The following is a 135484-nucleotide window of genomic DNA, read 5'->3' as shown; positions in this document are numbered from 1 at the left end:
CGCTGGTGTCACAGGAGCAGAGGACAACTGAGCAGGGTCCACACACGCTGCCCTCCAAGTGTGGCTGAAGACCCCATAAGGCCTTTCAGGGGTTCCATGGTCACAAAACTATATTCAAAATGCCTCCAAGCCGCTCCCCACCTTTCTCACTCTCATTGGTGAATAGAAGAGGCTTCCAGAGGCTGCCTGACTGGTGACAGCACAACAGACTGAGCACACAAGACTGGAGAACCTAACTTTTATTAGAGATGTTTGCAAAAAAGTAATATGAATATGTAACGGGTTTACTATTGTTTTTAAACATAAATATTTTTTAACTTTCCATTTTAATTTCTAATATGGTAAATACTGATGGCTACACGCCCGATAATTTTTTAACGTGTATAGGGGGCCTGGGACTTAAAAGTTTGAGAACTGCTGACCTGGAGTAACCCAGGAAATTAATATTTTGGCTACTTAGAGTAATGACTGTTGATCATTTGGGGTCCTGGGTCCCTTTTGGAATCTGACGAAAGCACGAATCCTCTCTCTGGGAAAACACATGTGGTACGCAGGTGGGCATGTGGTCTGGCACAGAAATTCAGGTTTTTCACGGACCTTTTAGGGCCATCTTGGCTTCTCAGAGGCTTGGGAAGGCGGAACGCGGGCTAAGAACCCCAGAGCTAGGTGAGGAGGTGCTGGTCTCTGCCGCAGGGAGAGCACCATGCGAACAGACAGGCGCGCCAGGCTCCACCGCTGCATCTACAAACCCACAGCTAGCCTGCGACGGCAGCCACAGTCCGGGCGCCAGCGGCACACGCAGGGTGGATACTCTCCACGTTAGCTCCTGAAATTCAGCCTTTGAGAAAAAGCAGAGTTCACGGGTCTGTTCTCTGGGAAGATTAAATTTAGCTCGATGAGGGCAGATCCCAAAGGCCCCGACCGTAAACTGACAAAAGATAGAGCTGGCGTCTTTGATGACACTGATGGCCTCCCCGTGGGAGGTGGGCAAAGCCAAGGCTCACCTCAGATACCTTAAGACAATGACAGGTGTTCGACCCCAAAACGCTGCACTGTTCAGGAGAACCACGACATGTTTACTGTGGAAACTGCCATCAATGCTAGACTGTAACATTCTGTCAGGCTCATAAAGCAGAATTTGGGACGTGCATACAAGGGAACTCAGCCATAAAAAAGCATGAAGTACTGATATGTGCTACGATACGGGTGGGCCTCAAAGACATGATGCTGAACAAAGGAAGTCAGACGCAAATGGTCACACACTGTGGGATTCCACCCACGAGCCATGTCCAGCACAGGCCAGTCCCGAGATGAAGGGCGGACGGTGTTGCCAGGGCCTGGGGGAGGGAGGAGGGGAGGGACCGCTGATGGGGTGGCCTTCCTTCCGGGGATGAAGATGTTCTGGAACGAGACGGAGGTGATGGTGGCCCCACGGGGCACAGGCCCTACGCACCGTTGAACGGTACACTTCCAGAGAGTTATTGACGTTATGCTATGTGATTCCACCTCAAAAAAATTCAACCCAGCGCCCTGAGAATCTCCCAGATGAGTCAACAGAGTAATGTTCACTCAGGTGACTGAAGGACACAATCGGAGGATCCCTGCCAAGGACATGCTGACCGACACCTGGAAGACAGGAGGTCTCCCCTCTTGCAGCCTCTCCTAAATCGGACCAAACGGCTACACGACAGTATAAAGCAGAACACCTTCCGTGACGTCTTGGATGAGAGGGGCAGGAGCAGCACGTGGCCCCAGGCCACTCAAAGCATCTCAGTTGTCACCGCGTGAGTTACAAAGCGGGGAGACGTGCAGAGAATCGACCTATTCCAAGTGCCCGAAATGTCCCAAGACAGACCCTACCACCTTGAACCTCAAAGTGACACAAAGGTGGCAGCTGTGAGTGCACACCAGCAGCCAGGGGTCCACGCTGAGCCCAGAGCAGGCCTCTGGCCAGGACGACAGGGGAGGGGACCGTCTATAAAGTTCCAATGACTCACCGTTACCCCTGCAGTGATTAAAACAATAACCGACAGCTAAATCTAAAGACTACATGTGGTTCATGTCCAAAGGTGACAAAGAGACTCAAGTTGCAATTTGTAAAAAAGGGACCTGGCACCGAGCTTTCTAGAAAAAAAGGCTTGTAAACTAAAAACTCACAGGGGAGAGAAAGCGCTGGGTCCACTTAGACAGGACTAAATCTATCTAAAATTAATAAAGGTCCATGAATTGGCAGGGCCACCGTCTACCCTTCAAACTCTGATGGCCTTCGCTAAGGCTCACCATGCTAAGGAAATTCAATTGCCAGCGGCAGCTTTTAAGGGAAGTGGGTGAGCTTTTTCCACATTTCACTGTCTTACCCTGTTAAAACGCACAAAACTCTTGAAATAAAAATCTGGATGATCCAGAAAACACGTCACATAGATTCTCTAACCTCTGGAAAAAGCCTCAAACATTTTACGTGTGACCTTGTGAAAAATCAGGTACGTGAACAGGGCACCCAGGCCGACCACATATAAGATGAAAACAAGTTATCCTTAAAACGCCCTTCCGGAGACACCGAGGGCACCACGGTCTCCTCTCAGGGTCCCCTCACAAGGGGCGGCCCGGGGAGGCACGCTGCGCCCGCCGCCGGCAGCCGCCCTGACGGCCTCGGGGGCAGCGGGCGGGGGGTGGCGGCACGGAGCCGGCCCCGCGCGCCCGCCGGCACACGCCCGCGTCCGCCGCCTCCCCAGCGGGCCGGGCTCCTGCCCGCCCAGCCCCTGCCCCTCCGAGCTGGAGCGCGCGGCCGCGCCGGCGCCCCGCTCCCGGCTTCCGGGAGGACGTGCCCGGGCCCGCGGCGGCGTCCGGCCGCTCCTCCCGCCCGGCAGGGCGGCTCCAGGCCCCCGGCGTCCCCGCACGCCCGCCACTCTCCCGGACGCCCGGCAGCGCGAGGACACGGGCGGCCGCCGCCCACCGCGGCCTCCGGCTGCGCCCCGGCCAGGCCCTCCGCGCTCCGCCGGGCGGCCCCGCAGCCGCACCGCCGAGAGCGGAGCCCACGGCGCGGCCCGGCCGGCCCTCTGGCGGGCGCCCGCCCCGCGTCCCCGGGCACCGTGCGCCGCCGCCCCGCCCGCCTCCGGGCACAGCGGGCCCCTCCCCTGCGGCCCCCACCGCGGCAGACGACGTGGCCGAAGGCCGCCGGCTCCGCCGCTCCCCAGCGTCCCGCCGGCCCCGGCCGTCTGCGCAGGCGCCCGGGCCCCGTCGTCCGTCGCCGTCGGGCCCTCGGCCCCGCGACGCCCGCCGGGGAGGCGGCCTCGGCTCAGGCCGGCGGGACTCCGACTCCCGGCGTGCACCGCGCCTCCCCGGGCCGCCTCCGGCTCCCGGCGTGCACCGCGCCGCGCCGGGGCGCTCGGAACCCACGCCCCGCCTCCTTAAAGGGGCCGCGCCCGCCCCTCGGCCGCGTCGGCGCAGAGGGCGCTGCAGCGGGGACGGCGGGCCGCCCGGGCCCTCCCCCAGCCTGACCCGGTCCCCGTCCCCGTCCCCGTCCCCCGCCGCCACGGAGGGGATGCGGAGAAGCCCCGTCCCTGTCCTCCCCTCTGGAGAGCCGGACCCGGGACGCGCCGCGGCCGGAACGTCCGGGTGAGCGCTGCGCGGCCTGAGGTGCGGCCCTGGGGGCTCCCTCTCCTCGGCTCCCCGCGGGGCTCAGGTCCTCTCCTTCCCCAGGTCTGCTGTCCCCTCCCCGGCGTCCCTCCCCCCCCAGGGGTCCCCTTCCTGGGCGGGGTCCCCTTCCTGGGCGGGGTCCCTCCCCGGGGGGTCTCTCCTCCCCAGGTGTCCTCTATCTGAGGGTCCCTCCCCCCAGGTGTCCCCTTCCTGGGGGGTCCCTCTCCTCCTTGGGGGGGTCTCTCCTCCCCAGGTGTCCTTTTCTGGGGGTCCCTCCCCCCAGGTGTCCCCTTCCTGGGGGGTCCCTCCCCTCCCCCGGGGGGTGTCTCTGCTCCCCAGGTGTCCCCTTCCTGGGGGTCCCTCCCCTCCCCGGGGGTCCCTCCTCCCAGGTGTTCCTTTCCTGGGGGGTCCCTCCCCTCCCCGGGGGTCTCTCCTCCTCAGGTGTCCCCTTCCTGGGGGGTCCCTCCCCTCCCCGGGGGTCTCTGCTCCCCAGGTGTCTTCTTCCTGGGGGGGTCCGTTCTCGTCCCCGGGGGTCTCTGCTCCCCAGGTGTCCCCTTCCTGGGGGGGGTCCCTTCTCGTCCCCGGGGGTCTCTCCTCCCCAGGTGTCCCCTTCTTGGGGGTCCCTCCCCTCCCCGGGGGTCCCTCGTCCCAGGTGTCCCCTTCCTGGGGGGGTCCCTCCCCTCCCCGGGGGTCTCTCCTCCGCAGGTGTCCCCTTCTTGGGGTCCCTTCCTCGCTCTGGGGGTCTGGCCTCCCCCCCTCCCTAGGGGTCTCGCTTCCTCCTTCCCAGGGGTCTCCCCCTGCCCTGTCCTCACTCAGCCCCGTCGGCTCCCCCTCCTCCGGGCTTCGCGGCGCGGGCGATGCTGCACCTGAGCGCCCTTTTCCGGACCCGCGCACCTGGCGGCGGCCGCGGGGTTGCGGGGAGGGCGCGATGGGGGCGCCGGCGGAGCTGGCGAGGCTGCGGACGCTGCGGGCCGCTGGGTTGGCCCGTCTACACCCTCCCGGCTCCGGGAACGCCGCTCCACGAGCCCCTGGGGGGTCCCGGCCCCGCGCGCTGCACACCCCACCCCCCCTCCACAAACGCGGTGCGGCCCTCGGTCCCGCTCACGCGCTTGTCCAGGTGTCAGGCGGCCCCGCCCGGTCCCCGGAGGAGGACCCACGACGTGAGCCCCGAGTGTCCGCGTGATTCGGGGGCAGCCCCTCACCGGGCTGGGGAGGGGGCCTCCTGGAGGGTCGCCGCCTGTCCGGGGACAGGTCTCCCCGTGAATGACTGAGTGCTTTCCTGAGTGTGGGAAGACGCAAGGATCCGGATCCGGGTCCGTAGACGTTCCTGAGGTGTGACCGTGGCAGGGCCCGTTGTCCCAAAGCGCCGGCCCGGTGCTGTCCTGGGTCTGCGCCCCCCTCGCTGTGCTGTGCGCCCCCCGTGACTTGGTCCCCGTAGGACCGACGGGGAATGAGGTTCTGAGTTCACAGCCTTTTTCACAGTGAGATGATTTAATGATCATTTTTCCGATCAGAGTGTCCTAGTGCCTTACTGGTCCCAAATTTCTTTCACGATGTCAGTTTTTAGAAAGAGGGTGTCTTGGTGGTAGGCTTATCAATGGAATGCTTGGTTTTTGTACAGTTTAACTAACATTAAATACTTTAAAAGTTTTCATTGTCCTTAAAGTTTTCTTTTTTCTTTCCTCTCCCCCATTTTAAACTCATTCTCCAGTTCTTTTACTGATTAGAAGTGAACCATAAATTGTATTTACAGGATTATGTGTTTTATCTTTTAAGAAATACAGTTTACATCACTAAGTTGTTAAAGTGTAAAATGGGCTCTTCAAGTAAAATCTTTTGCAGATTACACTGAGGTGGATTGCTTCCATTGGGGGGTTTCTTTGCTTCCTTGGATCCTTCCACAGGCTCCTCCTTTGTTGCCTATTTTGTGCCCGGCCTGGAAGTTCTTGTGGCATCAGGAAGAGATGCTACAAATAAGTCTCATGCTTTCATTTTTCCAGAGGTCCCGCACCTGCTAACCCTGATCCCACCCCACCCACGAGGCTCGCTCCGGAATTCCTGCCTGGAGCCCCCGTGCCAGGTCAGCCCCCGACCCCGCTTAGGGCCTGTGTTCAGCTGGGTGGCCGCGCAGCCCTCCCCCAGGGGTGGGCTGTCCCAGGACCTGTGTCCCACCCAACCCCACCCCAGTGGCTGCCCACAGACAGAGCTTGCTGTCAATAAACTAGACGCTTTCAGCAGTTGAATCTGGTAAATCTGAGGCAGTGGGTCTGGAAGGTCCTGAGGAGGAGAGATGAAGGGTGCTCTGGCTACACGTGTGTAGGAGCCTGGGCGGCAGAGCTGCCAGGTGTTTACATTTTAGCCCAGTATGTGACATGGAAAAAAGCGGAGGTGCTGCGTCCCCCTCTGCCTCCCCTGCCCCCCTCCCCTCCCCATTCTCTGAAGGGCCTCCAGCGATGGCCTAGGGCTCTGTGGGTCCAATAGCAGGTGTCCCAGGAGAGAGTCCCACACACACCGCAGTCTTGATAGAACTCAGGGTTGAGGCAAGAGAGACATCTTAACTTGGTGACTCTGCTCTGAAAAAACCTGATCTTGGACTTTTCGTGTAAGACGACTGGAAGTTTTTTTGTTCTTGAGTAGGCGTAACGATGAACCCATTTGTGTTTTTATTCTAAAACATTTTTTTCTTAATCAAATAATCTCATCCATTTTAAAGTTAGGTACTATTCCGCATTTATAAAAACAAGCCAAAACCTGCTAGAAATTTGGCGAAGCTGGGGAGGTGTCTTGTAACTAGTACTGGAATCTGTGCAAATAGGACCTGTCGGCGAGGGGCTGTGCTCAGGGTGTGGGCTTTGCTGTTGCGCTCAGTGGGAGGTATCCTTGGGTTTCACTGTAGTTGAGTCATCCAGAAAACCTTTGGGGTTAGGGTGTTTTCTGCTTTAAAATATTAAAAATGTCCCGGGCATGGGTGCCACGCCTTGCAGTGTGGACGGTGAGCGTGACAGGAGCGGCGCAGTGGGAAACAGGAAGCCGTCACAGAGAGTGCTAAAGACTTTATTTTGAGATGATTATAGAGTCACATACAGATTTAAAAAATAATACAGAGAGGGACGTCCCTGGTGGCGCCATGGTTAAGAATCCACCTGCCAAGGCAGGGGCCACGGGTTCAAGCCCTGGTCCAGGAAGATCCCACGTGCTGCAGAGCAACGAAGCCCGTGCACTGCAACTACGGAGCCTGCCCTCTAGAGCCCGTGAGCCACACCTACTGAGCTCACGCACCGCAGCTGTTGAAGCCCAGGCGCTCTAGGACCCACGTTCCACAGCAAGAGAAGCCACTGCAATGAGAAGCCCAAGTACCACAGCGAAGAGTAGCCCCCGCTCGCCACAGTTAGAGAAAGCCTGCCTGTAGCAGAGACGACCCAGCACAGCCAATAATATTATTAATAATAATAATAATAATACAGAGAAACCCTATAGAGCCCTCACCCAGCGTCCCCTGTGGAAGCTCTTGCAGAGCTGTACCCTGAGAAGGAGCAGCAGAGACACAGCCCACCGCCACGCGGGGCACCGGGGACGTGCACGTGTGTGTGTGTGTAGATCTGTGCGATTCTGTCACACGTGCAAACCCATGCGGCCACCACTACTGTCAGGACACAGGACGTGTCCACCCCTCAGGGTCCCTCCTGCTGGCCCCAGCCGCCCCCCCTTCCCTGGCCCCGACAACCACTGTCTGTTCTCCAGCTCTGCAGTTTCTCATTTTAAGAAAGTTGTGTAGGGAGTTCCCTGGTGGCCTGGTGGTTAGGATGCCGGGCTTTCACTGCCAGGGCCGGGGTTTAACCCCTGGTCGGGGACCTGAGACCCGCAAGCTGAGTGGCCAAAAAAATAGAAAGTTGGTTAATGGCATCACGCGGTGAGCCGGGCAGGCTCTCCTCCCGGCCTCCAGGTCACCCGCGCTACTGTTGTTCAGTTGTCAGTTGTTCAAGATGTGGAAATTTTAAGAATTCATTATAAAACCACAACAAATCCAAAGTGTCTTTTTTTTATAATTAAAACTAACACCAACAAAATAACACTATTTATTGAAGAAAAAACATGTTACAGTTTAGTAGTTGTAGGATTTGGTAGCCAAGTTTGAAGGTGAAAGGAGATGTCTGTGAAGAAGTTTCATGTCTTGAGGGCCTGTAAATAACTTCAGTCTCATGTTCATGGTATAAGCTCTTTTCAGTGGAAACATTCGTATGACTACAACTAAAATTCTCCGAGTCTTTTCGTAGAAGTGAATAACTGCCCTCGGTGTTGTAGGGAGAGGTTTAACTAACTTCGGGAACTTGTCTGAGGAAGGAACCGGAAGTGGACCGAGGGGTTACTCACACACCCGCTGTGCAGCGGTGCATGTTTCTGAAGTTTGAAACCTATAAGAGGATCTCTTTCTGAGATCTTTTGGAGAAAACGTGTGTGTCTAGGTCTGTGCAGTTAACGATGCACCTGAAATTTGTGTCTTGGTTCTGAAAAATACTAAACGTGTGCACGTCTGAATTCTTTCTTTCCCTTGAAACAGTAGGAGCTTAGCAATTCAGTCAGTAAAATAACAGATCAGTGATATTGCTGGGTGTCACTGTGATTGGTCAGCGGTTTGTTTGTCTAAGGTGGTGACATTTACTTAGAGTTGTATGAAGAGTGTGCAGTGAAGTCAGCCCTGCTCATTTATCCTGCCCGGTTAGGAAGCGAGCTGTCCTGCACCCGTGGGTTCTCTGGGAGACGTTGGGACCCAGAGTGTCTGAACACGTATTGAAGTGGAACAGCTTCCTGGGCCAGCGTGCAGTCTTTAGTGGGTGACGTGTGATTGTCATTCTGAGCGTGGTGGCTCTCCTGTCCTCAGTGGTGGATCTGCTGAGGTGCGTGGCACGGGCGGCCCCCACCAGACCGCCAGACACTGCTCTTTGCTGCGTTCTCGTGTGGCTTTGTAAGCTCTGTCGGTACCTGCTTTCTGAAGGCTGTTGTTTCTTGGTTTGGGCAGGATTCTAGCTTTAGAAATGCACACTTACGTTTGCTAACCTACTTTGCTTGGGAAGCCAGATAAAATTCATTAGAATTGGGATTACCAGTGAAATGAAAAAATATATGTTACAGAGTAACACATGAGTCCTTGGAAACAGTGGGCTTTGCTTTCTTTTCTCTTTGGCGTGAAGACTTGGGCCTAGTTGCCAGGTTCAGTGGGTGTATTTCAGGGCGTGTCTTACTGGGTGCCCCTGCATTTGTCACCTCTGCCTTTTTTGTTCTCTATCATCCTGCCTCTGAGGTCATTCCTTCTTGGTGACCTGGGGACGCGGCCTCCACCTGCGCCTTGACCAGCCCTCCTCGGCGCCCCTCCGGCCAGGGGCGGCTCACACGCGCTGCTTGAGGTCTTCCTCAAAGGAGAAGAATCTGCCTGAGAGAAAATGCTTGAGTGTGGTTGTCGTTGGTGATTTTTTTTTTCTGTCCTTGACATCTTGTTAGCGTGTAACCGTAGACGGACGTTAGAAATTTGACCGAATTCCAGGTGCCTCAGGAGAACAGACGGTACGGCCGGGCCAGCTCCATCTCCCAGCACCTGGGAGCTGGCTCCCGGGGCCCCTTGTCTGTAGCGGGAGAAGTGGGAGGTGTTTCCCACCTTTGATACATGGACTCTCTTAAATGGAATTAGCTTTGGTCTTTTGCACACCTTAGATTTAGTAGATATGAGGCTGAGTTTACTGTAAAAAGTTGCCTTTAAGTTCAGATGTAACGTTTAATCTCAACTGTTCATCAGGCACCAAACTTTAACATTCAGTGTTTGATTGTAATCTCGGTGCAGTAAATAGTTCAGATGTTAATCTAGGAAAAATAACATTTTCCTCAGAAACGTGATAATTTTTAGTAATTATTTAATACTTTAATCTCAATAGCAATGAATCATCGTTCAACTCTAGGTGACGACACATCTCTTTTTCAGCTGAAACTGTCTGTCTGCAGCGCACGCCCGCCTCCGCAGGACTCCGCCCTGCCGGGCCCTGTCCCCGGAGCTGCATCATGAAGGTGTTGCGGGAGAGCCCTGTGTGGATGTGGCTCCCGTTCCTGCACCTGCTGGCGAGCGGAGCGGAGCACGAGGCGCTGGCCAGGCACGCCATCAGGTTGTACCGGGGCCGCGGGGCGGCCGCCGCCCAGAGGAGGCAGTGGGTCCTGGACGGCTGCAGGAAGCTCTCCGGGCTTCTTCGCCAAAAGGCCGTGGTTCTTAACAAACTGAAAAATGCCATCAGAGCAGTGGAAAAAGACGCTGGCCTTTCAGATGAGGAGAAGCTCTTTCAGGTGCACACGTTTGAAATTTTCCAAAAAGAGCTGAATGAAAGTGAAAACTCAGTCTTCCAGGCCATCCACGGACTCCAGAGAGCCCTGCAGGGCGACTACAGGGACGTGGTCAACATGAAGGAGAGCATCAGGCAGCGCCTGGAGGCCCTGCGGGAGGCGGCCATCAAGGTGGGGCCGGGGCGGCTGGGGCTGGGGTGGGGGAGGCGCTTCAGCAGGTGGGGCCCCTGCCCGGCCCAGCAGCTGCGGGAGAGTCGCTGCCGCTGCACACCTAGCAGAGGCAGCTTGAGCACCTCTGCGAGTCTCTAATGCTCGTCTCCAGGGCGGAAATCCCTGGGTATTGACAAGAGTTATGCATGGTCTCCCACTGAAATGAGGTGGAGATAAACCCAGTGTAACCGCTGTCCGCATTTCCAGTTTCTGACAAGAATTGCTTTTCGTGTGAAGCCTGAGTTTCTTCAAGGCCCACATGCTGGGAACAAAAATATTAAAGGTAGTTTTAAACAAATGTATACATTTGAATTACAGAGTTTGATGAAGTATATTTTTAAATTGATGAGAAGAAACTGCTATTGTATCAAATGTGATAGTTACATAACATTTTAAAGCTGTCATTTAAGCTGTTTATTATGTACCAGGCACTTTAAATATACAAAGTATCATTTTATCTTCATGGTAAGGCTGTAATATTAGTATACAGCTTAAAATGTAGAGATGATACAAAGTATTAAATTTTTTTTACACGTGTGTGGCATTTTTCGGTAGAAGTATGAGGACGGGGTAAGTAGCCCCTGGGCTCGGTGGTCCTGTCTGGTGTCAGGAACTGGCTGTGACGCCCCTCTGAGCAGGGTCACTGCCTTCCCAGAGCCTCCCCACGGGGAGACGTGAAGTCCTTGGCGTTACAGAGGGATTTGCAGGGGTGTGGGTTTGAGGTCTTCCTGTGGCACAGAGAGTAGGTGTGAGTTTGAGTGACCCTGGCCCACACGCACGTACTCTGCGGGCTCTGCCTCACGTGGCTGAGGTGGTCCAGGCACCGGGGACCGTGGAGCTGGGGGCACTGAGCACAGGCCGCGCAGCAGCCGGGCTGGGGCCTGGGCCTGTCCTCCCCGGCGTGCGTGCGGGGTGAGGGTGTTGGCTCGGGGCTGCCCGAGCTGGAGTGCGGCCGTGTGACACACGTGTGGGACGCTGCTGCCGGCACCATCTGTCAGCTGTGCACGTGAGTGTGTGTCAGGCTCTTCGGGAACAGCACATTTGTGACTTGGACCTCGACTGTGTGTCCGCGTAGAAACGTGTGGCTGAAGAGTCAGGTCCCACAGCGGTGCCTCTGCGCGCAGTGGGCATCATGCCTGGGGCGGCCTCTGTGCTCGGCGGGTGGTTTTGTGTGAAGAGACGCCCCTCAGCATCTCTTCACGGTCGTGTGTGTGTGTGTGTGTGTGTGTGTGTGTGTAAGCAGCCTTCCTGCAGGGTGTGCTCGAGGAGTCTGAGTGCCCTGGGGCACCCGGCCTGCCCTGCAGTCTGTCCGTGGTGCGGGCGGGTCGTCCAGGTTTGCTTCTTAACAGACGCCATTCTTCCTTTCTTATGAATGAACAGGAAGAGACAGAGTATGTGGAACTTCTGGCAGCAGAAAAACATCAAGTTGAAGCTCTTAAAAATATGCAGCATCGAAACAAAAGTTTATCCATACTTGATGAAATTCTTGAGGACGTGAGGAAGGCGGCAGACCGTCTGGAGGAGGAGATAGAAGAACACGCTTTCGATGACAAGAAGTCAGTAAGTAGCATCCGGAGCGCCTTGCTGAGCTCCTGAGGGCACGCGTGCTTGGAATTGTCTGCAGGCGTATTTTAGCGCTGGTTGAAAATGTAGACGAAGCTAAAACACTTCTGTGCCGTAGGAAGTAACTCGTGTGGCCCTAAAGACGCTCTCTGGTTTCCTCTGCTTCCTCCCTGGGTTTGGTCAGCAGCTCGGGCTCTGGTCGCAGGAAGCTGGCCCTGGACGGTTGCGTTTCAGTGCTGATCTGCCCGGGGAACAGTGGCCCTCTCCTCACAGGGCACCATCTCCGGGTCCGAAGCAGAATGTTAGACGGCTTGCTTGTTGTGATAGGCTCAGGGTTCTTTGGAAAGATGAGATTAATTCCAGGAATTGACTGTGAGTCTTGGAATGGACCCAGAAAAGGGTTAAGTAATGATGGCAGACCAGAGCAAGGTTGGGGAAGGAAGGGAGGGAAGAGTGGAGTGAAAGGCACTTAGTGAGTCCGGGGCGGGGGAGGCTCTGGGCTGCAGGGCTTTGTGGCTGGGAAAGCGTGGCCTTGCCTTTACCCCGGCTCACCGGGCCCTCGTCTTCCACGGCTCTGGGCGCGTCCACACTGGCCCTCTCCGGGTTCTTTGGGACGCCAGCCACGTCCTGTGTTTCAGTTTAGCCTGACACCGTACCCCTGGGGGTCGCGCAGGCCCCACGGGTCCAGGCTCCGCCCAAGATGTGCCCCATTTCAGATGCCAGCTGTCCCCTCTGCGGGCTCCGTAGTTTGCTGGAGTGGCTCACGGAGCCCCGTCTGCTTGCTGGGCTGCCGGTTTGTCCTGGAGGGTGCAGCTCAGGTGGGAGGGGGCGGGGGCAGGGTGGGGAGCCCCCGCCTGCTCTGGGCCCGGCACCCTCCCCCTAGACACCTCCGCACGTTTAGCGACCTGGACACTCTTGGAAGCCCACACTTGACGGGTCTCTGTGGGGCTTCGTGATGTAGGCTTGTGACAAGCCCGGCCTCCAGCCCCTCTGCCCTCCCGGAGGCCCGGATGGGGCTGTGGGTTCAGCCCGCAGCCAGCTCCTCTGCTGACCAGCCCTCTCCCGTGGGTACCTGGGGGCTTTCCACCATCTCCCCCTCCCCCCCACCTGAGGTCAGGTGAGTTCACAGGGGGCTTCTTTTGAAGGACAAAACACTCCTTTCAGCTCTGCTGCTCGGGAGCGATTTCAAGAACTGGGGCCAAAAGGCCAAATATAAGATAAGGTGTTTACATCAGTCGCTGTTTATCACTCAGGAAGTTAGGAGGGTTTGGGGAACTGTGAGCAGGCAAGGGTCAGAGACCAAATCTGTGTCTCTTGTCACAGATCGCAGTGTCTCCCCCGAGTCCGGTAGAGCAGGTGTTTGGAAGTAATAGGGTCCTGAACACTTCCATCCTTAAGTCACTTTTTCTATTGAAACTACTTTTCTAATTTTCTAACTTACTGGTCTCTCACCACACTTGATAGAATACTGAAAACATTCTTCTGTATAGGACTTACTCTGTAAATTTGAACTTGAACACATTTAACTGGTTTTAGTGGCATAACGTTGGTCATTCTTACAGGTCAAAGGGGTCAATTTTGAGGCAGTCCTGCGGGTGGAGGAGGAAGAGGCCAATTCCAAGCAGAACCTCACGAAACGAGAGGTGGAGGAGGACCTGGGCCTGAGCATGCTCATCGACTCCCAGAACAACCAGTACATCCTGACCAAGCCCAGGGACGCCACCATCCCACGGGCAGACCACCACCTCATAAAGGTAGCCCCCGCCCCCGCCGGGCACCCGTGTCCGCTGTCTAAAAGCCGGTTCCACCGACATAGCTCATTCTCCAGGGGCAGGGAGGGTTTGGCTGTGGTTTCACGTGTGGCCTGCTTAGAGCGGGGGGGGGGGGTGGGGGGATGGCGTGGCCGCCTCCCCCAGAGCTGCCGGTGCCTGAGGGGCAGACTTGTGCCCTCCGAGGAAACCAGGCCAGTGAGAGGATGTGGATTATCTGGACTCGAGGTGGACGGTGCTGTGGTTCCGGATCACTGTTTGGATTTGGACCGAGTGAGAGGCAGGTGTGAGAGTGACAGGGTCCAGATAAATCGCCAGGTCTCAGCTAAACGCCCCAACACTGGAGTCTGTGCAGGAGAAGAGACCCCGGCAAAGAACTCAGTCTTCAAGGGGCTGCCAGGACAGACGGCCGAGGGGCAGATAAAGGGTCCCCGCTGTGTGAGGGGTGGTCCCTGCATCGCCATCTCTGTCGCGAATGGGGAGGTAAAAGCCAGCAGGCGTGTGGCCTTCACTGGTTATGACCGGGACTGGGAGGGGCTGAGGCTGAGACGGCAACTTTGGTGCCCTCTGCGCGGGGCGGGGTCTCCACTGCACGGTTACGCCCCTCCCCTCGTGTATGTAGCGTAGCTTCTGGGGAGACGTCCGCCTGGGACCAGCAGTGGCAGCATCCGTCGAGGAGTCTCGCCTGGCTCGGTGGGTCGGGCTGGGAAGGGCGCCCGGACTCGAGCCCTGAGACCGCCCTCGCCCTCACAGCTCTCGGAAGACTGTCCCGGGGTCTGCGAGGAGTGGCTGTCATTGTCCGCGAGCCTCACCTGCTCCCAGAGCTCTCCCTCTGCCTCCTCACCTGCTTTGCTTCCCACTCAGTGAGGTCAGGGCCCCGCCCGCTCCTTCCTCTTGCCGACTGTGTCTCAAAGGTGTGTTTCCTGTCTGTCTGTCCTTCTGTTAGGACATCGTCACCATAGGGATGTTGTCCTTGCCTTGCGGCTGGGTCTGCACGACGGTCGGGCTGCCGACCATGCTGGGTTACATCGTCTGCGGGGTGCTGCTGGGGCCGTCCGGGCTCAACAGCATTAAGGTGAGAACAAGCACAACTGCTTGGCGCCCGCTGCGCGTGCGGGAATGAGGACAGCAGTGTCCTGTCTTTTCAGGTTTCCTAAGGAGTCTCTAAAGTGTAGGAAAGGCAGCTGTTCATTGCCGAGTGAGCAGTGCCACCGGGGAAGATGACCACGTTAGTTTTAAAGACTCTGCTTGCAGCAGTGTCGTGGACGGGATTATTCAGACACTGAAAGGAGCTGAAAGTGCCGGATTAAATGTATTTTTAAAACATGCCTGACACACTGAGAAGCTGGTGAAGCAGCGAGCCGTGGTCCGGCGGGCTGTGGGCATTGTGAGTCCCGGGAGGTGCGGGGCCGGAGGCGGCCTGCTGAGCAGGTGGAGGGGCGCTGTCCCGTGTGGGCTTCAGGCTGTGTCCGCCCACAAAACACAGTGTGGACAGAAGGGAAAGAGAAGGCCAGGAAGAGGTGGCCTGGCGCCACCCTGGAGGACCCCCTGGTGCCCCCCGCCCCAGGTGCCCCGCTGTGGGTAGAACGGGAGTCGGTGAAGCAGGGGAGGGCGGAGGCTCCACCTGCAGCCTCACCCCCCTCAGCGTAGCGCACCTGCACGGGTCTGCAGGGTGCCCAGGGTCCCCTCAGCGGGGTGCACGGGGGAGGGGGCGGGGCTGACGGGTCCTGACAGCAGGCGGGGACCTTGGTGGGGCGGTTGAGCATAGGTGAGGCTGGGTGGCCTCTGGGAAGCCTGGTGTGATGCGACCTTTTGTACGGGATTGAAACAGTGTAAAAGCTGTAGGTGAAGCTGCCTGCCCTGTGCCAGCTCTCCCCTCCCGGGACATTAGCAGACAGGAGGGGACACAGACGTGTTTTCCTTTTCCTTTCTTCCTGATGACAGAGATAGCTCGTGCAGAGAAGCAAGGCTAAAGATCTAGGTAATGGATCCAGCTGGGCACTGTGAGTGTTGTACTTCTTAATAAATTACCTACAGCATGGAAAAATAATACAACTACAGGAGATAAAAATACCGAGATCAGGACTTCCTTCCCTGGTGGTCCAGTGGTTAAGACGTGGCGCTCCCGATGCAAGGAGCCCGGGTCTGATCCCTGGTCAGGGAATTAAATCCCACCTGCTGCATGGCGCGGCCAAAAAACCCCAAACCAAAACAAAACCCAAACAAACAAACACAAATACAGAGATAAAATTACCAAGATAAAATTCCAAGATCCTACTAGCCACATGTGGGGGTGGTTAATGGAGAAAGTATAATTGTATATAATTGTACCCCAGTATTTATGGGAGTTAGTGGGCTTTCATTTTCTAAGTCGAGAAGTACAGGTTTAAGTATGTTACTTTGAAGTCAGGTTGCAGCCCGGTTTTCAAGAGGGAAAAAAAAATAGCAGCCATCAGGAAGCATAAAAAGCAGAAGACGTAGAAGAAGTGAGAGCAAAGATGTTCTATGACAAATGTATGTGGAGTAAACTTCCCTAAGAAAACATACAGGTTTGTAGATGGTGTCAGGGGAAAAAAAGTACAGTAAACGAGTTGAATAAAAATAAAGTGACTAAAAGGTTGAGAGTGAAAGGAGGAAAGATGCCGATAAAAAGAGGGCGGGTGGGTGGCGTTCACAGCCGGCAGACCCAGGAGGGGCACGGCAGGGCCAGGGGGGCACACCAACCCACGGAGGCCTGGACTCTGTTTTCACATGTTCAGGAAACACGGAAGCCGTTCGTGGCCCCAATGAAAAGCTCACGTGTGAATAACATAGTAGTACCGAGTGTGCTGGTGTAGACAGCCTTCTCTACTGTAGTGCAGGAACACAGAAGGCAGAGAGCAAGTGAGGAGCGCTGTACGCCAGGACCTGCGGGGAGTGGCCTGTTGTGGTCCCGGAGGACACCCCCCAGTCTGTCCCACGCAGACCCGGGGAGAGGAAAGCCCTCTTACTAGCTAAGCGTCCCACTCAGGTTTCGTGCCTCTGCGTCTCCAAAGACGCTGATGGAAGGAAGCAAGGGAAGTCACGGTGGCAGTTGATGAACTGAAAGGTGAATTCACGAGCTATTTCCTAGGAAGTAAATAACACTGTTCCTCCAGCTAATCAAGGGAAAGGAAAAAAGGCACCACAGCCAGGAGGTTCAAGTTATCTCAGATATAGAGGAAATTCAGGTAATTTTTTTTTTTTAAATGCTGGGCTTTTGTGGGGAGTCCCACTGAGGTTGTTAGGACAAGGTAGTTCTGTGATGTACAGGTGGTATCTTAAGGACGGTAAGTGACACGGTCTTACAGCTTTCTTGTCTTCCAGTCGACTGTGCAGGTGGAGACGTTAGGAGAATTTGGTGTGTTCTTCACTCTCTTCCTCGTCGGCTTAGAATTTTCCCCAGAGAAGCTGAGAAAGGTGAGTGCAGCCGTGTGCCTGCATCCCTGCCCCACGGAGGCGAGCACGCCCTGTGCTCACCGTCCACGTCCGTCTGTGACTCGCCCAGCGGATTGTCTGTTGAGGGTAGAATATGATGTTGTAGTTTGATGTCATTTTTGGAACATAAATTTCAAAAGATGAAGTGTTTTTTTAAAATAAAGAGTGACGGTTCAGTGAATAAATGGAATGGCTTCCATGCGACTAATTCCAAACCGGGTCTGAGAAGTGCTGTGTTCAAGCGTACTAATTTGTGGGCCCCTCCAAGAGGGTCTGACGCTGCTAGAGGCGAAATCTCATAGGGATTGAATATTCAGTGTGTCCCTCTGGGGGAAAATGTGTGGTTCTAATTCCTAAATGACTGGCACATTTTGATGTATTGCCTTGTCGCTGTAGGATGGAAACATCTGGAAGGTTAATAGTGTTTAGGACCGTGTGTATGAATAAATGTTAAAATAGTGGAAGCAACAGTTCCTCCTAAATTTGTTGGCTTTTAGAATGACTACTTTGAAAGCTGGAGTATTCCAGAATGGGAGTGGAGTTAGGTTGGAAGTGAATTAATGAAAAGCTGCTTTGTGTTTGAACAGACACAAAGAGGGAGAAGCTGATGAGAAAACTGATGGGAGGCGGGGAACGACAGGGAGGCTACTGGTTACGGGAGAGGGCAGCTCCGCCCCGGCCCGGTTTCGCCCACTGGCTCAGCTGGGACACTCGTGTCGACCAGCGGGGGCTCCGTGGCCGTGCAGGGGGTTGCCGGGTGCCCTTGCACCTGCGTGGCAAGTGTGACGTGGGTGCCCCTTTTGGGGAGCAGCCCGGCAGTTTGGCTCAGGAGCCTCGCCAGGTTCACGTCCTTTCACCTGCAGTTCGGCTCCTGGGTCTCCAGGCAGAGGGAAGAGTCAAGTGCACGTTTTGGTCTTTATTTTTAAAATTAGCCCCTAAAAGGTATTCAGCTCCTCAATGTAGCGTTTTTATAAAAGATTCAAAACAACCTGAGTATCTAACGGTTAAGCTGTGATGTAGCTGCTGGATGGAGTATTATGTAGCCACTTAAAAATATTTTATTACAAGAATGTGCAGTAACAAAGGAAAATGTTAAAATGCTAAACTTCAAAAGAAAAAAGTGAGCATATAGTGTGACCGCAGCAACGCAGAAGGAGCCCAGACGCACAGGAAAAAACGTGCAGAACAGCTGTGCGCGTCTCTCCGAGTCCTCCCTGGCCACCGGCGTGCTTCCCCTGGGCGGGGAGGGGAGTCGTCTCGGGCTGAGCCCACCCCTTTCCCGTCTCCTCTCTCTCTGCGAAACGTCCGTTTGTCCGTCCACTGATGACGCCCTTCCTGTCAGTGTTCCTCCTCACACAGCGTCCCTCGTCAGTTCAGGGTTTTCTCCAGGTACTTTGGTATCTTTCTCATGCTTCTGGTGTCATCACCTCCAGGTGTTCATTTCTGAATCCAAAGTTTAAAGAAAATTGGCCACTTCCTTGGGTCCTAATGTTGCGCTGTATGTTGTGGCCTGGACGGAGGGGCTTGGCGAGGACCTGCAGGGTCTCCCGGGAATGCGAGCGTCTTCCCCGGTGGCCCTGTGAAAGCACAGCCTGGACCCCTGGGTGTTCACGTGTGTCCAGTTTATAGACGTTCATGGCCAGCAGCGGTGTTACCTCGAGGTCGGGAGCAGGGAGGGGCGGTGTCTAACCCCCCACCCCACCCCCAAGCCCCACGTCCCCGGCACGGCCATCTCGGCTGGCAGTGTCCTCACCCGGGCCGTGGGGGGTTGGGGAGATTCAGGCGTCCTCTGGCTCCGGGGGTCTCGTAATCGTCTTGCCCCGCATTGCGGGGCTCGGTGTTAAATAAGAAGGTGACGTCATTCACCGTGACGTTCGCGTGTCCTCCTCAATGTGACACGGTTTTGTGATGCTTTGGGGATTTCACGCCTGGCGATGCAGCCTGAGGCAGGCCTTGCAGGCACAGGTGTGTGTCGTGGGTCAGGGCAGGGCTTGGACGTGGACCAGCCCCTGTTGGGTGCCTTTGGGTCTGGGACAAGCTGGGGTCTCTCGTGTCCCCTCTGCTCCGATGTCCCCAAGTGCCATGGAGCCTGGCTGCTCCCCGCCTGGCGGCCCTGACCCTCCACCTGCACCAGGAGTGCATCCCGCCCCTTCGTAGTCAGGCCCTGCGCTCAGTGCGGGTTTTCTTTTATTTCTCAGGGATGGATGACTGACAGCTCTAGCGCAGCCTGAGGTACCGGTGTGATGGTTCTGAGTTGAAGGGTCTCCTGCCGTGTAGGGTACCCATGTGACCGTGTCACAGTGGGAAATTACTTGGCAGGGTTTGGAAGAATTAGTAGTTGCTGGCAGGCCCCTGTCGGGTCTTGTGTGAAATCTGCTAGAGGCCTGAGTGGAGATGGCTCAGAGCCGCCCGAGGCTGTGCGCTCCTTCCTGGGCCTTGTCGCTGAGGCCGCATCTCTGTTCTGCATCTTCAGTTGTCTCGTTTATTTGTGAATCGCCTGGGCCGCCCAGGTGACACTGACTTTCCTGGAACCCCAGCAGGTGCTGTTTCCGTTAGAAGAGGGGGCGGTGGGGGTCCCCAGCTCCAGCTGTGTCCTGAGGATGGGGATGCGCTTGGCGAGGGAGGGGCCTGCTTCATTCGTAACAACGCCCAGCGCGCAGTGACCGCAGTGACCGTAGGAGAGTGCCCCGGTTTTCGTGGTGTCCTGCTCGTGTGTTTCCTGCAGGGCCGGCCGGCTCCTGGGCAGGCGTGCACGTGCTCTGCGGGGCCGTGGGCACTGAGGGCTGTGCACGCCCCTGTGCTCTCTCCCAGGTGTGGAAGATCTCCCTGCAGGGGCCCTGCTACATGACTCTGCTCATGGTGGCCTTCGGCTTGGTCTGGGGCCACCTTCTGCAGATCAGGCCCGCCCAGAGCGTCTTCATCTCCACCTGCCTGTCCTTGTCGAGCACGCCGCTGGTGTCCAAGTTCCTCGTGGGCAGCGCCCGCAGTGACAAGGAAGGTAGGTGGCGGCGCGCTCCGCGTGGGGGGTAGAGCTCCCGGCCCCCGGGCCGCGCCCTTAACGCCTCTCTCCCAGCAGGTGACGTGGACTACGGTGCGGTGCTGCTGGGGATACTGGTGGCGCAGGACGTGCAGCTGGGGCTGCTGGTGGCCGCCCTGCCCGCCCTCCTGCAGGCGGGGGCCGGCGCTCGCGCCAGGTAAGCCTCCTGCCCTGCCCCGCTTGAGAGCACGGCTTGCTTTTCTGGCTTCAAATTGTGTGTTGATCGAAATACTATTTAGCGCCTTTTTCCAAACACGCAGTCCGAGCTCGTGCCGCACAGGCCGGGAGCTCAGAGTGACACCAGGCGGCGCTGCCGGCGCACAGGTCCAGCCCCGCGGGGCTGGGCGTTGGCCTTGCTTCTTCCTTCCGAACCTGCGTGCTCTTCTTTCTTGGTCCTGCCTCATTGCACTTTGCTGAATAAATGGTGAGAGTAGACGTCCTTGCTTCTTCCTGATCTTGAAGGGAGAGCGTTCGCCTTTCCCACCGTTTAGTGCGATGTTAACGGCAGGATTTCTGTAGCTGTTATTTGTCAAGCGGAAGGAGGCTCCTTTCTCTCCTGTTTGCTGAGTGCTTTTATCGTGAGTGGATGTTGGATTTTGTCGAATGCTTTTTCTGCCTGTATGGATAGATTCGTGTGCCGTTCTTCTTTACCCACGTGTGTGGGGATCATGCTGAGTGGCTTCTGAAGGCTGAACCAGCCTCGCACGCCTAGAATAAAGCCACGTGGTCGTGGTGTGTGAGTCTCTCCGTGCACCACCCCATCCACGTTGCTAGTGTTCTGTGGAGGGTTTTTGTGTCTAAGTTCATGAGAGATGTTGGTGTGTAGTCTTCTTCTGTTTTCGCTGTATCTGGTTTTGGTATTAGGGTGATACTAGGTTTATAAAGTGATTTGGGAGGTGTTCATTCCTCTTCTGTTTGCTCTTTTCTAGAAATCAGTGCGTAAAATTGCTGTTGATTCTTCCGTAAATGTTTGGTGGAGTTCTCCAGTGAAACCATCTAGGTCTTGAGAGTTCCTTCTTGGGAGTTACCTGAAGTTACACATGCAGTTTGCTTTATAGCTATAGGGGCACTCAGATTATCTGCTCCTGTTGTTGAATTACGCTAGTTTGGTTTTTTGAGGAATTGGTCCATTCCATGTAATTTGTCAAATTTATATGTATAGCGTTATTTGTCGTATTTCTTTATTTTCCTTTTGAGGTCTGCAAGATCAGCAGTGATTTCCCCTGTTTCATTCTTTATTAATCTTCTGTAAGAACCAGCTCTCTGTCTCCTTGATTTGTCTCTGTTTTTCTGCTTTTAGTTCCACTGGCCTCTACCCTGGCTGTTATCATTTCTTTCCTTCTTTCTGCTTTAGGGTTGTTTTACTCTTCTTTTTCTAGGTTCTTGGTATGAACTCAGATTATTGATTTAAAATCTTTCTTCTTTTCTGTTGTAAGTATTTAGTGCTATAAATTTTCCTCAGCACTGTTGGCTGCACTCATTTATTTTAACATGTTGTATTTTTATTTTCATTCAGTTAAATGCATTTAAAAATTTTCCTTTGATACTTCCTCTTTGACCTATGGATTGTTTAGAAGGGTGTTGCTTTCCAAGTGTTTGGCGATTTTCCTGTCGTCTTTCTTTTATCAATTTCTAGTATGATTGCACTGTGGTAAGAGAACACACAGTCTGTATGATTTCCGTGTGTTGAGGTTTGTCTTCTGGTCCCGGATGTGGGCCGGTAAAGGCGCCAACGTCACTTGGAAACAAAATGTGTGTCTTGCTGTTGTTGAGTAGAGTGTTCATAGGCGTCCGTTAGTCCTGCTCATTCATTGCATTGTCCGGTTATCCTGTGTTTTTGCTGTAGCTCCATCCGTCGCTGAGGGGGGATGTTGAAGCCCCGCTGTGCCTGCCTGTCTGCCTGCCGCCCCTTAGCTCCACCAGCTCTTGCTGTCTGTGTCTGGGGCGCTTCTGTTTGGTGCCGTCACGTTTAGGGTCACTCTGTCTTCCTGGTGGGTGGACCCGTTTATCATTATGTAATGTCCCTTTTGTTTCTAGCAATTCTTCTTGCTCTGAAGTTCACTTTATTTATTGGCTGTGTTGGGTCTTCATTGCTGCGCACGGGCTTTCTCTAGTTGCTGCGAGCGGGGGCTGCTCTTCATTGTGGTGCACAGGCTTCTCATTGCAGTGGCCTTTCTTGTTGCGGAGTACAGGCTCTAGGCGCACAGGCTCAGTAGTTGTGCCGCACGGGCTTAGTTGCTCCTTGGCATGTGGGATCTTCTGGGACCAGGGATCACACCCGTGTCCCCTGCATTGGCAGGTGGATTCTTAGCCACTGTGCCACCAGGGAAGCCCCAACTTGATATTAATATACACAGTCACTCCACTTTTTCATTCGTGTGCACAGTGTTATATCTTTTCCATCCTGCTTTCACCCTCTTGTGCTATTATATTTGAAGTGAGTTTCTTATAGACAGCATATTGTTGGATGGTATTGTTATAATCAATTCAGCAAATCTCTGTCTTTTAATTGGTGTGTTGAGACCACGTACGTTTAAGGGAAATACTGTTATATTAGGACTTGTCTCTCATTTTGTTGTTTTATTTTGTTGTCTCTGTTTCTTGTTCTTTTTCATTTCACTTACCTTCCAGTGTTACTTGCTTATTTTTAAGGATTCCATCTTGATTTGTTTATAACGTTTTTTAATATATTGTTCTGTGTGGTTTTCTTTTTGTGGCCACTTTGGGCATCACTGTATCCCCACATGGACTTACTCAGCTTGCTGTCAGCATCTCACTGCTTCCCGCGGAACATTTCACTACTTTCCGTGAAGTGTGGATCCTGTTTCCTTCTAGGGCCCTTTCCTTCCCTCTCTTTTAAAGTATAATTGTTGTATCTTCTCTATTTACATTGAGTGCCACATCAAATGGTTTTTAAAATTTTGCTTCAATAATCAAATAAGATTTTTAATTTGATTTTATTTTTCTGACCATGCCATGCAGCTTGTGGGATCTTAGTTCCCTGACCAGGGATCGAACCTGGGCCCCCGGCACTGAACGCCCAGAATCCTAACCACTGGAACACCAGGGAATTCCCCTCGAATAGGATCTTTAAAGCTCATAAGAAGGACTGTCTGTTACACTTACCATTTTTACCCATCTGACCTTCCTTTCCAAGTCCAAGGTTTCCTCTGCTCTGTTTCCTTTCTGTTGGAGGACTCTGGTCGTTTTCTCACAGTTAGTCTGCTGCCGGTGGCAGGTTCTCTCGGTTTCCTCATCGCACGCAGAGTCTTATTTCCCTTCACCCTGGAGGACGTGGCCACTGGGCATCGGTCCACAGTGGCGTTCCTTCCGGTGCCTGGCAATGCTGTGCTGCTTCTCTCTGGCCTCCGAAGGCTTCAATGGGAGACCGGCTGTTGTTCAGATCTGTGTTTCTCCACAAGTAACACGTGGCTTCTCTCTGGCTGCTTTCAAGACTTGGTCTTTGTCCTGGTGTCTTAGTTCGGGCTCCGTAGCAGACACCACAAGATGGGTGCTTACACAGCAGACGCTTATTTCTCACGGTTCTGGAGGCTGGACGTCGGAGATCAGGGTGCTGGTCCCCTCTCTCAGACAGCTGCCTCCTCACTGTGTCCCCGGGGCGGGGGAGGCGGAGAGGGTGCAGAGCTCCCTGGTGGCAGCACGGGCCCCGCCCTCTGAGGCCCCGCCCCCCCACTGGGCCGTCAGCCCGTGACCCCTCTGGGTTTACTCTGTACGGCACACGTTCAGCCTCCTGAAGCTGTGGGTTTACGTCTCTCGCCTCGTGTAGGAATTTCAGCCGTTGATTCTTCAGGTGCGTGTGCAGCCCTGCTTGCCCTCCTCCTGGGCCCCAGTGACGCACAGGGGCTCTTCCGTCTTCCCTGCGCTCCGAGTTGCTGCTTTCTCGGTCTGTTTTCTGTCTGTTCTTCAGACTGAGTCAGTTCTGTTGGTTTGTCCTCAAGTCCACTGGTCCCAGCCTCTGTCATCACCTCGCTGCTCTTCAGCCCATCCAGCGAGATTTTTGCTTTGGTTATTATATTGTTTAGTTGTATAATTGCCATTTGATTCTTCTTCTTATAACTTCTATTTCTTTGCTGAGATTTTCTATTTTTTCATTTGTCTCAAGGGAATTTCTAATTGCTGTTGGATCATTTTCACAGAGGCTGCTTTAAAATATTTGTCCAATAATTCTAGCAACGGCTGGTCGTGACGCTGGAGTCTCGTCCAGGTTGTGTTCCTCCCGATTCTCGGCGTGATGAGCGATTTTCTGTTGTATCCTGGACATTTCCTATCTGATTTTACCAGCCTGGACCCTTGAGCCATCTTTTAAAGCCAGCAGCCCGGTGTTGAGGCGTGGCTGAGGGTGGATGTGTGCCTCTTCCTGCTGGGCCCTGCCCAGGGGGGCGTGGACAGCCTGCCTTGTTGCTGACCTGTGGGGTGGAGGTGTTTTGTATTTTATAGTATTTGCCTTTTGCTGGATGTTGTATTAAGTTTCAGCAATCCAAAAAATTATCAGGATCTCTTCCCTGCTGTCAGTGAGCTCAGCCTGATGGGGAAAGTAGAAGGAGGGGATGGCTTTTTAATTGAGATTCCGAGAGGTGAAAGCTTAGCCCTGGTGGGAGGCTTCCCTGCAGCCCCCGGTCTCCATTTGCCAGACCTGCAGGCTGTGTTCTCACCTGTAGGATGGGAACAAGGTAGAAGTAGCACCCCACCCGCCTTCTGGATGGTGTGCAGGTTACTAACAGGAGAGACTTATAAAGCGCCTAATGCGTCCCTTGTATGTGCAGCTGTTAAAGGCCGTTTATCAGGAAGGCCCTTTGACTGTCATTTTCCTTTGATCCAAAGTTCGTTAACTGTCAGAAAAGTGACATTTAGTCACAACCTTATTCTTCTGGCTACAGCTTTTCAGGGTAGGTAACTGAACAAAAATTTGGACAGAAAAGTGATTTGTAACTTTAGCTGAAAGTCGTTTGAGTTCTGTTTGGATATGCAGTAAGTCATTCCTGGGAAAGGTGGGAACCTCCTTCCCAGGCAGAAGCAGAACCGCGGCCAAGAGTGTCTGGGCCCCCGGGAAGCATGGGTGTCACCTACTGGGTAGACAGATATGGCTCAGGCAGAAGACTTGGGAAGCTTCTCTTCTTTATCTTCCTAATTTAAAAATCATCCAGTACAGGTACTGGCTGATTTCGTACCGAGAATTTTAATGACATGGAAAAGTGCTCTGCATTGTGTTAGGTTGTAAAAAAGAGTCGAAACCACACACGGCATTTCTCAGAAGGAGAACCATGGGGCTGCCACGCGACGCGGCGCTTCTGCTCCAGGGTCACCTGTGCAGGGCCGCGGCAGCACAGCCATGTGAACGCCCCTCGTGCCAGGAATTACACACTAGTGGGGGAGATGGTAAACGTTATGTTACGAACGTTTTACCACAGTAAAAACCCTTATGCGTGAACGTTCGTGGCAGCGTGAGTCGTAACAGCTAGAAAGTGGAAACAGCTCAAATATCCGTTAGCTGATGGGTGGAGAAATAAAACGTACCATGAAGTGTCGTTCCGCCAGGAAGAGGAGTGACGGCAGCACGAGGGACCCCGAGGACAGACGCCGGGGGCCGGGGGGGGGCCGCCGCGGCCACTGATGACCTGTCTGTGAAACGTGCAGCGCGGCAGGTGCGCAGAGACAGCAGCTGGGGGCCGGGCAGGGAGTGAGCGCTTGATGGGCACGGGTTCCTCTGGGCAGGGAGCTGTGTCCTGAAGCGGTGGTGCTGGCTGCACAGCTCTGTGGCTGGAAAGCTCTGAGTTGTGTACATTAAATGGGCGGATTGTGTGAAATGAGATGTGTATCAACGAAGCTGTTAAAAGTTACATGCAGTGTTATTTTAGCTACGTAAAGGCGGGGACTAGAAACATGTATCACAGGTGTGAGTGATGTTTCTACCAGTAGAGGAGTAGATTATGGTTACTTTACTATATTTACTTTTCTATACAGTTTGGGAAAACCTCTTTTGCAATTTCGATAACCAGGGAAACTTTATAGTAAAAAATATTAAATAAGGTCACTTGCGGTGGTAATAAACCTGTGCCTCTTTATCCAGCTTCATCCAGAATTAATCTTGGTCTTTCCTAAAGGAAAGAATTCACTTCTCCCTCCAGATGTTTCATAGGTAAAGAATAGGACACAGGGACCATGATAAAAGAGAAAGTAACGCAAAATATTAGAATTAGAATCTTGCACAGCCATGAACGTTCTAGAAGGAAGTGTGGACCAGTGTGTTACTAAGTATTAAAGATGTTCAAGAAGCCGTGAAGGACGAGAGAAGTGGTCAGTGTCGCTGAAGCTTCATACTTTAAATGTTTGAACACACGCACGTCCGTGCTCACATAAACACGTGTCCACCCGCACACATGCACACACAAGCACACGTGTGTGCACGTATACCTGCACATACGTGTGCAGGAGCACATTTTGTCTTACTGTTGAGAATTGAAGTACGGCTGATTTAAGGACAAGGTGAAGTGTCTCATTTCATGAGGATCCACAGATCGATAGGAGAAGTGAGACTAGCCCCGCTGACAGCTGGGTGCGCGCTGAGAGCAGCTAACTCAGCAGCGCGTACGTGGGAGGCCCTCTCCACCGCCCCGGAGGACGGCCGGGGCGCCTCTCCCTGTTGGGCGGGGCCATCTGTCCAGGGTGGACAGACGTGTGCACGCGCTCGCCCACAGGCCACCCCTGGACGGCCTGGTCCTGGGTCTAGCCCAGGAGACGAGGCCCTGGCCCTCTGGTCACAGACATCAGACTGTGTCCCTGTGTGTTGCTTTGGTCTCTGCAGCCAGCTGAATGGGATGAGTCAGGGGTCACTGGGGTGCCGGGGAGGAGGGCAGCGGGGAAGGGATGCCCGGTGCTGACCCTGAGGCCTGGGTGTGGGTCACAGGCAGTGGACTCCTGCCGTGTGGTGTGGATGAGGAGTTCGCTGTCCGCTGCTGGGCTCCAGGGACCTGGCCAGGACCTCGAGCGAGTTTCTGTTCCTGCCAAGGCCGCGGACCCCGCCTCCCCCCAGGGGTGTCGGTCCCGAGCCTGAGCGGACGTGGGTGTTCCCAGCAGCTCTGCTCCGGTGCCCTTCGTCCTCCCGCGGCCCGGGGTGCGTCTGGGCTGCTGATGCAGGCCGCGCTGCAGGGATGAGTCCTCTCCTCCTCTCCTGGCAACCTGGTTAATGTTCTTCCATCAAGAGCGATGAAGCCAGAATTTTGGACTGAATGGTTTCTTAAATGTGACGGGGAACTGGGGTTAAAAAATATGTATGTGACCATAAGCACGACAAATACACAATAGTGCCTATCGCATGAAAGTCTTTAGGTTGAGAGCTGAAGAATCTATTGAGATCTGAGCAGCGTATTCTAAGTAGAATCCTGCCCAGTGTCGTGATACAGGTCGACTGTTGCCTCCCAAAGAGTTTCAAATGGGGGTTCATTCCTAGTCAGTTTCATCACCCGTCACTTGACGAGACACACAGGCTGTCAGTCACACGTCGTCACATCCTATGAGATGAATTTACCCCGAAGTATTGTCGCAGCACAACTTCGCGTCTATGTTTGATTCAAACAGCTTAGTTCCTGGGGCTGATGTGTGATGGCCTTTACTCTTACGTTTAGCAGTAGAGATGTGTGCGAGGTGGGTCATTTATTTTGTAGGTGGAAGGAGTGAAAGGTGATTTTGTTGGACGTCAGAGTGTGCTGAGGGGACTTAGGCGTCTCTCTCTCCCCCCCCATCTCCCAGCGTCGCCGTGGAGACCCTGCGGACCCTGGCCCTGGTGGGGCGGGTGCTCTTCTCGCTGGCGGCCGTGCTCCTCTGCTGCCTGCTGGTGAGGACCTACCTGGTGGGGCCGTACTGCCGGAAGCTGCACGCGGAGAGCAAGGCCAACAAGGAGCTCCTCATCGTGGGCATGTCGGCCTTCACCTTCCTCATGCTGACGGTAACGCCCGCTGCCTGCGTCCTCCCCGCGCTTGTGGTCAGCCCTCCCCGGTCCGCATCACTAGCAGTTGACACGCGTGGGACACGTGGTGTGTTTATCTGTGCACAGCGGGCTGCCCGGCAGCCTGGCAGTGTGGCGCACGCTCTGGGCTACGCGGGGACGGTGTGGTGGGTGCGAAACCATGGTTTTCCCGTCTGTCTGATGAGGACACGCTAGTTGGTGGCATGACCTCTTGCCGCGGCGTGAAAGGCTCGCCACAGAGGCTTGTCTCGTCTTGCAAGCGGCCGTCCCAGCTGAGGGACAGGCTTCTGGTGGGAGAGCGGGGGAGGTGCCGGGAGACCCCGTGGCGAGTCCCAGCTGCGGCGGCATGGCCCGCGGAGGAGCAGCTGCGCGCCTCGACATGGGTGGAGAAGGGCAGACCCGTGTTCCCGCAGAAACTGACACGCGTGCGTCTACACGGCTGTGTTCACATTGGCCCAGACCACCCAAACGGCCAGCTGCAGGCGTGTGGGTCAGCCCGCCGCGGTCCTCCGCGCTGGGGAGGCCGCCCAGCTTCCCGCTGTTGGCCCGTGAATCGCCCGAGAACTGTGCTGACGCGCGAAGCCGGTCCCCGAGGCTGGAAGCTGTGCGGCTCCACCTCTATGCGCTTCCTGAAGACAGATCAGAGGTGCAGGAAGGCTGCTGCTCGGGTCGGGGGTGGGAAGGACCCGGGAGGTCACGGCCGGTCCGCGTCGCTCCACGGTGTCGCGTCCGCAGGACGCGTGCCGTGACCCCTGCTGTGATTTGGGAAGATGCTGCTGTGGGGGTCTGGGGGAAGGCACCGGGGTCTCTGGGTCACTCTGACACGTCTGCCGGCCTCGGGTCACGAAGATGCTCCGTGTGGTGCTCTGGAAACGTACTGCTTTCTTTTCTCACTGAGACCCGCATCCACGGGAGGTGAGTTCGCGCAGGGTGGACGGCCGTGCACAGGACCTTTTCTCCACGAGCATCTCCTCACCTCCGTGTAGAAGACGAGGGTCACGCCACAGAAGCTGAGTGGCCGAGCGTGGGTGGCCCTGACACCCTGCTGTCCCCAGGCAGGCAGCCCAGCCTGCTCTCCAGGCCGTCTGGTCCCGGTCACGGCTCCCCGGGTCACGGGGGTGGGTTCAGCGAGTCAGCTTTCAGCGCTGCCCGGCTGTGCGGTGGTGTGTGGTGTGGCGGCTGCAAGCACCTTGTTAGACCCGCCCGGGTGTCGATGGGCTCTGACACCGTCGTCCGTGGGGTCGCCTGGACCGTCGTCTGTTTGTCTGCTCTCGTCTCTGGTTTTACCACCTCAAGTTAAACACCGTGTCCGCTTCCTTCCTTGAGGCGCTGGGTGGCAGGAGTAGTTTTGTGCACCACATTTTTAATGCCACAGAAGTTGGGCTGTTTATTGATTCACAATAAAGAAGGTGTATCACAGATGCTTAGATTTTGGAAAATATTCTCACTCAAAACTTCCACAGCAGTCTGCACGAATGATGGTTTCAACTGTTTTATGACCGTTTCCTCCTGCTCGTGGTCAATGACCTGACGTTCACCGCCGTGTCTTCTCCGGGGTCCTCTCAGGATGCCCCAGGGGCCTGGGCAGGGACAGTGAGGCTGGCTTGTCGTGGTTTTATGGGGATGGCCCGCCACGTCCGAGAGGCCCTCTGGTGTGAGTCTCCTCAGCAGAGGGGCTGATGTGACCTGTGTCCTCCTCCCTCAGGTCACCGAGCTGCTGGACGTGTCCATGGAGCTGGGCTGCTTCCTGGCCGGAGCCCTGGTGTCCTCCCAGGGCCACGTGGTCGCTGAGGAGGTCATGTCCTACGTGGAGCCCGTTCGCGACTTCCTGGCCGTCGTGTTCTTTGCGTCCATAGGTGACCCTCCTTCTCCAGGGCTGACGCTCCCGCTGGGTCCCAGCTGCTCACACGTGTCTCTGCTTATAGTTGGTGTGGCAGAAACAGTTCCCATGGAGACGAGGGTCTGAGGGACTCTCCCTTAGCAGGAGGGGAGCTTTGAGAGGAGAGGCGTGGGCTCCTGACGCACGGTCACACGTGGCCGCTGCTCAGCGGGGTGTCAGGTCCCAGTCAGTGCGTCCACGCCAAGTGCAGGAGGAAATTCTGATTTTGATGCAGAAAATCAAACGGGCGTGAATCACCAGGCCCTCCGCTCGGGGTCTCTGGGTGGGATGGGTGAGGGGACACCCTGTCCCTTCCTGTCCGGGCAGAGGAGCACGTGGACGCAGGGTGGCGGGGAGGCCGGCCACCAGCCCCGGAGGGTCACCCATCCGCTGTCCCCCAGGCCTGCACGTGTTCCCCACCTTTGTGCTGTACGAGCTCACCGTCCTGCTGGTCCTCACGCTCTCGGTGGTGGTCATGAAGGTAGGGTCCCTGCTTGTGACGTCCACGCTGCCGCTGGCTTTCCCTGTCACTGCGCGCACCTCGCTTCCTGCCTGCCTGCCTGCGAGCCCCGCAGTGCCGCTTACCAGGGGCGCGTGCCCCTCCCCCGACCCCAGCGCAGCCCCGGCAGCTTGGGCCTCTGGGGTCAGGGTGGCCCTCTGTCCGAGGGTTTGTGTTGGAGTGGGGGCTCGGGGAGCTGGGCCTGGAGGAGCTGCTCTCTGCACCCTCCACGGATGCCCTCGCGCCGTGATTTGACTTCTGAGTGCGTCTAGAGAGCCTCGGACGCCACTCTTGTGATGCAGATGTACATTTTAATGGGCACCGAGAACTGTTTCGCCACCGTCCGCTTGTCTGTCCTCTGTGACTACAAGCTGTCGAGGTGCCCGCGTCAGCGACGCCGGAGTGCAGGCGGCTGCTCCGCAGGGCTCACGGCAGGCTGCTTTCCTCCGCGCTTTCTTTACATTTTGCTAAAAATAGTTTCCGTCCTGAACGCTGCGCGATATTCGCTTGGCGGGAGGGCCTTGGTTTCCGCGGGGGGTGGTCTTGGAGAGGCCCCTCGCGTGGCGCTCCGGGCGGGCCACGTGTGACCGGCCGCCCTGGCAGTTCGTCCTGGCAGCCCTGGTCCTGTCTCTGCTCCTGCCCAAGACCAGCCAGTACGTCAAGTGGATCGTGGCCGCGGGGCTGGCGCAGGTCAGCGAGTTCTCTCTGGTCCTGGGGAGCCGGGCACGCAAAGCCCGTGTCATCTCTCGGGAGGTGAGTCTCGGCCTGGCTGGTTGGGGGGCACAGGTGTGGGGATGGAGGGCCGCCGTCCGCGGTGTGCGGCGCAGGCAGCGGGCGGGGGTGCGCTGAGGTCCCTCGGGGCCTCTCTGGGGCGGAGCGCCCTTCTCCAGACCTGGCACAGGGATGTGGAGACATGGCCGCCTCGCCGCCCCCCCCCCCCCCCACCCCGCCCCGTGCCCGGCCACGCTGACGCCCCGCCCCCGGCAGGTGTACCTGCTCATCCTGAGTGTGACCACACTCAGCCTCCTCCTGGCCCCGCTGCTCTGGCGCGCAGCTGTCACCAGGTGTGTGCCCCGGCCCGAGAGACGGTCCAGCCTCTGAGCACCGCGGCCAGGTGACCAGCCGGAGCTGTCCCCGCGTCCCCGGACCTTAGAGCCTCCTGGGGGCCGCCTCTGCTGCAGTGATCCTGCACGTGTACACGTAGCGCTGCCTTGTGCAAAACTGCCTTGACTGTTTTGCCTGGATGTGCCTTTTCTTCTGAAATTAGTGTTAACTTTCTGTTGTTATTTAATCAGTTCGTGGTTTTTTTGGTAAAGAAAAAAATTAGGAGGCTTTTTAATTTATTGTACAACTTGTCGTAAACTGTTGGTCAATATTTGTCATTAAACTTTTCTGTAATGTGGGCTTTTAATTCTGACAATGAGTTTGGAAAGTTACTTTTAATCCTTAAAGTTTATGTTTTCTAAAATGAGACAAAGGTCTTCTAAATGTCTTTTGCTTTTTATTACAATTTTAAACAAAATTTTTATTAAGTGTATCATTCATATCAATTTTTATTAAGTATATCATTCTTTTAAAATATTTGGTTTTGATCACAAGAATATGCATTCCTTAATAAAGATCATTTATGATCAGAGTATAATTAATTGAAACTTATTGAAAATCTGTTTTTTTATTAGATTTTTGTGTTGAGCTATTCTTCGTCAGTTTTTAAAATTAAGATGCAAAGAAAAAAAAAAAGGCGGGGGTGGGGTACTTCCCTGGTGGTCCAGTGGTTCAGACTCCACACCCCACTGCAGGGGGTGCAGGTTCGATTCCTGGTTGGGAAACGAAGATCCTACATGCCACATGGTGCGGCCAAAAAAAGAAAACTGAGATGTGTCACCTATTACCTCACTATTACAGAGACCAAACAAGTGCAGAGCTATGTGTGAAGGCTGAGTTCTGAAGGCTGAGTTTTTATTCTAAACGTGTATTTTGGTGATTGTGTGCCCATTTTAGACAACCACGCAGCTGAAGCTCTGATCCTTGCAAAGATTTCCCTAAGGGGTACCCGAGTGGAGTTTTCCTATAAATACTGGCTTTAAGAGCCCAGCGACTTGCCCAGAACGCCTGGCATAGCGGGACGGAGGGGTCAGGTGCGGCCATACGAACTGAACATACTAAGGTGAAGTAAGTTGTTCTAGGCTGAGGTAAATCAGTGGAGAAACGATGTGAATGTGCTTATTTTTAGAAACCGGCATTGGTTTTGTTCATTTCTAAACCATTCCAGATGGTGCCATTCTCTCTGGACCCTTGGGCGTGTGGACACCGTGGGGTGAGAGGCGTTCCCTGAGGGCCCAGGCCCTCCTGCCCCGCCTGTAACCCTGCACCTCATCTGTCCATGTGCCTCTCCCTCCGGCGTGCGTTCTGTTTTCTCTTTGTATTTCCAGTACCCACGACGGAGCCGGGAGTACCTAAGTTTTGCTGCATGAAACATTTGATGTGCTGACATCAAGTTTTCCCTGAAACGTGGAATTAGTATCACTCTGTGAGACTGAAGTAATTAATAAACATGCACACTTTGTGACAAGAGGAAATGCTGCTGGTAAAGTCCTGGTCCTTGGAGAGGCCTAGACCATCAGGACTCCCCAAAGCCATGGGGGCGCCACCTGCATTGGGCTCACCTCGCTCTGGCCCTGGGACTTGGCCTCGTCACCTTTTACTCTCTGGTGTCTTCACCCTCAACTCTCTTGGTCCTTGTCACCTGTAAACTTGCTCCAGTCTGCCCCATGGTGAACTCACAAGGCCCTCTCTCAACCCCTGTCCTCACTCTCCCCTCCCCGTGCAGACTTGCAGAAGACTCAGAGCCCTTCTAACCCCCACACCTGGGGCTGCAGACCCCCTGCCTACCAGATGCCAGCGCTGACCCATCACCACCTCCTCTGGGCCTGCGTGTGGCCCAGCAGAAACTCTTCAGGCCAGAGGGAAGCGGCAGGATGTATTTAAAGTGATGAAAGGAAAAAACATACAACCCTGAATACTCAGCAAGGCTGTTATTCAGATTTGGAGGAGAAATGAAGTTTTGCAAATAAGCAAGACATTCTCCAAGATAGATCACACACTATATCACGAGTCTCCATAAATTTAAGAAAATTGAAATTATACCAAGCATCTCTTCCAACCACAACAGGGTGAGACTGGAAATCAACTACGAGAATAAAGACTGCAAAAACACAAACAGGTGGATGCTGAACAACATGCTGCTGAAGAACCAGCGGGTCAGGGAAGAAGTCAAAGAGGAAATTAACAAAATGCCTGCAGACAAATGAAAGTGGAAACACAATGATCCAAAAATCTGTAAGATGCAGCAAAGGCTATTCTAAGAGGGAAGTTCATAGTGATACAAGCCTACCTCAGGGAACAGGAAAAATCTCAAATAAACCATCTAACTTTACACCTGAAGGAACTAGAAAAAGAGCAAACAAACCCCAAAGTCAGTAGAAGGAAAGGAAGAGATCAGAGGAGAGAGAGAGGAGAGAAGATCAAGAAAAAAAGAGGAGGCCCAAATAAAATCAGAAATGGAAAAGTTACAACCAACACCACAGAAACACAAAAGATTGTAAGAGATGACTACGGATGATGATACACCAATAAAAAGGACAACCTGGAAGAATTGGATAGATTCCCAGAAACCTCCCAAGACTGAATCAGGAAGAAATAGAAAATATGAAAAGACGATGCCCCATAATGAAATGGAATCAGTAATCAAAAAGCTCCCACAGGGAACAAAATCCAGGACCAGATGACCTCCCAGGTGAATTCAAACAAGCATTTAAAGAACACCTATTTTCCTCAAACTATTCCAAAAATTTGGAGAGGAAGGAACACTTCCTAATTTAATCTATGAGGCCAGCATCACCCTGATACCAAAATCAGACAGTGATGTTCCAAAAAAAAGAAAATTGCAGACCAGGCTCACTGATGAGCATAGATGCAAAGCCTGTACAAAATATTTGCAAACTGAATTCAACAACACATTAAGAGGATCACACACCACGGTCAAGTGGGATTTATCCCAGGGATGCAAGGATGGTTCAATATCTAAATCAATCAATGTGATACACCACATTGTAACAAATCGAAGAATAAAAAAAAAAAAACATGATCATCTCAATAGATATAGAAAAAGCTTTTGACAAAATTCAACATCCATTTATGATAAAAACTCTCAACAAAGTGGGTATAGAGGGAACCTACTTTAATATAATAAAGACCATATGTGACAAGCCCATAGCTAATATTACACTCAACAGTGAAAGCTGAAAGCATTTCCACTAAGCTCAGGAACAAGACAAGATTGCCTACTTTTGTCACTTTTATTCAATGTAGTATTGAAAGTCCTGGCCACAGCAATCAGAAAAGAAAAAGAAATAAAAGGCATTCACATTGGAAAGGAAGAAGTAAAACCCTCACTGTTTGCAGGTGAAGTGGTACTATATGTAGAAAATCCTAAAGATTCCACCAAAAACCTGTTAGAATTAATACATGAAATCACTAAAATTGCAAGATACAAAATTAATATACAGAAATCTGTTGCATTTCTGTATACTAACAACTGTCAGAGAAATTGAGAAAATAATCCCATTTACAATTGCATCAAAAAGAATGACATACCTAGGAATTAATCTTACCAAGGAGGTAAAAGGCCTGTACTTGAAAAACTATAAGACATTGATGAAAGAAATTGAAGACAACACACAATAGATACTCTGTGCTCATAGATTGGAATAATTAATATTAAAATAGTCATACTATCCAAGCTAATCTACAGATTAAATGCAATCCCTATCAAAATATCAATGGCATGTTTTACAGAACTAGAACAAAGGATTGTAAAATTTGTGTGGAAACACAAAGACTTCAAATAGTCGAAGCAATCTTGAGAAGGAAGAATGAAGCTGCAGGTGTCATGCTCCCTGATTTCAAACTGTACTACAGAGCTACAACAACACTACAGTACTGGCACAAAAACAGATGCAGAGATCAATGGAACAGGATAGAACCCAGAAATAAACCCACACTCATTTGGTCAATTCATCTATGACAAAGGAGGCAAGAATATATTATACAAGGGGGAAAAGACAGCCCCTTCAATAAGTGGTGTTGGGAAAACTGGAGAGCTACATGCAAAAGAATGAACTTAGAACACTTTCTTACACTATATAAAAAAATAAACTCAAAATGGGTTACAGGCTTACATGTAAGACCTGAAACCATAAAACTCCTGAAAGAAAACAATAAGTAGTACACTCTTTGCCATTGGTCTTAGCAATAATTTTTTGATCTGTCTCCTAATGCAAGGGAAACAAAAGCAAAAATACACAAATGGGACTACATGAAACTAAAAAGCTTTTGTACAGTGAAGGAAACTATCAACAAAATGAAAAGGTAGCCTACTGAATGTGAGAAGATATTTGCAAACAATGTATCCAATAAAGGGTTAATATTCCAAAATACACAAAGAAGTCATACAACTCAATATCAAAAAAACAAAACAGGGACTTCCCTGGTGGTCCAGTGGCTCAGACTCCGCGCTTCCAACGCAGGGGGCCCAGGTTCGGTCCCTGGTCAGGGAACTAGATCCCACATGGCCCAACTAAAGATCCCGCACGCCAGAACTAAGGCCTGGTGCAGCCAAATAAATAAATAAATAATTAAAAAAACAAAAACAAAACAAAACAAAAAATGGGCAGAGTATCTGAATAGATATTTTTCTAAAGAGGACATACAGATGGCCAGCAGGCACATGAAAAGATGCTCAACATCTCTAATCATCAGGGAAATGCAAACCGAAACCACAGTGAGATAGCACCTCACACCTGTCAGGATGGCTATTGTCAAAAAGACTACAAATAATAAGTGTTGATGAGGATGTGGAGAAAAAGGAAGACTTGTGCACTATTGGTGGGAGTGTAAATTGGTGCCGCTATTATGGAAAACAGTTTGGAGACTCTTCAAAACATTAAAAAGAGAGCTACCATATGACCCAGAGTTCTACTCTGGGTATGTTAATTGAAGAAAACAAAAACACTAATTCAAAAAGATACATGTACCTCTATGTTCATTGCAGCACTGTTTACAATAGCCAAGGTGTGGAAGCGACTTAAGTGCCCTTCAACAGATGAGTGGATAAGAAGATGTGGTGTATTTATAGACAGTGGAATACTACTCAGCCATGGAAAGAATGGAATCTTTCCATATGTGAGAACATAGATGGAACTAGAGGGTGTGCTGAGTGACATACATGAGAGAAAGACAAATACTTTATGATTTCACTTATATGTGGACTTTAAAAATGAAACAAATGAACAAACATAACAAAAAAGAAACCGAATCATAAATACAGAGAACAAACAGGTTGCCAGAGGGGAGGAGTGTGAGGGAACGAGTGAAATATGTGAGGGAACGTAAGAGGAAGAAACTTCCTGCTATAGAATAAAGGCGTCACAGGGATGAAATGTACAGTGTGGGGAGTATAGTCCATAGCTATGCAACGTCTGTGGTGGCAGGTTGTAAATAGACTTGTGGTGATCAATCATAATGTATACAAATATCCAGTCACTATATTGTGCACCTGGAACTAACATCGTGTTGTTCAATAAAACAACCACCACAACCACAGAACAAAGACAAGCTGCGGCAGGATCCCCAGGAGTGATGGGCAGATAGGTCGGAGGGGGAGGTGTGACTGTGTAGCATCATACCAGCCCTTTGCAGCCTGGCCAGAGTCACACAGGAGAGAGAAGTTCTTGTCTGTTGAAGGCCCTGATATACCATCGGCTTTAATGTAACCCTCTGGGATAGTCTGCGTGCATATGTAGGCAAACGGCTAAGGCACAACCTGAGAACATCCTCTGTATCCCATGGCACGCGGTGTAGAAAGCACAGACTGGAGTCCAGTGTGCAGGTTGGAGCATACAAGTATCTAACAGATATACTTGTGTGTGTATATGTATTATTATATTAATATGATACATTACATTGATTTTCTTATGTTGAACTACCTTTGCATTCCTGGAATAAATTCCCCTTAATCATAGTATATAAGTTGATGAAAAATATGAATCTACAAGTCCAGGAAGCTCAGTGAATTCAAAATAGGATAACTCAAAGAAATCCACATAGAAACACACTATAATCAAACTCAAAAGACAAAGACTGAGAATCTTGAAAGCAATGAGATGTGACTCATCACCTACAAGGGATTCTCAGTAAGATTAGTAGCCAATTTTTCATTAGATGCCATGGAAGTCAGAAGGCAGTAGGATAACATAATTGAAGTACTGAAAGAAAAAAAATAACCTGCCAATCAAGAGTTCTAGGGACTTCCCTGGTGGTCCAGTGGCTAAGACTCCGAGCTCCTGATGCAGGGGACCCAGGTTCCATCCCAGGTCAGGGAGCTAGATCCCACATACTGAAACTAAAATATCCTGCTTGCTGCAACTAAGACCCAGTGCAGCCAAATAAACAAATATTAAAAAAAAAAAAAAAAAAGAATTCTATATCCAGGAAAATTATGCTTCAAAAATAAGGGAGAAAGTAAGACATTCCCAGATAGACAAAAGCAGTGGGAGTTCACTTCCACTAGAATTGTCCTACAAAAGATGCTATAGAGAGTCTTTCAGGTTGAAATGTAAGGACATTTGACAATAACCAGAGGCCATATGAAGAAATAAAGACCTATGTGAAGGGTAAATACATGAACTAATATAAAAGCCAATATTGTTGTATTTTTTGTTTTTTTAAATAATGAATTAATTTATTGGGTGAGTTGGGTCTTTGTTGCTGCGCACGGGCTTTCTCTAGTTGTGGCGAGTGGGGGTTTCTCTTCATTGCGGTGCACTGGCTTCTCAGCACGGTGGCTTCTCTTGTTGTGGAGCACGAGCTCTAGGCACACAGGCTCAGTAGTTGTGGCTCGCGGGCTCTAGAGTGCAGGCTCAGTAGTTGTGGTGCACGGGCTTAGTGGCTCCACGGCATGTGGGATCTTCCTGGACCAGGGATCAAACCTGTGTCCCCTGCATTGGCAGGCGGATTCTTAACCACTGAGCCACCAGGGAAGTCCCGTATTTTTTATTTTTAACTCCACTTTTTATTTCCTATGTGACTTAAATGGCAAATGCATAAATTAATTATAACTACGTTATTGAACAAATAATGTATAAATATGTATTAATGTGAATTAAATTCTCCTATCACAATACATAGATCGGCAGAATGGATAAAAAATAGAAACAACTATGTGCTGTCTACGAAAGACTGACTCTCAACCTAAGGACACACGTAGGTTGAAAGTGAAAGGATGGAAGACTTTACTTGCAATTAGTGACCAAGACAGCAGGGGTGGCTGGACTAATATCACACAAAACAGATCTTAAGTAAAAAATTGTCGCAAGAGACAAGAAAGAACATTATATAATTACAATAATGTTAATATAATGCCCCTTGTATCTTGTGACAATGATAAAAGAGTAAATTCACCAGGAAGATATAGCAATTATAAATGTATATATGCTACACATCAGAGCTTCTAAATATATGAAGCAAACACTGACAGAATTGGAGGAATAGGCAGCCCTACAGTGACATAGGAGATGTTAATACCCCACTTTAGACAGTGGACGGAACACCCAGAAAGGTCAGCAAGGAAACTAGCACAGCACTACAGACCACTGGGACCTAACTGACGTGTACAGAACACTCCACCCACCAACAGCAGGATACACAGTTTTCTCAAGTGCACATGGAACATTCTCCAGAGTTAGGTCCTTGGAGACATTGCCTTCACTTTGTGAGATAGCAGTGAGTTAAAGTATACGTCGTACTCGGAGTCTATTTCAGGGGCCCCTAGTTTCTCATCAGCTCAGAAGCAGGTCAGTCCATTGAAGAATTTTAAGCAGGAAGTATCACGATCTAGTGTCCACTGTCTGCAGAGACGGGTGAGGGCAGGGGTGCAGAGGTGTGGGCGGGGTTAATGGCTGCAGTAGGAGGCAGTGAGTACCCAGAGGAGGGGCACTGGGAGGAGGCACAGCTGAGGGGCCCGCAGGAGCCAGGGACAGGGAGAGAGGCAGCCGCCAGCCACCAGCCGTTATGGCCAGGCAGGAAGAGGACCGCGAGGAGCAAGCTCTCCCTCCTGCCTTTCTCTCCTCCGGTGCCTCGCGTTGGCCAAATCCAGTGGAGGCAGGTCAGGGATGGGGGCGGGGCGGGCAGAGCTATTCAGGGGTTGGGTGGGTAGGGATGGGCAGGAGCCAGCAGGGCCTTCTTTCCCAGGAGTGCGTCCTCTGTCTTCCTCCCCAGCACCCCAGCCTCTGCACGCCACCCATGGCATGGGCACACCTTCAACCCGAGCATGTCCGGGCGCCGGTCTTGTGTGGTGAACGTCTGTCCACGTCTCCCTGTCACGTTCCTCCACAGCCTGCAACGCGATGGCCAGGAACGCTCGCCCCAGCCCCCTGGCCTGTCCCGTCTGTCCAGCTGCCCAGCCCGCCCACGCCCACCTTCCTGGTCCTCACCTGGGTCTCCTGTCTCAACGCCTGTGGATGTGGGTCCCGGGGGCTGCCCGCCAGTCCCTCAGCATCGCCTGGTGCAGCTCTAGGTAGAAAACACTTGCTTTGGGGAGGCTGTTGGTGCCTGAAGCAATTCCCTATAGTTAGGACATGTGCCCCCATTAACACTGGCAGGAGGCGGGTGCCGTGTCCCACCGCAGAGGCCTGGAGCTGGAGAGTGGAGGAGGCCTGACTGGCCAAGGCTCCCTGCGCACGATTCTGACTCTGGACCAGGAGCTCCAGCTGGGCGCCACCTAGAGCCCTTCCGGCCTCCATGGCCCTGTCCGTGCGCCCGTGCTGCCGGCTGGGCATCGTGGGCACCCAGCTTCCTTGGCCCTTGTTGTTGTTGCTTCTGAGCCCAGACCTAGAGTGACCCTTGACTCTGTGGCCCTCCTTGGTCAGTCCTCAGAGCTGTCCTTCTGCACCTCTCCTCCACCCACCATGGGGCTTATTTCTCTGAAACACAAATCTCCCTTCATCGTTCGGAACAAAGTGCTCGTTGTCTCCTCACATCTGCTCTCTGTCCCTTCTTTGTAGACCTTGAAATGCTCAGGTGGGCAAAGGCCCAGAGTGAGGACTGCACTTCAAGCATCACTTACTGCCAGGTGTGGCCCCAGCTAAGCCAGTAGGACTGTTACGGGCTGAATGTTTGCATCCCCTCAAACCTCATATGATGAAATCTAATCCCCAGTGAGGTGTGAAAGGCGGCAGCACAGGCCAGTCCTTCTGGAGAAGCCCTGGGAGCAGAGCAGAGGCTCCCCTTTCGCGGGGAAAACTGCATTCATAAAGGAAGTCTCTGTCCCGGGAGGAGGTGGGTGAGGAAATCACGAGATGCGCGTGTGGGTGAAGAGGACCGTAACCTCAGAGCACCCACCACACTTGTTTCTGCGTTTTCCCGCCGCCTCCCCCACACCCTTCTTTCTTTCGTCTTTAAGCCTGAGTTCTCAGCCACTCTGAGAGTTACTCATTTGCCCTGGGTGCTCCCCGGTACCCACGAGGGACACATATTCAACTGCTGCTTTTCTCTTGTCAATCTGTCTAAGGTGGTACCGGAGGGGTGACTGTGCAGAGCAATAAGACAGAGGGTCGGGAATTGCCTGGCGGTCCAGTGGTCAGGACTCCAGGCTTCCATTGCGCGGGCGCATGAGTTCACTCGCCGGTCAGGAACTGAGATGCTGCAAGCTGGGTGGCATGGCCGATAAAGAAAAACAGCCTAGGACTTGGACGAGAGGGGAAATGGTTTTCCCTCTGCTGCAGCTGGTGTTTGGGGGTGGGGTCTTCGGGGGGTAGTTAGGTCATGAGGGCAGAGCGCTGTGAATGGGATTAGTGCCCGTGTCAGAAGAGGCCAGAGAGCCAGCTGGCTCTGCCCTGTGAGGGTCAAACGAGGAGGCAGAAAGAGGGCCTCACCAGAATCCCACAGGCTGGCACCCTGACCCTGGACGTCCAGCCTCTGAACCGCGCGCGAGAATTTCTGTTGTTTATCCGCCTGTGGTGCTTTGCCGTAGCGGCCCTGCCTGCGTGAGACACAGATGTTAGTGGCTGCAGGCATTTTCCAGGGTGCGTCCTTTTCTGCATGTGCACACTCGCACACACATCTCAGCTGGTCACAGCCCACCTCCGTGTCACCTTCGCTGTGAAGCCCTCCGTGAGTGCCTGCAGGGGATGTGGTCGTTCCTCCCTCTGAGCTCCCACAATTCCCGTTTTCACCCACGAAGAGAGCCCGTCCCCCATACGTCCTATTTCATTTGCGGGAGTCTGTCTCCCCCATTTGACTCTGAGCAATCCTCTATCTTATTTTTCTTTTTTGGCCATGCCATGCAGCTTGCAGCGTCTGAGTTCCCTGAGTGACTGAACTCTTGCCCCTGTGCAATGGAAGCACAGAGTCCTAACCACTGGTCCGCCAGGGAAGTCCCAACCCTCTGTCTTCTTACTCTGCACAGTGTTAGCACTCAGGTACTACCTGGCACATGTGCAGGGCTCAGAAATGTTAGGTAAGGAGTGCAGGACAGGTAAAGCTTTTGAAATTACAATTTGTCTTATCAAAGAACTGTATTTTTATCTACTTCTTTATCAGCTAAAGGAATTTGAGCATCAGAGAGGCTGAGGTTACTTGTCCAAGGTCATTTGCCTTCCCTTCACCTCAGCTTCATCGCAGGGCCCTTCTTTGTGGGCTGTAGGGCCCTTCTCTGAATCAGCAAGGTAAGTGGACAGCAGCAGGGAAATGACCAAAGGCTTTTGGTTCTACACAAAGTTAAGTTTCCTAAGATAGCGCTGTGGGCTCCTGGTGCTTTCCCTCCTGGCTGATGGTAATGGATTCTACTGAGGGAGGAAATGACATAGGAGAGGTGGACCGTCAACCTTACATTGTGGGATTCCGTGGACAACAACCTGGATGTCATTTTAGCAGGAGCAACACTAATTCACCCAGAAGGAGCTCTGGGGTGAACTGCGGCGTCAATGAGCAAAGGAAAGAAAGGGATCTCTCTGAGTAAACTTGAGTCTAATTGGATGCTGTGACCTTCTAGAATTTGTCAGATCCAAGGGGAGCTTTTTGAAGGACTGTGGCTTCAGCCTGTAAGTGGTTGTGCAGGTGTTTAAGACTGAGCGATACTAAGGGCATAGTAACACAAGAAGACCGAGGACTGATCCTCCTTCCCAGAGGGGGACTTGGCTTTGGCCAGAAATTTTCAAAAGGAGTCATGACGTAAGGAAGAGGGAGAGAGAAACACAGAGGTCTTCGTGTGTCTGGGCGGTGGGTGGGGCTCAGAAGTGGCGACCTCTCTGGGGAGAGGACTAGGGGCTTTTCCCAAGGTTTGTGAACAAGTCACCCGATTCACTTATAATTCTTGCTACACACAAATAAGCAGAACACATTTTTCTAAAGATGCCATTATTGATATTTGGCCAAAGAAAGAGAAAATGTCATTTGTTCATATGCAGAACTCCCCCCATAAGTTCCATGAGCTCCTGTCCCCCTCCCTGTCTACCCACCTCTTGATGTCACCATTGCCATGGTTACCCAAAAAGGTGGAAAACAGAAAAAGGCTGGAGAAAAGGCCAGTCATTGACGAGGGAACCGAAGATAAATTGGCTATCTAACAGATTTAGAATTCAAATTTTCAAGGGATTGGAAAACTTTCCTCTCTTTAAAGGAGAGTTCAGTGCGGGCGGGGTACGGCTCTGTATCACCCCTGGAGACCCAACAGAGCCTGTGCACAAAGGAAAAGGGAGCTTGTGAGAGGTGAGGCCTTTTCCTGGGAAGGACCGGTCACTTCCTTCGAATAAAACGCAGAGGAACACCATTTCCCTGCGGCGTCCTGGATGACACAGCCATGATACAGCCCCAGGAGGAGAAGCAAGTCAACACTGAGCGGAAGCAGCATGAAGAGCCGTGCTTCGGAGCACGGCCCGACGCAGACTGGATACGCGGCTCATCACGCACCAAGGTTACATTTCTGCCAGCCTAGGGGTTTCGAGGCGGGGCAGTGACTAAAAACATTTGGATCTTCAACCAAAAATTATATTCTGTTACCGTTGAACAGGCACTGTGGGGTATCTGAATATAGAGACAGAGGTTCTAAGCAACCCAGAGCCTCAACAGACTCTCATTGCTGCGGTAGCTCATGCGAGCTCGGGACATTTCACTAGTGATTTTTGTGCAGAAATTATTTTGAACGTGAGAGCTAGGTATCCCATGTAAATATGGTTGAATTACTGGAATCTTGACTCTGTAGGTGTACTTGGGTCCCCGGGCTGGGAGGGGGCTTCCACCTGCCCTCTAGGGGTGAAGATTCCAATACAGTAAAAAAGAAAGAATTCCTGGGAAAGAACGGTGGAGCTAGTAAGGCATGACCACTTGGGGAACAGAACTGGAGGCTGGTTGTAGGTTCGGACACCATGGGGCCCTGCTGACCGTGGGGAGCTGTGTGCATCTCACCACAGGGAAGTGAGGTGTTCTGCCTGCAGGAACAGAACTGTCCCTCTGAAGGCTTTTATGCCCGCCCCATCCCTGTTTCTCTAAGTGCAGTATACTAATCACCAGAAACAACGGGAAGGTTTCTGCTCTTCAAGAAACCAAGGCTGATTAAGGCGCTAACAGTTCAAGACTGGAGTGGCTTTGCTAGAGAAGCGGGTGTGGGCGTGATGGCACGAACGTGGTTACATTGTGAAACTGTCCCAGGCAAGGTGTAAGACAGCACCTCCGCCTGCAGGGAAGAGGCCTCTACCCACCCTCAAGGCCCTGAACTTTGGCCTCAGCTTCCTGGCCCCTGCCTGCCCTCTGCTGGGTCGGGGGCAGTGGGGCCCCATGCCCTGGCCCTGCCGGTGTTGGGCTCCAGGGGGACAAGTCTCCAGGACTCAGCGTCCACCAGGTCTCGTCCACCCGGTGACGAAGGGCAGACCCGCACCCTTCTGCCGGGAGGACCCAGAATCTGGGCAGAGGCCGGGCGTGGGCGTGAAGGCCGCCCACAGGGCAGGCACGGGGGAGCACGGGTGGACAGGGCCCTCCACGCTGCGCGGGCACACACGCTGTCTCCTCTGCGCACCCCTACACGCGCTCGCCAGGCCTCCTCTCCTTCCTGTGCACACGCTTATACGCCCGCCCGTGCATGCGCACGGGCACAAACCTGGTCTGCCTTTCTGCTGCGCGCGTACACGTACACACCGCACACACACTTGACCCTGGTCCTCCGTGTGCACACACGCATATATCCGTGCCCCTCGCTGTGCCCACACGCACGTGCACACCCATCCCTGGCCCCCGTGCGCACACACACGCGCCTGCACACGGTGCCGCTGTCCCCCATGCGCCTACACAGGCACACACTCCCCCAGCCCCTGTCCCCGGGGTGCACACACACGCACGTGCTCCCTGGTCCCTGTCCCCCGTGCGCGCACACACGCCGTGCACCCCCGGCTCCGGTGCCCCGTGCGCGCGCACACGTGCACACATCCCAGCTCGCGTCCCCCGGGTGCGTACACACGCACGTGCACTCCCGGTCCCTGTCCCGCATATGCGCACACGTGCACACACGCCCCGCCCAGCTCCACCGCGCGCGCACCGCCGCGTCCCGGGCCGGGCCCTCCTCTCCATCCCCGGCAGGCGCGGGCGCGCACGCGGGCGCGCGCAGCGCAGCCCATCCCCCTCGGAGCGCGCGCGCGCGCGGGGGAGGAGGGCAGGGGAGGAGGGGGAGGGAAGGGGGAGGGGAGGAGGGAGCCGAAGGCGCGAAAAGGCGCGCAGGCGCGCTGCGGGAGCCGGGCCGCCGCCCACGTCACCGCGCCGCGCACGTCACGCCGCCCGACGCTCGCAGGGTGAGCCCCGCGCCCCGGCGCCCCGGCAGGGCAGGGACCCCGGCCGAGCGCCGCCGGGACCGCCGCCCCCCGCCCCGCGCCCGCCCGCCCGCCCGCGTGTGCGCGCCCGGGGTCCGCGCGCCGCCCGCCCGCCAGGTGCGGCGGGCCGGGGTCCCGGAGGGGCGCGCGGGGGGGGGGGCTCCCCGCGGACCCGGCCGCCCCCCGCCCGAGGCCCGCCGCGTGGGCGCCCGGTGGCCGGCCCGGCCCGTCGGGGGCCGGGGTCGCGGGCGGGGCCTGCGGGCGGCCCCCTCCCGGCGGCGCGGCGCGCGCGCGCGTCCGCGTCCGTGCCCGGCGGGGGTCGGGGCGGGCCGGGGGCGCGCGGGGGGCGCGGGGCCGGGCGGCCCGTCCCCACCTGCCCGCCGACCGCGGGTCCCGGCGCGCGGGAGGCGGCCGCGGCCTAGGGACAGGCCGGAGGCCGGGACCCCGGAAGCCCACCTGTCAGCGCTGCCGGTCGGCCGGGGGCCGCGGGTGGGCCGGCGCGCGCGTGGGGCGCGCGAGGGCGCGGGGCCGGCGGGGGGCGCGGGGCCGGCGGGTGGCGCGCGCGCGCGCGGGGCTTTGTGCGCGTCGGGGCGGCCGGGTCCCGGGCGAGGTGACTTGGAAGCCGCGGGCGGGGGCGGGGCGGGGCGGAAGGCTGCTCTGCGGCCCGGGGCGCGGGGGGCGCGCTTCCTCCCTCCCCGCTCACGCCCCGCTCTCCCTGCCTTCTTCCCAGCAGCAGGAGCATCTTTCTTCTCTGGAGGGCGAGCCTCGATAGCACCGACTTCACGGATCTGGTAACATGGCAAAAGATGTAAGTGGGTGCGCTCCGTGCTGGGCAGGGCTGTGGCCGGCGCTGCGTTCTCCGTGGCTTCGCGCCTGGGGTCCGCATGACCCCGCTGGACCCCGGCAGGGCCGCTGTTCGGACGTTCAGATCACACGGAACAAGGTGAAGGCGAAGAGGACGCAGGAGCCCCCGTCGCCTGTGTGGCGCCGGGCGCCGGCCTCTGCCCGGACGCCCCGCGAGGAGGCTGGGGCCCGGCCCGGCCGCCGCCCACCGTCGGGGTCTTTGCACGTCGGTCGCGCCCTGGTTGGGAGCACACCCGCGTGCCGGAGGCCCGGGCGCGGAGCGAGGCTGTGAGCACCTCCCTGAGCGCCTGCTTTTTTCTCAGAAGAAGTGAAATCATAGCGATTAACCGAACGTGGTGAAAAACTCTAGTTTTGTGTTTGTCATGAGGCTGTGGCGTATAGTGAGTAACTTTCCACTTTTTGCAAGAAGCCCGCGTTCAGGCTGCAGACACAGCCCGTCTCAGTGGCCGTGGAGCCCGCTCCTGCATCGCTTACAGGCACCGCGAGCCCGGCTCTGTCCTTTAGCGTGTCTAAGAATGTGCTTTTCTGTGAACGTGAGGGGAACGGGGCTGTTGACTCGTTGACTGGTTAACTGCACGGAGTTGGAAGTGCAGCCTGAGACGCAGCCAGAGGCGTAAAGTCTGTGGGACCAGATGACAGGCGTGAGCCCTCCATCGGCGTGTGTGAGCTCGGATGCCCTGCGTGCTGTGTGTGCCGCGGGGGTGCGTCCGTCATCTTTGATGGCTGAAGGCCGTGCCTGGTCAGTTCTCTGCCGTGCTCGCCCAGGGACACAGGCCGGGCGGCAGGCGCGCAGGAGGGGCGCTGGGTGCCAGGGCTGGTGTTGGGAGCTGAGCCTGCGCTCCTGCGTGAACCCCCGGAGGAGAGCCCTCTGACTCCTCCTGGGCGTCCGGGGGCCGTCAGGTGTGCTGGACGCCGGTCTCGCCGGGGCTTGGGGTGGGCGGGGTGGAAGCGGTGGCCGGGACAGGGCTTGGCTTCTCTCCCGCAGCCTGCGTCTTAAGGAGGGTCTGATTCTTGAGTTCGTGACGATGACGGGCAGCCGGTGGTAACTGACGTGGCGGGGCCTCAGGGTGGTCTCTGGTGTAAGATCAGAGCCCCTCGGGGTCACGGGGGGGTGCTGGGACCCCAGCTTGACAGAGCTCTGGGGGCTCCGTGGGGGGCCGTTGGGGCCCAGAGGGGCCGGAGGGGGCCTGGGAGGGGCAGTGTGGGCAGTCCCCTGCAGGTGGGCCAGTCTCCTGGAGCTCCTCTCCAGCCTGTTGCAGGTGCGTCTGGCTCAGGGTTCCGCACCACTGGGCCGGGCGCCTGTGCCCGCGGGTTCGGGGTTTGCAGGAGCGGCGATGGTGACCACGGTGGGTGAGTGTGGGGCTGAGTCGGGCCAAGTCGGTAGGGAAGCAGTGCGTTTCCCTTGAGTCCTGGAGGGAGGGTGGGCACGCAGATGGGGAGGAGGAGGAGGGGGCTGGGGTGTGGGGAGCCTGCGCGCTGAGCCGCCTGTCTGCCGTGAGGCTTCTGTTTCTAGTGCACAAAGAAGTTGTCTCGGTGTGTTTTAAGAAGACATCTAGACAGAATACTGTCGTCCGTGTGTTTAACCATTTTCCAGCAAAATACACAAAAGTAAGCCAGCTGGCTCAGGGCTTCCCGCCAGCATTTCCTTTGGAAAGTGGGGCTCGGTGCCGACCTTAACTTCCCTGGCCCCTGTGTTGCCCCCAAGACCCTCGGCCCTTGTGTCGGGACTCACGGGAGCTCGGGGACTGTCCTTAGTGTGCACAAGGGGGTGTTTCCGCGATGCCTGCAGTGAGGCCCGTGGGTCGGAGGCCTGGCAGCGGCGTTGGGGGCTCCGGCCTGGGGCCGTCTGTTCCCTCCCCCGCAGGGACTTGTCACCCTGGTGAGTGGAAACGTAGCTCACTGGTTACTGACTGGTGAGACTGGGTGTCTGTGGGTTTTATTTCGTGCCTTGGGCCTGTGACACTGGTCCTGATGGAGGGTCTCCAGCGCCCGGGACACTCGTGCAGTGAGTGCAGGTGTGGAAGGAAACGTGAAAACTGTCACCCTCAGAGGCATCCCCTTGTGCTAAAGATTGCAGTTGTGTGGAGTAGAGCGTGGGCCACGGCGGGCATGGTGCGTGTGTGTGCGTGTTTCCTGAGTGCATGTGTGTGAGGCCAGGCGTGTTCACTGTGTGTGCGTGTTTGTGTGTGTTTCCTGAGCGCGTGTGTGAGGCCAAGCGTGTTCACTGTGTGTGTGTGTGAGCATGTTTCCTGCGCGCGTGTGTGTGAGGCCAGGCGTGTTCACCGTGTGTGCACGTATTGTGTGTGTGTGTTTCCTGAGTGTGTGTATAGGGGCTGAGGGTGTGCTCGTTTGTGCGTGTGTGTGCTGAGTGTGTGGTACATGCGTGTCCCTGCCTGGGCTGCTCCCCCTTCTAGTCTGTGGACCCAGCCAGCAGTTTGGTGCCATCAGCCTTTGGAAAACTGTGGTCGTGAGATAAGGGGCCCGGGTGGCAGCCACAGCTGGTCTAGAACGGGCCTGGAGGGGCCGCGCGGGAGGGAGACGGCAGCTCAGCCCCCGCGGGAGTGACCCTCAGGGAAGGAGGACGCCGGGCCGTCCTCGTCTGGTGTCACAGGTTTGTAAAGGGCAGGGAGGGGGTCGTCGATTTGTGAAGTCACAGGCCTGCTTTTGCAGAGACGTTCCCGGGACCCTCCCCTCCCCCCTCCCTCCCCCTCTCCCTGCTTCTGGTGCGGGGGCAGAGGGCAGGTGTCCCGTCAGATAACTTCGTGTCACCCAGGGCCTAAGACGGGGACAGGGAGCAGCTCTCTGGACGACACCCAGGGTGGAATCCTGCCTGTAGACCAGGGCCGTGGGCGGCGCAGCTCTGCCCTGGGCCTCCTGCCCAGTGACGGGTGGCAGGCGTGCCGGCCCCTTCCTGGGCCGTCCCGCGAGGACGCGTCGCCCCGGGGTCCTCGGCCGCGGCCGTGGGATCGTGCTTGCCGGTTGGTGGTGTTGCACCAGCAGGCTCTTCCGTCACAAGCCCTGGCTTCCCTTCAGCAGAACTTCCACAAGGAACAATGTGAATTCCTGAAAAGGCTCCAGTCACGTTTCTTGTGATTGTCAGTGTAACGTTAGTTGTACTGAAGTCAGAAAGCTCCAGGTAAGAGAAAAGAAGAAGATAAAAGTCGTGTCAGCCAGGACGTGCGAGGGGTGGCTGGGAGTTTGTAGTTTATTCCTGTTGGGTCTCCACTTAGTGGTGCGGGACAGAGGCGTGTTTCTCGCACGCGTGAACCCTCTCTGTGCAGTCGGGTCCTGCCCTTCTGCACGTCCGCTCACTGTCGCTGCTTCCGCGAGTCAGTCGTTTTCCCCACCGCGTCATGTTTAGCGGTTGTGAGTTTGTTTGACGCGTTGGGGAATCATAAGTGGTCAGTTACTGGAAACGTGAGCTAAGTCGGGAAATAACAAAAAGTGAAATATTCCTAAACTCACCTCGTAAAATTCAAACACGTCTGCTCGCCAAGGCCCTTTCTTGGCGAGTGGGTGCACTGATGTGCGTTTCTTGTATAAACCGTAGCCCATGTCATCCAGCTTTGGTTTGTGTAGGACGTAGGGAGGATGTAGAGAACATTTAAAGACACAAGTGCGACCTTTGAGGTTGTTTGCAGTTTTTTCCAGGCTTTTAGTAACAAACGCAGTAAGTCTGCTACTTACAAACCTGCAAGTTGTGAACTTTCAAAGATGCGAACGTGCGTCCCGTCCACGTCGGGCGTGAGTGGCGCTGCAGCCCGCCCTCCGTCTCCTGTTGCTGGCGCCCCTTCCGCTCTCCTCTCCCCCCGCTCTCCCACCTCCAGGCAGTAACTCTTCTTGCCTGTTCACGCGACGTCGGCCCCGTCTGCCAGCGGTTGTGCGGCACTCCTGTACTTTTCAAGGTACTGTGCTGTCAGATTAGAAATGTTTTCTTCTTTATTTTTTGTTTGTTTTTGATGTACTGTTTGTGTGAAAAGTATCATAAACCTACCACAGTGCAGGACCGTACAGCCGATGGTGCTCGTTGGGTATGTAGGCTGACGTCGTTGGACTTGGGAACAAACTGGACTTACGAACGCGCTCTCCGAATGGAGCTTGTTTGTATGTAGGGGACTCGCTGTGTAAGAGGCACAAGGGGGCGTTTAGAAGCGAATACAGCTGAGTGACGGCCTGACACGCGGGTCATCTGAGGGCCCCAGCAGGGGTGGGTTGACTCGGCTCCCAGCCCAGGGCCCAGCTCTGGGGAGCCCGGGGGTTTCCAGTTGAATCTCCTCAGGTGTGCACAGATCTGTGGTGATGATCCAGGACGGGTTCTCGGGAGTGTAACAGCGCGTGGATACGTGTAGACACTCGCACGCGTGTGTGTGCGTCTGAGCATCCTCCGACGACTCCCCGGGTGGGCGTGCTGGGTCACACCAACTTGCACCAGGTTGCTGGAGCCCATTTTAATGCCCCGTTTCCAGCACCGAGTTTCATAATGACTTAAAACCCCACAGACGCGTCCCAGTTGATGGGTGGCGTCTTAAGTCGGATTCAGCTTTGGTGTGCGTTTTTGATTCAGAGGTTGAATATTTCCCTTTGAAAACATCACGTTTCTTTGAGAGTTGGACCTGCCCTGTGCTGCCTCGTCCCCTCCGGTGTCCACTTCCTGTTGATTTGCATCCACTCCAGGGACAGGGGTGTCCCGGAGGCCTTGGTCGTCATCTCACAGCAGAGTTCACGTTCGGTTCTGTCACCCGGCACGCGTGGCGGGTGTACCATCGTTGCAGGCTGAACCGTGGAGCACGCACCTGAGCTCACACCTGCACGTTTCACGTGAAGAACAGGTGGTTTCCGCGTGTCTGAGTGCTCCTCCTCCCCTCGTCGCCCTGGTGCAGCGTGACGGAGGCTGGCGTGGGTCTGCGTTCCTGCCCCTCGGGGACAGTGGTCTCGGCCTCAGCTGCTACGCGGTGCCTGGTCCTCTGCTGCGCGGGGCTGGTGACTTGAGTACCTTGCCTGGGTCTTATCCTTCTGTTGTTTCACTTGCTTTTCAGAAAAATGTGAGTTTGAGTGAAAATGTCTTATGCTGAATTGATGGCATCTAGATCTGATCAGAGCCTTGGGGGTGAATCCCCACTCTTGCAGCCGAGGGGACCAGGCTGCCAGAATCAGGGTGCTGGGGCCCCAGGCTGCCAGAGATGGGGTGCAGGAGGGAGCCGGCCTCGCCCACCCAGCTCTGTGCCCCGCTCTCCTCCTGCCACACAGTCTGCCCCCCTCCCGCCGGGCTGCGGTGTAGACGTGCCCGTGGGGGGCGGGCGGCAGGGACCTGCTGGGGGGATGGGGCGAGGGCCTGTTGCATTGGAGTCGGGGACAGGGCTTCCCCTTGAGGGGCTGCAGCAGGCACAGCGGGTAGGAGGACGGATGAGGGGCAGACCCAGCATGAGCCGTGGGGGCTCTGGGGGAGGGAGGGCAGCCTTGCTTACCCTAGAGAACCTGAAGTCACGTTCCTCTGGCGGTGACGAACGGGTCGGCGGGCTCCCAGGCTCCGTGACTGCCGCCTCCTCCGTCCACCGCCCCGCAGAGGGTGCGGCAGGGCCAGCCCGTGCAGACCTGCGGCGGAAAGGCCGGAACGCGGACGTGAGCAGGTACTTAGCAGTTGTCTTGGAGCCGTGTCACGTGTTCATGGGGCAGTTCTGCGTTTGTGCCTGTGGAGTGAATTTGATGTTTCTCTGGCCGTGATGAGCAAGGCTGGTCCGGTCGTGGGTTAGAGGCCGCGTCCTAGGAAGGGGGAGGCTGGGTAGTGGGGTTACCGGGTCTGAAAGGAAATCCAGGACCTCGCGTTCAGGGGTGGTGCCTGCTCTCTAGTGGGCGGAAGGGGATTGTTCAGGTGAGCTGCGTGGTGCTGGGTCCAGCTTGGGGGCGCGTGTGGGTGGGAGTGCTCTTCTACACATGCGTCTTGGCCGGTCGTCGGGGGGCTCTGATGCCCTGTAGGAGGGCCTGGAGCCCTGGCGTTTCAGAGCCGGAGGCGTCAGATCCCACTGGGGGGGAGGTGGGGGACGCGGGCTGGGCTGTGCGCTGCGTCCCGGTCACGTGCTCCCCGGGGGACGGCGGCCGGCCTCGCAGCAGAGGGTCGGGGTCTCCCTTGAACGCCAGCCTCCTGCAGCTGCACCCCCGTTCCTGGCCCCGCCTCTGCACTTGCGCCTCCCGACCTCGGGAGCGCGCTGGGCCTGGTGAGCCTGATCCCCCGCTGGTGGATGGGCCCCGGGCCTCGTGCAGCCGTCTCCTCTCTAGACACGCGGCCGATGCTGTCCCGCCTGTGGCGTGGGCCACGTGTTGTGGACGTGGCCTCGGCTCCCGTGGCTCTGGCCGCTGCCTGGTTTCCTCTCCGTGGATGCCACGGGGGTCCAGGCCTCAGACCCTCGGCTGGAAGCCGCGCCCTCATCCTTCCTGCGTCTGGGGCCTCTGGGCCTTTGTCTGAGATGTGGAGATAGCCTCTTGCCTTATCCAGTTACAGAAGTAGAGGCTTTCTGTGACAGTCCAGTGGAATCGGAAAGTGAAGAGTCACCTGAAGGCACAGTCGAGGGTGGCCCTGCCGTCAGGCTTTGGAGGTGATTTTGGGGACAGCGTATACGGCCGTGCCACGGCTCTGTGTAAACACCCTCGGACGTTCTGTTCCCGCTTGTTCATGCCACGGGTTTGCCACAGGTGTTTTCACTTCGGTTGACGTGCGCGTGGTTGATGAGCAGAGGCTTTGCGGACCGCTCAGACGTGCGCAGGGCTGGAGGCCGTGACCGTGGCCTTGCGTCCCTGTCACAGTCCAGGCGACTGGGTTCGGGGCCTCCCGCTTCCCCAGGCGTCGTGGTGTCGGCAGACGTTCTGGGACGCGTCTCTCGCAGGGGAGAACCTTTACGTTGAAACACGCTCGACGTTGTCTGTCAGCCCTTCCTCAAAAAGTAACGCCAATGAGTAAGAAGAGACGCGCCCCCCACGCTGAGCGGCGTTCCCGGGTGTCTCCCCGCGGGTCCCGGCCCCGCGGGTGTCACGAGTGGGCCTGGCCCGCGCTCCGGGCGCAGCCTCCCGAGCCGTGCTCCCCGGGGGCCCGTCTGCACGGAGGGCCCTGAGCCCGCGCTCCGGGCCGCCTGGCTCCGGGGTGGCCCTCCCGCGGCAGGTGGCCGCGGTCAGCTCCGTGGCGGGGCAGCTGAGCCCGCGGGCCGAGGACAGCAGCGTCGTCCCCTGCGGCGCCGGCGGCGGCAGCCCGGGAGCCACAGGTGTCCTCGGCGGTCGCCCTCACGTCTCGAGAGCCCGTGAGGCGCCGCGGGGGGGGGGGAGGCGGGGGGAGAGGCAGGTGGACCCCAGAGGCGGGTGGGGAGGGACGGCGCCTCGTGACCTGCCCCGGCCGCTGGGCCAGGCCAGCTCTCCTCACGGGGCGGGGCCTTCGGCGGGGGCGGGGAGGGGGCCGTGTCCCTCGGGGCCCGTCCTCCCCCGTCAGGGCTGCCGCGGGGTCGCTGTGGTGGAAGGACTCCGTGTGTCTCTGTGCGGGTCGGTGCTGACGTCAGCGAAGCCGTGGGCCGGGTTTTCCAGCGGCGTCCACGAGGCCGTGATGGTGGGTGCTGTCTCGGCCCCGTGACGGCACCGACGCGCTGGGCGTGCCCGTGTGATTCAGGAAGTGCCCCGACCTTTCAGGATGAGTCAGGAGGTGGTTATTGAGGTGAGGGGTGTGTGCGTGCGCACGGGCTCCCTCGGCCCCTCCCAGGCCCCCCGCCCCGAGCCCCTCAGCCTCCCGGGCAGGTGGGTGGGTCCTCGAGGCCCCGTGACGGAGGCCGGGAGGTGATGCAGAGGCTGGCTGGGGAGACTCCGCAGGGCCCGGCCAGGTCGCGCCTCCTCGGGGAGCACGTGACGCGCTGGGGGCCCCGGTTTCATTTCTCAAGCCTGCAGCGTGGTGGTGTCGGCCTTAGGAAGGTTTGTTAATTTAAGTGAAGTAGCCGTAGTCAGCTTTTCAGCTTCCTTTTATTTTTTAATTAATTTATTTATTGGCTGTGTTGGGTCTTCGTTGCTGCACGTGGACTTTCTCTAGTCGCGGTGAGCGGAGGCTACTCTTCGTCGTGGTGCGCAGGCTCCTCATTGTGGTGGCTTCTCTTGTTGCGGAGCACGGGCTCTAGGCGCGTGGGCTTCAGTAGTTGCAGCACGTGGGCTCAGTAGTTGTGGCTCATGGGCTTCGTTGCGCCGCGTCATGTGGGATCTTCCCAGCCCAGAGACTTAACCCGCGTCCCTTGCATTGGCAGGCGCGTTCTTACCCACGGCACCACCGGGGAGGCCCCTCAGCTTCCATGTTTAATTGGTTCTGCTTTTGCAGCAGCTTTGTGTGTTTTGGGAACACGTGTTTTACTGTCATGGCTGCTATTGATGGGATCGTTTTATCTACTGTAGTTGAATAACCGACTTTTTCCATAAAATACGAACACAAAAGGCTGAATATAGGTTTTCTAAGAAAAGTGAAGGTTAGTTGTGGCGAATGGGTGCCGTTGCTATTGGCTTATGTGTAATGCACGTAGCAGTGGGGTGTTTCCCTCCAGGAAGCTACATTTGGAAGATACATTTAAGGTCTGGAAGATACGTTTAAGCTTATGTCTTAAATATGAAGATGTTGTCAGGAAGTGAGTCCAGAGCACTTACCTTCACGTTAACTGCGATTTCAGGAACCTCCTTTAAAGATCAAGAACAACCTGTGATGTGATGCCTGTTGTCAAGTCCCCGAGCTGGTCCACAGCCTCTGGGCCGCGGGTGGAACGGCGCTCGGAAGAAACAGGCCCTGCGCTGCCCGTGGGGCTCCTGCTCCCAAAGCGGGTGTTTTAAAAGAGGCTGCAGCCGCGACTCGGGGTGGAGCGTGGCTTGTGGGTGACGTCGCCCATGACTGCTCCACGCGTACCTGAGAGACCGGCTCTGCTCCCGAGGTCCGCGCTGTCCATGATCTGTGCAGCTCCGGCGCGGTGTCCTGTGGGGCAGGGGCGGCGCTCAGGCCTATGTGGCCCCCCCTGCAGAGAGGCTGTCCCCACGCGGAGCCTGGGGCGGGTCCACAGACGACCTCTGCCTCCTTCCTGCAGAGCTGGGCGCGCGGGGCCTCAGGCTCAGGGCTGGCGGGGACGTCTGTGTGCGGCGTCTCTGGTGTGCAGGAGGGTGAGCCGGAGCCATGGGGGTGGCGAGGCGGCCTCCTGGGTCTGTCCTGCCCTCCCACTGGCGCTCTGGGGTCTTGAGCAGCTCCCCTCTGGCTGCCTGAATTATTGGACTGTGACCACGTGTCTTTGCTGGTTTGTGGTCAGGTTACATCAGGGGGTCGGTGCCACGGCACCCACGGCTGCGAGGGTTGCTCTTGAAGGGACAGCCGGTTGGTGAATGTTCCAGAGGACGTCTGTGACCCCATATCTCTGGGTGGGAAACAGCGGCCCCAACATTCAGTGGCTTAAAGCAACAACGGACGTGTGTTCTCCCAGCAGCCGGGGAGGGCTGGGTTGGAAGGGGCTTGCTGGCAGGTCTGTCCCCTGTGGTTCCCGTCTGGACCATTTTATCACTGATACGGTGGATTCTGAATAGCTCTGGTCCCATATCCCTGTGCAGAGAAAACGAGACCGCATTTTAGTTTCACTTTTCAGACGTGTCGGGTGACGCTCCCGCGACGCCGCGCACGTCAGCCCCGGACTTGCGACGTGCGGACGCTCTGGTCCAGGGGTCGGGCCCTCCTTTCTTCTCCCCTTCCCTGTTGACAGCCTGCGTGCCTTGTGTTTCTCTCCCGTCGAGCCTGCCTGTGTCCCGCCGGGGTCCGCGGGGGTGCTGCCAGCAGCCCCCGGCCCCGTGGTGGCGAAGGGCAGGGATGTGCCGGGCCCCCGGCCCACGCCGCCCTGTGCGCGGAGGTGGCCCGCCCGCCTCAGGGAGGAACCGGTGTCCGGCGCTCTGACCGAGCCCAAGGCCCTGTTCTCGGGCGGAGGCCCCACTTTGCTTTCACGTTGGGGCACCCACGGTTCGCATGGTGGAGCCCAGATGTGACCCGTTAAAGTGACCCGCGGTTGAATCTGTGAAAGCAGTGCTGCGCGGTGTCCCCAGGGCCGATGCGGCAGCCTGCCACGGGGGGTGGGCGCTGAGGCGTGGCGCTCGGCCTCCGTGGGGCTGGGGGGGCGGGGGACCGGCGGCCCCCACAGCCCTGTTCACTGTGCTGTTGTTGCCCCCACAGGCCGGTCTAATTGAAGCCAACGGGGAACTCAAGGTCTTCATAGACCAGAACCTTAGTCCTGGAAAAGGTAAGGGCGCCATCTCGGGAACGCACGTCGCTTGATACGCGTGTTCCGCGTGGGGTGCGCGGGAGCCCCACGTGCGGAGCCGCCTGCCCGGCGCCCCCGAGGCACCGGGCCCAGCGGCCCTGGGAGCCCACGTCCGCGCCAGCGGCCGCGTTTACGTTGGCCTGTAAGTCTCATATGCTTTGCAGAAGTTCAGGAAAAGTAAAAACATAAGTAAGAGAACACAGCACAGGTCGCCCGTGCTCCCTCTGCCTCAGCGGCCCCGCTGGCGCCACCCAGACCCCCTCGCGGCTGCGGGCCCCGTGTCCCGCCTGCGGGAGCCCCGTCCCCGCGTCCACCCGCGGTGTGTCTTGAGTGGCGTCGAGCGGCGGGGGTGGGGCGGGCTGTCCTCAGGGACCCCGGGGCGTGCCGCCGCCCTCCTGGACGGGCTTGGGGTGAGGCCGGCCAGCAGCTGTGTTTGAGCCCGTTGTCCAGACGTGGCTTTGCAGGATGGGAGGGCCGCCCGCCTCGCGGCACGGGCCTGCCGCGCGGAGCACAGCTGGAGGCGCCCCCTTCCTGATCTGCGTCTGTCTAAAGGTTGCGTCGTATAGATGAGGTGTGTGTGTGTGAGCGCACGTCGTCTCTCTCGGGGGTGTCTGACGCCTGGTGTCCACGCACGTGGTGTCCTGGGACCTGCGTCGTCCTCTCCCGGCAGCGTCTGGTGCCACCTTTTGTGGCCCAGTGGCAGCTCTGACACCCGTGGCTGGTGGTTGACAGAAACCCTTTTCGGATGAGCTCTGGGCCCCCGCGTGCCAGGTGTGTGTGGGTCACCGTCTTTTGCTCCCGGGAGGCGCTGCTTCCCGAGGCGGGTCCTCATCTCGCTGGTGAGGCTGTCCTCTGGGGACGGGGGTCACCTCTGGTTCCTGCCGTCCCTCCGCCTGAGGACAGGCTTCTCGGGCAGCAGAGGTGAGAACTTAGCTGTGGCGTGTGGCTGGAGGCTTGGTGTCACTTTACGATTCCTGAGACTTGGAACCTGCCCTCCAGATGCACACCTGCAAGGTGAACTCAGCCAGCTTCCTGTGTCGCTGGGGTCCTGTTGTAGGAGGACACGGCGCCCCTCCCCATGGCAGCCTCCGGGGGCGGGCCGGGGGCTCAGAGGACGGACCAGGTGTGGGATGGAGATGGTTCCCCAGGAGGCAGAGGGCTGCTCCCCAGGAAGTGGTGGGGAGTTGCCTGGGAATGGCTGTGGTCAAGGCACCGAGATGGCCAGAGGGCGCCCCGGGCCCACGGACACCGCACCTCGATCCCCACAGGCGCTCCTGCAGGGCCCGCGATGGCATGTCCACGTGGGCAGGTGTGGCCGTGGTGGTGGCCCAGGAGGGCAGCTCCCACCGGTGCCTGAGGACCAAGGAAGCTGCCGGGCTTCTCTGGTGCCAGTGACGTGGCGGCCGCAGAGCTTGGGAGACCCAGCGTGGCAGTGGCCGCGTCGTCCTGACCCTTTCCACATTAGCGAAAAGAATGTTTGTTGCAGGGCAGGCAAAGTAGTAACGCTTCAGACATTAGGTTCTGGAAATTTTAAAACGTTTGGTTAAAATTATTCTCAAGGAAACCTCACGCTTTTATACTGTAAGGTATCTTAAAGCCTATAGATATTAATATTAATGAGATAGGGTTACTGTTTATAAAGTTATGTAATTTTTTGAATCCTTTTTCCGTTAATGGTTATAGCAAGTCAGACAGTATATGTTCTTAACTCATTTTCTTGAATTCTCCAACTCATCATGTTATGTTTGAAAATATTTTGTTTGGTAGTTACTTTAAAAAAAGGCTCCGTAGTGCACTTTACAGCTAACACCGTGTTCTCTCTAGAGAGTAGGTCCCAGGCTGTGTTACAACGTCCCCCTCCTGTGGCCGCTCCCCCTGCCCCGTAAGCGGGTGGTGTGTGGCCCCGCCGTTAGGTGGTTTCATTAGGCCGCGTACACAGCATCACCTTCTCTGGATGAAGACCAGCTGTGTAGTTGGTGGGGGTTCATTTCGCTAGCCCACGATCTCTTCTGTTCCACATTGTTGTACGGTACCCATTTTTCATCGGCTGTCACAACTTGTTTTAAAAATGAACGTTTTCATCATGTGTAAGTAGAATCACGTAAGGAAATACGGTCAAGAAGGTTTTTTCCCATCACCTTTTGTGGAACGTAAACGTGAGAGTGATTCTCGTGCCCGAGCTGGTGCATGTGGTGTTCAGCGCTTGACCTGGACATCTTGCGGGTGCCGGCCGTCTCCCGTGCGCTGTTGCGGTGGTTTTTCTCGGATAATGTCTCCGTCCGATCGCCGTCCGCATCAGGGGTCCGCCCGACCCTGGAGCATCGTCCGGCGGGAAGTCTCCAGCGCAAAACTTCGCAGACCACTTTTGACACGTTCGATCGGTCACAGCACCTTCTGCATACGCTGCACAAATCTTTTTTTTGCGTTTTAGTTGTGTTTTTGCCTCTCTTGAAATAATAAAGCGTAATATGGCAAAAATGTTGCTGTTACTCTTTTGCCTTCAGGATTAAAATGGCTGCACAAAGATTCACCGATCTTAATGAGTTTTTTTTTTTAACGCACGCCGATATGACAGCTGTCGCAGTACAGCCTGACAGAATTGTTTCGAGTGAAGTGAAAGACAGCTAAGCCCCACTAGGGCCAGCTTATGGAGAAAAGCGAATGAACTTTTTGGCCAGCCCAGGGGCGATGATTCAGGGTTCACGTGTGGCAGCAACGTTCTTTGTTTACTGGAATGTGAAGAAGTTTATTTACAATGCGTGGCCTGTGAAGTGTTCAAAAGGGAGACCTCAGACCGGATTGAAGACCTCGTCTCTGGCCAGACCGGGTGGCCGTGAAGGAAGACGGCGTCTGGTGACAGCCTGGTGCAGGGCCCTCGCCCCCGCAACCACTGCTGCCCCGCCGCGGGGCCGGAGGGTCTGGTCCACGCGGGGTTTCTTCCTCCCTCCTGGTGGGGCCGGGAGCCCGTGTCTTTCCCCTGAGGCCGCCCGGCCCTCCCACCGGCGCCCCCGGGATCACGTGTGTCTGGTGCCGGCAGGGCGGGGGGGTCCCCGGTGTATCCCCGGGGCCGGGCGCCCGGCGCCCTCAGCAGACCCTTGCTGAGCGGGGAGGGTTTCCGTCCCCGCGGCTTTGTGTTCAGCGGCAGCTTCCTCACAAGCCACTCTCCCTGGAAGCAGAAATCTGATTCCCCTTCTCCGGGTCCCGCGGCTCCACCAGAACATCCCGTCGGCGGGCAGATGGCCCCGAGGGCCTGGGCAGCGCGGCGACGGCCCGGGCGCACCGGAGCCCCCGAGCCCTGGAGGCAAGGGCGCAGAGGCGGGCGGGCGCGCGGGGAGAGGGCAGTGTGGGTGCGGCCCCCTCGCGGCCGCCCGCGGGTCTCCACGGCGAGAGGGGCAGGAGGTCTGTCTCCTGAGGCGCCGTCATCCTGGCGCTGACGCCGACGCCCCGAGCCCCGATTCAGGAAGGTCGTGACCTCTCGTCTCCTTGCGTTGCAGGTGTGGTGTCCTTAGTAGCTGTCCACCCCTCCACGGTGAACTCGCTGGGGAAGCAGCTCTTGCCAAAGACGTTTGGACAGTCCAATGTCAACATCGCTCAGCAAGTGGTAAGGCCGGAAGGGTGGCGTGCGGTAGGCCCTGCGGCTCCCCGTCCGGGGCCCACGGGTGTCGGGAGCGTGTGGCCGTTGCCGTGTGTCCTCCCCGCCTCGGGCCTTCCTGTGTGTGTGGCTGGATGGCGGGACCCGGCCAGGCCAGGGCAGCTTCTCCGCTGGCCTTGCTGGTCCTGAGTCTGCCCTGACGGCGTCTCCTGGGGTGACGTGTGCGCTCGGGCAGAGCGGCCTGAGCTAGCGGAGGCTGGCCGCTCCCAGGCCTGGACCCTTCTCAGGGTGGCCTTTCTGCCTGCCTGGGGCGTGAGGCTGGTGTCTGTGCGGACCTCGTGCCGGGGTCAGGGCTCCGCAGGCCGGCCGACGGGAGGGGGCGTCCCTGCCCATCGTGGCTGCCGGGGGGGCGTCAGAGGCGGGTCTGTGCTCCTGGGACGGTGCCCGGCGCCCCTCCCCCGGGTACCCCCACCCGCCCGGCGGCTCCCACCTGCGGGGTCATCCCCGCGTGACGCGAGGGCCCCGCGCAGCCGTGAGAGGAGGGGCGCGCAGCGCCCACCTGCGCCTGCTCCTGCCTCCCCACCAGGCGGCCCCCGGCCGGGTGTGTGACTGCTCCCTGTGACTTCGCCCATCCCTGAACTTGGCCATATTTGCTCAGTAGCATCGCGGTGAATTTTCAAGTCCGTAGTGCGTGGGAGTCTTAGGCCTTGTTTGACCCATCACAGATACTCAATACACGTCTTCTTGATAGAAGTTATTCACGTTATTTTATTTTATAAGTACGGTGTGTTATGTTGTCGCGGAGTCACGCCTGAGAATAGCTCGGCGATTCTAGGAACAGTTCTGTTGTTGCTACCAGTTTAAGTAGCTGGGAGGAAGATGAACGTGGAGGGTTTTCCGTCCGTGCCCTTCCGACCTTCAGCTTATCAGCCTGAACGTTCCATCTCTGACGTGCCCTCGGAGCCGAGCTAGCTGTGCAGACGCGTTCTTCACAGAATCCCAGTTCTGAGAGTTAAAGCTGGCCTGCCACAGAGGCCGGGCCATCTCTGCAGACAGTTTCCCACGGAGGGAGGTCCGTGGAAAGGAGTGAAAGTAGGAGAGTGAGGAGAGGACGTCCGTTGTGTCCTCCACAAGGTTGTGGGCGGCGGGCCCCGGGGAGGGGGTGTGCTCACCTGCCCCGTCGCGGAGGAAAGCCGCCCTCGTGGTGAGCAGCCGTTGGGCGCCTGCGGTGTGCCTGGTGCTCTGTGCTTGCGGAACAGTTGCACCCGTGGGAGGTGTCCTTCGGGGCGGGCGGTGGAGCAGGCACGCGTGTCCGGTGGGGCACCGACCCTGAGGCCGGGTACCCCTCTCCTGGGGGAGCGGCCGCAGCCTGGCCTCTGCCAGCCACGCGGGCTGGGCCGGCGTCCTGTCTGCTCTCCTGGGGACGTCGCGGGCTGAGTGCTCGGAGGGACGGGTCTCGAGGGGTCCAGGCCGGTGACCGTGGGCGGTGGCTGCGCTCTCCCCGCACCGAGATCCCGGGCCCCGTCAGCACACACGCGTGAGGCCCTCACCCCTGGGGGTTCGTCCTCTTTTCCATCCTGTTTCACCTTCCGGAACACTCGCTATTTGATCTCATGTCGTTTGAATGAGAGGGACCTGCCGTTTGAGAAACACTGGCGGTGCTTTCATCGCTGGGAACGTGAATTAAAAGGAGATTCAGCAGAGCTGTTTTTCTTTGAGGTTTGTGGGTCATTACTGTTGACAGGTGACCTGGGCTTAGGGAGAATTTGCAGAGTGCCAGGTCAGCTGTCCCAGGGCCCGGGGCCCCTTATCCCGCTCAGCAGTGCACTCGTGGGCACGTCCAGCTTCAAGTAGCCTGGACGCGGCCTGCTCTCTGCCCGCCCGGCGCGGGGGACCCCGTGCGGACGCGTTCGGGGACGTCCCCGTGCGGTCCCCGGGGAACAGCGCCTCTGCGCGGGTGTCCGGGTCAGACACCCGACCTCGGGGCTGCGGTTGTACTTGGCTGGACGAAGCCGTGTCTGCGTGTCCCAGCGTTATCGTGTGAACGCCGCTTGACGACCGAGTTCTGAGAGCTCCGCCTCCCGTGCAGAGACGGGCGTCTGTGTGTCGAGGGCGGCGGGACCGCCGCCTGTGCCCTGGTGCCTTTGCCTCCCCCCGTGCTGTGCTGTCTGGGTGCCGGGGCTCCCCTCGTGGGTGGGCGGGCTGCTGGCGGCGCCGCAGCGAGCCTCGCTGGCCCTGTGTCCCTTTTTCCGCTTTTGGGCTCCATGTTAGTACCGCTGAAGCGTAGGTTTTTATCCTTGTCCGTGTCATTAAAAGGAAAGGCAGTAAAAGAGGAGCGTGCGAGTCCCACGCGGAGCTGTCTCCAGGCCGCCGGGCGTCCCCCGCTGCCCCGGGCACCAGGTGTCCCCGGCGGGGCTCGTGTGACTGTTTTCTAATCTTTGTGGTTGATAAAACCACGAGAACTGAAGCGGCAGCTTCGTGTGCGGGAGATTCTGACTGTTCTGAATTGTCTTTTTTGACTGTAGGTAATTGGTACGCCTCAGAGACCTGCAGCGCCAAACACTCTCGTGGTAGGAAGCCCACACACCCCTAACACTCACTTTGTCTCCCAGAACCAGCCTTCAGACCCCTCACCTTGGTCTGCCGGGTGAGCACTTGCCTAGAATCTACCCCCCAGCCTCTGTGGCCGCGTGGCCGACCGTCACGCCAGCGCATCGGGCAGTGGCCGAGGCGTGGTCCACGAGCGGTCGGGCTGCGGGAGAGCCGCCCTGTCGTTTTGGGGGGGGGGGGGGGTTCCACCGTGAGGGGGTGGGCTCCGGCTTCTCACGGCGGTGGTGACTTTCACACTTCGCCTTGTCCGTACCGGGAAGTACCATGTGTCGAACCCCGGTAGACGTGGCGGGTCTCACAGTAGCGTCTCCCGCTGCAGCTAAATGTGGCCGTGGAGACGGCCCCATGCAGCGGCCACCCCACGCTGTTCCTTTGATCCTTTCCTCCCAAAGCAAAGTGATGTGAAAATGATTCTTCTCAGAGGTCAGCTGTGCAGCTTTCCTTAAAAACAAACGACAGCAGAGCTGTAGAATCGTGTCTGCATTGGTTCTAAAGCAGAAATCATCATCCCCCCAAATTCCTCAGTTGGAACCTCGGGGTGACCCTTTCCTTGACGTGGCGACTGAGAAGGTCAGACGCCGGGGCTCCGCCCCGGGGGGTGTGCCGCGGCCTCGGCGCTGCGCGGCGGCTGCCACGCGGCCACCGGGGGCTCTGGCACTGGCTCAGCGCCGCGGGTTCACGTGTGCCTCCAGGCCCCTGAATCTGCAGCAGAGCTTCCGCGCCTCCTGATGTCGGGCCACATCTTTCTGAGAGACAGGGTCTGGCGTCTCGATGCGCATCAGACGTGTCCCGGGTCCCGCCTTTGGGCCGTCTGCCCCACTTCTCCCGAGAGTGGAAGATACACGTGTGAGGTCCGGCCACTTAGAAGTTTGTCCTCCGGCCTTTGAGGGAAGGAAGGGGCCCCTGGAGGGGGAGACGGAGCCAGGCTCCTGTCCCTGCTGCGCCGCGCGCAGCCCGCGGCGCCCCGCGCGGCGCCCGCCCGCCCTAGGAGGCGGGTCTGCGTCCCCAGCGGGCGCCGTGCACTGAGGCCGCCGCTCTTCCCTTGTTTTCGAAGGAAGCGCACCAGGAAGGGGGAGAAGAACGGCAAGGGGCTGAGGCACTTCTCCATGAAGGTCTGCGAGAAGGTGCAGCGGAAGGGGACCACGTCCTATAACGAGGTGGCGGACGAGCTGGTGGCAGAGTTCAGCGCCGCCGACAACCACATCTTACCAAACGAGTCGGTGAGTGTGCGCCCGGCGGGGCTGGCGGGGCAGGGCCCCTGCCTGCCATCTGTGTCTGAAGCCTGAGGTGCGGAGAGGTTCTGAAAACACTGCGGAGGGACGTTCTCCTGAGCCGATCGCGGGGGGAGACTGCAGCGTCCCCCGCGCGTCCCCGGCCCCGCGTGTTCCCGCCCGGCCTGTCGGGTTCAGCAGGGCCCCGCCTCGTGGCGGGGGTGTGGCGCACGGCCTCGGGCGTCCCCGGGGCCCGGGGTCTGTAGGTTGACCTGCACGCGGCCCCGGGCCGCCTGGAAAGCCACCTCTGTCTCCACCAGGCCTACGACCAGAAGAACATCAGACGCCGCGTCTACGACGCCCTGAACGTGCTCATGGCCATGAACATCATCTCCAAGGAGAAGAAGGAGATCAGGTGGATCGGGCTGCCCACCAACTCTGCGCAGGAGTGTCAGAACCTGGAGGTACCGCCGGCCCCTGCCGAGGGCCCTGGGTGGGGGGCAGGCGGCGGGCGGGCGGGCGGCCCCATCTCCCGAGGCCCGTGACCTTGGCCGCGCTTTCCCGCCGCGGACACCGCGGTGGAGGGGGCGGTCAGCCCGCCGGCGTGGGTAGACTCCGCATCCTCGTGTGTGGGGTTTTCAGAAAGATACCGCGGCCGTGTCCGAACGATGGGCTGGAAGGGGGGTGTGTAGTTTTGAGGTGAAGAGACACGGGCCTGTGCCCAGCAGCGCCTGCCGCGTCCGAGAGTCTCCCGTTTCCCCACCGTCAGGCCCGGGTTGCAGGTTTTCGGCAAGAACCTTCCTAGGTGAGCCTGTGTTGCCCTGGATTTTACAATATGCCGTGAAAACAAATCGTGTTGGTGGTTTGTCTTTGGAGGTGGAGAGACAGAGGAGGCTGGAGAGAATAAAACAGAAACAGTCACAGCTTCAGGAGCTCATCCTGCAGGTAAGGACGTGACCGCCGTGTGGGGCCGCGGGCCCCGTGTCCCCGTAGCCTCCCCTCCAGGTGTATGGTTTTTGGACATGTCTTCTCTGCTGGGCGGCTCCCTGGGGCCTGCAGCCCCCCAGCCGCTCTGATCTCCGAGGGGGGCCAGCTCCTCGTGGTGTCGGGCGGGGCCGTCGAGGACGCCTGGGGAGAGGGCTGGGTGTCCGGTGGCAGCAGGTGCGGGCATGTCAGTGGTGCATCTCTTTCAGCAAATCGCCTTCAAGAACCTGGTGCGGAGGAACCGCCAGGCGGAGGAGCGAGCCAGCCGGCCGCCCCCGCCCAGCTCCGCCATCCACCTGCCTTTCATTCTCGTCAGCACCAGCAGGAAGACGGTCATCGACTGCAGCATCTCCAACGACAAGTAGGTCCTGCTGGGCGGGGCTCGGCCGCCCGGGACGCCCGGCTGGCGGGGCTGAGAGAGTCGCCCGTCCGGTCGATGTGCTCCGTGTCTCGCGATGGTCAAGTACGACCTTGCAGCGTCACTGCGTCGCAGGCGTCCTTCTTACGGCCCTGACTCTGTGTCTCCTTGCAAAGGAGGGCACGTGAGCCTGTCAGGACTGTTGTCGGGGCCGCAGGCGGCGCTCGGGGCCCGTCCCGGGGGCCGCGTAGATGCCGCCCGCGCTCCGGCGTCGTGGCGTCCGCGTGGGTGGGTCGTGCGGCCGGGGAAGGTCTGGGCTGAGCGGGTGTCCTGCTCTGTCTCGGAGACGGTGCGTTTCTGACAGTGACGTCCTCCTGCAGGTTTGAGTACCTGTTTAATTTTGACAACACGTTTGAAATTCACGACGACATCGAGGTGCTGAAGCGCATGGGGATGGCCTGCGGGCTGGAGTCCGGGCGCTGCTCCGCCGACGACCTGAGGGTGGCGAGGAGCTTGGTGCCGAAGGCGCTGGAGCCCTACGTGACAGGTGCGCCCGCCTGCACGGACGCCCGCCCCGCGCTGGGGTCGGCTCCTGCCCAGAGCAGACAGACGGGTGCGGGAGGGTTGCGGGCCGTGGGGTGCCCGTGCGGCAGCGGGACGCCGTCTGGCGGGGCCTTGGGACACGGGGGGGCGGGCGACAAGGCCGTCCTGTATGGTCCGCGTGCGGTTTGTGTGGTGCGGGTGTTGCTTCAGGATCTCACCTTCCAGGCAGGGCCCCAGCTCTGTGAGGAGCCTGGCAGGTGTGGACCTGAGCCTGGGGCGTGGCTCGGTCACTGCAGCAAAGCGACCAAGGAAAGCACCTTGCGGTCCTGCGCCCGCCCCCGGCGGCGGGTGTGGGGCGCCTGCTGGGTCCCTGGTGTCCGTTTTGCCGGCTCCTTGGCTGAGCTGTGGGGTCCCGGGCCTGAGGGGAAGGGCTTTGTGGTGAGAGGACAAGCTGCCCGTGTGCCCTGGTGTGGACGTATCCCCCGAGAGCCACCGCGTCAGACGGGCCTCCCGGCACGGGGGAGCGTCTGGCCTCAGAGCGTCCGGCGAAGGCGGCTCCTGCCCACCGGCCTGCCCTGCGGGACCCACCCGTGGGTGGCGACAGGGCCGCGCGCAGGACGGGGCCGACGTAGACGGGGGTCCTTCCTCCCCTGGCCCCTGCCTCTGCGCTGCGCGGACGGCGGCTGCACGCGGGGAGGAAGGAGAGGGAGGGCTCGTGTGGCGGCGGGGCGCGCGGGCTGCCTTCTGGCTGCGGGTGGGTGGGCCTAGGCTGGGCAGCCCCGGGGGCCCCGCCTGCAGCCGTCCCGTCTCAGCCTCGTGCCGTCCGCTTTGTTTTCTTTCTCTTTCCAGAAATGGCTCAGGGATCGCTTGGCGGCGTCTTCGTCACGTCGGCAGTTTCAACTTCCAACGGCACGAGGCTCTCTGCCAGGTAACTGCAGTCCCCGGCGGGGAGCGTGGGCGGCAGGGCCACCGGGTCACCGGGCGGCAGGAAGCCCCGCGTCGTGTGCGAACAACCACGGCTCCGCCGCCCGGAGGGACGTGCCCTGTGCCGAGCAGACGCCCCCACGACGTCACCCAGGGTCACCCGAGCTTGTCCTCTGTGCAGAGGAGCTGTTTGTTCTGATCGGTTTCTTTCCCCTGGAGGTTAAAAGTAGCACGTGGTTTTTATTTTCTTAAAAAGTGCTTCAGTGAAGCGGGGGCAAAACCACCTGACGCCCGTGGCCGGCAGCCTGAGTGACAGGCTGTTTATCCACCTGTTTTTTTTCCTTTTTCTTTTTAACACAGTTGAAGTCGTAACATACGTGTAATACTGCTCCCTTGTTTCACGTTCCATTTATTGAATGTGGTTTTTTTATGTTACGAGGAGCTTTGTCATTTAAACCGATGTGTGTTTGACCTTTGACCTAGGAGTTCCACGGAGCAGAGCCATGTCAGGCCTTGGGGTGTGTCTTAGTTTTTGAAAGATAAATGTAAGGTAATTTCAGCGTTAAGTTTTATGTTGACAAAACAATCGTTTTATTTTTTATGTAGTATGTTTTACGTTATATGTGTTTCTATCAATTCTAAATTATTAGTAAATGTTTAATTTCTTAAGATAAGAGTGAAATCAGCAGAGTGTAGGTCCAGCTAAATGCGATTGTGTGCACCTTCCGTGAAGGCTCTGTGGCCACCGTGTCATGTGGTCCCTGTGTGACGCCGCCGTGGCCCCGTGAGGGTCCCGGAGCCCGTGGGGTCCGTCTCGACCTCGGCAGGGCTGAGGGAGGCCGCGCGGTCCTCTCGGAGTGTCTGTACCCGTCGGGGTTTGTCTGAGGTCAGTTCAGGTTTTAGTTGTGAAGCGGCCGGTGTGCGTGTGGCCCAGTCTGTACAATGTGAACACTGGTTACTCCAGGAGGTGGAGTTTGAGTATTTTCTAAATTTTCCTCTTTAAGACATTCCTTTTATTGATTAATTCTGAGAAGCTCGTGTCAGTTTTTCTAATGAGGGAAGCAAAGCCATTAGCACTTAAGAAAAAACGACCTTCGTGGTGGAGATGCTGTTTTACGGAGGCCCGATCGTTTCTCGCGCTGCCGTCTGTGGTTGGACGTTCAGTGGTTCCCAGTTACAGGGAAGCTGCGGTGAGCAGCTCCCTGGCCCAGTCGCCACCCTTCGTGACCTGACTGCTGGGCGGGCCCCCCGCACCCCGATGTGGGGTCGCTGTGTCTGAGTGTCGGCAGGCCCTGTTGTCAGGGCCGGTAGACAGCAGGGAAGGTTTGACGTACATGCACGTGGTTTGCTCTTAACAGGAGAATGCCTTTAGCCCTGGGAAGCGTGCAGCTCTGGCCTCTCAGGGTCCTGACCCGCATGGCAGGGTGAGAGCCGCGGTCACTCCGTCATCCTCTCCTCTACCGCCTGCCACACCGTCTGTCACGGCCATGTTTGCGGGGCGGTTCTGACCTTCCGTGTCCTGTTATCTTTAAGCAGACGTACTGTTTACAGAATAAACTCCCCGTCTCTTGGAGAGGTCGGGTGCAGAGAGGTTGCTGTGAGGCCCCTGGGGGCAGGGACAGACCGCCTCCGCGTCTGGAGCCGGGAAGGCCTGTGTCACGCTGTAGCCCTGGGCGGGGGTCCCGTCAGGACTTCCCTTGCCGTTCAGCTCAGATACGAGGACGTTGAAAGGACTCGTGACAGTGCCTGAGCGCGTCGTCACGCAGAGGAAATGTCACCTCCCCTCCCCTGGCGGCGGGTGCGGCCATCTCCCGTCGGTGCCCTGGGACCCTGACGGACCGCAGCTCACCCTCTGGGTCGCCTGCGCGCTGTGCGGGGATGCGGGTGGCGGCTGAAGCCGGGGGTCTTTGCCCGGGATCCCAGCTCCTAAAACCCCTCCGTTCTAGGCCGGGGTCCTGCCTGCGGGCCTGTGGACATTGACATCTTGGGCCGGATCGCTCTCTGCGGCGGGCGGTCCCGTGCCGTGGGGGGCGCTGGGCCTCAGACGCTAGCACCCCCCCCCCCCCCGTTGTGACAGCCAAAGATTGTCCCGTGTTTCTGGGGGAGGCTCCTGGGAGCGTAACGCAAACACGGGTGGGTTCCAGCCGCCCCTTTAAGGAGCAGGCAGCCCTGGCCACTCCCGCGCCCGGCCCCGCAGCTACACCCCCGGGTCCGTGGTCCCCCCAGCCCCGGGGAGCGTGAGCAGGCAGGCGCTCTTCCAGAAATAAAACCTGCGAGAGCGGTGGGTCCCGGGGCGGGGCCTTCCTGGAGGCACCCTCAGCGTCCCGGGCTCAGGGCGGGCGCCAGAGGAGCTGGGGTGGGGCTTGGGACAGTGCTGCCACACGTGCAGACGCGTGCACACACCCTTCCCAGAGGTCAAGGGGGTCCAAGGCAGAGGCCTGGGAGGAGGCTCTCAGGGTTTCCTGGTTGGTGCGCCTGAGTCTCGTTTCTGACGTGGTGATAAATGGGGGGGCTCGGTGTCGGGGTCCTGCTGAAGCGTGATGTGTGAGGGGGGCGTGACGGGGTGCAGCCGGTTTCCGGAGTGCCGGGGTCTGTGCTGCACGTGGGTGAGGTTTTCTGTGTGTGTTGGTATCATTGAGAAAACCCAGGCCTCCCCGGAAAGCCGGCCCGTCTGTGGTGCTGCAGACGCGGCCACCGGTGCCCCCTGTCCCTGCAGCGACCTGGCCAATGGCGCGGACGGGGCGCTGGCCACGAGCTCCAGCGGGTCGCAGTACAGCGGGTCGCGGGTGGAGACCCCCGTGTCGTATGTCGGGGAGGACGACGAGGAGGAAGAGGACTTCAACGAGAACGAGGAGGAGGACTGAGCCCCGCCGGCTCCGGGATCACGGCCGGGGAGGAGGACTGCTGTGAACGTGGAGCGTCAGCTTCTCTTGTCCTGCTCCCGAGAAGAGCTTGCTGCGCCGCAGATAAGCAGCGCCCTCCCTGTTCCCCGCGGGGCCCGACCAGCTGCGCTGTGTTCGATGCCGAGGCACGGCCTCTGTTTACTTTCGGATTTTGTGTTTTCGTTTGCTGTTTTTTTAAATCCAGAGTTCATTTCGCCACTTCCCAGTTCTTGCCGAGGGTGCTGGAGACGTCGTGCTCCATCCACATCGAGGGAGATAAAGGCCCCGCTGCCACGACGCAGCCGCCGAGGGGGAGGCACCTCAGAGCCGGCAGACGGCGAGGCTCTGCTTCTCGTTTTATTACGACTTAATTTCCCTTAAATTATATTGACTGTGTGACTCCATCGGGTTTATACTTCGGTTTTGCTTTGTGTTGCAGCAGACGAATTGCAGAGTTCTTTTTTTGTTTTTGTTTGTTTTGTTTGTTTGGTAAAAGTTTACTGCCATGCTGGTGCAGCTGTGGAAACTGAAAGCTTGGAATGGTTTACTGCTTATGGTGAAATTTGCCTGATTTCTTACAGGCAGCATTTGGAAACTTTTTATTATATAGTTGTTTACATACTTATAAGTCTATCATTTAAAGACATGTACTGAAACAAATGTTGTATTTGTTTCCTAAGCATCTTCCTGTAATCTATTATAAAATTGAAATTAAATATAGAGACTGTTTTAACAGTTTTTTAACTCAAAATTTGTCAATCAATTTTAATAGTTCTTTTTTTATAAAAAGAAAAAGGAATTTCAGGACAGGCAGCGTCTCTTTTAAAACTTATTCACCGAGAACCATTAACTGCACAGTTGCCGTCAGCTGCCTGTTCTAAAATGATAGTCTTTTTATTGGAACACAGATGAACTTTTCTGTAGTATTTTGTGGAATAAAGAGACTTTAATTGTCTGACTTGTTCACTGTGAGTTTTATTAATAAAGCGTGCATGGGCATTTTAAGCAAGTCGTGTGTCCCTCTGATTCAGGGTTGCTGCCTGCAACTCGTTTTGTCCCGTCGGCCGTGCCCTTCTCAGGGGGGAGGAGAGGGTCCGGGCCTGGCAGTGGACACAGGACCCCCGGGGACTGGGGGCGCGGCTGCAGGAGCCCCGCCCCCACACGTGCCCCCCCCCCCCCCCCCCCCCCGCCGTTGAGGCCCAGGTGCCATTTCCCGGGTGACTGGACCGCCGAGGACCGCCGACCTCCCAAGTGTCGTGACATCCCTGAGGCAGCCCGGTCTCTACCTGACGCGACCGTTCCCGGGTGGCTCCGAGTGTTTGCCTGTGGGGTTGGCCGTGCCGAGCAGAGACGCCCCCGCGTGGGTCCCGGTGGCCTTCGGGGCTGTGCTGCGGGGCCCCCGCCGTGAGGCTAGGGCTCTGGGCCACCCGCTCCTCTGGGGTCAAACGTGGGCAACGGGAGAGCAGGTTTGCCTTTGGGACAGAACGTGCTTGTTTCAGGGTCCCCAGAGGCTGGAGGGGAGGCTGCGCTCCAAGGAAGGTCGCCTCTGGGGTCTGGGCTCTGCTGCACGGGGACGCCCTCGCGTCCGGGAGCCGCGCGTCCTCGAGGGCCGCCCCTCCCACTCCGGTTTGTAATTTCCCCGACTTGCAATTGAAAGGGTTAAGGAAAGAGGTTTTTTAGTTAATTAAATTTAGTTAATTCTTTTTCAGTTAATCTAACTACATTTTAGTTAATTTGATGTTTTAGTTAATTCTTCCCCCTCATCAGGAAAGACATGACTCTTTCATGTAAATTAAGAGCGAATTTAATAAACTTGATTTTTACAGTTTAAGAATCGCCTTTTTAAAGCCGCGGTTCAGAAGGCACGAAGCCGTAGGTCAGTAGTGCCCACGTGCGACTGGTCTTTACAGTGACGTATAGAAAAATAAATCACAGCAGGAAAGGTGAGGTCCACGTGGAAGAGACGAGTCCTTCTGGGGTCTCGTGAGCTGCACGGCTGCTGCCTTAGGGGCTCCATGTTAGCCTGTTTCTAGTGTAGCTACATATTCTATCTAAAAAGTGACAGATTTGATCGGATTCTGACGCCGGGGAGCTCGGCAGCGGAGCCACCGCGGTGCTGGGTTTGGCTGGGCGTGGCGTCTGTGGTCATCCTGCGCCTGGGGGCAGCCGCCTGGCTCCTCTACTTCTGGATTTTAAGCTTGAACGCCACCTTCCCCTCGTAGGGGTCGTGGGGGTTGTCGAAGGTCACGTGCTCCGCCAGGACCTTGCACACGATGACGACCTCCCGGTTCCTGGGGACGTTGAGGAGCTTTGCGGCCACCAGGGGGTTGCTGTAGTGGGGCTGAAGCGGACACGCGTGAGGACCCTCGCAGGCGGCTGGGCGCTGGGCGGGGCGCTCGCGTCGCCCGAGGGCCGCCGGGGACTCTCTGGGACACCAATGTCTCCCTGCTTAGAACGGGAGACTTGGCCTGGGGCGGGGGGGGGGGGGGGCAGACCGGTGACAAATTCAACTCCAAATTACACTGGGGAAAATTAACATAAAAACAACACAGAAGATAAAGCAAGCGATTTGGAGAAAATGATTTAAGATGGACGAGCTGTTCTCGAAGGGCCTTCTCGGGAGGCCCTTGGAAGGTAAGAGATTAGATCTGATGTCTATTTTGCATGAGAGCGTGTTTTCAGGTAGTTAGGAGGGCGTGGGTTTGGGACACACCTGGAGATTAAGTGGAGATGAAGGCCAAGTAAGGCCTGGTTTCATTTTTACAGGTAAAATGCGTATGGCTTTCCGGTTCCAGAGCTGCTGTCGGGGGCAGTGACGCACACGTACCTGGGCCTTCCCTCCGTAGTAGGGGAAGTAGTGAAGGCTGTAGGTGCCGTTGGGCGGGAAGTACTCCACCTGCAGGGCCGGGCCGTCCCGGTGCTGGTCCTGTGGGCGAGGGGCTGCGGTGAGAGAGGCCGATCCGGTGCACGCGTGCGTGTGTATCTGTGCGTGCCTCTGCACATGTGTCCACGTGTGTGTGTGTGCCGTGCAGGGGACCACACGTGCAGCTGACATAAGCTAGAGAATCTATTGAGTGTAATTTGTTAGTTTGCAAGACCCCGGGTGACTTATCAAACTTGTGCTTTTCCCATTTTAAACCCTCTCAGGATAAAAAGGTGGCAGAGCCAAGCGTGTGCGGATGAAAGCCCGTGAGGCTGGGGGGCGGATCCGCTGAGCCTGGGGAAGGGCCCACGCGCTTCCTTTCATTGTCAGGCTCCGCGAATTGCCCTGTGGGGGCTTGAGCGCGTCTGAGAGCGGAGGAAGGGCACTTTGGTGTCTGTGAAAACCCCAAGTCAGCCTACACGTGTGTGGTGGAGAAAACTAAGAAAGGAAAACCAGAACAGGATGAACCCTGCGCCCCGGGGAGACGGCAGGCTTTGGGGTGGGGTCGCCCCGGTGGGGCACCCGTGCTCACGGCAAAGAGCCTTGGCGGAGGGCATAACTGTGAAGACCAACTTTAGAAAATATTCAACGAAGACAAACTTGGTTTTTCCGTGTTGTACTTAAAAACGTGTTTTGAGAAAAACTGGACTAAATCAATGCCAACTGTTGGCAGCACGTGTACACACTCTGCCAGGTGACGGTAGCTGTTGGTCCCTGGCATATTTCTGTAAATAAGCAAATAGAAAGGACAAAGCGGTGTAGTAGAAGTGCCTCGGATTTTCCAAATAGCCACAGACATCTTGGAGTGGGTTGGTGATACACTGTCCCAGAGGCGTCTTGAAGCAAAGCAATGACAGGCGTTGTTTTCCTACCGGTTTTTAATCCCCTGAGATAAACCCACCTTCCGTGAAGGGTCATGCAATTCGCGGCCCTGGTTTATGAGGCGGACGGTGGAGATGATTTTAGGGGCAAGCAGATCAGTGTTTCCCACAGGTCTTCCAGCCTAAACAAGACAGCTGTGGCCGGTCAGTCACTCACCAGGAAGGTGCAGTCCACCCTGGGGGCCGTGCTGTTGCCGGGGAGAAACCTGACGATCTGGAAGGGAAAGGCTGGGACGTGGCCTCTGAGCCCGTCTCTGGGTGCGGAGGGCGGGCAGGGTCTGGGACGGAGGTGCCGACTCCTGCCTCAGACCAGAAGCCCCGCCCCGGGCTGTGGCCGTGGCCGTGGCCGGCCGGTGGCGGAGCGGGCGGCAGGGTCCCCGCCTGCAGGTGGCCCAGCCTCCGCGCGCCGGGCCCCCGGGGGCTCCCGCCGGTGCCAGGCGCTGCGGGTGCCAGGGCCCCGCGCCGCGCCCACCTCCCTTGGGGGGACCGCCGCCCCCCCACGCTGCACGTGTGCGCGGCCGCCGTGACCGCACCGAGCACCGCGCGCCCGTGCGCGGCCTCCCCGGCCTCTTGGGAGGGAACGTGGACAGCGCCACGCGGGTGCCCGGGGCCCCTCCCCGCGCCGCCCCGCCCTCCCCAGGTCCTGGCGAGACGCGCGCTCTCCCCGCCGCGTGGCCGTGCCTCCCGTGGTTCACCGTGTTCTCAGGCTCGGCCTCCCTCTGTGCCTGGACGGTTCCCAGGCGCCCTCCGCGCGCGGACCTTGGCCCGGCCTCCCCTGGCCGCTGCGCACACGGGGCTGCCCCGGGCGCTGCGGCTCGGGGAGCGGGCGCCACGGCCAGGGAGGCGGCGGGTCTGGAGGGTGGCTTCCGTTGTGTCGGAGGGAAGGCAAGCGCGTGGCCAGCGCGTGGGGGGGGCGGGGGGGGGCCCTTCTCCCCTCTGATCCCCGCACTCACCCTGTTCATCTTGATGATGAAACATGGCTTTCCTTCCGCAAAACCGAAGGTGGGGTCCGGCCGGCCGGAGCAGTTTTGCAGCATGTCTGCTGTGAACTTGCAGGAGAACTTGGTGTGGTTCGGGGCCAAGAAGCTCTCCTGGAAGAAGTACCTCTCGGACGTGCAGTTGATGTTGGCCTCCTGGGCCGCGGGCGAGTAGCCTGGGGGATGGACGCGCCTGAGGCCCCGCCTGAACGTCAGCCCCTGCCCCACCCCGGGGTTCCTTAGAAAAGGAAGGAATGGAGACTGAGGTGCATTTTACACTTTACCCGCCAGGAAGTGGTGCAGGGCCTGCGTGAGTCCTGTCCAGGTCCTGTTGTCAGACACGTTGTAGGAAATGTCCAGGCCTTTCTCCCCGTAGACATCTGGCCTCAAGGTCACCCCTGGAGAGAGGACGTGACGCTTGGTATGTCGTTGCACGTCCGGGCTGTTTGCTGCGGGGTTGGCCCTGGCTTGGGGGAGGCCGTTGCTGCCAGGCCAGGTCCAGGCCTTCGAGGGCCCCCCTGCAAGGAGGCTGCAGCCAGGGGGGCCCGGGACCCTATCTGGCAGCCAGGGGACCGTGCCGTCACACAAGGTCCCTCCCGCAGGAGCCCCGCCTGCCTGCCAGCCTCTGGGTGTGGGGCAAACTCTATTACGGTGTGTTCTCACGTTTGTGATCTACTACGTGCTGTTCTGAAATTACATTGAATTCCTCCATATTTTATCCGTTATTTGATTCTAAAACTTGACCCCCAGTTGTCATGACGATCTGTAGAGGATCCACTGAGGGCGGCTGCCTCTGCGCCTTCCAGGGCACAACTCGGTCGGTGCTGCTGTTGGATGTTCTTGGGATGTTACCTTCCTCAGAAGGAGTTAAGGCCGCAGGGGTGACAACACTCTGAGTAGCTGGGCCGGAAGGAACTCTGCTTCCTTCACTGCTCCCTCCCTCCCTCCCTTCCTCCCTTTGCTTTTAATTTTACAGTTGCCCCAGGTTAACTGGCCGCGTGGGGAAGCCTTGGCCCAAACACCATCCCCAGGATTTCAGTCCCGTCACCACAACTCTCTCTCGCGCCCAGGAGAGCAGCCCCTGCGCCTGGACGGCACGCGTGCTCCGCTCTAACTTGCAGCTGCGGAGGCAGGGCTCCCGCAGGAGAGCAGCTCGGTGCTCCCCTCCCCCCTCGTGGGTCCCCTGGAGACCGACCTGTCCCCTCCCCGACACCCTGCCCCGGGGCCGTGTCCTGAGCCGGCGGCCCGGGGCGGAGCGGGGCCGGCGCTGGTACCTGGGGACTTGAGCTGGTCCTGGTAGTCGGGCGTGTACGGGTCCACCGTGCACATCAGCACGTAGATACACAGGGCGAAGAGGCCGGTCATGACCACGTAGAAGGCCACGTAGTAGAGGCTGATCCACACTGCGGGCAGAGGCGGCTCAGACGCAGTGACGGCGGCTACACGTGTGCCGCCCGCCGTGCCCTGTCTCCGGGGCGCCCGCCCCTCTAACTGGTTCCAGGCCGTCCTCCGCACCCCAATAACCCACAGCCCTCAACTTACAAGGCTTTTTAAGAACTCTAGTTTTAGGAACAGAGCTTTAAAACCGCGCGTCTCAAATCTGTGGCTGATGCCAGCAGCCCCCCTCGCAGGTGCCCAGGGTCGGGCTGTCGGCGGGGGGGACCTCCGGGGTCGCCCGGTGGGGGAGATGAGGCCGGCCAGGCCTGCGTCCGGGCACCGGGTCTGCCAGCCCCCGCCCCTCCCCGCGGCCCTGCCGCGCTGCACGGACCCCAGCGGGACAGCGTCCGGCCCAGCATCTGGCCCGTGTCCGGGTTCCAGCAGTAGCGCTGAAACTCCTCCATCCTCTGGCTGCATGACTTCTTCTCCTGCAGCGCCGCCATCGCCCGCGCCTGCCCACGGCACCGGGGGGAGGACGGCCCCCTGCGTTTTATGGTCTCCCCCTCAGAGGTCAAGGGCGTCGCGGCGCCAGGTGCCAGGGGGAGCCCGGCAGGGCGTTATCGCCGCGCAGCCGCCAAGCCCGGCGCCCGGCTGGGCCTGGCAGGTTCCCCTGCCGTCAGGTGCCCCTCCGCCCCCTCCCCGGGCAAACCAGGGCGGCTCACCTCTCCTCCCGGTGCCCTTGGCCGGGAACTTTATCTGCTCTGATAAGGAGCAAGGAGGCCGGCCGGGCGCTTGGCTCTGCCCGCTCTCACCTGCGTCGGGAGGAAGATGTGCAGAGAGCAACGCTCCCGGTGGCCGAGATGCTCCCGGGTCTGGGACCCCGGGGTGGGGTGGGCGTCCCGCCGCTGGAGAGCCAAGCCTGCCGGTGCCCATGGAGGCTGGACGTGGGGTGCAGGGGTTGCCGTCACTCTTGAGCTGAGCGTCGGTGATGAGCGGGGCGCCCTCTGAGAGCCAGTCGTGGGGCCTGCAGGGCTTCGTGTCTACGGAGGGATTCCCAGCCACACAATCTGGAGGCTTTTCGAAACCGAGTGCACGCCAGTCCCCGGGGGGGCTGCTGAAGTGCAGAGCCTGACCCCGCGGGGACCCCGTGGGCTGGGAGCTCCCGTGGGCCGTGCTCGTGGCTGCAGGACCGTGACAGTGTCTAGGCAGGGGACGCTCAGCCCGGCAGTTACATCCACGTCACCTGGGGCACCTTGCCAACCTCTGACACCTGTCCCACCCCCGAGTTTCTGAGGGAGCTGTCTGGCCAGGTGGCCTGAGTGTCTGGACAACTGTGAGCTCCCAGACCACCTGGGTGTGTGGCCAGAACCAGAGGCCTCGGCGGTCTACCCAGCGGGCCGTGCCAGCTGCTCCCTGGAGGGCAGTGCCCGGCGAGTGTGATGGGCCGCCAAGGCCTCTCTGCAGGTGTTCAGTAGCCAAGGCAGGACCCGATTGAAAGGGCGGGGCTTGTGCGCAAAGACTGAGACGTTCACCCACCGGCACCTTCCCTCTGAGGGACCCACGTAGCCACGTTGGAAGGTTTCTTCGGTGATGAGAAGGATGAAAAGCCTCCAGCCGTTCAGGATGATTTAGAGTCGGTCAGCAAAGCAACACCCTAACGTGCTGGTGGAGCCGCAGCCATTAGCTGGGGCGCGTAGTTTCTTCACAGACCGATCCTCGGCGTCTTCCCTCACACTGTTCCGTTCACAACGCTGTAACTTCAGGGCAGTGAACACACTGCCTGTGGTGTCCCCGTCCCCAGCCTGTGGGCCTGGGACCCCTGCGCCGAGGCCGGAAGACGCAGGCAGCAGCTGCTGGTGCAGAATCAGCGCCACCCGGCCTGCGAAGCGCAGAGGGTCGTGGGATGGGCCGGTACGGACTCTTCCCAGAAGCCTTTGAACCAAACCCTCCACGGTCTCTGATTCTCAGGAGCATGAACGTGGTGCTGCCTGCACACGTGTTGTCACGGTGACCTTCTCGGGACACGAGTCCGGGGCGGGCACCGGGAGAGGGCCTCTTCCTGCCCAGCACGCCCTGTGGGACAAGGTGGGACAGACGCCCCGAAAGAGTGAGCTCAGACAATGTGGGGACTCCCTCCCAACTTCCCGCGGAGGGGCGTTCGACTCCCACCCCCCTCCCCCCGGCAGCAAGAGCCGGAGTCCACCCCTGCATTGCTGCCGTGGGGTCAGGGAAGCCCACAAAAACCCAAGGACTGAATAATAGCAAGAGTCTCGGGTTTCAATGGATAATCACTCCTCAGGGTGAGAACTGGGAGGATCTCAACATGGATTAAAACCAGGTGATCGGTGGATGCTGAGACCGAGGTGACAGAGGCTGGGATATTCTGACGCTCTGAAAATGCTTCAGCAAGCAATTGTGAACGTGCTTGAAACTAATGGAAAAATAGAAGTAGAAAGTTTAAGGAAGGAAATGGAAGATACAAAGAAGAACCGAACAGAAATTTTAGATTCAAAAAATACAACAACCAGGAACTTCCCTGGTGGTGCGGTGGTTAAGAATCTGCCTGCCAATGCAGGGGACACGGGTTTGATCCCTGGTCCGGGAAGATCCCACATGCCACGGAGCAACGAAGCCCGTGAGCCACAACTACTGAACCTGCATGCCACAGCTACTGAAGCCCGAGTGCCTAGAGCCTGTGCTCCGCAACAAGAGAAGCCACGGCAATGAGAAGCCCGTGCACCACAATGAGGAGTAGCCCCCGCTCGCCGCAACTAGAGAAAGCCCGAGTGCAGCAACGAAGACCCAACACAGCCAATAAATAAATACATAAATAAATAAATCAATAAAATACAACAACCAAATTCAGAAGCTCAAAGAATGGATTCAACAGCAGAAGGGAGGGGACAGAGGAAAGAATCACTGACATGGAAGGAAAAACAGTAAAAATTTCCAGATTTGAACAGTAGAGAGAAAGTAGAGCCAGGAAAAAGAGCAGAGCCCTAGTGACCCCGGGGGCGGCAGTAAAGACCTAATACCTGTGTCATCAGAGTCCTGCAAGGAGAGAAGAGAGACTGGGGCTGAGGCATAAACCTTCAGATTCAAGAAGCTGAGAGAACCCCAAACAAAGTACCCCCCCAAATCCATGCCAACTTGCATCATAATTTAACTTTTGACTATCAAAGACATGCACACAAAACCCTAGAAAGCGTTTGCAATTGCTCAAAACAAAAAGGAATATTTAGGTGTTGATCGAATAAAAGATGTATAGAACTTGTATGCTGAAAACTACATAATGTGATGAAACAAAAATCTAAATAAGTGGAGACACGTATCGTGTTCACAGGTTGGTAGACTCTGCACAGTTAAGACGTCAGTACTCCCCAAACTGATATACACAATTTCTATCAAAATTCAAGAAAGATTTTTTTTTTTGTATCTATAGACAAGACTATTCTAACATTTATTTAGAAAGGCTAAGGAACTAGAATACGTAAATATTTTCTTCTTTATTTAGACTACTTTGAAAATATTTTTTAAAAAGAAAAATAAGGTAGGAAGAGTCGGTCTACTCAATTTCAAGGCTTATTATATAAACACAGTCATCAAGACAGTGTGGTGTTGGTGGAGGGACAGACACAGAGAACAGTGACTAGAACAGAAGACTCAGAAGCAGAGCCACACAAATGTGCCAAGCAGATTTTGACAAACTCGGTGAAGCGAATACGGCCTTTTCCACACATGGAGCTGGAACAGTGGGCCGTCCAAGAGCCCGGACCTACGCCTCACACCTTGCAAAAAAGTTCACTCAAAATGGTCATGAATTAGAATGTAAAAAGTATAGGGACTTCCCTGGTGGCTCAATGGTTGCAAATCCCCCTGCCAACGCAGAGGAGCTGGGTTCCATCCCTGGTCCGGGACGATCCCACATGCCGCAGAGCAACTAAGCCCATGTGCCACAACTACTGAGCCCGGGTGATGCAACTGAAGCCTGTGCACCTAGAGCCTGTCATGCTCCACAACACGAGAAGCCACCACAATGAGAAGCCCGTGCACCGCAACGAAGAGTAACCCCCGCTCGCCACAAACAAAGAAAAACCCCGGGCGCAGCAATGAAGACCCAAAGCACCCAATAAATAAATAAATAAAATAAAAGTCTTTAAAAAAATGTAAAAGTAGGGACTTCTTAGGTGGTGCAGTGGTTGGGAGTCCGCCTGCCAGTACAGGGGACACGGGTTCGATCCCTGCCCCGGGAGGATACCACATGCCGCAGAGCAACTAAGCCCATGAGTCACAACTATAGAGCCCGTGTGCTGCAACTGCTGAAGCCCACGTGCCTGGAGCCTGTGCTCCACAACGGGAGAAGCCGCCACAATGAGGAGCCTGTGCACTGCAATGAAGAGTAACCCCCGCTCACCATGGCTACACGTCTTTGTTGTTCTTAGACTTGACACCAAAAACAGAATCCATAAAAGAAAAAATGGAAGAATTGGACCTCAAAAAACAAAAAATAAAAGAGCCAAAAAGCAAGCAGTCCAGTTAGAACTTGAAGAGATATTTCACCAAAGAGGATTAACGGCAAATAAAATATGGAAAAATGTTTGACATCATTAGCCAGTAGGGAAATGCAAGTTACAGCCACACGGGGTAGCACCTATCATAAGAGCTAAAATAAAAAATAGTGACAACTCCAAATGCTGGTGAGGATGCTGAGAAACTGGATCACTCATGCATTGCTGGTGGGAGCGTAAAATGGTAGCGCCATCTGGAGAAGAGTTTGCCAGTTTCTTAAAAAATTATATGTGCAAATACCATACGACCCAGCAATTATGCTCTTGGACATTAATATCAAAGAAACTGAAATTTATATCTGCACCAGCATCTGTATGTTTCTAGCAGCTTTATATATGATAGCCCAAACTGGATCAACTTAGATGTCCTTCCACAAGTGAATGGTTAAACCAGCCATGGTCCGTCCACACCATGGAACACTACTCAGCAGCGAACCTACAGGTACGTGTAACCACCTGGATGAGCCCAGGGAGTCACATGGAGTGAAAAGAGCCAATCCCCAAAGGTACACACTGTGTGAGTCCACTTATAAAACATTCTTGAGATGACAACTTTATGGAAATGGAGGACAGATTAGTGGTTGCCGGGGTTCAGGACGAGGTTGGGGTTGGCGGGAGGTGGGTGTCTATAAAGGGGACCGTGGGTGTCGGGGGTCCTGAGTGTTGGCCGTGCTGGTGTCGGTATCCGTGCCGTGATCCTGAGCTGCACTTCGGGGAGATGCTGCCCCTGGCGGGGGCGGGGTGTGCAGGTGTCTTTGCATCATTTCTTATAACTGCACTTGAATCTACAATTACTCTAAATAAAACCTTTAAAAAAAGGGCCACATGAGTTTGGGAAGCTCTGCGTACTTGACCCTCTTAGAGAGCCAAGTTCACTCTTCCATCTCTGAGTCCTGTGATCGGAAACGTAGTTAACATTGTTTATCCGAATGCTTCCTGCTTCCCAGGGGGTCGCTCGGCGTTCATCCAGTGGGAGTCACCGTCCTCAGAGCCCGCCTCTGGCGGTCGGTTCAGACCGCCGTGCCGGCCCCCCCCCAGCCCCCGCCCCCCGCCAAGCGCATCTCTATTTCTCCAGGCGATGTGAGCGCCCAGCACCGCTGGGAGGCGCTGGCTGGGGACACACGGGGAGAGGCACCGCAGGAGGGAGTCCGGTCCACACCACGCCGCGGAGCCACCGTCCCATCTGAACCCTGACGGGGAAAGAAAGAGCAGGAAGGGGTTGAAGCGGTCAGCCCAAGGTCGCCTGCCAGCAAGTGCCGGGCTGGACGCACCAACCCCCCTGCTCGGTGGCAAGTTGTTGTCTCCACCTCCGCAGCTGCTGCAGAGGCCACCTGTCTCCCCACCCCCACTGGCAGAATCTCACAGCCCTTGAGACCCCTCTCCTCCCCCCAGGGAGGTTGGTTACCTGGCCTCTTCTGACGGGGGCATTCTTCATTTCTGCAGCCCTTCACTTCCTCCCCTCTTTAGACTGTAACCAGCTCCTGTCACTTCCTTGTGATTCTCTCCCATACATGTACCGAGCATCTACCGCATACTAGAACAAGGCTGTACCCAGGTGTCCTCCAGCTGTGTCCCAGCTGTGTCCCAGGTGTGTCTCAGGTGTCCTCTAGCTGTGTCTCAGGTGTCCCCCAGGCGTGTCTCAGATGCGTCCCAGGTGTCTCACGTGTCCCCCAGGTGTGTCACAGGTGTCCCCCAGGTGTGTCCCAGGTGTGTCGCAAGTGTCCCCCAGGTGTGTCTCAGATGGTGTCCCAGGTGTGCCTCAAGTGTGACCCAGATATGTCCCAGCTGTGCCTCAGGTGTGTCGCAGGTGTCCCCCAGGTGTGTCTGAGGTGCGTCCCCGGTATGTCTCAGGCGTGCCTCCAGCGTGTGCCTGGCCTCTCCGTCCCCTCTCTCTCCTGCCTCTCTCTGTGGGGCTTCCGCCCTGGGTGTGGCTGGGGTCTCCTGCGTCCCCGTCCTAATCTCACCTGAATGTGTCTCTTGGCATTTCTGCTTTGCCAGCCAGCACAGCCCAGGTGAGGGCAGGGGGCTGATGTGGAGCTGATCCTTTGGCAAGGGCCGGGGTTACCTTAGGTCGTCAGTGCCACCAGCGTGACAGCTGCTCTCAGGGTCAGGTCAGGACAGATGCCGGTCCTCACAAACTGACCAGTCCTCTAGCCAGTGGTCTCACCGTGGACGCCCAGGAACCCTATTCCTAAACTCCTATCATCAGCTGGTTTTCTTCTCACTGCTGGTTTTCTAAAGACAAAAATGACACATTGTGGGGAAAACACCAGCCATCTGGTGAACTGGGGTTTCTCCCGGGCCCCTCCCGTCAGCTGGGCCCCGAGTCCCCACCAGGAAATAGACGGAAGGTCCAGCGCATCCCCTTGGGCCAACAGCCCGGACGGGCGGTTGGGGCTCCCGCGCGCTGGGCCCGGGCCCGGGCGGGTATGTCCTTCCTCGCGGGCAGGAGTGGGCAGGGCGCCCATCTAATCCGATGCGAGCGGCTTAGGGTTGTCTTTTTCTGGTGGGATTTAGCCTGAGCTGCGTCAGCGGGCTCCCCGGGGCTCCCGGTGCCCGGCCATCCTCCCGGCCCCAGAGGGCGGGAACGGGCCACAGGCCAAGGGCAGCGGATCAGGCCAGCTGGGGACGCGGGAGCCAGACACGGAGGGAGGCCGGCGCCGGGATGGATTTCGGGTCCCTGGAGACGGTGGTGGCCAACTCGGCCTTCATCGCCGCCCGGGCCAGCTTCGACGCGAGCAGCGGCCCAACCTCCCGGGACAGGAAGTACCTGGCCCGGCTCAGGCTACCCCCGCTGTCCAAGTGTGAGGCGCTCCGGGCCAGCCTGGACCTGGGCTTCGAGAGCATGTGCTCGGAGCAGCCCATCGGCAAGCGGCTCTTCCAGCAGTTCCTGCGGGCGCACGCACAGCACGTGGCGGCCCTGGAGCTCTGGCAGGCCGTCGAGGACCTGGACTTGGCCGAGGACGACCTCCGGCCGCAGAAGGCCCAGGCCATCCGGGCCGCGTTCCTGGACCCCCAGGCCAAGCTCTTCTGCAGCTTCCTGGACGGGGAGGTGGTGGCGCGGGCCCGGGAGGGGCCGGCGGGGGCCGGGGCCGGGCTCTTCCAGCCCCTCCTGCGGGCCACCCTGGCGCACCTGAGCCAGGGCCCCTTCCGGGAGTATCTGGACAGCCTGTTCTTCCTGCGCTTCCTGCAGTGGAAGTGGCTGGAGGCCCAGCCCGTGGGCGAGGACTGGTTTCTGGACTTCAGGGTCCTGGGCAGGGGTGGCTTTGGGGAGGTGTCCGCCTGCCAGATGAAGGCCACCGGGAAGATGTACGCGTGCAAGAAGCTGAACAAGAAGCGGCTGAAGAAGAGGAAGGGGTACCAGGTGGGCCGCCACCGTGTCCCGGGGCGCGGGCGGGGTCCCCTGTGCCCCCTCACCGAGGCCGCCCTTCTGCACGGTGGCCGAGCGCCTGGGCCGGAGCACGGGCGCGGGTGGTCTCGGTGCCTGGCCGCCGGCCTGCGGCCCGGCTGACCCGGCTGCTCTAGACCACCAGCCTCGGCGCCCAAGCCGCGCAGGGGGTGCCGCGCCCCTCCTTGCAGAGCGGCCTCCGTGTAGCTGGCGGGGGAGACATGCCGCAGGCATCACCCTTCTCGGTTTGTCACCAGCTCCACAAAATGCGGCAGCCAGTGTCGGGGAGGCTGCTGGAAGGAGTCTCCAGATTCTTACTGACTTTCTGGAACTTCCCCTGGCTTGGGCTGCGAGGAGGCTGCAGGGGGTCTCCCTGGGGCTGGTGCGGGGAGGTGCCGCGGCGCCCGGCACAGCGCTGCCTGGGACCCCGGCTGGGGGTGGGGGTGGCGGCAGCTGCTCTGGGCGGCGCCCGCCCGCCCTCTGGCGTCAGGCTCACTCCGGCGGGATCAGCGAAAGCTGCTTAGCATCCCAGACGCTCACCTTCAGCCTCGTGCTGCGTCCCGCGCGGCCTTCTTCCCGTCCCCGCCGCACAGAGCAGACCGTGCCGGGGGCAAACGCAGGCCCCCTGGAGCACCCAGCCCCGGGGTCCCTCGGTGGTGCTCTGCCCGATGGGCTTTGGGGGAGCAGTTACCCTCAGGGCTGTCTGCCTGCGGTTTCAGTCCAGCGGTTTGGGTACTAAGCCTCTCTGCTCCCGAGTTCAGGAAACTCATCAGATGTCACAAAGTAAAACCCACCCCACATCTTCCCATGCAGTGGGCGGAAGGGGTCCCCAGCATCAAGAACTCCTCCTGCAAAAGGGCTCCTTTTCCTCACCCAACACAGCTTTTAAAAACACATTAAATGGACTTCATGGGGTTTTAAAGTAAACAGAGAAAATGAGCAGGGCTGTGGGTCGGCTTGGGAGGGTGCCAGCCAGTGGGTCCTGCCCATTCTCCCCGACCAGAGGCCCGGACAGGAGGCGAGGGGCTGGGATGGCCACAGGCAGAGCTGGAAGGCGAGGTCGGCGCCGCCAGGCTGCCCGGGGACCCGCCGGGACCCTTGGCCACGTTTGTAAGGCTGGTTGGCAGAAGCCCCCTCGCTGGAGGCCCCAGGAGCCCCGACGTCCTCTGCCCTGAGGGGTCCCCAGGCCCCACCTCGCCTCTGTGAGACGTGCAGTGTGAGGCACGCCGTTATTTGCAATCGCTCGGCGCAGCCACTTTTAAAGTATATCCGCAGCTCTGACCCTGCTTTATGGTGACATTTCTGGTGTGCGGAACTTGGCTGTTTTCGGCAGCATCGCTTTCCTGCCTGAACCTGGCGCTTCCCCTGCTCTCCAGGGCGCGATGGTGGAGAAGAAGATCCTGGCCAAGGTGCACAGCAGGTTCATCGTGTCTCTGGCCTACGCCTTCGAGACCAAGACCGACCTCTGCCTGGTGATGACCGTCATGAACGGGGGCGACGTGAGGTGAGCGCGTCTCCCCCCCGCGCAGGAGCGGGGCGGGCGGGCGCGGGCGGCCAGGCGTGCAGCCAGGCCCGCTGGGGCCCCGTGCTGACAAGGAGGAGAAGCCCTCTTCCCACCCAAGCCCTCCTCTCGGTCTTCGGGTTGCTGGTCCTCGAAATGATGTGTCCGCAGTCCCGGCGAGGCGCAGGAACCCTGGGGGAGGTGGCCTGAGCTCTCTGGTCGCGGGTCTGTCCTGTGGACGTTGGGTTCGTGTGGACGGCGGGGTGAGCGGGGTGGAGCTGTGGGTCGCGTGCTAGTTGGATGGACGCTTAGATAAAGGGGCGGGAAGGGGCCTCAAGGGGGCTGAAGGCCCTGCTCTGAGAGGGATCGGAAACAAAGACACACCACCCGCGGCACGCTCTGGGGGTGGCGGCAGAGCTGGAGGCACGGTGCGGCCGACTTCGGCACTGTGGCTTGGCTGTCACCCCGGAGGGGAACCAGAGGGCGTCATCGCTGCACGGGGCCTGGATTTGCTGGAGACCTGAGGTCCCGGCCCCTGGCTCCCGGGGGAAACTGACCACTGGCTCTCAGAGGGGAAGCGACCCCCTTGCCAGCTGGGCAACCCAGCCGCTCTTGCCCTAGTGCGCCGGTGGGTAAAACGGGGATAGAGATAAAACACCGGTGTTCCAAGGGTGTTGGGAGAGAAAGCCAGCACATCGGAGACACCTAGAAGATGCGCACGTCCCTCGCACGGGGGCTGTCTCTGTGCCTCCGTTCTCCATCTGGGTTCACCTGCCCTGAAACTGCCAGGTGAGCGTGTGGGCCCCACGTCCCAGGTGAGGATTGAGGCCCTGATGGCGTTGCCTGTGCAAGGTCTCGGAGGAGGGGCGACGGGTCAGGAAAGTGCGGCAACAGGACCCGAGAGCAGAAAGATGGTGGGGGGCTCCTGGCCTCCGCCCGCCCACCCTGCCCCGCCCTGTGCTGCGTGATGCGGTACGCGCGGTGTGTGTACGCTGTGCGTACCGCCTTGTCTCCACGGCGCCCCGCCCCGCAGGGCCCGCGCCAGCCTGTGCGCAGCGCCGTGCGCGCCGCGCCGCCCCCGCCCCCCTGTCCCGCCTGCCCCGGACCGCGGCGCCCGGGACCCACCGCACAGCCGCCCTCGCTGCACGCGCTCCGCTGCGCGGCTGGGCCCCCGAGTGCGGCGGAGGAGCCTCTGCGGCCGCCGCGCCAGCCGCCGCCCGGCAGTCTCTCGTTGCCCGGGATTCCTGGCCGCCTCTCCTCTCCTGGTCGCTCTCTCGTTTAGACGGTTCCCTCGTTAGGTTTCGCTTCTCTGTGAACCGGGACGAGCAACAGCAGAAAGGCGAGGAGGGTGCGGGGGAGCCGCCGCGGGTCCACGCGGGAGGCTCTGCGTCTCCCGGGCTCCGGGGCAGCCGCCCACGTTGGACGGCCCCCGGGCGGGTCGCGCGGCCTGCCCGCGCCTCCCGCTGCCTGGCTCCCTCGCCGGCGGCTGTGGAGTGGCTCCGGGCCCCGCCTCCCGGCCCCCGTGGGCCGGCGCCGGGGGGGTGGGGCGGGGAGAGCCGCCCTGCCCCTCCCCCACCCCCGCCGTGCTGCGGGGCTGTGCGCACGCGCACACCCGCGGCGGCGGTCCTCGCCCTGCCGCGGGCTGCTCCGGCTGGACGCCGAGGCCGAGATGACGGGGGGCGGTCTGCGGACCGTGTGGGATCGGGAGGGCTCGCCGCTTTCCCGAGATTCTACTTCCCATCAAAACCGTGACCGTGTGGCTTGGGGTTGTGTCAGAGAATCACAGACTCCACGTGGTCTGCTCCCAGGTACCACATCTACAATGTGGACGAGGAGAACCCCGGCTTCCAGGAGCCGCGCGCCGTCTTCTACACGGCCCAGATCATTAGCGGCCTGGAGCACCTGCACCAGCGGGGCATCGTCTACCGAGACCTCAAGCCCGAGAACGTGCTCTTGGATGATGATGGTGAGGTAGCCTCCCCTCCCGGCCTCCCCACCTGGCCTCTCCTCCTGGCCTCACCACCCAGCCTCCTCACTGGGCCTCCTCTCCTGGCCTCCCCTCCCAGCCTCCCCACCCGGCCTCCCCTCCCGGCCTCCCCTTGCCTAGCTCACATCTGTAGCCTGACTGGTCTTCAGCAAGGGAGGGATCAGCTTTGATAAGAGCTCGTCTGAGTGTCACGGCGCCAGGACACATCTCAAGTTCGTTGTTCATTCAGCGATTGTCCCCACATGGAGCTTTTCCTTGGACTTTGGTGAAATCTGGTGCATGAGCAGGAGGGCGCCAGGGCCACAGGGAGTCAGTGCCGGGTGCCGGAGCGTGCGAAACGATTAGCAAACAGCGGTTATGGCCGACTCCGCACTCCATCACCCTTCTTGCCGCCTTTGTGAGGAGTCAAACCGGGACTCTCAGCAGAAAATAATGCCCGGGGACGTCCCTGGTGGCGCAGTGGTGAGGAGTCCACCTGCCAATGCAGGGGACATGGGTTCGAGCCCTGCCCTGGGAAGATCCCACATGCCGCGGAGCAGCTAAGCCCGTGCGCCACAGCTATTGAGCCTGCGCTCTAGAGCCCGTGAGCCACAACTACTGAGCCCATGTGCCGCAACTGTTGAAGCCCACACACCTGGGGCCCGTGCTCTGCAATGGGAGAGGCCACTACGATGAGGAGCCTGCACACCACGATGAAGCGTAGCCCCTGCTCGCAGCAACTAGAGAAAGCCCGTGTGCAGCAACGAAGACCCAACGCAGCCAATAAATAAATTAAACAAATTAATTTTAAAAAAAAGAAAAGAAAATAATGCCCTGGACTGAGGTTTCCCACAAGTCCTCTTAGGGACCCCCCGTCACCCCCGTCACGGTGACGGACATACGGACGCCCCACAGGCTGCAGGGCTCAGGGAGGACGGCGCCACAGGAGGCTGGCTTCGGGGCGTCATGGCCCGGATTCCCCTCGGGCCCCCTGCCGTCCGAGCGGGGAGCAGGGCCCCTGCGTGCGTGTGTGCCTGTGCACGCGTGTGCACGCGTGTGTACGCGTGTGCGCAGAGGCTGGCCTTGGCTCCCGCAGCTCCAAGAACCCCAGGGGGCTTTGATTACGGCGCCGCGTGTACCCTGAGCCCATGCTTGTTCTCCAGGCAACATCCGAATTTCCGACCTTGGGCTGGCGGTGGAGCTGAAGGAAGGGCAGACCAAGACCAAGGGCTACGCCGGGACCCCAGGTGAGGGCAGCCGCGCTGGGGTGCAAAGGGCGTGAGGCCCTGGGGTCCCGTGGCCTGGGGTGGGCGGCTCGGTGAGGGCCGGGGGTGTCAGGGAGCTGCTGCCTCGCCCCTCCTCCCTCAGGCGGCGGCGGGTGGGCCTGCACAGCCGTGCAGACGGGGCACCCACGCGGGGCTGACCCCCGACCCCTGAGCAATCACTCCTGGTTTGCCACACGTGCCCCGGGTGACGGACGCTCCCCAGTACCGGCCGCGGGCGAGCCTGGGGGTCTGCGCTGAGGGGAGCAGCACGGAGCCGGGGAGGGGCGGGGGTGGGGCCAGGGCCGGGCAGGGCTCAGCCGCCAGATGGCCGCTGGGCAGGCAGACGGGGGGACGGCCTCCAGCGGCATCCAGCCCACCCCCCAGGATGGCCAAGGGGAGGCCCTGCAGGGGGAGGGGCTGCTCTTGTCCAGAGCATGTGTGTGTGTGTGTGTCTGTGTTCACGTGTGACTACATGGGGTGTGCGTGTACACGTGTGTGCGTGTCTGTGTTCACGTGTGACTGCACAGGGTGTGCGTGCACACGTGTGTGCGTGCATGTGCCTGCACAGCACATCCGGCCCCCCCTGACCCCCAGGCGGGGGAGGGGCAGAGGGCAGGCTTCAGAGTGGGGGGTGGGGGGCACGTGGGCTCAGGCACAGGGCCCAGCGCCCATGCCCTCCGCGCTCCTGACGGCCCAGGGTTTCTTCAGGGCTCCTCAGCGAACCTGCCTCTGCCCTGTCTGCGCGGCTCTGGGGAGGAAGGGCTGCCCCGGGACTGGGACCGTCCGGGTCCTGCTTTGTGCCGGAGCGTCCACCCTGCGCTTGGGCTCTTCTAGGGCATGTGCCTGTCGCCGCGGTGGGCCTGTCTCATCTGTGGCTCTATTTAGGAAAAGGTCCTGTCTCGAGTTTCCCGGACCCCCGGCCAGATCTCTGAGGCTCCTCCCCGGGGCGCACGCGTGTGGGCCTGCTCCCTGCTCCCGGGGGCTCGGGCTGCAGGAGGGGCCGGGAGAACCCCGCAGGCCGGGCCGCGGCTGCTGCACGCGGGCTGCGCCGCCCTGAGGCACGCGGGCCCTTGGCCGCTAGGCGGCGCCCAGGCTTCATGGCCATGGCCGTGCGGCGCCGAGCCCCTGGGCCGCGCTGACCTGCCCGCTTGGGGCCTGGAGGCTGGGGTCGGTGGGGGTTAGAAGGGGGGCGTCCGGTGAAGGCTGGGGAGCCCTCCGTGCCCTCCTCCTGGCCGCCGGCTCCCTCCAGCCCGGTCCCCCTAGAGCAGAGCCTGCGCCCCGGTCAGCCCAGCCCACCCGAAGGGGCGCGGGGGAGCCGGGAGGTTCCCCCCGGGGAAGAGCTGGCGCCTCGACGGGCGGAGGCCGCGTTCACCCACTCACCTCCCACTCGGTCCTCCTTCTCATGACACATATTTCTCGTCGCCACGTGGGACCCGGGAGACGGCCGAGCGGGCGTGGCTGACGGGAGGGGCCCGCAGGCTGTGTGCCGCAGGGCCGCCGCGTCTCCGTGGTCAGCGGGCCCTCCTCGCGGGCCCATGTTCAGGGAGAAGTCGTGGTTGCTGGAACGTGTCTTCCCCTGGCTGGCCAGCACCGTAACCCCCTGAAAACAGGCTGTGTTCAGGGCCAGGAGGTTCTTTGGAACTTGACTCCTGTAACCTCCGGGAGAATGTCCTGTGGTCACAGCAGTGTGGCCCGTGTCACCCAGCCACGTCCCTCTTGGGAACTTGCCACGAACACGCGTAAACACCAAAGGACCAGGAAGGGCTGGAAATGAATGGACACACTCAGCTTTGCTTTGGGGAGGGGGGGATGTCCAGTCATCTGAGCACAGGAGCCACCCTGGTGCCCAGCCCCAAGCACCCACCCAGCTCCGGGGGAGGGGACCACGGGCCCTGGACACTGCCCGTCCACGCTGCCACGTGCTGGGCTGGCCTCTGCACGGGGCACGCAGGGATGGAGGCCGGAGCTGGCCTTGGCGTGTCCCCTTCAGCCTGTAGGGCCCAGCACGTGGCCTGACTCCCCAGAGGTGGAGTGCACGGGCCGCGGGGTGTCCGGACCGCTCTTTGGAACGTCGGGGCTTCAGCCTCTCCTTTGGTGCCCTTTCGGGCCTGAGCACCTGCCTCTGACCCACCCCCACGATCCCGCAGGTCCTGTGTGAGCCTGAGACACGCGCTCCACCTGCCGTGGGCACCAACGTGGGGGCGAGACCCACCCTGGGTGGAGGGGTTCCCGCCAAGGCGGCTGTGCCCACGGGACACTCACAACGGGGGGGACGCTTCCCAGAGGGTGGAGGCGGGGTGCTGCCGGACACCCTCAGGGCACGGGGCGGCCCCGTGAGTCACAGCGCGAGGACCCTGCTGGGCTCGGGGAGGCAGGAGCTGCGCGCCCCGCGCACTGGCCTCTGAGTCTCGCGTCCGTGCTCCTGTGCAGGTTTCATGGCCCCGGAGCTCTTGCGGGGGGAGGAGTATGACTTTGCCGTGGATTACTTCGCCCTGGGGGTCACGCTGTACGAGATGATTGCGGCCAGGGGCCCTTTCCGCGCCCGAGGAGAGAAGGTAGGCGGTGGCCAGTGGTGGCCCCCCAGCTGACCTGGGGACCTTCTTTTCGGGGAGCACTCGGCTTCTCGTGGTGCGTCCTTCCTGGGCAGAAGGGGGGGAACGCGGTGACCTCACCTCCTGGGTCTCCGGACCCCGAGAAGCGTGTCAGGAGGGGAGCAGCCTGGACCCCCCAGCCCCCCCACGGGCAGCGCTGGCTCTGGGGGTACAGGTCGGTGGCCTCCCTGCCCTTCCTGGAGGCCAGTGCGCTCTCCTTCCGCAACGCTGAGCCGCAGGCCCTGCTGCAGGCACGCAGCCTCCCTGGACGCCCGAGCCAGGGCCCTGCCTCCCCGCCCACCCCCGTCCCGTGCGGCTGCCCTGTGTCTCCCAGGGGCGCTCTGCCCAGCCCAGCAGAACTGCGGAGAGAGGACGTTCAGAGGCCCCGTCATTCTTCAAGACAGAAGGAGCGAAGCGGCCCTTCCCTGGACCTCGTGCCGACTGGGCTCAGAGCTGGGGGTCTTTGTGGGGCAGCCGTGAGGGGTGAGGAGGCCTGGGGCGGCCTGGACTTCAGATGTGGCCCTGTCTCGTCCAGGCCCGCGGCCCCTCGGCCTGCCTGCAGGTCACAGCTGTCGGCTTCTTCTGCTGGACCTCCCAGTGGGTCCCCGCCCAGCCCCGCACTCCTTTCCTGAGACAGTTGTGAGAACAAACTGGTCCCCAGTCTCCCGAGAGCGGGGACCCCTGCCCAGACTAACGTGTAGGGCCACTCTGTGCGTGCCTCTGCCTTAAACGCCAGCAAGAAGTCTCTCCCCAGTCTCAGCTCAGAAGAGCAAAGTAAAGCAACAGGGTGTAGGATCCACGCCAGCCTCAGGCCGCGACAGAGGCTCCACCTCAGAGACCTCGTGGAGCCCACAGCCCCGACAGGACCCCTGTTTCCTGGTGAAAATGAGCACAAGGAGCTTTCATGAGAAAGGGAACCGTCCACAACCTGTCCATTCTCTGGTCCGTTCTGTGGTCCATTTGTGGTCCCTCCATACAGGGTTCCTTCCATACGTGCTCCATCTATTCTGTGGTCCATTCTGTGGTCCGCACTGTGGCCCCTCCATTCCGTGGTCCATCCACGGTCCCTCCGTCCTGTAGTTCATCCATTCCGTGGTCCACACCGTCCGTGGACCATTCATGGTTCTCCATTCCGTGGTCCTTCCGTGGTCCCTGAAAGAACCTTGGGTGCACCCATGACCCAGATGGATCTCAGACTCGTTATGAGGAATGAGAGCACCTGGCCCTGCGAGAGTGACTCTGGGTGATTCCACTTCTGGGAAGTTTTAGGAAGTTTCCGGAAGGGCAAACCTGACTGACAGGGAGAGGAAACATCGGCATTTGGCCGAGGTGGGCTGAAGACTTTCAGGGTGACCGTGGGGGCGCTCCCTGGGGATGGAGCCACTGGAAGTGCGTTTCGTGGGTCGGAAGTGACACTCCAGGAAGCTGGTTTGAACGAAGACTCCACGGGCTCCGTGGGCATCTGCCCCGTAGCCGACCTCCGCCAGCTTGAGGGCTGGGGGTGGAGGGCCACGAGGGGGCCAGGTGTCCACCTTCAGGGTCCCATGCCCCGACCAGCGCCCCTGAGCCCTTAAGTGCTAACGTGCGGGAGGGTGGCGTCAAGGCCCCTCCCGAGAGCAGGGCCGACCGGGCCCTTGGTGCCGGTGTGTCCGGAGCTGTGACGGCAGCTGGGATGACGCAGGTGGGCCTGGCTGGGGGGTGACGTGGGCTGACGGTGCTGCGTCCACCGTGCAGGTGGAGAACAAGGTGCTGAAGCAGAGGGTCCTGGAGGAGGCGGTCACCTACCCTGCCAAGTTCAGCCAGGCCAGCAAGGACTTCTGCGAGGCGCTGCTGCAGAAGGAGCCCACGCAGCGCCTGGGGTTCAGGGACGGCTCCTGTGACGGGCTCCGCGCCAGCCCCCTCTTCAGAGACATGAACTGGAGGCAGCTGGAGGCCGGTACTGGCCGCGTGTGGGGGCTGGGGGTGGGGGCTGTTAGGTGACCCTCACTGGCCACCCCATCCTGTTGGTGTCCAGAAGCTCAGCGCAAGGTTGGGGGGCGGGTGGCCTGGGCGAACCCCCCAGAGCATCTTCTGCCCTCGATGGTACCACCGGCCCCGTCCCTGCTCACCCCGAAGCTCACCCGGGACCGGACGATCACGGATGGGGTCTGCTGGGGACCCACGGAGGCAGTGGGGGTTGCATGGGGTGTGTGGGAAACACGCTGACCCACCTGCGAGCTAAAGATCTGAACCTGCTGTCAGGCGTTTCTCCATGCCGAGGCAGGATTTCTCCCGTCGTTCAACCAGCGTCTGCTGCCAAATCGTGTGCAAGCTAGTGTGTGCATGTGTGTCTATGGGAGAGACGCGTGGGACCCACCACACCCCCGAAAGCCCACATCCGGGACGCGAGAGCCTGTGACCTCACGGCCCGACACCCCAGTGGAAGTTCCTTTTGCAGGGAAGGGTCGGGGCGGAGGCAGCCCCGGCCGACCGGGAGGTGCCGGGTGCCAGGGAGAGCTGCCCCGACCAGCCGGACAGGGGGAGGTCCCCGAGGGGCCGGGACCAGGGGAGGCTGAGCCCAGGTGTGTCCTGAGGCCACGGTCCTGCCAGGCGGACCCGGCCCAGGGTCTGCGGCGACAAGGGAGGGGCGGGAAGCACGGGGAGCTCCGCTCCGAGCGTGTGGGGATCCAGGCGAGGCCGGTACTGGGGGCGGGGAGCCTGCAGAGAGGGCGGGCGCGGCAGCATGGCGGGTGGTGCGACCTTCACGACGGGGCTACTGGGGAGGGTGGGGGGGGTGCGGACAGGGGCTGGGCTCCGGAAACGCGCACCCGGCCTGCACGCCGAGTCTCCCGCCTGGCGTAGCGTCCCACGGGGGTGTCACTCTCCTCGTCGCCGCCAGGCCCGTGGGAGGCAGAGGCGCCGCTGGCCGCGCTGGGGTCCTCGGCACACTGCCGCCTCCGTCCGCCGGCTGTCGTGTCACGCCCTGTGTCTCCCGTCCTCCCACAGGGACGCTGACCCCTCCCTTCATCCCGGACTCCAGGACCGTCTACGCAAAGAACATCCAGGACGTGGGTGCCTTTTCCACAGTCAGGGGCGTGGTCTTTGACAAAACAGACACAGAATTCTTCCAGGAATTCGCCACCGGCACCTGCCCCATCCCCTGGCAGGAGGAGATGATCGAGACGGGCATCTTCGGGGACCTGAACGTGTGGCGGCCCGACGGGCAGATGCCCGATGACATGAAGGGGGTCTCCGTGCAGGAGGCGGCCCCCTCGTCCAAGTCGGGAATGTGTCTGGTTTCCTAGACCAGCCGCAGCGCCTCGTGGGTCAGCCAAGCTCCTCCTGCCAGGCTGCCCACGTGGCCGTGGCCGTGGCTGTGGCCCTGCCACTCAGCTCGGGCAGGAGGGAGGACGCCGGTGCAGCAGAACCTCCTGCGCCAGGTCAGGAGTGCCAGCGGGAAAGAGTCCACCTCTCTTGAACCATTTCACTCAAAAAGGATCCAACGATGGTTCCTGGAAGGAATCCACGGAGGATGCCCAGCTCTCCAGGGCCTCGCGCGGACGTGTGGGCTGGCGGTGGCCAGGGTGGCGGGAGTGAAAGCTCAGTTTGGGTCTCCCGGCACCTCAGCTGCAGCTTCACGGGCCCCGCCTTCTCTGGGCTGGTTCAGAGGTTGGCAAACCCCGGCCTGCGGGCTCGTGGTCTCCGCTGAGAGGCCTGGACTGTGGGCCCGGACCGGCTTCCCTTAGGGCCCCGCTGCGGGCCCCGCCCCCGGCCGCCTGCTCACTGCTGGGGCCGGGCTGCTCGCCCTGCACGTCTGCGGTGCTGAGTCTCCGACGGGATGCCCTCGCCGGCTGGGGCCCAGGTATCCAGGAGGAGGGGAGGGTGTCGGGGCCTGGAGGTGAGCCTGACCACAGCGGCCACCCCTCTGAGCTCCTCTTCATCTTGAGACCGTCTCCAGCTGATGACAGCTGGGTGCGAGGTGCCCACCCCGGGCAGACAGGGCGGCCAGTAGCTCTCTCTCCCACGCGGCACCTGCTCACCCCCCCGACTCCGCCTCTTGGCCTGCAAAGCCCGGCCCTCTCCTGGTCCCCCTGCCCGGGGCCAGCTTTGGGCTGGTCTTGCTGTGGGGGAGTTGCTGCCTGACGGCCAGGAGCAGCCCCCTCCCTGCCTCGAGCGCCCCCACCCTCAGACTGCCATGCTGAGCGTGGTTCGTGCCCCCCCACCTGCTCCCCCTGCAGCCTCGGGGGCCAAGTGCTGTGAGGACCACCCGGGACCCGTGGTGCCTGCGGCCCGAAGCTGCTGCCGGAGGCCAGCCCCGGGCAGCTGCGGGGTGAGACAGCCGTCAGGCGTTGGTGGAGAGGTTTCAACTGTGGATTTTGGTCCCTTGTGCACCGAGGACATTAAAGCCCCTTTTCTGGGGAATAGACCTGCAGGATGACCCTCTCTCCTGTGTGCTGCAGCCTTAGAATGTCCTGGAAGGGCCTCGAGGAGCTGTCCGGTGCTTTTGGTCTGTGACACGAAACTGCCACCCGAACATCTCCTGGGAGGCCTGGATGGGCGCCCGAGGCCGCGGCAGGCTGGGCTGTCGGCAGGCCCAGTCGCTGTGCTGGCAGGGACCCCGGCTTTGTGTCCAGGGATGGAACTCGCAGATCATCTTATGGCTGTAACTCTTGCGTCACTGCATTTGGGTGCAAGAAACACCACTTCTGGTCTTTCTAACCCATTTAATGCACTCGAGGTCCCCGTGGCCCTGCACAGAGTGGTTTAAACCTCAGGGGGTGGGTGTGGCCTGGCCCTGGGCCGCCATCAGAGCACCTTCCCCGGGGCCCATGGTGCCTGAAGTGAAGCCTCTCCAGTGCAACCGGCACCCCCAGCGGGGACCCCTCTGCCTCCATCTTCTGCTTGGATGGCCAGACGAGCCAGGGCGTCGGGTCCGGTTGAATTTCAGATCAACGACGAATACCTTTCTCAGAGCGTGTCCCAAACTCTTGCGTGGGACGCCGTTAGCGCTTTTGGCTAAATCTGGTACAGCTGCTGCAGACGATACACCCAACCTACGAGTGAGCGGTTGTTCCATGAACTGGCGGGTCTGTGGGGACGCACCCACCAGAGCAACGTACGTGTGACTTTGGCTGTCTCTCTCTCGTGGTCTGCTCGGGGTGCCCCCGCCCCGTAAGATTCAAGCCAGCGCCATGCGCTACACACAGGCAGCAAGAGTCCTGCAGTCCCTTCACTTCTAAGACATTTGAAAACTTAACTGATCACAGAAAAAAATGAATCATCAACGCTCACACCGTGATGTGGAGGCCGCCCTGCAGGTGCAGGAGCCTGGATGTGCTGGTGCCCGGCCGGCCACCCCTGCCCCCCGCCCCCTGCCCCGCCGGCCACCCTCCCACCCAGAGGCGCCCTGCGGCCATGATAAGCGGCGGCCAAAGTACTAATTTAAAATGCCCCGTCGTGAAAACCGCGACTCCGCTCACTTCAAACCTCTTTCGCAGCTGGGCTGGAGGGACGTCCCCATCCTCCCGGCCCGTCGCGGCCTCTGGGGCCCGGGGGCGAGGCCGGCAGTGGGGAGGGTGCACAGGGCTGTTCCCGGTCAGTGCTTCCGGAGACTCCACCGCGGGCTTTCTCCCTGGGCCTGCGGGGGCCTGCGCTGCGGGCCGTCTCGGGTGCAGACCCCCTGGCCGGGCACACTCTGGCGGGCGCCCCTGGGCAGGGGACGTGCCGTCCAGCCCAGACGGTGGGACTGCCCGCGGCCGCCAGTGCAGCTGCTGCCGCCTCGGGCCGGGACCGTGGCCTGGGCCCCGGGAGGTCGCTCCCCAGGGCCGAGCTGGGGGGCCCTCCCTGGAGAAGCCTTCGTCCCTGGGCCGTTGCCTCCTCTGTACTCGAGCCCTGTGATCTCTGAGGGGTGCTGGGCTCGGGCACTCGGCCCTGTGGTCATCCCCAAGCCAGGAGCCCGAGGGGACGCCCACCCTGCCAGCCTGGGGGCACGTATAGACGTGAACCGTGGTGAGCATGTCACCCCCCCGCCGCACTGAGCACATTTCTCACGGAGAAACTGCAAACGACTTCACTGCGACTTTTCATTTGTAAAAGACAGCAAATGCAATTTCCATCCAAGCAGAAAAGGGTAAAAATAAAAGTTTAAAAATAGGGGCGGACGAGGGACCTCTCTGGTGGCACAGTGGGTAAGAATCCGCCCGCCAATGCAGGGGACACGGGTTCGATCCCTGCCCCGGGAAGATCCCACATGGCGCGGAGCAACGAAGCCCATGCGCCACCACTACTGAGTCTGCGCTTTAGAGCCCGTGAGCCACAACTACTGAGCCCATGTGCTGCAGCGACTGAAGCCCACGTGCCCAGAGCCCGTGCTCCACAACAAGAGAAGCCACCGCAATGAGCAGCCCCCACTCGCCATAACTAGAGAAAGCCCGTGTGCAGCAACGAAGACCCAACGCAGCCAATAAGTGAAAATTAAAGCAAGTAAATAAGTTACAATAAATAAATAAATAAAAACAGGGGCGGACCCTGGATGGAGGTACAGCCCCGGGGCATGCTGTCCTTCACAGTCACACATACACGTATGCAGATGCACACGGACACGCACACAGATGCACACGTACACACAGATGCACACGTACACACAGATGCACACACCTGTCCCGGCCTCCCCCCGGTCCCGAGAGCAGCCGGCACGGCCCCGCCCCCTGGGCTCCGCTCCCCGCCCCCCGTAGGTGCATATAAACCCCGGTTCTTCCGAAGCCGCGCTTGTTTGGGCGGAGCCGCGGCCTGGGAGAGGCGGAGCCAGCACGAAGGATGCCCCCTTCCCGGGGCAGCCACCCGGGGTGTCAGGGGAGATTAAGTGACGGGGGCTGGTTCTGACCCACACAGGAACCAGGCGGACGTGACCGCCGAGCGTCCCGACCCGCGGAGCTCCGCACAGGCTGAGGCCTCCGCCTCTCGTCTCACGACGGCTCGGCCTCCCGCGAGGGCTCAGACACACGAGGGGCCCCGCGTGAAAACGCAGCGTCCATGTCACACGCCTTTTGCCAGCTAAGAGAAGAGTTTGAAAGCAAAACCTCAATTTGAAAACAAGGGATTAAAGGAAACAGGAGACAGGCTCTCAGGCTTTACGAAGACAATTTCACAGGCGTCAAGAAGGCTGATGTGATTTCGTAGAAACCAAACCTCAATCCCTCAGGGACGGTAGAACAATGTTTTTCCAGGTTCAGCCCCCTTACATCCAAGAGGAAGGGCCGGGGGGAGAACGCTTATCAAGGTCCAGGGCCTGGGGGATGGTGGCGGGGGTGGGGGCAGCCTGGGGGCTCCCTGCCCCGGCCGCACGCCCGCCCTGTGCTCCCAGGAAGGGCCGCAGGCGCGAGGCTAGGCCCGCGAGGGTCACAGCCTCCCCCTCTCTCGGGCAACGGCCTCCTGTCCCAGGAGACGGCACGGAGGCGGGGACGGCGCCCCCACCCTGGGGAGTCGGGGCTGGGCTTCCTGTGGGGACGGCGGCCCGGGAAAGCGGAGCCTCCCTGCCTGGGCTCATCAGAGGGGCCGGGAGATCACGGTTACAGGCGTCCCTGCAGGTCCCAAGAGTGTTTGCAATCGAAACCATTCGTGTCCCCGAGAACGTGTGCCTGCTGGCCGCCGCCCCAGCAGGCACAGGCCAGCGGCCCGCGTCGCCCGGCCTCCGGTTTGCATTATTCATCGGGGTCGTGGCGAGCTATTGGGTTACAGGCAGTGGGGTGCTTTGCTGCCTGCACCGCACCAGCCCCTGAGACCAGGCGCTCACACGCCGTCCCGCGACCTGGGAGGGTCCTGCCTGCTCAGGGGCCGAGGGACCCTGGCTCTGGAGCCCGCCGGGCCTGCAGCGGACAAAGGGGCTTCCTGGCCGGCTCCTAGGGGTCTTTTAATCCTTCTCTCTTCAGGGCTGGTCCTGGTCTCAGAGCCTGCTCACCCCTGTCTGCTCGCAGGTGGAGGGGACGGGTCCTCCGCCGGGCGCTCCTCGACGGGTCCTCCGCCGGGCGCTCCTCAAGCGGGCCTGGCTGGGGGGACCCCGTGGAGAGGGCTGTGTCCCGCAGGGGCACCCGCCGGGGCGGGAGCAGGTGCGGACAGGGGCGGGGTCCAGGCTCACCAGGCCTCCGTCCACAAGGGGCTACCGGGCGCCTGTCGTGAGCCGGACGCGGTTCCAAGCAGTGAGCAAAAGGAGAAGGGTGGGATGAATCCAGTCTCGTAACCCGACCGAGCGGGCGCTGGGGTCACCCTGCCCGCCACCCCTGCCCGCACAGTATTCAGGGCTCGGCCTCCCTTCTTGGGTGCCGGTCACGTACTCTTAAGTCACCCTGATCGTAATTTAAGAAACTGAATTCTAGACTCCTCTTCCTCTCGCCCGTTCCAGCCGGAGCCTGTGCGACCCATCCTCAGGGGAGGGAGACCGGGGGCGCTTCCCATCTCTGGTTTCTCCAAAGCCTAAGCCCAGCTAACTGAGAGGCAGTGACCGGAGGGAGGGAGAGGGGAGGCCGGCCAGCCCTGCCAGCCTCGGCTGCCGCAGCACCGCCTGGCAGCTGCCCCCTCTCCAGGCAGGGAGGTGGCAGCCGTGTGCCGGCCACAAAAGGCCTCCTGAGCTCAGCAGGGGACACCGAGGGCAGGCGGTGAGGACCAACGGCCAGATGTGGCCCGACCGCTGCCTGCCTGTGGCAGAGCAGTGCCCAGATGGGAGCAGTGCCCGCCCGGTGTGTGTGCACCTGTGCCGAGCGGGGCCCACGAGAATGGCAGGCTGACGGGGCCTGTGGGAAGGTCTGCACCTCTTCCCACAGTCTGGGGGTCGAGCAAGCCCCTCCAGTCAGCTCCCCGGTGCTGGACGGGTCTCCAGGGGCAGCTGGGAAGAGCCTCCCCACCACCCTGCCCTGGGCATGAGGGGGACACAGGGAGACCCCAGGGTCTGGAATCCTCATCCTCCCGGCAGCCCTGCTCTGAGGAATGCTGCCCCCCCCCCCAGCTCCCCCCGCAGGACGGACACAAGGACACAAGGACGGACACGACGCAGGCTCCCTGAGCCGTGCACCCCTCCCCCCTCAGCATCCTCTCGGCCTGAACGCCTGCTTCCCAGCCCTGCTGCTCTCAGGCCACACCCCCCCACCGCCCCAGGCACCTCCTCGCACATTCATCCCCTCAGAGGCTCCAGTTCAGGGTTCGGGGCCCTGGGACTACTGACAGCCCCCAGGGGGTCTGGTTCAAGGTAAGGTCACCGTGCAGGTCACCAGGCAGGCCTTGATCTCCGCACGCGCTGGGCCACGTCCCTGGGGAGCCCCGTTCCTGCTAGTGCAGGGACCGCTCTCACCAATGCTAGTGTCACCGTCTGCTTTACAACCTAGTAGTACATTTCATTTCTCCTACCTCTCACCTTTAAAGCTCTTAAAGGGCAAGTCTGCATGACATCTTCATGGCTCTCCTAGCATCTTGCACACAGAGGAAATTCAATCAGCATTTGTTGATCGCACGAATGAAAGATTAAAGTGAATGTCTGTAGTCAGGTGAATACACGCTTTCCTATTTGGAGAATGTGATTATGCCTTGAAACTGAACTGACCTGGTTCATATCTTGTTTCAGCCACTGACCAGCTACTTTGCTTCAGAAAAATTATTTAAATTCTTGGCACCTCAGTTTCCTCATCTGTGAAATGGGTAGAATGTTGTACCGCTTAACCAAGGCAGACGTGCGCAGCGGTGATCACAGGGCAAGGCATCTGATAGGTGTTCAACCAGTGTCAATCTTGTCCCTGACCTCCACCTGCCCCCCCATCTGACGGGTGAATCCAGGTCGACTGAGGACCTCTGGGTGAGACCCTCTGAGGGGATGTGGCTGTTTCTGGGGGGGAGTGGGGACCTGGGTATAGGTGAGGGCGGTGACCTCAGGATACTTCAAACCTTTTACACTCGGCAGGAAGTAACTTGGTACTAGGGATCATAACTGTCTTAATAAATTATCTTCTTAATGTCAGTAATAATTGGTCCAGAACCTCTGACTGTCCTCAGACCAGTCGAAGACAGATTTCCTCATCTTCTCATAATTGCCTTTGCAAGAGCTAAATTAAATTACGTTTTAAAAATACCCTGATCCCAGACTGTGGCTCCCAGCAGAGCTGGGCTGGATGCAGGCGTCCTCAGGCCGGGGCCGGGGGACCAGGTGTCCGTTGATGTCATCCGCCTCAGAGCCAAAGCCTCGGACACGGAGGTTGTGCTGCTTGAGCTCCTGGCGGGGGTGGTCTGAGGTAAATTCCAGCGGTGTCTGTCCCCGGTCCACACGCTGGAGGAGCCCTGGCTCTGCTCTGGTCACCTCGATCAGCCTCCTGGACCTTGGTTCCCTCGCCTGGGCAGGGGGACGGGGCGGGGGGGCGGAGGGGCGTGGCGCAGGCACACGCACGCCTGCTGTGCGCCTAGGGACGCCCTGCGCAGGAGCCCCAAAGAACTTCCTGAAACCTGCCCGGCTGCAGCCGGCATCTGAAACCTGCGGTGAGAGTACTGGTTGGAAAGGGGATCATTTCTGGCCACACACGCACGTTCTGTACGGGTTCTTTCAACGCACATTTGGAAGGACAGGCAGGTCCAGCCCACGCAGCTGCCCTCGGGGCGTGGGCGCAAGCATCGCCGCCTGAGGCCGCGGCCGGGCTGGCAGGGCCAAGTGCAGACAGAGTGCTCGGACCCTGCGAGGCTCGTCTTCCCGACGCACACGGGGCCCCGGTGGGCAGAGCTGGGCCTGGTTTTCAAAGCAGCCAAGTGAATCAGACTTGCTTCCTGTCACAAAATGTTACCAATTACCCTTCAATTCCGACAAATGGGCGGATAGGCGTCTCCAGGCAACCACTCCCTCCTGGATGGTCTCCTGCACCCTCCAGGGCTGATGCACCACGGCAGGGGGTCTTCCCAGAGCTGCAGAGCGGTTCTCACTGCTGCCCTGCCTTGGCTGTCGGTTTCCGTCCTTGCTTCTGTTCGGGCCCAGAGGGGCACCCACAGCAGGAGCTGCACCCCCGGGGAGGGGAGGGGCCTTGTGGGTGGGGGGAGGGACGCTGCCTCCACCCTCTGAGTCCTAGGCAGGGACCCCCACACAGAACACAGAGTGATAAGAGGAAATCAGTTTATCCCACAGCTTGGGGAGCATCTCCGGAGAGAACAGCGGATTCAGACGGATGGGGCAGGACACAGGGCCGCGAATACAGGAGGGAAGGCCCGCAGGTGCCGCTGGGCCGTCTCTGGGCTGGTGAGAGCCCATCCCGCTAAAGGAGACTGTATTTCCTGTTTTGGGGCAGAAGGGGGAAGCTTTTTCTGCTCCTTAATCGCCTTCAGCTCAAAGTAATTTTTATGTCAAAGAAGCATAGTTTGGGGCGATGTGTTCTGGTCTCCTTCAGCCTCCGTTGGCGCAGGGGGGCTGGGAAAGGGACGCAGCGGCCCGAGGCCTGCTCTCTGCGGGACCTGCTGATGCGCCGCCCTAGGCAGAGTGCCTAAAGCAGCACAGCTTACTCTCGGGCGACTCTGGGGCCAGAGGTCCAGCCTTGGGCTCCCCTGGCTGAAGCCAAGGTGTCTGGGGGCCCGTGGTGTCTCTACACGGTATGAGGTCCGCGTGGCTGTGCCTCACCGCCTGCACCGTCAGGCCCTGTCTACACCACGGTCGCTCTCCCTGGACCTAACCTCCTGGCAGGCCTCTGGTTCCCATCTGGCTGCCCTACAACCCCCCTTCCTTACGTGGGCGCCCCTGGGGCCCTGCACAGCCTCCTGCCACCCCGCTGCACTCCAGGCCTGCCCCCCCACCTCCCGGCTGCCCGGGGGCTCCTTCCTAGACAGCTGAGTGGCCCCACCTCACGCCTCGGGGTGGGCGGGACGTCCCTTCTCAGTGACCCGTGCCCGTGACCGAGCCCTCCTCCCCCGCGTCACACGCCTCTCCCTCCTTCCCCAGCAGGCCTTGCCGCACCCCCCCATTTTTCTTGGTGAGTGTATTTATTCTCCACTGTCCCGTCTCCGCAGAGTGCCCATGGCACCAGGACCTTCGTGCACCCGTCCGACGGTCCTTCCTGAGCACAGGGCACGGTGTCAGCGAATGGCGTTGCTTTTCACGCTTCAACCCTGTGCACAGGTGGTGTCACACTCACCTCAGCACCACGCACGCGCGTCTGTGCTCCACGTCGTGTCCCAGCTTTTCCTACTGCGCGTGAAGCCCCACCACGCCGCGGACCACTGGACACGCCGCTCTATCCCTCCACCGGTTGGGCGGTCTGCGGTCACCCACAGAGCCGTGCTGCGTGTTTCGTGCGCAAACCCCACGCGCCAGGGTTTTCCTGTTGTAACAGAACTTCTTCAGAATGACTGCGGTTCCGAACAAGTACCTCACTGTCGGATATTCTGATTCGATTGGTGTGGGTGGAGCCCAGGACAGCAGTAATTTTCTTTAAAAAAGGTCTTTAGATGATCCTCAGGGCAGCCTGGGCCTAGAACTACAGGTCCTGGGCGTGTCCTTGGCAGGGAACTGCTGCCTTGTGGGAACCCATCTTCAACCCTCCCAGACACCGCTGTCAAAGGGGTCCCACCGGCACGGCTCGCGCGGCGCCTCCCCCACGTGCTCAATACTAGTTACTGTCCCACCGTTACAGCTTCGCCAACGCCAATGCCAATGCCAAGTCCGCGGTGGGGGGGTGGGGGGCGCCCGGCCCTGCCTCCCCGTCCCTGGCGCCGGGCGGGGCTGGAGGGCGGGGCGGGGCTGGAGGCGGGGCGAGGGGCGGCGCGCAGGTGGGAGGCGGGCGCACGGGCGCGCGCGGAGGGCTCCGGCGCCGGTCCTCGCGGCCACCGCGCCCCGCGGTCGCTGTCGCAGCGGGAGGGCAGCCCCCGGGATGCAGGCGCTCCCGCCGCCGGGGCCCGGGCCCCTGGCCCTGCTGGACACGACAGGTGAGCGCACCGGGGAGCCGGGCTCCCCGAGATCCGCCGGCCGGGGGCGCGGTTACAGGCCCCCCCCCCCCCAGCTCTTCCCCGAGTGTCCGGACTTTGCGCCTGTCTCTCCCCGCGCCTTTCTCCAGTGTCTTCTGTTACGAACCACAGACGACGATCCGTGTAAACGGGAAACCCACTCCTTTTCTGTCTCTTCCACCCATTTCAGTCTCCAAAAATTTCTAGGAAAAGAGCATTTCGTGGAGCCGCCGGGTGGCTTTCTCCTGCCTGAACGTGGCCCAGGCCCTCAGGGCTCTCCGCGCGCGGCTGCGCTGCCCGCGCGCTCCCCAGACGTCGCCCCGCAGTTCGCGGACCCCCCCATTCGCGGATTTCCCGCGGAGGATGCAGCCGGAGCCGGGGGCGGGCGGGCGCAGGAAGCCGGCGCCTTTGTCTCTCCGCCGGGAAGTGGCCGGGAGCGAGCAGGGCTGGGGGGCTGTTTTCCTGAAGGGGAGGCGGGGAGGGCGCCCGGGAAGGAGGGGCGGCCCCCCGGTGAGCGGCGCTGCGCGGGCGCCGTGGGGGCGGGATGCCTGGGTCCGGCCGCCCGGCACGGACGGTCCCGCGGGAAACGCGGGTTTCACCTCGCAGCCCTGCGCGCAGCGCCTTCGCGAGTCCCTTTAAAAAAACCCGGATTAGTTACCTTGCTTGATTTTTAAATCATCAAGGAATCCGGCTTCTTCCTGAAAGAAACAGTTCTATACCCACCGCTCTCTAAAGACGAGTGCTCTGTGACACCCCGACCTGCACGCGTTCCACCCTCTGGGAAAACAACTAGTTATCCTAACAACTAGCTGTGGCTACGGTTATTAACTGCTTACCCGTATCGCCACCATTACAGGAGAGTGACTTCATGATTTCAAAACGGCATTTTTGAGGTAGATTTTTCTTTCAAGGAGGGACTTTAAATTTTAAAAATGCTAAGAGTTTTTTTATGTAAAGATACTAAACATTAGTGCAGCTGGGGTGGGTCTATGGGTATTTTCCATCTCACACTTCTGCGCTCGCCCTTGGTGGGCGGGGGGGGGGGGGGGATCCTGTGTGAAAGCAGAAAAAGAGGGAAATTGCTGGCTGAGGGCACATCCCTGTGCCTCCGTCTGTGTCCCTGGGACGATGCTTTGCCCTCATGCCTGCTGTGGAGATGAAGGGGTTAAATGAGCTCCTTCTCCTTTCTGGGAGGCCCGGGCCCTGATGGCAGGGTGACTGCTCCCCCCCCTTTGTGACGTCCCCTTCCAGCTCCATTAAGTGGAGAAGGTGCGGAGGGGGTCCAGCCACTGGGTCCTCGCACCTGGTCATGCCACGGAGGCTGGGAGGGGAGGCTGGGAGGAGGCTGGGAGGGGAGGCTGGGAGGATGCTGAGAGGGGAGGTTGAGAGGGAAAGCTGGGAGGGGAGGTGGCAGGTGCAGGGAGCCGGCGGGTGAGATGCAGCTCTGGCCCCAGCCCCACAGCTCCGGACGTCCCCCCTCGGCTCCCAGGTGGAGAGCAGTGGGTAAGGTGGGTGCTGATTCACCTTCATGTTAGCACCACTCACGACTGTGTCTCCGTCACGTGCGTAAACGCGCATCTAGAGCCTTCAAGGATGTTCTCTCACTGCGTCCTTTTCACAGTGAAGAGGCAGGAGGGCAGGGGGCCGTCATGGCCCCACGTCGCAGGTCAGGATTCCGAAGTGTATTCACTCATTCAGTGTGAGGCGATACAGGCTCGGGGATCCCAAGTCTAGCAAGGCCCCCGTGGTCCCTGCTCTCAGGTCCTGCTTCTGCGGAGCTCAGAGACGGTGGGGGCCCGCCTGCGACCGCCCCGCGGGTCTGGCGGCCCCACGACCGTTCCGGCAGCGCTCATGTAAGTTGCCACCACGGCCTTAAGATTTAAACCAACCGTCAGGGCACGGCCTGGAGAATGCGTCAGTTATGACAACACACGTGGTGAGACTTCTGCTGATGGGACAGGAAGGTCGAGGGGACAGTTCAGGGGACGCTGACTGCTTCCTCCTGTGTGGCCCCTCCTCTCTGAACCTGACCGAAAGCGCGTGTGCGTTGTGGCGGTTAGAAAGATAGCCTGCTTTCTTTTCTTGACGTTATTTCGTGTTGTTTTCTTTTTTATTGATCAATCCTATGTTTATAAAGACTATTGAAGGTTGGGATTCTTCTCTCTGTTCTCTCTTTGTACCTGGAGTCAGAATATTCCGGGTTGTGTCATTGGGATGAGGTCGTTCGGAACGTTCCTTCCCGGCTCCCGTGTAACTCATCTGCCCGTCTTCCCAGACCTCATGTGAACCTGGGAACCTACGATACCAGTGCTGACAAGAAGGACAGCTTGTGTCTTGTGCTTTTTACCATGCCGCGGTTTCAGCGGGAAAGTCAGACTCGGGAAAACGTGGTGAAATGGCGAAGTTATGTTGAAAATCGTTCCTAGGAAGCTTTTCGTGGTCCTGAAGGAGGTGTGTTCGACGCGGCAAGATCCCAGAAAAGCTGTCTGCCTGGGGGGGTCCCCTCCGGTCCCCGCGCGTCCCACAGCTTCCCTAAAGGGACACGTGCAAGTGGAGCCGAGAGCTTTCAGAACCAGAATGTTGTCGGGGCGGGGGGCTCTGCCAGACGGGCCCACAGGCGTTGAGATGAGGCCCACGGCCAGCACTGCGGTGTGAAGCGGGCGCCTGGACGGCAGTTAGTTGTCTGGAGCGTCGTGGACGTGTGGTGCGTTAAATTCTGGAAAACAGCAAAGCCAAGTCCTCTGAGGAGGAGGGCGTCTGATGGTTTTCCCTGTTACTTAGTCCCAGAAAATTTAGTTTCAGGAGTTTTCTTGCTCTTAAAACACATTTTGTGACCGAGATTGGGGTGGGACCGTTGAGGAGGACAGCGGACCAGGAGGTGGCGCTGCTTGGCCCCATCCGCGGGCGCCGCGCGCTAGGGGCCGGGCACCGGGCGGGGTGCTCGGCCGCGGGGGCAGGGGCCCTCCGGGGACGGGGGTCAGGGCGGAGGCTGGAGCGGCCCCCCACCCCTGGCTGCGGGACGGCCCTGGTGTCGACGCCGTGCTTGTCTCATCCGCTTCCATGGTAATAGCTACATTAACTCCCAAAAGGGGGAAGATGTGTTTTCAGCTTCCGGGTCCATTTTTCCCCAGGTCCTGCCTTTCTAGAGGTGACCACCCAGAGCAGAGTGTCCCCCGCGGGGGGCCTTCTCTTTTCCTCTTACTCAGTCGTTCCGCCCCGTTTCCCAGCAGACGCCCCGGGTGGCTGTACCCGCTGACGTTCTGACTCTGGGGCAAACCGGCTTGTACGTGCATCCTTGGTTTTAGGCTTTAAACACACGCAAGGAGAAAGACGTGATTGCTGTCCGGGCGCACGTGACGTTGTGAGTGAGCTGCCGTGAGTAACCGTGGACACGGGGACCCTGGGGCCCGCGCCAACGTGCTGGCTCCTGAAGGTGGAAGCGCCTGCTGGCACGGGCGGCCGTGCTTCCCGTGGACACTCCCGCCACAGTTCTCAAGTATTCGCAATAAAAACTAGAAGAAAATGGCACTGAGGAGAGCAGGTGGGGGGGGCAGATCCTCTCAGGGAATGAAGTGACCTTCCTGAGAGCGTCGTCCTTGCCAGGCCGCCGGGTGGACGCGGCGCTCGCGGGCTGGCGCAGTGGCTGGGAGCGAGCACGTTGGCTCAGGGTTTCCTGTAATTTATCTCTGAGTACGTGACAATCCCGTTCTTGGGTGGCCTGACTTTGACCCGCCATTAAGCTTTGCTGAGGGGAGCGTGGACGGCGTGTACATCTTCGGAGGCGCAGTCTGGGTTGGCAGGGGTGCGTGCCGCTGGCGGGGCCCAGGGTCATCTGAGATAGCGGTTGAGGTCACGTGCGCAGCTGCTTCCCCGCCGCACGCACGCACGCACGCACACACACGCACACACACACACCATCAATTTTTGAAACTCTGATGTGGGAAGACGCACCACGTTCTCCTCCCACCCTGTTTTGTTTTGGAGCCACAGGGATGACGATGGTTCATCTTCCAGGGTGGCTGGGCTCAGCACGGCATCGCTCGTCCTGCCCTGCGTCTGGCTGGCTCCGCCCCCGTCGTGTGGTTGCTGATCACATCTGAGATCAACTTAGTGTGATAATTAGCACAATTGTGGGTGCTGTCAGCATGGCTTCCCTGCCTCCCCTGAGACACACAAGGGGAAGAAGGGTCCACGCGGAACCCAGGAATCGAGGCTTGAGGGAGGAAGGTGCGGGCGATGGAAGCTTTCCTTTCTTGCTTTCTTGAGCTCTGTGTCAGGGAGAATTAGGTTTGGCTGCAGATGCCAGGACATCCAAAATAGTGGTGTATAGTCTGGAGGTTTAATCCTGTCCCCCGACCAAAGTTTGCAGGTGGACGACCCAGGCGGTCTTTCTGCTCGGCCTCTCTTTGTGTGCAGCGCCCGTCGTCAAGGTGCCCTCGTGGTGTAAAATAGCTGCAGGGGCTCCACGTTTACGTTCACGTTCCAGGCAGCGGGAAGGAGGAAGGGGAGAGAGGCAAAGCGACGGGCTCCTTTAAGAGCTTTCCTGTAGGTTCCCCCCCAGAAACCCTCGCTGAGATGGAGATTATTTGAGAACTCATCACCCGGCTGGCACGTTTCCGCCGCCCATGATCAGAGCCCGTTGACGCCGACGCGGGGAGAGGGGAATGGACGTGTGGGTGGGCCGCAGCGGGCTTCGACGCACTTACACGTTCTTTCTGCCCCTTCGCACTCGATGACGTGCACGTTTGGCGCTGAGCCAGGTACTGGAGGTGGAAGACCAGCAGGACCCCCGGCCTCGGGGGGTGCGGCTCGGCGCGGGCCCCAGGCATGGGTGCCGCGGAGGAGCGTGGCCATGCTGCCTGTCCCAGAGGGAAGCCCGCAGCCTCTCTGTGCGGGGCCGGCTCAGCCTGGTGCAGGGCGGGTGCAGGGGCCCGGTCTTAGAGTAGCGCGGGGTCCAGGGTCGCGGCCTCGGTCAGGCCCAGGAGTGCTGGTTAATGCAGGCAAAGTGCACAGCAAGACCGGGCGCGGAGAAATGCTCTGTCAGCAGCCACCGGGACTGCTGCCGCCGGGGTGGGGGTGGGGGTGGGGGTGGGGTGAAGCCAGGGAGAAGGCCCTTGGGGGACTTGGAACCTGGGGTGGGGGGGCTCGCCCATCCCCCGGTGTTTGTTGAGCACCTACTGTGTGCGGTCACCGTCTGCGGTGGGAGGGATGCGGCAGGGAAAGAGGCAGAGCCCCCTCCCGCCTTCTAGGGGCTCGTGGTCTAGGGGACGGGCAGCGGGGAAGTGGGCCCAGGACGTGGGGTGACTGCGCCTGGAGCCCCCGGCTGCAGCGGGGGCCGCGGGGGAGGGTGGCTGGGCTCCTGCTTCTGAGTGCAGTGGTCAGATGCAGGCGCGGGTGAGGGCAGCCCTGCAGGAGGACGGGCAGGCTCGGGGTGCCCTTTGGGAGACAGTGGGGAGACCTCAGGGTGGGGGGAGGCGCAGCGAGAGGTCCTGCTCTGAGGACCCAGGGCGGGCGGGGAGGAATCGGGAGCGGTGGTCCCTGGAGGGTGCGTCCCCGGCTCCCATCAGTGAGCAGCGGGGCTGTGGGAAGGAGCCTCGCTGAGCTGGGACGCACTCGTGCTGGATGCCCTCCCCGAGCCTGGTCCCTCACCAATGGGCTCCTTGTCTCTCCTCCCCTAGAAGCCTTGGCGAGACGAAAGAAGACGTCCCTGTGGTTTGTGGGTTCTCTGCTGGGGGTGTCCACCTCCATCCTGACGGTCGGCCTCGCCGCCACCACCAGGACGGAGACCGTGACCGTGGGAGGCTACTACCCTGGGATCATCGTGAGTGTCGGGTCCCCGGGGTCTGCTGGGGGCCCTGGGGACGCAGACTTCCGTGTGGTGCTGACGCGCTCCACCCTGGCCCCACCGAGGTGGAGGTTTCGGGGGATCGTCCTGCATCCTCAGGAGGCCGGGTGCGGCACAGGGTCCTGAGACGTGGGGGAGGGGCTGGAGAGGGGTTGGGGCCCAGGCGTGCGGAAGGCCCTGGCCCAGAGTCTCCCCAGCGTCCCCGGAGAGAGCCTGCCCTGTGACACCTGGATTTTAGCCCCGTGAGACCAAGCCGAGCAACCCCTCTCTCGGAACTCGGACTCGGAGCTTTAAAAGACGCCACGGGGCCTGCGTGGCAGGTGCGTTCAGGGGATCGTGTGAGGTCAGCAGGAAAGCGAGCCGGCGCGGTTCTCACCGCTGCTTCCGGGCGGTAACCCCGTGAGGCGAACCCCCAGCCTAGCCAGACCGGGCAGCGGCGGCCCCCGAATCCGGAATCGTCCAGGCTGCTGGGCCGCGGAGTCACGTCCATGTGTTGGCAGGGACGTTTGCTCCAGGCGTCCGCATGGCGCTCAGGGAGCGGCTGTGAAGTTGCCTCTGATCCGCCGGACGCCCTGCAGACACACCGGAGCCCGGAGCGGTCGTGTCACAAAGCGCTAAACCAAGATTTTAAAAAATGAAGCTTGTTTAATCTCATTCCTCTCACTAGAGGTATTATCCAGTTGCGATATTGATAACATTTTTAGCGAGGATGAAAATATTTAAAAATATTTTACAAATATTGTTCCATTTCATCTTTATGTTATTCTTCATTTTTGTATTTTATCTGTGCTTTATAAATCTACATTCTCTTCCTGCGTACGCTCTCTGAGTAAGCCTGCATAAACGGCGTCTGTGCGGAAGGTACTCTCAGTGAACCTCACGAGGCTCTGCTTCCCGGCCTGGGTCCTGGGCGGCAGGGGAGCCGGGGGCAGCGGCTGGCGGCTGTGAGGTTGCGTCCCCCAGGCGGCCCGCAGAGGGTCCGGATCAACCCCGAGCCGTTTTTTGCCGTGTTCTCTAAGCGTCACTGGTTCAGGATTTCGCCTTGAGATCACCTTCAGAACATTCTGGGTGTGTTCAGAGCCCCGCTCTGTGCAGAACCTGACTCCTGGGCAGTGACCAGAATGAAATTGGCTTCAGCTCAACGGTGCTGAAAGCAAACAGTGGACACGACAGATGAGGTTTGCTCAGAGAAAATGTGGATAAAGTCACTTCTGTGGACTCACAGCGTCTGACCTTGACTCTTACGGCAAAGGGCGGGGCTCGGGAAGAAACCTGGTGAGAAGGTGCAAACACCACAGCATTTTGGAAAGAGGAATTTTTTCAAATCCAAAAAAGTGGAACTTAGTGAAACCTAATAGGTATATTTTACCTGGAGTGGGGTTTTGGTATTTTGAACTGTGGAGTGGAACCGTGATATTTTGAAGAAAATGCTCATCTTTCCCCACTCCTTGAGAATTCTTAAATTATTGGCGAAGACCACATCTGTGCATTCACCTCTGTCTCCGTAGTTACAATACTGGCAGGTAAAGACGTGCTTGCCCCTAAATAGGTCTGATTTTTAGCGCATTAAATTTGGCGCCGTGGCCCTAGAGATGCCCCCGCTGTGCCGGCCAGGCGCTCCCCTGCCCCCGTGCAGGCTGCCGCCCCTGCCCGACGTGGTCACTTGGAATCCGACGGGCCGGGCAGGGCCGCCAGGCACCCACCGCTTGGGCTCCGGCGCGGGGTCTCGGTGGCCCCATGCGTCTGTGAGGGGCTTGTCACCGGCTCCTCTGAGCTCACCTCCCCTGGAGTTGCTGGGACTCTGTTCTTTCAGCCGAGGGGAAACTGAAAAATTCTTCCCAGGTTGGCGTGGGGGGATGAGGCCGGCTGTACCCCTGGGCACACTCTGGTGATGTGAGATGAACACGGCGTGGTTTCTCCAACGAACCGGCGTCGCCTGCCCCCGGGCCGAGAGCTGAGGCTGGGGAACAAGTGGGCTGGTCCTCAGGAGCCCTCGGGTGCCCTCCCTGCCCGGGCTGGAGCCCCCGTCCCACCTCTTCCTGCCCCAAGATTACCTGTCTGCCTGCTCACCTGAGTCAAAAGCTCATTTCTGAGGCGTGTCGGCCGTGTCTGTGTCTGAAACGTCCTTGGTTCCAGCCTCCTGTGATTTTCCGTGAAGGGTCAGCCGTCCTCTGACGACGGCCCGGGCGGACTCTCGGACGGGCCTCTCCCTGAGCGCCAGGTGCGGAGGACGGGTCACCACGAGGATGTTCTCCGTGTTGGGGTGGGGGCACGTGACACCCTTTTCCTGGAATCAAGAGTTAAACTGACGTAGGCGTTAAGACATTGAAACACAGAAGATGAGACAGGTCTGTTTCAGCAGCTTCTCTTTTGATCCCTGGCTTTGATGGAGCCCGAGAAACCCACCCCAGCGGGCGTGGACCCAGCTGCCACTTAGTGCTGGGGGCTCTCTGAGGTGGGGATGGCCGGCCTTGCCCTTCGGTAGCATGTCCTGAGGTGGGCGGTCACTGTTCCGTGTCGGCACTAGGTTGCCAGGCGTGTAACCCGAGCTTTCTCTCTTGTTTTCCTCTGGTGTCAGCTGGGCTTCGGATCTTTCTTAGGAATTATTGGCATCAACCTGGTGGAGAATAGAAAGCAAATGGTAAGAATGTACATTGTTTCTTTCAAATGTGGGCGGTGGGGAGTGTGGGCTGGGAGCGTGTGGGCCGTGGGGAGTGTGGGCCGCGGGGAGTGTGGGCCGTGGGCAGTGTGGGCCGCGGGGAGTGTGGGCCGTGGGCAGTGTGGGCCGCGGGGAGTGTGGGCCGCGGGCAGTGTGTGTGTGAGGGGAGTGCTGCCCCTCCCAGCTCTAGCTGCAGGTGCTCCTGGGAGAGCCCCTGCCCCACTCCAGCAGCCCCCAGGACCAGCGCCCAGGTTCCCCGGCTGTGGACGGTACAGCCTGGGACTCAGGGTGGAGTGGGTGCCGTTCACATCTTAGTCTAAGTGAGCATTGCCCCTGGGATCGTAGGGTACCTTCTACAACCTCCTGCGGTGTCTTAGCAGTTGAGGTTGGGGCACAGGAAGAAAAGCTTGGGGCGTGGGGTGTGCTGGGAGGGTTGGCAGTTAGTTTCAGTCGCGGTGCATGAAGTTCAGGCCTGACGTGCGTGTATGAGCATCTCTCCTTGAGTCAGAGGCCCTGGCGTCTCCTCCTACGTGTGGGACGTGACGATGTCTCTCCCAGACCGAGGAGAGGGATGGGGTCAGTGGGAAACCAGGAGGACCGCGGTTCAGAGGTCTTTGCAGAGGGCGTGTCCGCAACTGTTTGTGGGTGGGGCGTGTGAGTGCCAACCTTGATCTGCGTCACAGCCCTGACTTTTCATTGATCATTTCAATCTGGAATCTGTGTGGTTGAAGCAGTGCTTTGGGGACTAGAGCTGTAAGGATAGCAGTTAATTTTGCCAAATCACTGCGGCGGCCAGCGTTGACCTCTGAGAGGGTTTCGGGGGGGGATGCAGTTGGACCCCATGCGGTTTTTGTCTCATCTCCAAATCATGGCAGCGGACTGTGCTGGTGTTTCCTCCTCTACCTGCACGGGCCGTCATCCTGTTGTATCACCAGGATCGCAGTGGCTGCCCTGGGCTCTCACGGGTGTGGAAGGATGCGGAGAAGGTGGAGCCTTGCACCGTGCTGGCGGCATGGGAAACGGTGCGGCTACTTTGGAAAACAGTCTGGCAGCTCCTCAGAAGGCTGCACATAGAGTTACCACGGAGTAAGGTGTGTGCGGTCGTCTGTCTCTATTCTGGCCATCCTGGTGGGTGTGAAGTGGGGTCTCGTCGTGGATTTGTATTTCCTTGATGACTAATAATGTTGAGCTTCTTCCCATGTGCTGATTGGCTTTTTTCTTTTTAATTGTTTATTTATTTATTTATTTATTGGCTGTGCTGGGTCTTCAGTGCTGCACACGGGCTTTGTCTAGTTGCAGCGAGCAGTGGCTATCTGCGTTGTGGTTCACGGGCTCCTCATTGCCTTGGCTTCTCTTGTTGTGGAGCACAGGTTCTAGGCACTTGGGCTTCAGTAGTGGTGGCACATGGGCTCAACAGTTGTGGTGCACGGGCTTAGTTGCTCCGCGGCACATGGGATCTTCCTGGAGCAGGGATCGAACCCGTGTCCCCTGCACTGGCAGGCGGATTCTTAACCACTGCGCCACCTAGGAAGTCCCGCTGATTTTGCCCATTTTAAAATCGGGTCACTTGTCTTTATTGTTGAGTTGTCAGAGTCCTTTGTATGTTCTGGATACAAGTCCCTTTTCAGGTGTGTGATTTGCAAGTATTTTGTCCCATCTTGTGGACTGTCTTTTCACCTTCTTGATGGTGTCCTTTGAGGCACAAAAGTTTTCAATTTTAATGAAGCCCAATTTATGTAGTTTTTTTGTTATTGTTCATGCTTTTGGTGCCATTTCTAAGATTCTCCTGCCAATTCCAAGGTCATGAAGATTACCGCTATGTTTCCTAAAAGTTTTATCACTTGCATTTAAGTCTTCGGTCCATTTTGAGTTGATATTGTCTATGGTGTGAGATAGGGGTCCACATTCAAGCTTTGGCAAATGGCTACTCAGTGGTCCCAGCACCATTCGGTGAAGAGACTGTCCTTTCCTGTTGGGTGGTCTTGATACCCTTTGAGAATCGCTTGGCCATAGATGTGTTTACTTTCGGACGCTCATGTCTGGTCTGTGATCTGTGAGCTTCTGGAGACTGTATTGAATCAGTTTGGGGAGTGTTGCCCCACGAACTTGGCGGTGTTTTTCCATTTGTATAGATCTTTAGTTTTTTTCAACAATGTTTTGTTGTTTTCATAGTCGAAGTTCTGCACTCCTTTTGTTAAATTTATTCCTAAGTATTTTATCCTTTTGGAGGCTATTGTGAGTGGAATTGTTTTCCTAACTTCATTTTTGGATTGTCCATTGCAGATGTATAAAAATACAGTTGATTTTTCCATATTGCTCTTGTGTCCTGCGACCCCGTTGGACTCATTCATTGGTTCTAATAGCTTTTCAGTGGATTCCTGAGGATGGTCCATCTACAAGGTCATGTCACCTACAAATAGCGATGGTTTTGCTTCTTCCTTTCCAAAATAGATGCTGGAGTTCTATTTCTTTGGCTTTGGCAAAAGAAATGTGGGCCTAGGAGTGGGAGGATAAAAATCCAGAACTGACTGCAGCTCCCAGACAGGGTCCGGCCCCCCAGGAAGCCTCCCTGATCCCCAAGCAAGACGGGGCCACCAGGTTCCGCAGAAAGGGCCTTCTGCCCGAGGTGGTCTGTGATGCCCGTGGGACCTCATTTCTGCCCTTCAGGGGACCCCCTTCCAGACTCACCGTGTATGATACACACGCGTTTCACTAGCTGACATTTAATTTAAGGTTTGTGAGCACTGAAACCTGTGTCAACCGTTACTAGCTCTGTCACCTTGACCATCGTGAACTCAGTGTCTTCAGGTTCAGGATTGCTGAGCAGCTGAGTCAGCGCACGTGAGACTATCCCACGCAGCGGAGACGCGTGGCCGTTGTTATGTAGCGCATTGAAGCACAAAGGTCAGTCAGAACATTCACGTTGTAGCAGAAGGAGACGAGCAAGCTGAGAAAATGCCAGCTTGAGACAGTGCTTGTTTTAAATGCATCCAGATTTGTAAGGATGCTCTCTTTCCTCTTGATTTCTTTTTATTTTAATTTTTTACAGTAGAAACATTTAAACATACGGAGCAGTGGACAGAATACTTTACCAAACCCTCTGTATCCGTCTCCCAACTGCATCCATTCTTGACTCACGGCCAGTCTTGAGTGGTATTTTGAAGCAAATCCCAGACTTGATATCATTCTGTCTGTAAACGTTTTACTCCACTCAGCCTAAGGGGTGGGATCTGCTCCTTACAAAGGGCTCCTCTGTGATCTCTGCCTGTCACGACATGAGTCTCCAGGGACGTCCAAAGGATGCCCTCAGCTGAGTCAGCGTTTGCTATTTTCCTGTAGACGAATGGGTTCTGGTTCCTCCGCACCCAGGCAGACATCACCAGCAGCTCTGCCGTCGAGCTCTGTCCCCATGCCGGGGATGCAGAAGCTAAGGGTTTAAACAGTTTGTTAACTGCCGCCACCCCGCCAAGTACACACGTACATGGACACACAGAGGCACAGACACACAGTGAGACACACAGACACACAGACACACAGACACACACACAGAGACGCGGGGGCAGGGGGGAGTCGGGGAGAGGCAGGAGGGGCAGAGAAGCGCCGGGACGGGAAGGTGGATGCTCTCGGCGGGTAAGACCAGGAACCAAACAAGATTTGTCAATTTTGTTAATAGTTCCACAGAACCAGCTTGCAGCCGCGCGGTTCTCCTGCCTGCGTCCTGCTGTGTCTCGCCTGTCTGCGGCAGCCTGTGTCAGCTCGTGTCCGCTGCCGGCGCCGGGCTAGGCTGGCCCCTCTTTCCTGGTTCTCTAGGGGGACACGGTGCTGGTTTGCGGTCTTCCTTCTCTGGGGCATGTGCGTTCACAGCGCTCGCCTTCCCTCGGTCGCGGCGCAGCCACGGCCCCTCTCGCCTGGACCCCGTCATCGGCTCTGATTGCTCCCGTTTCGACTTTCTTCAGTTCCCCTGCCTCCGGGCAGCCTCCCTCTTATCGCAACCTTGTCTGTTTGGTGTTGGTTTTTGAAAATCACTTTCCCCTGTTGGAATGTAAACTCTGTGGGCCCAGCGGAGACTTGAAGATGACCTTGCCCCTACACGTAACAGCTGCCCTTCTCCCAGGAGAAGAGACCCTGACGGGACAGGGAGATGCATTCACAACTGAAACCGAGAGCTTTCAGTCGCTGCTGGACACAGACAGATCCTGTCTGCGGCGTCTGTCGGGTCTGGCAGCCCTCAGGTTAGAGAGGCACCTGCGGGGGTGAGCGGGTCCTTCTGCCCATGTTGGTAAACCAGTGGCCGCTTGGGGGCAGCAAGGCCTGGAGAGGACGTGGCGGCTGCAACAGAGACCAGGACACGCAGGCCTTGGCCAAGAGGCCAAGTTGATGCTCTTCCTTGAAAGTTTCCTGTTTCCAGCCCGAAGGGTTGGAGGAGAGAACTTCCAACGCCCTTCCCATCACTGCCACCTGGACCCTGGGGGTCCTCGGGCAACATCACGCGTGTGGTCACGCCAGCGCTGAGTGTACCACGGGTGTGGTCATCCCAGCGCTAAGTGTACCACGTGTGTGGTCACACCAGCACCGAGTGTACCACGCGCGTGGTCACGCCAGCACCGAGTGTGCTGTGTGTGTGGTCATCCCAGCACCAAGTGTACCATGCGTGTGGTCACGCCAGCACCGAGTGTGCCACGCGCGTGGTCACGCCAGCACCGAGTGTACCACGCGCGTGGTCACGCCAGCACCGAGTGTGCCGTGTGTGTGGTCATCCCAGCACCGAGTGTACCACGTGTGTGGTCCTGCGAGCTCTGACTTTTACTTTTTCCAGGGCAGCGGGAGGAAGGGCAGCTGACTGAGCCAGCTGAAGGTCGATGAGGACGTTCACGTGGTGGGGTCATGTGCACACAGAGTGAGGACGTGTCTGTGGGCGCCCTGCGTGCCGGGGGCGCTGGGGAAGCTGTGTGCTTTCCGTGGAGGCCTGGGTGAATCGGGTGGAGGTGTGATGTGAGGGTCTCTCGGCCGAGACTGCGCCCAGGGCGCCGTTGGGTCGGAGCTGGTCGCCGGCCAGTGTGGGGCGCGGCGCCCTCTGAGGTCCTGGAGCCAGTGTGCGAAGGGCTCACCGGGGCGGCCGGTCTGGTGACGGCTCTGCTCACCGCTGGTGGTGATCAGAGCAGCAGGGCCCCCGGGGACACTTCCGCGCTGTGGACGTCCTGCACCTGCACCGGAGCCGGAGCCCACGGGCCGGGCAGGTGCGCGCGGCGGACGAGGCCCCTCTGGCCGGGCTGGCGCAGATCGTCCCGCGGCTCTTCATGCAGCGTGTTTCGTTTGTGTGCCGTAACTTCACGGGAAGAGACCGCGCGGCCTTCCTCCCCCGAAACGAGGGAGGGTCTGCTCCTGGCCTCCCTGCTTGGCGTCGAGGCCCCGGGGGGTGGTGCAGGGCGGCGGGCGGACCCCATCTCGCGTCTCTCAGGGCGCATCCTGCCGTGTGGCCGGGGCGCGTGGACCCAGCGCGCGCGGCTGAACGTGGTTCTAACCGCAGCCGCGCGGAGGCCCGAGTCGAGGTCGCTGCATTGTTCAGGTCCGGGCACAGTTTTCTGCGTGGCTCCCCCGGGGGGTCCCCAAGAGCCCTGTGATTCCTTTCCTCCCAAATGTCAGGGGTGTCCGGCGGGGGAAGGGCCGAGGACGGCGGCCGGGGTCATCGCACGCGCACTTGCACCCGCGCCCGCGGCACCTGGGCAGCGGGGGTGCCAGCCGCACCTGCAGGGCGTGCATCCGGAACATGGATGAGTCGGCCACACGGCTCCTCCCCTGGGTGGGGACACAGGACCGAGGGGTGAGCGGCGCGGAGACCCCCGAGGCGCTGGGTGACGGCGCTGATGTGCAGTGTCAGGGCACAGGTTCCGCTTGGCAGCGACGCGTGGGGCGGGGCCTCGGGCCTGGGGGCTGCGAGCAGGGAGCGGGCCGCCCTTCACCCGGGGCTGCCTCGCTGGCCCTCCTGCCCCCTCCTGTCCCCTCGAGTAGCCGCTGGGAGCCTCAGGTCAAAGCTGCCGTCAAAGTTCTGGGCTGTCAGAGCAGCCCACGTTTCACGCCAGTCCCTGTGTTTTGTTGAAGAAACGAATACCCCGGTTTGACAAGGGCAGGAGGGGGAGGCCGTGCGGTCAGTAGCCAGGGAGCCCGACGTGGCCCCGGGGGAGAAGCCTCCACGGGACGTGGCGGGGCAGCTTCTGGCCGAGGTCTCCAGGCTGAGGACACGACGCCTGCACGCATGCATCGCGCCCCTGTTTGCAGCTTTTTTTTTCACAAGGTCCGGGTTAGAAATTACTGTCCACACCTTGTAGGACAGAGTCCACACGTCGTGGGTTGTGGCTGCCGGGAGGGGTCCTGGCATGGTTCGCAGGGTTGACAGTCAGCGACTCCAACAGGAGGACATACAGGAGTTTTTGTACCACGTTTGCTATTTGTTTTGGTAAACCTGAAATTGTTTCACAAGTAAGAGAAAAATTTTTAAAGAAATGGCCAACATGAGACGTGAGAACAGGTTCTCAGCCTCAGTAACGACAGGGAAGTGGCCGCGGGGTGATCGTGAGAGCGCGGGACTGGGAGATGAACGGTGGGCATTGTCCTTCGGGGCGCTGGGGGGCGGGGGGGGGTCAGGCCGTTGGTTGGGGGGAACGCACGTGCCCTCAGATTCCGACGACATGCAGAGACCATGTCCCATTGGCAAGCGTGGGTCCCCGTGTGCAGAAACACGTGTGTGAGCCCGGACTTTTATATAGAACGTAATTAGGGTCTTTGCAGCAGAGCTTGTAATAGCAAGAAACTGCAAACCGTTTAAATACCCTGGGAGGCCCCGATTGTCCACGAGGCTGGGCGGAGGGGCCACAGCTCCCCGTCCACGAGCCCCTGGCCCTGACCCTGCGGGACCAACAGAGCAGCCAGGATGGGCCTCGCTGGACGGGCTCGGGCCTGGGCGCGTCCTGGCTGGCCTGGGGGATGCCCTGCGAGGCCGCGGTGGGGCAGGGGGCCCTGCCGGGCAGCTGCGGGGTCTGGGGGCTCGAGCGGGTGGGCGCGGGGACAGTTTCGCGTGAGACTGAGCCTCTCCTGTCTGCCTGCAGCTGGCGGCGGCCATCGTGTTCCTGGGCCTCGGCGTGGCGGCCGCCTTCTGCTGCGCCATTGTGGACGGCGTGTTCGCCGCGCGTCACATCGTGAGTTCATCCCCGTCTCCTCACTCTGCTCTCAGTTGCTCTGTGCGTTTAAGAAATCTTCAAAAATTCGGTTTCCTTTTGCAGAACACAGCTCGGTGGCCTTCATGGCCTGTGTCCCCCCGTGTTGGCCCGTTGCTGTCTTTCCTCCCGTCCTTGCATCGTTTCCCCCAAAACTGACCCAACACCCCTCCCACCCACCACGTCTTTGGAACCAAAGTCGGAGCTTCCCACCCCCTCCTCTGGCCTCTCGTTAATCAACAGGATGAAATACATCCCGGACCCACCGCCCCACAATTTCCCAGGCTCTTAGCTCAAATACACGTCTTGGGAGACGGAGGCAGACCCTCCTTGCTGGGCGCTGTGCCCCTGAGGTCCCTCTGCCCCCATCGTCCTAATGGTGGGGAAGCCTGGAGTGGACAAGCCGCACTGGGCGCTCGAGCTTTGGAACCGTGGGGTGGTGGCCGGGACCTGCGCAGAAGGAAGGGACTGGGTGCCCCTGCTCTGTCCACCCACAGTGGCCCTGACCCGGCACCCTGCCTGGGCCGGGAGGGACCCGTCGGCCTTTCTCTGTGGCCCCGGTCGGGGCTGCGACACGAGCTCAGGCCATGCGTGCGCTTGCTCACGCTGATTCACAGTGAACGCGAGTGTTTGTATGTTGGTGAACGTCCTTAGGTTATAAAACGTGGTTACCCCCGGCACGGGCGGTCACCTGAGGCTGAGCTTTAGTCGCTAGTGTTGGGACGATTCGGTCAGTTTGGAATTATTTCCAAATAAAAGGCTTAAAAAATTGCTGGCACCGGGGATCCTTACAGATGCCTCTCCAGGAGAGGCGAAGGCAGGGAAGGTGCAGGTGTACCCTCCTGGCCGGCTTTTGGAATAAAGCTGCGGGTACCGTTGGTCCCAGCCGCCCTGACGGGTCAGCCTCCCTCAAGCCTCAGGTGTGATGCACACCCCTTCTGGGGTGTAGGGTCTGAAGCCCAGCCCCCGCGTCCCTGCGCTTTTCTGTCTTTGTTCCCTAGACGGGTTCGCAGCTTTCTCTGGCTGCACGTGGCCGCTGTGCCCAGGACTGGCCCATCCCCTCCAAGCTGGGCCTGCCGACCAGTGACTTGGACGTGAACAGAGGGCCAAGTTTCCAGGTTGAAAACACACAGCCTGAGGCCGCAGGGAGGTGGCTGTGGTTGAACTACGGAAAATCAATTAAAAATACCCTTTTCTGCAGCTCATAACTGGCTTCCAGCACTTGCTGAAATGACAGCTTTAGGATGCCCGCAACGGGGATAGACACATGTGGGGAGGGCGCCCCGCGGGCAGGCGAGCTGGCACCCGCCCTGCTGTGGACGTGTCGGGTGTGATGGAGAGACGAGCCCCCGGCCCCGCGTCTCGGGTGCTGCAGGGGGGCACTGGCGGGGCCGGGAAGCCCTTGTGAGCGTCCTGGACAAGCGCGTCCTCAGGGGCCGTGCGCCTGTGCCCGCCGGCGCGCTGCCCTTTCTGGTAAATTCCAGCCCCTGGGCTCAGTCTGCGTCCGGACCAGGCCCTGCTTTCACGGGTTCCCTCCCTTCTGCCTGTAACTGCCGGGGCAGAGGAGGAGGGGGAGGGCCTGGGTCTGGCAGGCAGTTTTGGGGAACCCTGTCCTCCTGGGGGTAGCGGAGGTGGGGTCCTGGCCGTGTGGGCGGCTTTCGTGGGCCTCAGCACCCTCGGCCGTCCCTTCAGACCCACCGGTTTCTGGGTGGAAGACCTCCCCGTTCTCCTGCAGGAGCGAGAACGGGTCCGCCTTGTTTCAGGGCCGCCCAGGATGCCAGGCGACACCCCTGCAGGCCAGGAGTCACACTCCCCAGGCGCCCCTTCCCAGCTCCAGAGCCAGGAGGCATCCTGGCAGGAGACCTCAGCCTGGGCAGACGGGCCGCCGTGTTGCCCCAGCGCTTCTACCGAGTGGCCGCTCGGGGCACCCACACCGGGTGCGATGTCCTCCTGCCTCCAGGCTGGTCCTGTTCCTGCGTTAGTCTCTCAGCCACGGACCGGGCCCCATCTGTGGACCGGGGGCCACGGGCCTCTCTGGAAGGGCCAGGGACCTGAATGTTAGGCTGTGGCCACATGGCCTGTGTCACGGCTCTGCTGTCACAGCACAAAAGCAGCCACAGACGACGCGCAAACGTCCTGATGAGCCTTTATTTGCAGGATGAGGTGAGGGTCCAGGCTTGGCCCGAGGGCCGTGGTTCCCCGATGGGGGTCTTCGCTGAGCTTTAGTGACTGCAGTCTGGTGACCGGCGTGCGGGTGCCTCAGTGTTGGTTGCTGTGCCACGTCCTGAGCCACGAGGGCGCCACGCTGGGCTCTCTCCAGCCCCGCAGGAGAGCACAGTTATCCCTGGAGGACGGTGACGTCCTGTTTCATCACAAATTCAAAAACTAAGTTTGTGTGATTCACCTAGGGCCGAAATAGGTTACAGTTTTATGTAACGCAGACTAGTAACAATTATTTCACCGATCGAATCATAAAGATTAGACAGACAGGGAAAGCACAGCCTCTGTGTTAGGACCAGGATTCACTAAAACGTCCAAGATGTGCACCACGTCTCCATCGCTGTGGGCGGCACGTGCCCAGGTCCACAACCCCCAGCGCGGTGGTGTCTGGAGGCCGGGCCTCTGGGGGGTGACGAGGGTGAGATGACGTCACGGGGATCAGCGTCCTCAGCGCAGGTGGCAGACGGCGAGGAGGCGGCCCCACGAGGCAGGAGGAGCACCCCCAGACCCGGCCGTGCCGGCGCCCTGACCCTGGACTCCGGCCTCCGGGCTCTGAGAAGCACCCGTCTGGTGTTGAAGCCGCCCGTCCGTGGTGGCCGTCACGGCGGCCGGGGCAGACGGACCTGTGGCGGCCCGTCTGCACGCCCACCCGGGGAGAGGGCGCGAGGGCGACCTCTGGGCACCGTGAACCCGGACCCTTTCGGCCGGGGGTTCCCCCCGTAGCGTCTAAAGGCATGTCTTCCCGACTGCAGGCGTGAGGAGGGACGGGATGTGACCCTGAAGCTCGTCACCGCAGGTGGGCGCCCCCACACGGAGGGTGCGCCGGGCCGCAGGGGCTGACTGAGGCCGGGCGGGGACCGCACCTGGGAAGGGGCGGGAGGGGCAGGACCTGGCGGGCGCTGGCAGAGGGACCCCCACGGCCGGCCTGGCCCCTCGCGGTCAGGCCTGAGCTGGGCGGAGCGTGGCGGCCCCGCCGGCCTCCCCGGCCCGGGTCCCACAGCCCCGTCCAGCGCCTCCCGCGCTCCACGTGTGTCTCCCGCCGGCTCGGCCGCTGCCTGGACGAAGGGCCGCGTGACCGTCCGCCGCTGTCGCCAGCGTCACGGGTCGGAAGTAGGAACGCCTTGAGAAATACGCCCGACCGCGTATAAACGCTAGATGCAGGTGTGGGGACCTGGACTCCTGATGTACAGGTCAGGCTGGGCAGCTTCGCGGCGTTCCCCGTGCGCCCGCGCTGTGCCCTGCCGTGCAGATGAAAAGCGCGTCGTGACGGCCCGCTTGCTGGTCTCTCTCCTTCACGGATGCCCTCGCGGATGCCCTCGCGGCAGGAACGTGTCTCACCCAGTGCCCTGTGGCTTGGCACCGTCTGCCCCACGAATACCGGGCACAGACGCGGGGATGGATAGTTGGATAGGCCCGTAGGGGAGCGTATGCGCGGGTGGTTGGTGAGGGGACGGACGCGTGGAGGGAGGGGGATGGACGGATGTGGACGGACGGACGGACGGATGGTGGATTTGATGCGCGGACGGACGGGTGGGTGGAGGCGTGGAGAGGTGAATAAAGGGTGGATACAGAGGTGATTGAGTCGTTAAGTCCTCAGATGCGTGACTGGCTGGCTGGCTGGCTGAGTGAATGAGGCTGAAATCCACCTCGCTCCCTTCCTCGTGGAAAAATTGTTCTGCTTTTAGGGAAAGGGGCAGGAGCACGGGGCCTCCTCGTCGAGACGTGCAGGGGTGCACGAGCACCTCCCTCAGCTGCCCCGCGAGGACCGACGGGGCAGCCGTGTTCCCGGCCGGCAGGGACGGGGCCTGACCCCGCCTCCTGGGTGAGCGGCCTGGCGGCCCGGGGTCAGCCGGGGTGTCCGTGCTCCTCGTCCTCCCGGGAGGCTCCCGCTGGCCGTGGCCTCTCTCCTTTGGGCTCAGCGCCTGTGGCGACAGGTCTGAAACCACCTCTGGTCACTCCTGATGTGGGGGTGAAACCGTCCCCTTCCGCTGTGTTTCTTGGTCTCCAGGAGCCCAGGCCCCTCGCCGCGGGCAGGTGCCAGTTCTACTCCAGTGGGGTCGGCTACCTGCACGACGTCTACCAGACGGAGGTGAGTGCCGGCGCCGTCCCGTCTGCTAACCCGCGGCCCCGCCCAGGGGTCCGTGTCCCCGGTCCAGATGTGACTGTTCCGGCCCCCGGGCGCCCCTGCCACGTCTTCACCCCGTGCCTGGCGAGGTGTCCCGGCCTTGTCCTCACGTGAGAGAGGACAGAGACGCGTGTGAGCGCCGGGGCAGGTCAGGGGGCAGGGCCTGACCCCAGAGGTCCTCGGGGCCTCCCTGGGGCCCTGCCCCACTTTCGTGGCACCTCAGGCCACCCTTGGGCACGTGGCCTTTCTCTCAAGGTTCTGTGGGTAACTCCTGAAAGCCATCTGCATTGGGAATGGGAGGGCTTGAGCAGGGGTCGTGCAGAGGTTCATCTGGAAGCAGGGGAAGCAGCCCCGACAGGGCGGAGGCCAGAGGCACGCTGCTGGGCGCCGTGAAAGGGGGCCCGTGGGGCTCAGGCCTGGGGGGAGCTGGGCAGGGTCAGAGTCACAGGACAAGGAGCTGGAGGGGGCCCCACCTGGAGGGGTCCCCACCTGGAGGAATCCCCACCTGGAGAAATCCTGACCTGAAGGGTCCCCACCTGGAGGAGTCCCCACCTGGAGGAATCCCCACCTGGAGGAATCCCCACCTGGAGAAATCCCGACCTGAAGGGTCCCCACCTGGAGGAGTCCCCACCCGGAGGGGTCCCCACCTGGAGAAATCCCGACCTGAAGGGTCCCCACCTGGAGGAGTCCCTACCTGGAGGAGTCCCCACCTGGAGGAGTCCCCACCTGGAGGAATCCCCACCTGGAGAAATCCCGACCTGAAGGGTCCCCACCTGGAGGAGTCCCCACCCGGAGGGGTCCCCACCTGGAGAAATCCCGACCTGAAGGGTCCCCACCTGGAGGAATCCCCACCTGGAGGGGCCCCCACCTGGAGGAGTCCCCACCTGGAGGAATCCCCACCTGGAGGAATCCCCACCTGGAGGAGTCCCCACCTGAAGGGTCCCCACCTGGAGGCGCGGGGTGGAGCCCTCTCCCCCTCCAGTCCTCTCCCTCCCCCCGCAGGGAGGGCCCTATTGCCCCCGGCCCTGCCGCACCTGGACTGGGCAGAGGAAGGGGCGGACAGGAGCCGTGGGTGCAGGAGGGGCAGCTTGCTGGCTACCGGGGCAGAGTGGGGTCCCGGCCCATGGGGAAGCCCCTGCCCACTCCGGGGTGAGGACGGGGCACCTGACCGGCCTCTCTGCTCACAGGTCACCTGTCACTCCCTGAATGGCAGGTGCCAGCTGAAGGTGAAGAGCAACACCTGCTACTGCTGTGACCTCTACGACTGCCAGGGGTGAGTGGCGGGGCCCCGTGGCCGAGCCCCCCGTCCCTGGGCTCGTCTGTCCCTCCCTCCTGCCCCGCCCTGCCTCCCGGTCCTTGGATGCTGCACCCACACTCCACTCGGTCCTCAGACATTCACATGCGGCCGGGGCACGGGCTCCATCTCACAGGCGAGAAGCCGGGGGCCCTGCGGCGGGCTGTGACAGCACAGGTGGCCCCGTTTCTTCCTCACTGTCAGTGGGACGGAGTGGCTGGAGGGGGCTGGGGGCGGGCGGTCCCCTCCCGGCGGCTCAGGCTCTGCCCTCGATTCCCTGAGGACAGGCCTCGTGGGGGCAGGGGCTCCGGGATGTCCCAGAACCGTTCCCCCGGCCCCGACCTGCTGGGGAGCTGTCCAGCTCCTGGAGGTGAATCTCAGTCCCCGACTTTCCGACCCTCAGAGGCGTCCACGCTGGACACCCAGCCTCTGGTCGTCACAGGTGGGGTCTCCTCCCTCGGGGGTCTCCGCCTGCGGGCCTCTGTCCTGGGGTGGAGGTGGCAGCCGGCCCTGTGTCCCCCCTGCCGTCCCCCCCACGGCCCCCAGAAGAACTGCTGACGGTTCAGTCTGCGCAGCTTGTCACCTGTTGTTTGGATCGGCACGAGGTCCAAGCTCCTTACGTAGGGAATCTGAACCCTCGGCACGTTGTCTTTTAAATTCGGTGGTAACAGCTTGAACACCTGCATTAAAACCAGCAGGGAGTTTAGGGTTTGCTTCTTGGGGACCCCTCCCTGAATTGTTGAAAAATCCAGGGTGTGGGCTGCAACCCGCTTTCCCAGAGCAGGAGTTCACCTGATTTCCAACCTCGAGAGGAAGCAGCAGCTGTGTGGACCGGGCTGCCGGCAGCTCCTCGGGGCCCGGGCTCCCCAAGGCGGCGGTCCCGGGCCTGCGCAGACCCCACAGCCCAGGCCGCGGGCCGGCATGAACCCCCGGGGCCGCCCCGCGCCGTGTTCCCTGCCAGGTGGCTGGCAGCCTCTGCCCCCGCGGGCTCTGAGGGTGACCTGAGTCAGGGCTCCACTGGCCGGGCCTGTGTCTGGGGGGGTCTGTCCTGCTCAGAGGCCTGGCCCCCCCCCCCCCCCCCCCGGACACCAGGCTCCCGGGCACAGCCCCGCCCCCGTGGCCTCAGGGTCCCGGGCCGCTGGGCTCGCCTCCGCCACCAAAGGGGCCCTGGGCCCTCGCAGCAGAGCCCCGGGCCCGGCCCTTCCGGACGCAGCGCGCCCGCCCGCTCGCTCGGGTGCGGAGGTCGCCTCCCGGCAGGCGTGGGTGACGCTGAGGTCCCTCCCCCGCAGCGCCGAGCACTCGCCCACCTACTACGAGTTCGTGGACGTCCGCGGCTGCCAGGACGTCCTGCACCTGTACCGGCTGCTCTGGGCCTCTGTGGCGCTGAACGTCCTGGGGCTGTTCCTGGGCATTGCCACCGCGGCCGTCCTGGGGGCCTTCAAGGACATGGTGAGTAGCGCCCGCCCCGCGCTGCGCCACCCGCTCGTGGAGCCGCCAGCCGTGCTGACCACAGCCTCGCGCCACCTGCGCCCCGCCTCCCCGCGGCGCGCGCCCTCTGAGCCGGTCCAGGGAGCACGAGCCCAGCGGCAGAGACAGACGCCGGACCCGGCCTCTGATGGCCGCGTCCGCCCCTTCCCAGCCCTCTGCACACAGGAGGCAGGCACCTCTGAATCGTAGATCTGGGGCTCAGGCCGCGCGTTCCCAAAGTCACGTGGCTCCGGTGTGAGCCCCCGAGAAGGTGCTTTAGCGTCTGGGCAGGGACCGCTCCGCAGGGCCAGTGCCTGAGGCGGCCCCGCAAGTCTCTCCAGGGCACCATCCTCTCTGGGGCACCAGCCATTCCAAACCGTGTTCTCCGGTGGGGCCCAGACGGCACCTCCCACGACCTCTCCCTGCAGCTGCAGAGATGCTGTGTAAGGCCACAGACACCAAGAGAGCTCGCCCCGCCCGCAGACCAGCAGCCACCACCCGTCACCCAGTCTTAACGAGGTGGCAGTGCAGACGCGCGTGCAAACAAGCCCCCAGGCCAGAGCCCAGCCCCATCCGCAGCTCACGTGGCCGAGGGATGGCTTGTTACCGCTGCCCTGGGGACGCAGCCACCGGCCACGTTTCTTAGCCTCGCCTGCAGCCTCCCGGGATCTGTGCCACGTGTCTTAAGATTTCCTGACCCCAGACAGAGCCCAAGATGCCACGGGAGATCCTGGTGCCCCCACAGCCATCCCTTCCCTGGGCTCGCAACCTGGGCAGCGCAGACACCAGGCCCAGCTCCTGCCTGGTTGCGAGGTGTCTTTCCACGCGTGCACGGCGGGCATCCCGTCCTTCAGGGACGAGAGCTGCCTGCCCCAGGACGCCCGGGATCTGCAGGTCCCGCGGAGCGGTCTGTGGGGCCCTCGGTGGGGGCTTTTCCAGCTGTGGCCAGGTCAGAGTTTTCTCTCTCGGCAGATCTGTGAGGAGAGCGAGGTTAGATTTGGTGGACACACGGTGTGCCTGGTTCGGTCCAGCCCCTGCGAGCCCGGGTGGAGGCTGCTGGGCTGTCCCCAGTGATTGCGGTCATCCTGGGGGGTTCTCCAGGGGGGGCTCCTGTGCTCGTGAGTTTATAGGAAAACTGCTGGAGCTTCTCTTGGGAACCCAGTGATGCCCCAGACATGCCTCTCGTCGAGCAGGACACAGTCGTGCGTCAGCCCTGCTGTGGGCTGCGGACCGTCTCCTCCCTCGGCCCTTGGGGCTGTTGTCAGGAGGCGAGGCGATTCTGTAAAGTTTCACGCCTACGAGTAGATGCTGTTGTGAGTCAATGGATCTCATGATTTAAGAATTATCTTAAGGAGTGAAGACACGCCGCTCGCCACCCAGAGCTCCCGGCGCTCAGGGCTCCGGAGGGCAGGTCACAGACGGCGCGTCGCGAGGGGTGCCAGGCGGGCGGAGCGTGGAGTCTCGGGTCTGCAGAGGGCCTCCCGAGGTGGGGTTGCCCTGGTAACATGGCTGTGCTGACAGCCCAGCCTGGGTGGGGAGGGTCTGCGTTGGCCTCAGGTGTGAGAGCTGCAGGTGGACAGTCTTGCTGGCCTGGCGGGGGTCTCCTCGCTGTCACAGGGGCTCAGAGGTGAGAAGGTGCGTGAGAGGTCAGGGCGAGACCAGGCAGACGCAGGCAGCCAGGGCTGGGGGAGGGGCCTAGCACCCCCCGCAGAGTGGCCGTAGTTCCCCAGAGTGAGGCAGCCTCCAGGGAGACCACCCCTGCCACCCCGTCCTCCCCAGGCCCTGGAATGCTGAGCAAGGCCAGGCGGCTCCTTTCCAGCCCGCGACGACCTCCGGACCCTTGACCCGCCCCAGCCCTCTCGGCCCAAGCCCCCAGGCTGTTCCTTGGCCGGGAGGCCGTAGCCAGGCCTCTGCACCGTGGTGCTCTCTCCAGCCCCGGGGTTGCAGGTACCGGGTGGTACCAGGCCAGGTCGGGGCGCACACAGTCGGCACTCAGCTGTGCTTGGTCATGAAGAAGGCCTAATGGCGTCGAGGTGGCTGGGCTTGGGCCTTGCCTCGAGTTTCCCGTCCTGTCTCTGTTTCTGAGCGGCCTGTTCACTCCTTGGAGTTTGACCCCTGACATGCAGCCCAGAGCCCCTGGCGGGAAGGGACGGAGCACGGGCTCTGCAGGAGGGAAGGAGCTCGCGACGACCTTCCTCCGTCGTGGGCTGCCTGCGACCCTGGGGGCAGGGCGGCTGAGGCAGCTCTCTGCGCCCCCGCCGCCTCCTCTTGTCCAGCCTCCCTCTGCCCAGCCCGCTCCTCAGCACCCGGCTCTGACAGCTCCAGGGCGTGATGCGTCTCCAGACGCCCCGTCCGTGCTGTGTCAGCCCCTCCCTGGCTCCGCAGCGCCTGCCTCGGGGCGGTCAGGCAGGGTCCAGGTTCTGGCCTCTTAGGGAAGGATGCGCCCGGTCTGGGACGCCCCGAGCCCCCGTGGAGTGACGGGCGTCCCTCTGGGGAGGGGTCGGTGCCGCGGCGCATCCTCTCTGGCGGCCGCGTGCGAGGTCCGGGCCACGTCCTTCTTCCTGTCCAGAATCAGAGCCTCCCGTGAGCGGAGGAGGAGAGAGTTCAGGGAGTTTGGGAGGCTCTGGTCTTGGTTGGGCTTCTCCAGAAATCCCTGCGGCCAGAGTCCCTACCCCGATTGTGCCACCGGGAGCCCCTGTGGGGAGAGGGCCCCCCAACCAGAAACGGGGGCGTCTTTGGAGTCAGACCCCCCCTCGGAGACGCCCACAACACACGCTTCTGGAGCAGAGAGACGGGGTTTCCTTGCTTTTCCGAGAAACAAGCCCAAGAGGGCCTGGGCCTAGCTGGGCCCCTCGGTGTGTCCCGGGGCAAACCAACAGGAAGATGAAATGCAAATCTAAGCCCAGCTTTTGGGCTGTCGTTCTGGTTGGAGAGAGACGGGTGGGAGAACTCAGACTCTCCCTCGGGAGCTCCGTAGGACGGCGGCTGCCTTCCTGAGCGGCCGCCGGACAGGGCTGCACAGGGCGGGGCCCGGCTGACGTGTCTCTGTCCTCTGCGGCAGGTCCCTCTGTCCCAGCTCGCCTACGGCCCGTCTGCAGCACCTCAGGTCCTCTACAGCCCCGCCCAGCAGACCCTGGCCTGCACGGGCTTCTGCCTGGTGCCCCCGGCCATCCCCACCTGCTCGTCCTACCCGCTGCCCCTCCAGGTAGGCCGAGGTCCCCGGGCAGGGGCGGTGCTCACGTCCTGGGGAAGCCGTCCTCCAGGAAGCGCTGCTCGGGTGGGACACGGGGGTGGGGGGCTCCGGATGAAGGAGGAGAGGGCGGGGGTCTGTGGCTCCCCATCCCGACCGAGATGATGGAGTGCTGCAGCCTGTGTGGACCAGCAAGGGGGCTGAGAGATCTGAGGGGGGTGTGGGGGGTGACCCCAGGCCCCTCGCAGGACGTTGGGCGTCCCCGGGGGCATTTTGGATGTCCTAGATGCCGTGTGGCCCTAGTGACCCCGTCAGCCGTGTCTTTTGGGGCTTTGAGCTTTTCCAGCCCCCGACTGGGTCCCACGAAAGCTGGCTGCAGTTTCCTGGCCAGAGCGCCTGGGAGCATGCCCGCTGCCTGGCCCTGTGACGCGGCAGAGTCACTGAGTGGAGCACATGGGTTTGCTGACATCCAACCACACTTTAAGCCCAGAAGTGGCAAGTGCATAGGCTTCACCCTCGTACAAGCCTGGTGGCCTTGGGGCCGCTGTGGGAAGGGGTGTGGGGGGAGGGGGCGAAGGCGTGTTCCTAGGGCAGCATCTCTGCCCCACCCCAGCTGCCAGCACACCTCCGTCACGATGACCACAACATCCCCAGCTGTTGCCCCGTGTCCTCGGGGGGCAGAGGTGAGCACCTCTGGTCCAGACAACCTGCCTCGGCCTCCGTTTTGGGGGGGGTGTTGGTGGGTGCCTTGCACATCCTGTGGTCTGGATCAATGACAACAGCCCCCAACACATTCTGGGAAGTTCACAGAATTAGGATCCAGGAGGGGCTGTATCTCTGTGCGTGGGCGGGGGGCGGGGCGCTGTGGGTGGATGGGGCTGTTTGCTGTGAGGTCACACATCTTCATTTCTTGCTGGGGGGCCCAGCCCCTGATGAGTGACATCGGCAGGACGTGAGACCTTCTCAGGACCGGTGGCTGTTTAGGACAGGTGTGTGCGTCCTACCTGCTCAGGACCGTCTGGGACAGAGACCATGGCCAGACTTGAGGAGGGGCCGAGGGGAGCGTGGCGTCCACCTCCACGGCGCCTGCTGAGGCAGAGGAGCCCGCAGACCGGCCCAGCTGGCCGCCCGGGGCTGCACCACCTGCGTCAGGGAGGTCCGCGGCGGCCTCCCCAGCCTGACGGCTCACGGGGCTGGCAGCGCGTGTGGGCTCCCTGCACCCCGGCGCGCGGCGGGCTGGGGACGCCTGCAGCCTCCGTCCTGCCCGGCACAGGCCAGCTGGGCGCGCGTTCAGGGGCGATGTCACCTCCCCGTGGAGACGTGAGACCCTCCTCTCCGTGCCCGGCTCTCTCCACTTGCCCTGAAAATGAAGCTGGTGGCCGTGCGTCCAGGGCGCTGGGGGCCTTGGAATTCCCAGAGGGGCACGGGACACAGACTGGCGCCACACCCGGCTCCGAGGAGCGGTGGCCGCCGGGCTGTGCTGTGGGAGACAAGGGGCAACCCCTTCGCCGCCCCACCCGTCTGAGTGGGACCTGTGGGCTGAGTCCCGCGTTCGGGAGAGGCCCCCCATGGCTAAGACGTGGAACGGAGTGAGTTATCCGAGGGTCAGGAGGTGAGCTGGTGGCTGGTAACCCCTGGCAGCATCACTCCTGAGGCTGAGCGTCAGCTTCCCCAGCGCCCAGGTGGCCACACTTGGCACACCTTGCCTTCCCCGGGAGCATTCCCTGCACCCCACCTCTAGGGCACTCTCCCTGGTCCCCATCACGGGGAGGACCACATCCTCCGGGCCGTGGCCTATGTCCTGGAGGCTCTGCTCTGCCTCCTCATCTTCTTAGTTTGCCAGACCCAGACGTGAGACCCACAGCTGGAGGGAGGCTGGACCCACGGCTGCTTGGTGACCTTCGGTGTCAGACACCAGCGTGGAAATGCCCGGGTGCCGAGGAGCCGGCACGACCGGGGGTGGCTGGCTTGCATTCTCCCGGCGTCCACCCGAGGCCCCGTAGGTGCGCCTGCACCGGGCGACGGCGGGCAGCTCTGGGACCCAGCTGGAGGCAGAGGGGATCCCTGCGGGGCCCTTCCTCCTGGCTGGGCGACATTTGGCTGGTTTGACATCAGCTTCCTGCAGGCTTGGCTGTCGGGAGGACCCGGGGAGAACAGCACCTCATCCCGGGCGCCCGCTGCCCTGGGTCCTGACCTGGGGCCCTGCCTTGCCCTGGGGCACTGGCGGGCGTCCTGCTCCTGTTCCCTCAGGAGACAGGGCTGGAGGGTGCGGGCACGGTCACCACCTGCGCTGGTGCTGGTGGATGGACCGCACGGTTCTGGTGTCGTATTCCATCCTCATCCACGTTCGGGCCTCTGGCGTCTCACAAACAGCAGGTGCTCCCAATTCTCCCTCCCAGGGGAGGCCTGGGCTCCGCCCGCCAGGCCCTAATCAGCTTTTAGCACCAGCACACGGTAGGAGTGGAATTACATACACATCAATAATTAGATTTTGAGATGACAAATCAGTGATGCTGTGTGTGTCTCACCAGGAGGAAAACGACAGATTAATGCTCCTGCCTCTGTTCCCAGCGGAGGAGGAAAGGGAGGTTTCAAGTGCCCTGTCCAGTCACGAGCAGCAGAAAACACTCCCACATAACAGACGGAGTGAACAGCTGTTGGGGGCTGTTTTGAGCAGTTGGTCAAAAGGAAAATCATCTTAGAAGGGACCACCTTCCTTGCTACCAGGGCTGCCTGGTCAGGAAGTGCAGGAACAAGGACATGCTGAGAATTAACTCACACGCTGTAACTGAGGGACTTTTTGTCTGCCCCCCTGATGGGATCACCTGTGTGGACAGAGCCTGGTTTCCTCCCTGGTTCCTGGTGGTTTCCTCCGTGGTTCCTGGTGGTTTCCTCCCTGGTTCCTGGTGGTTTCCTCCCTGATTCCTGGTGGTTTCCTGCCTGGTTCCTGGTGGTTTACCCTGTGGTTCCTGGCGGTTTACCCTGTGGTTCCTGGTGGCTTACTCCTGTGGTTCCTGGTGGTTTGCTCCGTGGTTCCTGGTGGTTTACTCCGTGGTGGGTGTGGTTTACTCCCGGGTTCTCTCAGCTGCTCATTTCTGGAGAAGAACTGAGCAGACACATGCATGGTGGGAGCTGGGGTCGCTGCAGACCTGAGCGGATGTTCTCTAGAGGTTTCCTTTGTCGCCTGAGGTCAGAAAGAAGTGTGAGTTTGAAAGAAAGAGAGCAACGGCGGTGGCCGGGGCCCAGCGCCCTGGGACCCTGAGAGCCCCAGCTGGTGGGGAAATTCTCCCTCAGAGCCCACGCTCCAGGCCCTGGGGGCCCTCGGAGGGTGTCCGGGGGGAGGGGCAGGCAGGCTGGCCTCCTGGGGCCCTGGGCACCTGACGGGCAGAGAGCAAGGAACTGCCCGGCCCCACCCAGACCAGAGCCCGCACACACCCACCTGTGTTCCATCACAGAAGGGGCTGCTTGCTTTATTTAATGTGGGTTTTAAGCAGGCATTTTTAACCCCTAGAAGTCAAGAAAAAAACAGAAAGAAATTTAAGAGGTTTGTTGGCAGGTGAAGAAAAACTGGAAGTTTTATTAATTTAAAATCCGTGCCATCCCCTAATGTTCTCTTTGCAGAATCACTTTTTGCATCTGTGCATATTAGTGTGGGTTCTCCCAAGAAACAGAACCAGCAGCGTGTGTGCACATAGTGGACATAGGCAGAGACATATTTATTTGTAGAGAGAGATGATGCAGATACAGAGATAAGGTGGAAAACTAGAGACAGAGGGAGAGGGCCGGAAGCCTGCAGCGGGGCTGCAGGTGGAGGCCCCGGGAAGAACTCAGTGAGTCTGGAGGCGGAACTCCCTCTCCCTCGGGGACCTCAGGCTTTTCCTCTTCGGCGATTGGACGAGGCCCACCCGCATCAGAGAGGGTGATCCGCTGACCCGCATGTTCATCACGGCTACAAAACAGCCTCAAAATGACATCCAGACGCTTTGAGCAAACATCTGGGCACTGTAGTCTCGCCAAGTTAACCACCATGCTGTGTGGAAAACATGGATGTTCTTGGATTTTTCCTTCACATATGAAGCGTTGAGTAAACGGAGGGTCCCAGACGCGCTGGGCAGCCTTTGTCTCGGACCGTGTTCACACGTCCGTGCGTCCCGGTGTCAGGAGGTCGCCGGCCACCCTCCCGAGGGCCAAGACGGGTGCCCAGCAGGCGAGAAGGGGGCCCAGCGGCTGGGAACACACGCTGACCGGGGAGCAGGTCCCACCTGGAGGGCCTGGGTCTGGGGGCCAAGCCCAGGGGGCTCTGAGGGGCGCTGGTGGCGCTGGGCACGTCCCGGCCTCCCGCGGGCTGAGGGGGCTTTCTCTCTTTGGTTGCAGTCCCCTGGCGGCTTCCCGGCCTTGCCTGGCTCTGACCTCTCCCTGCCTGAGGACGCGCAGCCTCCGTCCCAGCCCAGCGCCAGCTGCCGGCTCCCCCCCAACGCCGCCCCCATCTACGCCCCCACCCGCCTCCTCCCTGGGGAGAAGCCTCCCCCCTACGCACCGTGATGCAGAGGGCGGAGATGGAAAACTATCTTTGGTCTGTTAAAAAAAATAAACAGGAACAAAATTACAAAAAATAAAAAATAAATAAATAGTTACACATTAAAAAAAAAAAAAAATCAAAAAAGCAGCGTCTACAAACCCTGCTTCTGCGGCCGCCGGCCTCCTAGAGACGTCTGAGCTGACCTCCCCTCCCCGGCACATCTGGGCAAGAGAGACCAGAGCTGTGGCGGGGTCCCCCGGTGGCTGAGGCCACCTCGCCCCATGAGAAACCACACACCGCATTGTGCGAACATTCCCGCCAGGGCCCCCTGGCTCTGATATCATCACGTACAGAACAGCCCCGCTGTCCTGGTCAGTTGTCGTCGTCCCAGGGAGTGTGGCTGGAGCCCGTGTGAGGACTGCGTTCGAGGAGATGTGCTGCTTGTGTTCATGTGTGCCTGTCCCCAGGAGGTGGGGTCGCCACCCCCAGCGCTGGCCTCCTGGTGCGCCTTCGCTCTTGTGGAACGTCATCCCGGCTCAAATATAAGCGCTGTTTCTAAGGCCCACGAGCGGTCTGAGGTCTGCGTGTGCTCTGTTCCGATCGCGTCCGACCCTAGGGGGGCGGGGGGGTTGCTCTGGCTGCACGTGTCCTGTGTACGGCGTCGGCCCCCGACGGTCAGCCTCGTGGAGCATCCAGGAGAGCCCAGTCTGCTCTGCAGGGCACCCCGTGTGGGCCCCCGGCCTCAGAGCAGGTGCCCCTACGTGCAGCCTCTGGGCCGAGAGCCCCCTGGAGGGGGCAGCCCCTGCGGCCCGGCAGCCGTGGCCTGGCGAGCAGCCACGCCCGGGACAGGCCGAGGCTGTGGACCAGGGGCCCCGCGCACCTGCCCACGGCCAGGCACACCTGAGGGAGCTGGCGAGTGCAGCTTTGCAGCTGATCAGGTCCTGGTCCGGGGACGGACCAGAGTTGCCAGGTTACAGTCCTGGGTCTCTGGGGAAGGGGGGTGAGGGGCGAGGGGTGGGGGGGAGAGGGAGGAGGGCAGTGGGTACGTCCTAACAAGACGC

At 59.6% G+C, this 135484-nt stretch overlaps 5 protein-coding genes and 2 long non-coding RNA genes across 21 annotated transcripts in view; 4 read left to right on the top strand and 3 right to left on the bottom strand.

The window, feature by feature from the left end:
* Nucleotides 1-2588, bottom strand: part of LOC130835503 (uncharacterized) — a 14819-nt gene extending 12231 nt beyond the window's left edge. For 3 of the 4 annotated variants that reach the window (XR_009048961.1, XR_009048958.1, XR_009048960.1), the window contains exon 1: nt 1-2588. This exon is cut by the window's left edge and continues 4209 nt beyond it. This is a non-coding gene — a long non-coding RNA (uncharacterized LOC130835503). The other variant, XR_009048959.1, reaches the window with a different exon arrangement.
* A 745-nt stretch (nt 2589-3333) lies between these two features.
* On the top strand, nt 3334-31971 carry TMCO3 (transmembrane and coiled-coil domains 3). 10 transcript variants are annotated; one of them, XR_009048955.1, is made up of 14 exons: nt 3370-3615; nt 5637-5716; nt 9608-10128; nt 11548-11727; nt 13293-13484; nt 14446-14574; nt 16845-16937; nt 19767-19953; nt 20029-20149; nt 27760-27955; nt 28390-28622; nt 29682-29832; nt 30257-30336; nt 31000-31018. XR_009048955.1 is itself a non-coding variant. In XM_057707043.1 (14 exons), exons 1-14 carry the CDS (start codon nt 3542-3544, stop codon nt 31453-31455), a joined length of 2226 nt encoding a protein of 741 aa, XP_057563026.1. In that variant the 5' UTR covers nt 3375-3541; the 3' UTR covers nt 31456-31971. The 10 variants fall into 10 exon arrangements, 7 of the variants coding, with proteins under 7 accessions (XP_057563028.1, XP_057563030.1, XP_057563026.1 ...); XR_009048956.1 differs by having other exon boundaries at nt 3371-3615; nt 30958-31016; XM_057707043.1 differs by lacking the exon at nt 28390-28622 and adding an exon at nt 31342-31971 and having other exon boundaries at nt 3375-3615; nt 31000-31107.
* A 13227-nt stretch (nt 31972-45198) lies between these two features.
* On the top strand, nt 45199-70480 carry TFDP1 (transcription factor Dp-1). 3 transcript variants are annotated; one of them, XM_057707494.1, is made up of 12 exons: nt 45199-45248; nt 46000-46074; nt 56335-56401; nt 59917-60023; nt 62540-62661; nt 63679-63844; nt 64156-64299; nt 64712-64780; nt 65029-65180; nt 65558-65724; nt 66570-66648; nt 69361-70480. In XM_057707494.1, exons 2-12 carry the CDS (start codon nt 46063-46065, stop codon nt 69506-69508), a joined length of 1233 nt encoding a protein of 410 aa, XP_057563477.1. In that variant the 5' UTR covers nt 45199-45248; nt 46000-46062; the 3' UTR covers nt 69509-70480. The 3 variants fall into 3 exon arrangements, with proteins under 3 accessions (XP_057563477.1, XP_057563478.1, XP_057563479.1); XM_057707495.1 differs by lacking the exon at nt 45199-45248 and adding an exon at nt 45290-45383 and having other exon boundaries at nt 69361-69605; XM_057707496.1 differs by lacking the exons at nt 45199-45248; nt 46000-46074; nt 56335-56401 and adding an exon at nt 59608-59723 and having other exon boundaries at nt 69361-69605.
* Nucleotides 70481-71366: 886 nt separating this feature from the next.
* On the bottom strand, nt 71367-76187 carry ATP4B (ATPase H+/K+ transporting subunit beta). The gene is made up of 7 exons (XM_057707771.1): nt 76076-76187; nt 75582-75710; nt 74592-74705; nt 74284-74483; nt 73488-73544; nt 72354-72452; nt 71367-71867 (listed from the first exon to the last, which is right to left on the bottom strand). The coding sequence occupies exons 1-7, from the start codon at nt 76185-76187 to the stop codon at nt 71706-71708; spliced, it is 873 nt and encodes a 290-aa protein (XP_057563754.1). The 3' UTR covers nt 71367-71705.
* Nucleotides 76188-79869: 3682 nt separating this feature from the next.
* On the bottom strand, nt 79870-86648 carry LOC130835998 (uncharacterized). The gene is made up of 3 exons (XR_009049089.1): nt 86267-86648; nt 82318-82487; nt 79870-81442 (listed from the first exon to the last, which is right to left on the bottom strand). It is a non-coding gene; the product is annotated as an uncharacterized LOC130835998 (long non-coding RNA).
* GRK1 (G protein-coupled receptor kinase 1) lies at nt 82918-97392 on the top strand. Its single transcript, XM_057707974.1, has 7 exons — nt 82918-83616; nt 85017-85144; nt 86950-87107; nt 88271-88354; nt 90803-90927; nt 92698-92899; nt 93949-97392. Exons 1-7 carry the CDS (start codon nt 82918-82920, stop codon nt 94245-94247), a joined length of 1695 nt encoding a protein of 564 aa, XP_057563957.1. The 3' UTR covers nt 94248-97392.
* Nucleotides 97393-103820: 6428 nt separating this feature from the next.
* Nucleotides 103821-134446, top strand: TMEM255B (transmembrane protein 255B). Its single transcript, XM_057707935.1, has 9 exons — nt 103821-103875; nt 109572-109714; nt 112317-112379; nt 119501-119590; nt 123837-123917; nt 125141-125226; nt 126537-126696; nt 129776-129919; nt 134279-134446. Exons 1-9 carry the CDS (start codon nt 103821-103823, stop codon nt 134444-134446), a joined length of 990 nt encoding a protein of 329 aa, XP_057563918.1.
* The last annotated feature ends 1038 nt before the right edge of the window (nt 134447-135484 follow it).

The sequence above is a fragment of the Hippopotamus amphibius genome, chromosome 14 (assembly GCF_030028045.1).
Source record: "Hippopotamus amphibius kiboko isolate mHipAmp2 chromosome 14, mHipAmp2.hap2, whole genome shotgun sequence".
In the NCBI taxonomy this organism is placed as follows: Eukaryota; Metazoa; Chordata; class Mammalia; order Artiodactyla; family Hippopotamidae; genus Hippopotamus; species Hippopotamus amphibius.
Note: the sequence above shows the minus strand (reverse complement) of the source record. Positions and strands in the feature narration are given on the sequence as shown.

What these genes read in the sequence shown, in the direction of transcription:
- TMCO3 (XM_057707041.1), top strand. Translation starts at nt 3,542, where the DNA reads ATGCGGAGAAGCCCCGTCCCTGTCCTCCCCTCTGGAGAGCCGGACCCG. An exon ending in CAGACCACCACCTCATAAAG is followed by an intron (nt 13,485 to 14,445) that starts GTAGCCCCCGCC and finishes TCCTTCTGTTAG; the next exon opens with GACATCGTCACCATAGGGAT. An exon ending in GGGGCCGGCGCTCGCGCCAG is followed by an intron (nt 20,150 to 27,759) that starts GTAAGCCTCCTG and finishes CCCATCTCCCAG; the next exon opens with CGTCGCCGTGGAGACCCTGC.
- TFDP1 (XM_057707494.1), top strand. An exon ending in TTCAGGAGCTCATCCTGCAG is followed by an intron (nt 64,781 to 65,028) that starts GTAAGGACGTGA and finishes CATCTCTTTCAG; the next exon opens with CAAATCGCCTTCAAGAACCT. An exon ending in GGCACGAGGCTCTCTGCCAG is followed by an intron (nt 66,649 to 69,360) that starts GTAACTGCAGTC and finishes CTGTCCCTGCAG; the next exon opens with CGACCTGGCCAATGGCGCGG.
- ATP4B (XM_057707771.1), bottom strand. Translation starts at nt 76,187, where the DNA reads ATGGCGGCGCTGCAGGAGAAGAAGTCATGCAGCCAGAGGATGGAGGAG. An exon ending in CCGGACGCTGTCCCGCTGGG is followed by an intron (nt 75,711 to 76,075) that starts GTCCGTGCAGCG and finishes CTCTGCCCGCAG; the next exon opens with TGTGGATCAGCCTCTACTAC. An exon ending in GGGTGGACTGCACCTTCCTG is followed by an intron (nt 72,453 to 73,487) that starts GTGAGTGACTGA and finishes CCTCGCCCACAG; the next exon opens with GACCAGCACCGGGACGGCCC.
- GRK1 (XM_057707974.1), top strand. Translation starts at nt 82,918, where the DNA reads ATGGATTTCGGGTCCCTGGAGACGGTGGTGGCCAACTCGGCCTTCATC. An exon ending in AGAAGAGGAAGGGGTACCAG is followed by an intron (nt 83,617 to 85,016) that starts GTGGGCCGCCAC and finishes CCTGCTCTCCAG; the next exon opens with GGCGCGATGGTGGAGAAGAA. An exon ending in CGTGCTCTTGGATGATGATG is followed by an intron (nt 87,108 to 88,270) that starts GTGAGGTAGCCT and finishes CTTGTTCTCCAG; the next exon opens with GCAACATCCGAATTTCCGAC.
- TMEM255B (XM_057707935.1), top strand. Translation starts at nt 103,821, where the DNA reads ATGCAGGCGCTCCCGCCGCCGGGGCCCGGGCCCCTGGCCCTGCTGGAC. An exon ending in GCTACTACCCTGGGATCATC is followed by an intron (nt 109,715 to 112,316) that starts GTGAGTGTCGGG and finishes CTCTGGTGTCAG; the next exon opens with CTGGGCTTCGGATCTTTCTT. An exon ending in TGTTCGCCGCGCGTCACATC is followed by an intron (nt 119,591 to 123,836) that starts GTGAGTTCATCC and finishes CTTGGTCTCCAG; the next exon opens with GAGCCCAGGCCCCTCGCCGC.